Here is a 144179-nt window from a genome sequence, read left to right as displayed (position 1 = left end):
CAGTGCTGACTAATGCTAGATTAAAACAAAACCAAAACAGAAAAAAAACCATAAAACTACCCTTCTTATAGTAAACAAAAAAAAGAAATTGCAAGGTGTTCCTTGTTTGAAGTTTGAATAATGAAATTTTTTTTTACTTACGCTGACAAATTCTCCTGCATGACCTGAGTGTGACGTAGCCTCGATCTAAATTGCATTTTCTTAACTATGTAACTAGCATTAATTAGTAGAAACACTAACCCAATGTTAGTTCATGTGAGGTAGCATGCTATAGTTGGTGAGGTGGCCTTCATTAACATCAAGTGAAAATAAACTGTGCGGCATTTCACAGAAGTATTGCTGTAGTTTAGTGTACATCTAATGCTAGCCCTTTTTGAAAGAACCGTTTACTTTCACCAAACAGTGGCCAAGCTTTTAAATGTAGAACTAAAGTGCTGGCGTCTCAAGGCTTCTTCCGCCCACACTAGGCTTTAGCACCGTTGGTCTGCATGGCTGCTGCTGGTCTAGTTTACTGCACGATGATGATGATGATGATGATGATACGTTTCTAACAGCCATCACATGACTTATCCCAGTGCTATGATGTGAAAAATGTGCTGCTTTGTTTCACTCGCATCCATGTATACCTGCATGTGTGCATTCAGAAGACAAGAAAGGAAAAAACAAAGGCAAAAAAAATAAAGCAGCTGTAGGCAAACAGAGTAAAGCAGCCACCAGCGAGGATGGTGGGGACGAGGATGAGGACAAAGAGGCCGAGGCCACTAGAGGTCGCAAGGCAGCCAATAGAAAGAAACCAGCTTTGAGGGTGGACTCGGAGGACGACAGCGATTATGACATTCCTCCAAAGAGGTGTGCAGGGAATCGAAAGCGGGGAAAGCCAGGGGCAGGCAAAGACAAGAGAGATAAAAATGCCAAGAAGAAGAAGAAGAAGAAAAAGAGCAGTAGGTAAGATGGTTTAGAAACAACTGAAACCACTTCTGTTTAATGATGTTGTTGCAAAATGGTTCATTTTTAAAAAATCATTAGTTTTTATGGGATGGGATAGTTTATTAAAGCCAAACAAAACCTCCCAAAATAAATTCCTTTATACTGACAAATAATATGCATACAGGACATGTTCGAGTGTTCATTCATTCAGATTTGTCCCCGTACAGATTGTTTTTCTTTTAAAATAAAACTTCCCTGGGCGCTGCCATCTTACTGTCTCGGAGGTTCAAATATCGCCCTCTGAGTACAAATTACGTAAAAGAATCTGAGATTGTGATGTCACTTGCACACAACATGACTGACCGAGTCTGAGATCTAGTAGATACATGGCTTCTAAATTGTTGTAAACAACCCTAAAGATACCCGAGTGGATGTAAAAATAAGCCTGAATGTCGCAAAGGGAAATCATTTTTTGCCATCGCCAGTCCATCCATCCATTATCTGTAGCCGCTTATCCTGTGCAGGGTCGCGGGCAAGCTGGAGCCTATCCCAGCTGACTATGTGTGAGAGTCGAGGTACACCCTGGACAAGTCGCCAGATCATCCCAGGGCTGACACATAGGTTACGTTTACATTAGACCGTATCTGTCTCGTTTTGTTCGCGGATGCACTGTCCGTTTACATTAAACCACCTGGAAAAGCCGGGAAACGGGAATCCGCCAGCGTCCACGTATTCAATCTAGATCGTATCTGGTCTGGTGCTGTGTAAACATTGAGAATACGCGGATACGCTGTGCTGAGCTCTAGCTGGCGTCGTCATTGGACAACGTCACTGTGACATCCACCTTCCTGATTCTCTGGCGTTGGTCATGTGACGCGACTGCTGAAAAACGGCGCGGACTTCCGCCTTGTATCACCTTTCATTAAAGAGTATAAAAGTATGAAAATACTGCAAATACTGATGCAAATACTGCCCATTGTGTAGTTATGATTGTCTTTAGGCTTGCCATCCTTCCACTTGCAAGTAGTAAGTGATATGCGCTGGGATCACACACACAGCGGCTCAGTCCCGAATCGTGGCTTGTGCACTTCACTCGCGCGCTCTGTGAGCTGCGCAGGGCCGGAGTGCGCACCCTCCAGAGGGCACTCGCTGTTCAGGGCGGAGTGATTTGGAGCGCAGGATGCCTGCGGAGCCGAGCGTATCCGTGTATTGGTGTTGCTGTGTGCACGGCTAACGGTTTTAGTATAAACGCGAATCGTTTTAAGAACGTTAATCTGATGATCCGCTGATTCGACGTAATGTAAAGGTAGCCATAGAGACAAACAACCATTCACACTCACGTTCACACCTACGGTCAATTTAGAGCCACCAGTTAGCCTAACCTGCATGTCTTTGGATTGTGGGGGAAACTGGAGCACCCAGAGGAAACCCACGCAGACACGAGGAGAACATGCAAACTCCACACAGAAAGGCCCTCGTTGGCAGCTGGGCTTGAACCCAGGACCTTCTTGCTGAGAGGTGACAGTGCTAACCTCTACACCACTATGCCACCCCATTGCCAATCCTATAAAGGATATTACTTTGAAGGAACAAATGGCGAAGTGGCTACATTTCATTGCTTCTGGTTTCGCTGGAATCACTTTCACTGTTTGTTTTTTCCTCCATGGACTCATATTCTGGTTCAAACATATACGGTTGAATCGCTTTTTGTTCAGGAACATTTTCCATGTTTGCACAGCAAAACAACAAAAAAGAAAATTACAGAAACTTTCTGAGTTGATGGTTCTGTGTTACTCATGCAAATGGTGTACATACTTGCCAACTCGACCGATTCACGCATTAGTCTACCGCTTTTCCCAGGTGAATACTGCCTCCTGATTTTCATTCTAAAACTACCGCATTACAAAATAATCAGTGAACACTGTTGGAGTCGCTCTTCTGATCTCACTTCAGCTGTTTTCAGCGCAGGGGATACAAGTATACAGTGTCAAATAATCATATTAAGTGAAGCCGAGAGCCAATGGAACGGCGCAATTATGATTTTGAATCTAAATTGTCTTGCACTATCTCATCATTCTGTTGGTTCTTGTTATACTTCTAGCCAGTCAGCAATGAGCTCACATGTTACAACAAATTGTGCTGGTATTTGTAAAACCAAAACACACTCAGGTGATCGCGAACAATGAAAAAAAAAAGATTTACAATGACAACAAGTTCAAGGTGACTTGGTCATTGGATCATCCAACATCAAAACTTCGAGGCATGGTGAGAAGCAGCATTTTGTGAAGTACATCGGTCCAATTTCTTGATCAATTTTCTTCAAATATGGCACTCAGAATGCACAAGAATGCACCATTTTACAATTTTTTTCCCAAGTTTTCTAGGGGGGACGTGCTCCTGGACCCTCCTAGAAGGGCGTGGCTGTGACATGCAACCTGATCTACCGCTTTTAACTCTCTGGGGGTTGGCAAGTCAAGTCAAGTTTATTTGTATAGCGCCTTTAACAACACACATTGTCGCAAAGCAGCTTTAAAGACTTTAAACATCTGAGCTAATTTCATCCCTAATATATTTATTTATTTATCCCTGATGAGCAAGCCTGAGGTGACAGTGGTGAGGAAAAACTCTCTCAGACGACATGAGGAAGAAACCTTGAGAGGAACCAGACTCAAAAGGGAACCCATCGTCATCTGGGTGATAACAGATAGTGTGATTATAAATAACTTGCTTCTAGAACTGTGTCCTATATACAGTAGTCACAAAGTACAACTATGTAAACAGGAAATTCATTATAGTTTTACCATGAAGTCTATTTTGTTGAGAATATCAACTGTTCATTGATGGAGACTTGAGTGCAAAACTGTTCATGACAACTGCAGCCCTAAAGTTTTCATGGTGATTGTAGTCCTCAGCCATCATAGCAAAGCTGTAAGTGTCCAGAGCCATCTTCTAATTGTGACTTTCGACTGTCCGTATGGAGCCGTCCTCTACAGGAGTGATGTGACGAGACTTCAGCTAGAAGTAGGGCATGAGGATGGATCAGGCAGGTCTGAGGAGCAGAAGAGGTCAGGATCACTGGCGTCTCAGGATCGACATGTAGCTTGACAAAGTTAGTATGTGTGTACTAGTGAGAAAGCCATGTTACAAGCGGATATCCGGTTTTAGTGCACATGGCCACGCCCAGGGAAGCCTTTTTTAGCCATATAAAGTTTTATTTTTAATTAAAACATGTGGGAGGCATATCAAGACAAATCAGCAAATGGAGTTTTTTTTGCGTTTTTTTTTTGTTTGTTTTAAATAAAGAAGTCAGAACTGTTGGTTCAACAAACTTATTAGCTAAGAACAGTTTCTCTATTTTCTATTTTAGAAGTGGACTAACAAGCAAATGATTTTTTTCCATTGTTGTCCAGTCAACCAAAACACTCACTTCATTTTTTAATGTTTTGGCTTTACGTGTACGTATTATTGATTTTGCATGTAAATATGCATTTACGGCCAAAACATTCTTTAACTGAACTGTACTTGTTGCATAATTCTATTATTGTGTTATTCCATGATTGCTTCTTCCCTCCCACCCCTGCGCGTCCCCACTATCCCAGTGAGGACTCAAAGTGGTGAGTGGGTGTGGTGGGTGGTTTGATTTTTAAGGAGTGATTTGGAAAAAAAAATTGTTTGATTTAGTTTTTGTCTAACTTTAACTGTTCCTGATAAACTTTAATTGCTAGCAGTGTTCGTGTTTTAAAAGTACAGAAGTGACAAGCAAATAACTCTTCATTTTGTCCCCTTATGGAAAATTCACATATACTTCATGTTATGTTTTTCACACAGAATTATGTGACTAATGTGATTCACAGAAAATCACAAAATGGCATGTAAAAAAATTAAAGTGAGAATCAATACATCGTATAAAATCACAATTGAAAATAAACTAATCATGTATTTTAAAAAAAACCTAACTTGAAACTAAAGAAATCTGTAAACATGATCTGCGGAAATAAATTGTTTAAAAATCACTTGAAAATAAATTAATTGTATACATATCACATGTGAATATAAAGATGTATAAAAATCATGTGAACATCACTTGTAAAAAAAATAATTATGTCTAAACATTGCACATGACAATAAATGAATCATCTGAAATCTTCACATGAAAAGTGATATCTAAAAATTACATGAAAATGAATTAATCACATGGAACAAAATCGCATGTGAAATTAAAAACCCATAGACTGCATTGTAAACATTCCCTACATGGGAAAAACTTGTAAACTCTTTCACATTTAAAGCATGTGCTTATTGACATGTGACTCTTCTGTAAGGGGCTCAACCTAAACACACACTTCTTTTTTTAACACTGTGGCTTTACATGCATTATTGGTTATGCATGTAAATATGTATTTGTGCCCAAAGTATTGTTGAACTGAGTTTAACTGGACTTTTTGTATTATTCCCAGTTGCTGGTCCCAGATCAGCATAAATCTGTTAACACCTTGTTGTAGCATTGCTCAGTCTTCCTTCTTTCTTCTTCCCTCCCACCCCTGTGCATCCCCACTATCCCAGTGAGGACTCAAAGTGGTGAGTGGGTGTGGTGGGTGAGTTGATTTTTAAGGAGTGGTTCCTCAAAAAATGTAATGCATTGTTTTAATTTGTGCTTCATTATGAATGGTATACAGTATATAAACATTAATTCCTAGCAACACAAGTTTTAAGAGTATCTAAATGACAAGGAAATAATTCATTATTGTCTCCCTTACAAAAAATCACATTTCACATGTGATTATTAGAATACATGTGATCACATCTGAAAAACAATTATTCATGTGAGAAAATAACATCAGAAAAATGAGACCATGTGGGGGAAAAACCTGGGAAAACAAATGAATCATAAATTTTAAAAAAAATCACGTGATGATAAATAACTCATATGAAAAAAAATCACATGATAATATTGGATTCATATCTTCAATCACGTGATAACAACCAAACTGTATGTTTAAAAAAGCATGTGTTAACAACTCAATTATAGGTAAAAACAGTCACATGTGGAAATGAAATGTTTGAAAATAAAATATTTCATGTGATAATAACAATCATATGTAGAAAACTAACACATGAAAATAACCAAATAAGATGTAAAACGTGGTGATAACCAAACCATGTGTAAAAATCACATGTGAAAATAAACCAGCCATGTGTAAAAATCACGTGAAAACAACTTGATCATTTGAAAAAATCATGTGAAAACAAAATGACTATGTAAAAATCACATGTGAAAACAACACAATCATTTGTAAACATCACGTGACAACAAAGAGACCATACGTAAAAATCACATGCGAAAACAACCTGATCATTTGTAAACATCACTTGTGAAAAAAGTGACCATATGTAAACATCACTTGTGAAAGCAACCTGATCAAATGTGAAAATCACATGTGAAAACAAAGTGACCATATGTAAACATCACTTGTGAAAACAAACTGATCAAATGTGAAAATCACTTGTGAAAACAAAGCGGCCATATATAAACATCACTTGTGAAAACAGCCTGATCAAATGTGAAAATCACTTGTGAAAACAAAGCGATCATATGTAAAAATAACAAGTGAAAACAACCTGATCAAATGTAAAAAAAAAAATCACATGTGAAAGCAACGTGATCATATGTAAAACTCACATGTGAAAATAAGCTATTCATATATAAAATTGTGATAATGGCTGGACCACGTGAAAAAAGCACATGTGATAATAACATAGACATTCGTAAAAAAGCATGTGATAGTAACATAGCAATGTGTAAAAAAAAATCATGTGATAATAGCCACACCATATGTTTAAAGTATCACGTGATAATAATCAAACCATATCTAAAATGACATGAAATGAACTGTTCATATACACTATATTGCCAAAAGTATTCGCTCACCTGCCTTGACTCACATATGAGCTTAAGTGACATCCCATTCCTAATCCATAGGGTTCAATATGATGTCAGTCCACCCTTTGCAGCTAGAACAGCTTCAACTCTTCTGGGAAGGCTGTCCACAAGGTTTAGGAGTGTGTTTATGGGAATTTTTGACCATTCTTCCAGAAGCGCATTTGTGAGGTCACACACACTGATGTTGGACGAGAAGGCCTGGCTCTCAGTCTCCGCTCTAATTCATCCCAAAGGGGTTCTATCGGGTTGAGGTCAGGACTCCGTGCAGGCCAGTCAAGTTCATCCACACCAGACTCTGTCATCCATGTCTTTATGGACCTTGCTTTGTGCACTGGTGCACAGTCATGTTGGAAGAGGAAGGGGCCAGCTCCAAACTGTAAAAACAGTCTGCATGCCTAGGTGCTTGATTTTATACACCTGTGGCCATGGAAGTGATTGGAACACCTGATTCCGATAATTTGGATGGGTGAGCAAATACTTTTGGCAATATAGTGTATATTTAAAAATGACACGTGATTTTAACAAAATCCTGTGTAAAAAAAAAATCACGTGATAATAACCAAATCATATGTCAAAAGCACATCATAATAACCTGAACCATATGTAAAATCACATATGAAGATAAATGAATCACATGTTAAAATCATATGTGAAAATAAAAAAAAACATGCAGTACATAGGAAAATATGTGAAGCACATGGGTAATTTAACATGTGAGTCATGTAATTATTCAATTCATGAATAATTTCATGAGTTTATTTCACAAGTTTGTGACTCTTCTGTAAGGGGATCAACCTGAAAACTCACCACCACTTCTTCTTCTTCTTCTTCTTCTTCTTCTTCTTCTTCTTCTTCTTCCTCTTCTTTTTCTTCTTCACATTTTGCCTTTACATGGATTATTGTTAATGCATGTAAATATGCATTTGCACTTTAATTGAACTGGACATGTTACATTATTCCCCAAAGGCTTTAAAAAATGAAACCCTGACCATCAGGCTCTGCTTTCTGCTTTTATGCTGATCTGGGAACCTGACGCGGCTGAAGCTGCAGAACTGATCCTAGATCAGTATAAATCTGTTCACCCGCTGTATCATTCAGTATCATTACTCATTACTCCTTCTTTCTTCCTCCCTCCTACTCCTGCGCGTCCCCACTATCCCAGTGAGGACTCAAAGTGGTGAGTGGGTGTGGTGGGTGATTTGATTTTTAAGGAGTGAATTGAAAAATTGTAATGGGTTGATTTATTTGTTGTTTGTATAACTTTAATTGTTCCTGTTAAATTTCTAGCAACATTCATTTTGTAAGAGTATCTAAGTGACAAGCAAAAAAAAAAAAAAATCACTATTGTGTGGTGCTTACAGAAAAATCACATACATTTAACTTGTACGTCATGTAAAAATCACGTTAAAAATGAACCATGTGTAAAAATCACACACAAAATTAAATTATGTGTAAAAATCACGTTAATCACAGTTGAAAATAAATAAATCGTGTAAAAGTAAAAATACATGCAGTGCAAATGAAAAGTCTTTTTAAAACTGACAAATTTGTAGAAGGTGTACTGGAGATGTCATGTGAAATTTCTAAAAACCACGTCATTCATGTAATTATTCATCTAAAGATCATGTGCTTCTTCTGTAAGTGGAACCAGGACATGTTTTAAACATTGCGGCTGTAACATGCAGGTAAATATGCATTTGTGGCCAAAATATTATTTAATTCCAGCAGACAGTATTTATTACATTATTCCCTGATTGCTTTAAAATATGAAACCCTGACCATCAGGCTCTGCTTTCCCACGTTTTATGCTGATCTGGGAACCTGACGCGGCTGAAGCTGCAAAACTGTTCCCAGATCAGCATAAATCAGTTCATACACTGTATCACTCAGGATCATGACTCATTGCTGATTCTTTCTTCTTCCCTCCCACCCCTGCGCGTCCCCACTATCCCAGTGAGGACACAAAGTGGTGAGTGGGTGTGGTGGGTGATTTGATTATTAAAGAGTGAATCGAAAAATTTTTTATCTGTTTGTTTTTGTTTGTTTGTTTGTTTTAGGGTTTTTTTTGCAGAATTTTAACTGTTCCCTCAAAACATTGATTGCAAAGCAATGCTCATGTTTTAAGACTATCTACATGACAAGCAAATAACTCTTCATTGTCCAGCCCTTGTGTGAAAATCACATACATTTCACATGTGATTATCATTTTTCATGTGATCGAATCACATCTGAAAAATGAAAGCAAAGCAAGTAGTGTAAAACAAAATCACATGTGCAAATGATAATGTGGGGAAAATCACATGTAAAGATGAACGAGACATTAAACCAATGAGTAGTAAAAACATCACACGTGAAAATAAATGAGTAGTAAAAAGGCCAAATGTGAAAACGCTCAGATTGTGTGTGTGTGTGTGTGTGTGTGTGTGTGTGGAAAAAAATAAAAATAAATTACGTTTGCTGATAAAGAAATCATGTAAAAATCACATGTGAAAATAAACATGTTGGGAAAATCATCAGCGAAAATAAATGACTGGTTAAAAAAAATAACATAACGTCACATACTGATTCATAAATATGAAAAAAATCACATTGGAAATTAAATAATCACTAAAAATCACATGCGAAAATTTAAGTGTGTAAAATCATGTAAAAAAATCATATGTAAAAAAATCACGTGAAAATAAGCAACTCGTTTGTAAAATACAAGGATCACAGGTGTAACTAAATGACTCCTGTTAAAAATCACATGTGATTAAATTAATTTGGGTGATTTTTTTTTTCATGTGAAAATGCTGGATTTTATGGAAAAAAAATCACATGAACATAAAAACTCATGCACCACATGTGAAAAATTTTTTTAACACGTATGTATGATTTCACATGTAAATCATGTGATTTTTTAAATGTAATTATATCATGTAGTTACTGCAGCTGAAGCTGCAAATCTGGTCCCAGATCAGCTTCAATCTGTTAATACCCTGAAGTAGCTTTGCTCATCGCTCATTGTTTCTTCTTCCCTCCCACCCCTGCGCGTCCCCACTATCGCAGTGAGGACTCTAAGTGGTGAGTGGGTGTGGTGGGTGGTTTGATTTTTTAAGGAGTGATTTGAAGCATTTTGTATTATGTTGATTTTAGTTTTTTTCTTTTTTGTGTAATGTGAACTGTTCCCTTTAATTTAAACTTTAATTCCTATCAATACTCATGTTTTAAGAGGATAATTCTTCATCACTGACCCGCCCTAATGTGGAAATCACATACATTTCACATGGGATCATCCATTTTTTCACATGCGATTAGGTGAAAAATACATAAAGGCACATTTCAACATGTCATAACCTGAAATTACATGTGAACTCAAGTGAATGTGTGACATAAACTGAAGAATATGATCACACATGAGAAGATAAATGAATCACGTAAACAATGGAACAATCAAAGAATCAAAAATCACATGTGAAAATAAATTAATCATGGGGGAAAGCAGATGTGGAATTAAATGAATGATGTGAAAATCACATCTGACAATAAAGGATCGGGTGTAAAATCAGATGAGAAAATACAGCAAATCATATGACAAAAATCACATGTGAAAATGGAGAATAAAATGTAACATCATGTGAAAAAAGTCGTGCAAATCACATGTGAAAGCAAACAGTGTAAAAATCATATGTGAAAGCCGAATCCTATGGAAAACTCACTTTTGGAAGTAAATGAATCATGAAGAAAAATCACATGTAAAATACAGTAAATGATGCTTATGTAAAATTTGCATGAGAAAATAAGTCATGTAACAATCACATGAATGTAAAGAAATAATTCGTTACATCACATGTGAAAATAAAATAATTGCTTTTAAAATCAGATCTGAATATAAAGGAATCATGAAATCAAGTGGGAAATAAATGAATTGTTAAAAAAAATCACGTGCGAAATGAATGGTTAAATTGCATTTGGATAATAAATGAATCATTAAAATCACATGGAAAATAAATGCACATGTGAAAAATGAACAATGCACAAAAACAGCATCTAAGAATAAACTAATCTTGTGTAAAATTAGATGTGTGGATAAAATTATTGTGAAAAATCACATGTGAAAACAATATTTTTAAAGAAATCACATGTGATTAAAGGAATCATGGGGAGGGAACATCTCATCTCATCTCATTATCTCTAGCCACTTTATCCTGTTCTACAGGGTCGCAGGCAAGCTGGAGCCTATCCCAGCTGACTACGGGCGAAAGGCGGGGTACACCCTGGACAAGTCGCCAGGTCATCACAGGGCTGACACTAGGGTGACCACCTGCTCATAAGCCCAAGGGGGGACAAGGGGTATGTTTTTGAGGGACAATGTGGGACACCGCCCCCACTGCGCCACGCCGGCCGCTGGAAGACTCACAGATAGTGGTTTACCCATTTCTAGCACATACTACCTTACATGGTATATCAATAATACCCTATTCTGCTGTTATTGGTGATGTATGGTCATGAAGAGGCCACCAAATGTGTTTTTTTTAAATAAACATTCATAATATTTTGACCATTCAATGACTTGACAGACACACTTCCACTTATGATTTACTGAAGCTAATCAATTTTATTTATTTTCCATTACAATTTATTCACTTTACATCAATCATAATATAATATTGAGTCTGAGGCTTTGCAGTGCATCAGTACAGCAGGAATAGTGACAAGTCTCCATTTAGTTTTCAGTGGACTAACAGGAATTGTAGTGGCTCAGCACCACAGAAACAGTAGAAAAAGTCTCTTAACTCACAACCGCAGTCACTTTGTCAGCTAGAGAGTCGTTTTTAGGTCGGAGGAAAGCATCCATAGATTTAGACGTTTCTTTCTGTTGCACACGTTTCTTGTGAGTCTCCGCGAGCCTGTGTCGTTTCACATCGTATTCCCCGCCATGGAACTAAGATCCATGCATGCATGTCCGATTGAGAAAGATGTTTTGCAAAGGTCACAAAAAGCCCTCTCGGTATCCCCCTCAACCCCTTTCAGCCACAAATATTCATTTTCCCACTCTTTCCTGTACATACACCTTCTCTTTTTAACTGGAGGTGGCGGTGCCTCACCTGCCATCTCCCGGTACCTTTCTCCATTTTTTAATATGAAAGCAATGCATGCGTTGCACCTGCGTCCCTCGTCACTGTCTGTGCACGTGAGTGCGGTGTCATGGTAACAACAAAAAGTTGACAACAACCAGTCAGTTGTGAGGGGTGTGTGCGTGGTTTTGTTCTACAGTCTATAGTGGCGACGGTGGTGTGCTGAAATGTCAAGTAATATTCGTTTGGCTGCCTGGGTGGCCCGGGGAGAGCGACAGCCCCCTCAGCAAGCATCGATTATGCAGGACACGTTCTGAATTTGCTGGACGCATAAATTCGGCTTCAAATGCTGTACGCGCACGCGCTATGCGGGACAGGTGGTCACCCTAGCTGACACATAGACACAGACAACCATTCACACTCACATTCACACCTACGGTCAATTTAGAGTCACCAGTTAACCTAACCTGCATGTCTTTGGACTGTGGGGGAAACCGGAGCACCCGGAGGAAACCCACGCGGACACGGGGAGAACATGCAAACTCCGCACAGAAAGGCCCTCGCCGGCCACGGGGCTCGAACCCGGACCTTCTTGCTGTGAGGCGACAGCACTAACCACTACACCGCCGTGCCGCCCGGTAGGGAACATGAAAATTAAAAAAATGCTAAATCATGTACAAATCACGTGACAATTAAGGAACCATGCACACACACTACATGTGAAATACAGTAATTTTTGTAAAAAAAAATCACATGTGAACATTCATGAACCATGTGCCAGTAATGAATCATACATCAAAATCCATATGAATCTTGTGTAAAAAATCACATGTGAATATAACTATCATGTAAATATCACATGTGAAAATCAATATTTCTTTGTAAAAATATCAAATGACCTTTAATTCATTGTGAAAAATAACCATGTGTAAAGAAAAAAATCACCTGCAAAATAAATGAATCATGTGAAAAATCACATGTGGGGAAAGAAATCACATGTGAAAATGAATGAACCATGTGTAAAACAATGTATGAGAAACAAAAAAAGAGAAAAGTCCTCTGCATGTGAAAAATGTCTGAAAAATATGTGTGAATCATGTAATTATTCACATGTGACTCGTTTTTTAACATTGTGGCTTTACATGCATTATTGTTTTTGCATGTAAATCTGCATTTGTGCCTGTTATTAGTATTTCATTGAGATGTACTAATTGCATTCTTCCCTGATTGCTTTAAAAGATGAAACCCTTTGACCATCAGGCTCTGCTTTCCCTGCTTTATGGTGGTCTAGGAACCTGGTGCGGCTGAAGCTGCAAAAACTGGTCCCAGATCAGCATAAATCTGTTCACACGCTGTAGTAGCATTGCTCATTGCTCCTTCTTTCTTCTTCCCTCCCACCCCTGCGCGTCCCCACTATCCCAGTGAGGACTCAAAGTCAGAGGGGGGGGAGGAGGAGGAGGAGGAGGAGTCCATGTCAGAGGGGGAGAGGGCGCGGCTCATGGAAGAGGTGGAGGAAAAGAAGAAACTGATCGCTAACATAAAGAGCAAGCCATGGAAGATGAAGAAGAGGCTCAAACACCTCAAGTACTGTGGATGAGTGTGGAAGTGTGTTCTTATAAGCGACTCTTTAGATTTAACTCATGGAGTAACGCAGCCTGTGATTGAGCGCTGTTCTAAAAAGTCAATCAACTGTTGACTTTTAGTATTTAGATTAGTATTGTACGTGTGTGAGCAAGAGAGAGGCTTCAGAAGATCTGGGGTCAAGTAAAGATGAAGGATTTATTTATTAATTAAATTTGTAACCTAATAATAATTACATGAAAGGAAGTAGGGTCAGGGATTCGCTGGTTTCAGTCATATGTACAAAACCTGTACAGAGAAAATATTGTTTTTATGTAAAAGTTTAAACTTTTCGAGTTTTAAATCATAAACAGTGTATTTTAGCTTGATGACTTTATTCGCTTTTAACCCCTTAAACTCTCAGGAGTCTTTGGCTTACCTTCCAAATTACACATCTTTCATATAAATGCTTACTAGGGGTTGCACAACTACTCATTTTTACTCGTAAAGCAGTAGTTGAAAAAGTAGTTGACTAGTCATCTTTTTCATAGTTAAAGCAAAAAAAAAATTTTTTAAATATTTTCAGAAAAGCAAAAAATAGCCTCAGTGAGGCTGTAGCTCATACCGGCCACTGTTGTTGTGTGTGTGAGTTTGAGATCCGATCACTCCTGTAGGAGGGGTAGCAATTTTTCAGAAATTGCATATGACCCCTGTGTAGCTGCATCCATGGCAGGTGGTGCCACCTGGTGAACAAGTCTTGTTGGAATAATGTCTTTAGAGTCTTCTGGGTGAGTTTCAGTGAAAACGTCCCAGCAGTTTACAAAGAGTAGCGTTTAATGTGATGAGTCACCCAAAAATTTCAGACGCCTTTAAAATTGTAAATATGACAGGTGGCGCTACTGTCTTGATAATTTTTATACACACCAACCTGGAGAACATTCCATATGAGTTTGATCAAAATCCGATCACTCCTGTAGGAGGAGTAGCAATTTTCATGAAATTGCACGTGACCCCTCTGTAGCCTCATCCATGGCATGTGGTGCCACCTGGTGAACAATTCTTGTTGGAATATGTCTTTAGAGTCTTCTGGGTGAGTTTCAGTGAAAACATTCCAGCAGTTTACAAAGAGTAATGTTTAATGTGACAAGTCACCCAAAAATTTCAGACGCCCGTAAAATTGTAACTATGGCAGGTACCACCACTGTCTTGACAACTTTTATGCACACCCACCTGGGGAACATTGCTTGTGAGTTTGATCAAGATCTGATCAATCCTGTAGGCGGAGTAGCAATTTTTGTAAATTGTGGACAGACAACGACAGACAACGACGGACAACGTGATTGCATAAGCTCATCCGGCCTGGCCTACGGCTGGATGAGCTAATGAAGTCAGTTGACTTCATTTTATTGCCCCATAACATTTTCATTTTTCTCCACAGTAGCAACTAGTTATTGTATTAGTTAACGAGTTGACTGGTCTATGCAACCCCTAGTACTTCCTGAACTATTCATACTCGATATTAAATGACATTTTATTTTATTATTTTTTAAGATGGAGAGTTTAAGGTATTAAAATCCGTCCAGCGTTGTCTACAAAGCTACGTTTTTACTCACTTGTTGATCTTCCATTGTTAGGGAAGCTCAGGTGTTTGTGGATAAATTTGAAGGTGCTTTGGGCAAAGGGAAGGGCAAGAAACTGTTTGCCTTCAAAGTCATGATGATGAAGGTAAGGATGCCAGAAAATACCATACACTGTTATCATTGATGTTATGCCATGTCCGACGTCCAATTTGTTATGTTATTGTTGCTTTTCTGTTAGAAATGGATCAAGTTTCAGAGAGATTTTGAAAATTTCAAGACAGCCTGCATACCCTGGGAACGGAAAATAAAAGAAGTTGAAAGTGAGTTTGAACTTTCCAATTTCCATATAAGCTGTAAATTACAGGATTTACATATGGTACGTAGAAAATATTTACTTGAGCATAGTTACAGGTGAACTTCCAGGACACGGTGAGTCAGGCTGATCAGCTTCAGCTTGTCTCGCTGGAATTATTATTGTGATTAAAGCTGCTGTAAGCAATCTTTTTAAGAAGAGTAAAAATACAGAACAGTTTACTCTACATCTTGTTAGCAGTCACCAAAATATATCTTCTGAAATTCAACCCACTTGGCTGTATTAACCAATCAGGAACCTCTTCTACAAGGTGATGAACAGTCCATACCAAGGCAGGTTATTAGAGCTGTTTAACATCAGCAGTTCTGGATTCGACTGATTCTGATTTCAGGTGTTGGCAAAAAAATGGGATTGATTCTATTTGATTCTTTTTCTTAATTACAAAAACTAAAACACAATCCAGGAAACGAGATCTTGTTAAACAAACACCGAAATACTCATAAAGTAAATAACAAACCTTTATGAATGGATTTTAATGTTTTTTAATGCTCTTGTAAGCAAGGTTTAAAATACATCCACCCATCCATTATCTGTAGCCGCTTATCCTGTTCTACAGGGTTGCGGACAAGCTGGAGCCTATCCCAGCTGACTATGGGAGCCATTCCACTGAATTGGTGCCATTTCCGTCCCTAGAAAATTATATATAAAAATGTACTTTAAAATACATTTCCTTATTACGCAGAATGTCCTGCACATTGATCTGATTTCAAATTTAAGATATATAATTCTAAGGATTAATAAAAACTACCTAAAACACTGAAAAATAGCATGTGTTACCTGTCCCCGCACTCTAACTTTATACTTAACTGTGAAATATTATGATTAAAATCCTTCAGAAACAGTATTTCTTTTGCACTGTTGTGTGACTCCATATCATTATCTCTAGCCGCTTTATCCTGTTCTACAGGGTCGCAGGCAAGCTGGAGCCTATCCCAGCTGACTACGGGCGAAAGGCGGGGTACACCTTGGACAAGTCGCCAGGTCATCATAGAGCTGACACATAGACACAGACAACCATTCACACTCACATTCACACCTACGGTCAATTTAGAGTCACCAGTTAACCTAACCTGCATGTCTTTGGACTGTGGGGGAAACCGGAGCACCCGGAGGAAACCCACACGGAGAACATGCAAACTCCGCACAGAAAGGCCCTCGCCGGCCACGGGGCTCGAACCCGGACCTTCTTGCTGTGAGGCGACAGCGCTAACCACTACACCACCGTGTCGCCCCATATCCTATCCATGGTTTAAATATATTTTTTTCATAAGAAATCCACAATATCTTAGTTAAAATACACATTTTAGTCATGTCCCTGGGTTTTCACTCAGTCCTGTTACCCAAACATATTACCCCATCTGACAAATTTGGAACATTCCATAAATCACATACTCAACAGGAAGTTACATCAGTTGTGTCTTCTGAAGGCCATGGGAAGACCAAAAGTTAGTTCTCTCATTTACTTTTCTGTATATTTGATGATTTTTTAACTTTGACTGATAAGGTCAATGTCAACATACTGTCCTGTTACTCAAATTATTTCTTAGATGATATTTGTTTATTTTAAAAATACAGATTTTTGGTAAATCACTAGAATGTGCTAAGTGTGGTCATGCTATTAGCAATGGCACCAATGTGGCTTAATTCCATGTATTAGCTAATCCTAGGCTAAAAACTCAGTCCTGTTACTTTCAGTCCTGTTACTCATATGAAGAGTATGCAGCCATCTTTGATTTCCAAACCTTGTAAAAAAAATAAATAACGTAGCCTGAGGTTGACCAATACACATTTTGAATAGTTAAATATGTGTGTTATTATAATCAGTGTTGAAAAGATATAACAAATTAAGTTTAATTTGGGAGTGGTACAACAAGCAAATGGCACCCATTCGGTGGAATGTCCCATGGGCGAAAGGTGGGGTACACCCTGGACAAGTCGCCAGGTTATTGCAGGGCTGACACACAGGCAAATAACCATTCACAGTCAATTTAGAGCCACCAATTAGCCTAACCTGCATGTCTTTGGACTGTGGAGGAAACCAGAGCACCTGGAGGAAACCCACACAGACACGGGGAGAACATACAAACTCCACACAGAAAGGCCCTCGCCAGCCACTGGGCTCGAACCCAGGACCTTCTGGCTGTGAGGCGACAGTGCTAACCACTACGCCGCTCAATTTAAAATACAGAACACTTTAAATCCTGAGAGCAATCACCAAAATATGTCCGTTGAGACAAAATATGATGCTGAGATTCCAAGGTCAGGAGAGAGCTCAGCAATCAACAATGAAAAACTGGATATGACTTGGATTTGGGGAAACTTTGGGATCTAATCAAGTATCTTTAATTTTTTTCTCTTTCTTTGGTCGAGAATAACAGTTAGGACTTTCTAAGTTTTATAGTATACATTTAAGATTTAATATTTATCGATTATATTTAAGATTATAGATAGAAGTATATATTTCTCATTTTATTCATATTTATTTATTTATAGCTAGTGTCCCCAATTAGTAAGCTATTTGTGGCTAGCTATAAGTTTGACACTTTATTAAAGTTGTTCATTGATTGATTGATGACCGATTCCATTCAATATTTTTAATTTTGTCAAGGCTTCATTTCCAAAACTAAAACACAAGAAGAGGAAAGGAGATCTTAATGCAATGTTATGGTTAATAATATGGATTTGAACACCAAGAACTGCTACAAGTCTTCTTTGTACCTTAAGTGATGGGTTAATACAGTATATAAAAATGCACAGATCTGCAATCTACACTCACCGGCCACTTTAATAAAAACTTGTTCTTGATTCTAAGATCCCTGTTCTTCACAGGAGTGGAACCCAATGTAGTCTTCTGCTGTCGCATGCTGAGATGCTTTTCTGCTCACCACGGTTGTAAAGAGTGATTATATGAGTTACTATATCCTTCTTAGCAGCCTGAACCACCTCGAATCTGTCCATTTTCCTCTGACCTCTCTTATCAACAAGGCGTTTGCTTCCACCCACAGAACTGTCACTCACTCACTCGATGTTTTTTTTTTGTTTTTCACACCATTCTGTGTAAACTCTAGAGACTGTTGTGTGCGAAAACCCCAGGAGATCAGCAGTTTCTGAAATACTCAAACCAGTCCATCTGGCTCAAACCGACAGCCATGCCACAGTGAAAGAAAGCCACACTTTAAGATCACAATTTTTCTCATTCCGATGTTTGAACATTGTGAACATTAACTCAAGTTCTTGATTTGTATCTGCATGATTGCTGCTGTCAAGCGATTGGCTGATTTAGAAAACTGCATCAAACAGCAGGTGGATGTGTGGGTATATAAGCAGTGGATTTTTCAAACATGTAAACATTAAAGCTCTGTTAAAGAGATCAGATCATAAATGTTTAAGGGCTGCGATCAGAGCTCTGATTATTTGTCTTCTTTTATAACGATTATATCGAAGCACCACCTCATCTGGTTGAAACCAGGTTTGTTTTTTCAAGGTATATTTAACAGTTATTCCATGAAATCGAGTCGTACATGAGCTGATAGCCGACGAGGCGCATAGCACCGAGTCGGCTATAAACCATGTACGACGAGATTGAGTGAATAACTGTTTTATTCTATCCACATTCACTGGATTTTGAGAAACGGAGCATTTTTATTTTTATTTTTTGCAAATTCGATAAATAAAAAGTTTATACAAAACGTCCGACAAAATCATTTCGGCTTAGAATGTAAACAAACCAGCGAAATGACAGGAGCAATTTGTGAAAAATGTGATAATAATAATAATTCTTGAAAAATAAAAAAAGATACGTTCTTACCATGAAATACTTTCATTCCATATTTTGTTGCTTTTTTTTGTATTTTGGGGGGTTTTGTTTTCGAATAGATTTTTTATTTCGTCCTCGGTTGGTTCAGCAACATGCTCCGCCATTTTGTTTTTCTCTACTCACGGTACATGAGCTGATATCCTAGTAGTAGAGTAGCCAATCAGAGCGCACGATTGCGCATATCCAGTGAATGTGGAGAGAATAAAACATGTTAATGCTGTATTTTTCAGAATCTCTGTGTATTGAATTCTTAGGTCACTTTGGTTCTTCAGTTGCCTCGTACTTCATCTTCCTCCGCTGGATGTATGGCATGAACCTCGTTCTCTTCAGTTTGACCTTTGGCCTGATTGTGATCCCTGAGGTCAGAGGGGGTCATTAATTATTTACGCACAACAGTCAGGGTTCAGACAGATGACTTAAAAATGAATGAATGAATGAATGAACAGATCGATGGTATCAGTGTTTTTCCTTGTGTGTGTTCTGTGCCACATTCACTCTGAGTGTAAGGCTAGCAGTAATCCTCTTTAATCTGATCTTAGCAAGTACCTTGTACATGTATTTAAATAAGTACATGCTTGTTTTACATAAGCATGGTCTCTTTAGTATTTGAAAAGATGAACAAAGAATACTTTATTTTGCTATTTTAAAAAACCCTATATTTTTCCATTCAGCTCAAATTAAATGTATCTTTTGTAGCTTCTCATGGGCCTCCCTTATGGTTCTATTCCTCGGAAAACAGTCCCACGAGAGGAACAGGACAACGCAATGGACTACGCAGTTCTCACAGATTTTAACGTAAGACCTATTAACTACATTACACAAGTCCATGTTTTCATTTCTGTTTTTATTCTAAAGAATGCGCTGACTTTTTCCACTTTATAACAAGTCTCGTTTTATTTTAACAGGGTTACTGCAAGTACTCTGTGTTATTTTATGGCTACTATAATAACCAGAGAACCATTGGCTTCCTGAAGTTCCGCCAACCTCTGTCCTACCTCCTGGTGGGCGTTGGGATCTTCGGGTATAGCCTGATGGTTGTGATCCGAACGTGAGTCTCATTTCATCCATTACTGCAGCTGCTAGAAATGGCATGAAATATCAGTACAGGTCATATTTCACATCGATAGTTCTGTCTGTTTGTAATGTGTATCAGTGTAAGATGTGTCAGTTCTCATGAGTATATACAGTTTTATATCTTAAATAGTTTAGATATAGAGGTGAAGTACATCAAAAAATGTTATGTCTTTGGGTTTTTAAGGCTCCTTTTTCATGATCATGGCGCAGGTATGAAAATACATTATAAGAACATGGCACTAAATTTTCTTGGGTTTTTTTTTTGGTGTGTGTGAGTTTTTTTTTTTTTGTCCCTATGAGCCTGTACCAGAGTGAGGAAATATAAACTTGATAATTGCCATTTTATTAGTTTTTGGTTCCTTGTTTAATAACTGTTTGAAAAGTACTGTAAATGTGGTGGTCTGGGAGAACCCCTCAGATGACTGTATTCAATAGGAATATCAAAAATGTAGAAATATAATGTGTAGAATGCATAACACATCTATCACAGATGTATTAATCTAAAATAGGTTCAGCTGCATACAAATCTTTGCTTACAGATGTATAACCAATTATAAACTACCATGAGTGAATGATGCAGCAGTTAACTTTTAATTCTTAAAAGGCTGTAATGGTGCACTTACGACTGTGAAGGTTTTGTAATTTTATTTATTCGGTCTTCAATTTTCAAGGCAGAACAATACATTTTGGCCAAGTGGCAACCTCCAGTCCTGAAAAGTGAAGCCAATGCGGGAGTGATAAAATCTGCAGTTCCTCGAATGGCCACTTGAGGCAGGCTCCTTCCTTCGTTGTTGGCAGCTGTCCATCACTAGCAATGATGACTGCTTCATTAGAAAGTGCAGAAATGCAGATGGGCTGCGAGGCCCACACCAGATCAACAGAGCTGTCCGTAGCGGGGGCACAAATGGCCCAGCCAAGCCGCCATGGAATGTCTGGCCTCGCAAACTCTCATGTACTGTTCTCCTCTCCAAGTGAAGTGCCTTGCATGGTTGTGCCCCCAACGTGTTGTCTCTCTGGACCTCCAGACCTGATGCCAAGTGGTGCACAAAAGTGCCACAGACCTGACGGGTATGGAAGTTGCCCCGCAGTGACAACTGACTTGCCAAGTGATGCCATCATTGGCCATTTGAGTGGCTCTTCTGCATGCCATCTGGTGGTGTGCCATTGACCCTGTTGGGTTCATCTGTCACATTGCACTGAAAAGCGCCCTGCTGCCAACGCCTATTGGTGTTCTGCTATTTAACCCATAGCTGGAACCCAGGCAGGTGCTACCACTCTGGGTCAGAGCAGACCTGGGAGCAATGGTGATTAAGGGGTAGCTCCACTTTCCCCAGTACTCAAGTCCTCCTGGACCTGAGACTCACCACTGGTTGCAGTTTAAAGTCATACTTAGGACTAGGCAGGCCCCAAAAGCAAGTAGACCCAATGTTAAAGTCATGTTAACACCAAAGACACCAAAGAATGGTGGCACTGTGGTGCAGTGGTTAGAACTCTTGCCACATAACAAGAAGGTTCTGAGTTTGATCCTTGTGACTGATGGGGGCCTTTCCATGTAGAGCTTGCACGTTCTACCTGTGCATGTATGAGTTTCCTCTGAGTGCTCCGGTTTCCTCCCACAGCCCAAAGACATGCAGGTTAAGTCAACTGGCTACTGTAACCCTAACCCATTGGTGGCTACTGGACATCCATCAGCGCTGGAGGAGTTGTAACCCCTATACTCAGTATGCTACTAATATACTAATGCCCAAATTTGGATCAAGACACTGGGCCTGGCTGAGGCCAACCTAGTAGTAGTAAAGAACAGATGAAATATATTTGTTTTAAATTTGACAGTAGGAGAATAATTGCATAATTCCCTCTATCCATTCATTTTTTAAACATTGTTTTCATTGTTGATTTTTTTTAAACAACCCAAGTCAGACCAGAGAGAGTAAATAAAATGAAAAACAGACAAAAGTTTGTGAAAACTCTCCCCTTTCTTATATAATGTCTCTTGTTCTGTAGCTAATCTCTGGTTTTGCTACTTCAAATGTTAGCTGTATTGTGTAAATCGATTGGTCATGGATGCTCCCAAGTGGCTCAACGTAGCGGCTTTCACCATATCATCCCAACCATTTCCTCCAAGAGTGTTGTGCTGCCCTGTGATGCAGCCTGAGCAGCAGTTCAAAAATATGAGGCTGGCTGGTTTGATGTTGTAAAACTCCCTACGTGTGGGTGGAGCACTGAGGACGGCAGGACAGAGATCAGGTTTGCAAAACGGCTTTATTGCCACACTTTTCAGTGAACAATGTTATTGGCTAGACACAGACACACACACAGCCAGCGTCTAGTCCGGAGATCAGCCCCTCTGCTCTCACTCTCCCTCCTTAAATAGGGCGCGGTCACTGGGAAGACACACACAAACACAGTTTAATTGTTCTCAGGTGTCGTGATTCTGCCACTTACCTTCCCTGACTCCGCCCTCCTGTCACAGACCGGCGCTTGACCACGCCCCCGCTGCCACATACCCCCACCGCCCGACTCAGGCCGGGCGGCCGTCCGGCCTGCAGCCGACTCCCCCCCCCCGACGGGAGAGGAAGTCCGCCACGACCATCTGCGCCCCCGGCCTGTGGACCACCTTGAAATTAAAGGGTTGGAGCGCCAGATACCAACGGGTGATCCGCGCGTTGGCATCTTTCATGCAGTGGAGCCACTGGAGGGGCGCGTGGTCCGAACAGAGGGTGAAAGGGCGCCCCAGTAGGTAGTACCGGAGGGTGAGAACCGCCCACTTGATGGCCAGACACTCTTTCTCTATGGTGCTGTAGCGCCCCTCACACACCGACAGCTTCCTGCTGATATACAGGACAGGGCGGTCCTCCCCCTCCACCTCCTGGGACAAAACTGCCCCCAGCCTTCTGTCCGACGCATCGGTCTGCAACACAAAGGGGAGAGAAAAGTCAGGGGAGTGTAGAAGTGGCCCCCCACACAGTGCAGCCTTTACCTCTGAGAAAGCCCGCTGGCACTGCTCCGTCCACTGGACCGGATCTGGTGCCCCCTTTTTAGTGAGATCAGTCAGCGGGCTGGTGACGTCCGAATAATTAGGTATAAACCTACGATAATAGCCAGCCAGCCCCAGGAACTGTCTCACCCCCTTTTTGGTCTTGGGCCTCGGGCAGGCCGCAATTGCTGCCGTCTTATTAATTTGGGGACGCACCTGCCCGTTGCCCAAGTGGAAGCCCAGGTACCATACTTCCAATCGCACACTTCTTTGGGTTGGCTGTGAGCCCCGCTCGCCTCAGTGACCTAAGGACGGCCCTCAGATGTTCGAGGTGCCGCTGCCAGTCATTGCTATAGATGATGATGTCATCTAAATATGCTGCCGCATATGTGGCGTGAGGGCGGAGGACTCTGTCCATCAGCCGCTGAAACGTCGCGGGTGCCCCAAACAGCCCAAACGGAAGGGTGACGAATTGGTGTAAACCAAACGGTGTGGAAAAGGCCGTTTTTTCTCGGGATAGTGGAGTCAAGGGGATCTGCCAATATCCCTTCGTCAAATCCAGTGTCGAATAAAATCGAGCAGTGCCGAGTCGATCGAGCAGCTCATCAATACGAGGCATTGGGTACGCGTCGAATTTAGACACCGCGTTGACTTTTCTATAGTCCACACAGAACCGGACCGACCCGTCGGCCTTGGGTACCAAGACCACCGGGCTGCTCCAGTCACTGTGGGACTCCTCGACGATGCCCATTTCGAGCATGGTCTGAAGTTCTTCCCGAACCACCTTTTTTTTGTGTTCGGGTAGCCTGTAAGGGCGGCTACGCACTACCACCCCCGGGGGTGTCTCTATGTGGTGCTCTATGAGGTTAGTGCGACCGGGCAGGGGCGAGAACACATCCGAAAACTCGGTCTGCAACTGGGCGACCTCCGTGAGTTGGGTCGGGGAGAGGTGGTCTCCACAGGGGACCGGAGAGGTACGTGATGCCAATGTTCCTTTTTGAACCTCCGGCCCCAGCTCCGCCTTCTCCAGAACTACCGACACCAACGCCACGGGGACCTCCTCGTTCCAGAGTTTAAGCAGATTGAGGTGGTAAATCTGTAGCGCCCCACCCCTGTCCGTTCGCCTCACCTCATAGTCGACATCCCCGACTCGCCGTGTGACCTCAAAGGGTCCTTGCCACTTGGCGATCAATTTGGAGCTCGACGTGGGCAACAGTACGAGTACCTTATCTCCCGGAGTGAACTCTAAGGCGCGTACCCTTGTTGTACAGGCGGGCTTGCCGTTCCTGGGCCTGCCGCAAATTCTCCTGGGTTAGGTGGGTGAGCGTGTGGAGTTTTGCGCGCAGGTCCATAACGTACTGAATTTCATTCTTACTTTGTGAAGGTCCCTCCTCCCAATTTTCCTGCAGCACGTCCAGGATGCCGCGCGGCTTACGCCCATATAATAATTCGAACGGGGAGAACCCCGTGGAGGCTTGGGGGACCTCTCGCACTGAGAACAGCAAGGGTTCGAGCCACTTATCCCAATTACGCGCATCCTCACTTACGAATTTTTTAATAATATTTTTGAGGGTGCGGTTGAATCGTTCTACCAAACCGTCCATTTGTGGGTGATACACGCTGGTGCGGATCGGCTTAATCCCCAATAACCCATACAGTTCGCGCAGTGTTCTTGACATAAACGTAGTGCCTTGATCAGTCAGAATCTCTTTCGGGATTCCAACTCGGGAGATGACGCGGAAGAGTGCCTCTGCAATACTGCGTGCTGAGATATTGCGCAGAGGCACGGCTTCCGGGTATCGCGTTGCATAGTCCACCAGAACTAATATAAAGCGGTACCCTCGTGCTGACCGATCTAATGGCCCAACGAGATCCATCCCAATTCTCTCAAACGGGGTCTCGATTAACGGTAGAGGGCGCAAAGGCGCTTTTGGAATGGCCGCTGGGTTTACTAACTGGCATTCGCGGCATGCCGTACACCACCTACGGACATCGCCGCGAATCCCCGGCCAATAGAATCGGGCCATTATTCGGGCTAGTGTTTTATCCTGCCCCAAGTGTCCAGCCATGGGATTAAAATGAGCTGCCTGGAATACCAATTCCCGGCGGCTTTTCGGAATTAAAAGCTGCGTGACTCGCTCTTTAGTTTGAGTGTCCTGCGTCACTCGGTATAATCTATCCTTCATAATCGCGAAGTAGGGGAAGGACGGGGTGGCGTTCGGCGGGAGCGTTTGACCATCGATTACTCTCACTTGGTCAAACGCATGCCGCAGAGTCTCGTCTCGCGACTGCTCTAATGGGAAATCCGCGAGGGATTCCCCAACAGAGAGAGGAGGAGCCGGCGGCTCCTCACTCTGATGCGGAGATGACGTAGACGGCTCTGTGACAGCTGCTCCCGCCAAAGCGACACCGGGACCTCCCCCTGTCAAATGGCAGGACCCACTCTCTACTAGGCGTGTCATTAAACCCCGAAATCCCGGCCAATCAGTCCCCAAAATTAACGAGTGGGTAAGGCGAGGATTAACCGCCGCCTTCACTATAAATTTTTCCCCTCTGAAAATAATGTGGACCGACACCACAGGGTAGCTGTGAACATCCCCGTGCACACATAACACCTTCACCCCTTGTGCTCCCCCCAATGCCTCGTTTTGAACCAGGCTTTGGCGAATTGAGGTCTGATTACAACCAGAATCCACCAACGCCTGATATGTAGCCCCTTGGATACTCACCGGTATGCGATACGCTCCGGCCCGATCGAGGGCGGCCTCTGGCGCGTCGGGGATCCGAACCACCGCGCCCACTTCCATTGCTGTGCACTGCTGATGAAGGTGGCCCGGCTCCCCGCAGTGCCAGCAAACCGGCCCGGGCTTTCCCTCTGCACCGGTGATGTGGGGCTCACTCACCTGAGGTGGGGGAGAGACAGACACAGAAGGGAGAAACGGGAGGGTACCGCGGGTGCGGCGGGCCGGCTGGGGTGGAGCCGGCCCCCGCCTCCGCGGTGGGGGAATGGGGCGAGGACGGGACACAGGAGGAGAGGGAGAGAGAGAGAAGAGGAGAGAAGAGACGATGCCATCTGCTGTCCTGCCGCCGGGACAGCCGCCAGATGATCCTCCGCCAGCTCGACTGCCTGATCCAGCGACGCCAGGCGGTGGCACTGGACCCACTCCGCGGTTCCGTCTGGTAAGCGGGCGATGAACTGTTCCAGTACCACCTGGTCGACGATTCCCTCGGCGTCGCGATTGTTGGCCCTCAGCCACCGCCAGCAGGCGTCCCGGAGCTGCTGGCCGAACGCGAACGGCTGGCCAACTTCCTCCAGTCGCAGCGCGCGGAAGCGCTGGCGCTGTTGCTCTGGGGTGCGCCCCACGCACTGGAGGACGGCCCGGCGGAGGTCCGCGTAGGCCAGCCGGCGGTCGGCGGGGAGCTGTAGCGCGGCCAGCTGTGCCTCTCCCGTGAGCAGGGGGAGGAGGCGCGCCGCGCGCTGCTCCATCGGCCACCCCGAGGCTTCGGCGACCTGTTCGAACAACGTGATGAACGCCTCGGGGTCGTCCTGCGGGCCCATCTTGGTGACGATGAGGGGAGACGGGCCCGCGGCCGGAGCGCTGGTGGACCCCGCCGACGCGAGGAGATGCCGGAACGCCTCGCGGTCTTCCTGCTGGGCCAGCACCAGGGCTTCGAAGCGCTGCTCCTGCTCCTTTCGGAGCGTGACGAGTGCCTGGTGCTGGCTTTGCTGAGCCGTGGCAAGGGCGTGGACCAGATCGGCGAATGGGGAGGATTCCATGGGGCTGCTGATTTGGTGCTCCACGTCCTGGGTTTCAGCACCACTGTAAAACTCCCTACGTGTGGGTGGAGCACTGAGGACGGCAGGACAGAGATCAGGTTTGCAAGACGGCTTTATTGCCACACTTTTCAGTGAACAACGTTATATTGCCTAGACACAGACACACACACAGCCAGCATCTAGTCCGGAGATCAGCCCCTCTGCTCTCACTCTCCCTCCTTAAATAGGGCGCGGTCACTGGGAAGACACACACAAACACAGGTTAATTGTTCTCAGGTGTCGTGATTCTGCCACTTACCTTCCCTGACTCCGCCCTCCTGTCACAGACCGGCGCTTGACCACGCCCCCGCTGCCACAGATGTGTTTCAGAGAAAGCACATGTTGGCCTTCACTCACGTATACTGGGGAGAGCTGGTTGGGAGGGGGGTTGGCGGTTGGCAGATAACAAAAATTGGGGAGAAAAATGGATTGGGGGGAATTAATGGTAAAACCCAATTAAGGACATTTCAATTCCAGGAAATGTGTATTTATGCAATATGCTGTATTACATTACATTACATTAATGGCATTTAGCAGACACTCTTATCCAGAGCAATGTACAACATACCTAGAGCAGCCCTGGGAGCAGTTGGGGGTTAGGTGCCTTGCTCAAGGGCACTTCAGCCATTCCTGCTGGTCCAGGGAATCAAACCGGCAACCTTGTGGTCCCAAAGCTGCTTTGTGGTCTCAAAATTTCACCATGTGAATGGGTTTCCCAGCCCGCTACATGTTTAGAACACATTTAGTTACCAATAAAAACATTTCCAGACAGTATTTAGTTTTTAATTGGATAACATGCTAATTTTCACTGGAGTGAGTTGACGTAATAATGTACATCCAGAAAACTGGATTAATGGGACCAGAATTTTCTGCCCTTAAAATGAAATCAGGAGAAAAAAAAAGAAGACTCTCACCCAATTAAAATAGCAACACAGAGGCTTTAAACCAAGAAATTCTGCCTGCGTCTGCATGAAAATAGAGCCTTTAGTTCTTTAGGATTAGACTTATCATTTACTTGCCGCGGTTCGAACCGGTTGCTTGCGCCATGTGTCAAAACAGAAGAATGCGCTTCTGTTATCCTGCCAGCCAGAGTGGATTCCTACTTTTATGAACGCAGTCCACTCTCGCCGTTAGGATGGCTAAAAACGCAGATGTAGGGGGTGGGGATAGCGAGGACAACGAGTTCACCTTTGCCTGGAAGATGTTCACAAGCTGGGACTACCTCATCGGCAACGCAGAGACAGCCGACAACAAGTTCGCCTCCATCACCACAAGCTTTAAGGTGTGCATAAGATCTGAGGGTGTTTGTGTGCTTGTTTGTGTTTGTTGTGTGCTTCCCTGATGCCCGTGCCATCAGGGAAGAAAACCTGGTCATTTAGTACATTCAGGTCGTCAGCTGACTTCATTTTATCGCCCCATAAATTTTGCTTGTTTGGGTTTGTTGTGTCTTGTGTGTGTATGCGTGCTTATTTTTGTCAGGGATACTGGGAACAAAATGTACATTGTTTCTTCCTTAAGTGTTGATTGTGTGAGTCTCTGTGTTGAAAGTTTATCCTGTGTGTTGTAGGAGTCCATCGTGGATGAACAGGAGAACCAAAAGGATGAGAACATCCACCTCAGGAGGTTCCTGCGTGTACTGGCCAACTTCCTCATTACCTGCATCCTGGGAGGCAGCGGATATCTCATCTACTTTGTGGTCAAACGCTCACAAGACTTTGCTGGCAGGGATGACCTGAGCTGGTATGAGAAAAACGAGGTAACACAGCACAACTTTCTTCATATTTCATATTCCATACTTTTGTAACTTTGTGCTCAGACACTGGCTCCGTACACACATTCGGCCAAAAAAAAAAAAGGTTGCACACTTGAATATTTCCTTTTACTGCCTTTAGCTTTGATTACAGCATGCATTCGCCATGGTGTTGTTTCGACAACCTTACGCAACATCACAACATTTCCATCCAGAATTGCATTAATTTTTCTCCGAGATCTTGTATTGACGACAGGAGAGTTGAACCACTCCATAACATCATCTCTGTCACACCCCAAAGACCTTCAATAGGGTTAAAGTCAGAACTCTGTGGTGGTTAATTCATGTGTGAAAATGATTCCTCATGCTCCCTGAACCTCTTTCACAATCCGAGCCCTAATTTTATTCCCGTGCCATCAGGGAAGGAAAAATCCATTGATGTGATGATAACCTGGTCATTCAGTACATTCAGGTCGTCAGCTGACTTCATTTTATCGCCACATAATGTTGCTGAGTCTCGACCTGACCAACTGAATCAACCCCAGATCATCACACTGCCTCCAGAGGCTTGTACAGTGGGCACTATGTATGATGGGTGCATCGCTTTATGTGCTTCCCTTCTTACCGTGACACGTCCATCGCTCAGGAATAGGGTCAATCTGGATTCCTCAGACCGCATGACCTTTTTCCATTGCTCCAAGCTTTATGCTTCTTGGCAAACTGAAGCCTTTTCTTCTAATTAGTTTCACGAACAAGTGGTTTTCATATGGACACACAGCTGGTTAGTCCCAGTCCTGTGAGTTCTCATCACATAGTGTGTGTAAATGATCTTCCATCAATCCATCCATCCATTATCTGTAGCCGCTTATCCTGTCCTACAGGGTTCCAGGCAAGCTGGAGCCTATCCCAGCTGACTACTGGCGAAAGGTGGGGTACACCCTGGACAAGTCGGCTAGATCATTGCAGGGCTGACACATAGGCCAAGTTTACATTAGACCGTATCTGTCTCGTTTTCTTCGCGGATGCACTGTCCGTTCACATTAAAATGCCAGGAAACGGGAATCCACCAGGGCCCATGTATTCAACCCAGTTCGTGTCTGGTCCGGTGCTGTGTAAACATTGAGGATACGCGGATACGCTGTGCTGAGCTCTAGCTGACGTCGTCATTGGACAACGTCACTGTGACATCCACCTTCCTGATTTGCTGGCGTTGGTCATGTGACGCGACTGCTGAAAAACGGCGCGGACTTCCGCCTTGTATCACCTTTCATTAAAGAGTATAAAAGTATGAAAATACTGCAAATACTGCCCATTGTGTAGTTATGATTGTCTTTAGGCTTGCCATCCTTCCACTTGCAAGTGGTGAGTGACTTGCGCATGCCCGATATGCACTGGGATCACACACACAGCGGCTCAGTCCCGAATCACTGCTCGTGCGCTTCACTCGCGCGATCTGTGAGATGCGCAGGGCCGGAGTGCGCACCCTCCAGAGGGCACTCGCTGTTCAGGGCGGAGTGATTTGGAGCGCAGGATGCCTGCGGAGCCGAGCCGCTGAGGAGAAATTTACACATTACACACATTTCAACTTACGTGCCGTCTAATTAGTCATGTGATTACCGTATCCGTGTATTGGCGTTGCTGTGTGCACGCGAATCGTGTATTGGCGTTGCTGTGTGCACGCTAATCGTTTTTAAAAACGTTAATCTGATGAGCCGCTGATACGGTCTAATGTAAACCCCACCATACTCAACCATTCACACCTACGGTCAATTTAAGGCCACCAATTAGCTTAACCTGCATGCCTTTAGACTGGGGGAAACCGGAGCACCCGGAGGAAACCCACGCGGACACGGGGAGAGCATGCAAACTCCACACAGAAAGGCCCTCGCTGGCTGCTGGGCTCGAACCCAGGATCTTCTTGCTGTGAGGCGACAGTGCTAACCGCTACACCACCGTGCTGCCCAGAAATGATCTTACTTTCACTATTAAACATAGCCGTGAGTTCTGTTGTAGATTTTTTACGATTCAACTTCAAGTGTTTAAGTGATCTCTGATCATAGTCAGTCAAGATTTTTTTCTGACCACGTTTCTTCCGCGAAGTTGACGGTTCCTCATTATCCTTCCAGGTTTTAATAATGTGTTGTACAGTTTTTAACTCAATCATAGTCGAGGCATTTCAGAAATGTCCTTCGTTGTTTTCTTTGCTTAATGTAGGCCAGTAATTTGACCTGAAACACAGTAACATCTTTTCTGTGACCACAGGATACATCTTCCAACATGTTTGTTTTAGAAATGGGAAGCTACTCAGTGCATCAGTTAGTGTTAAAAGAATTGTTGCCGCTGAAACGCATTAATCACTGCAGTAATTGTCCAATCAAAGTCTCTTAAGTATTTATTTATTAAATCCAAATGGTGACTTTTTTTATTGTCAGGCAGTGTATCTTGGAGGTAAATGTAGAAAAAATCCCTTGCAAAACTTTTTTTGTGTGTTTTCACAATCAAAAGAAAGCAATCAAAAGAAATTTTCAAAGCTGCCTTTTAGTCCATTTTTGCATTTTGTTTGTTTGATTTTAATATAAATAGCTAACAATGTTGCCTTGCAAGATTGAGCTTTTGTTGAAAACAAAAGATAGAAAATATGATGAGGAAAGCTTCATATGTGTCGCCCCACAGGATTTTTGTACCAGATGCTCTGTTTACAGAACGCCTAGAAACGGTGTTGAAAAGTGTACGATATTTTGCACCGTTTTTGCTAGCTGATCCAGTAACTATCAATGAATAATCACCTCAGTAGCACCCCTGCGGGATACATTTAACACTTTTAACATCATCCACGACTGAGACATGTATAGCTCTTCCTTCTGCCATGAAAAATCAGCGAATGACATTTTGATATGTAGTGAAAATGCGTCGATCATGCGAGCGCAGTTTTCGCACAACATTCGCTTGGCGGCGCTAATAGCTCACCACGTGTTTGCCTGATACGAGCAGCATTTTGTGGTCTGTTGCTGGGAAATTTGCCAATAATCTACAGTCGAGATTATCTCCTGATGGAGTCACACAGTTCTGTATCATCTGTAGTGAGCATCTGGAAAATGGAGCATTTTGGGTTGCGTGCACATGATTTCATGTCAGATTTACAGGAAGTTCCCTTGGTCCAATTTCACTTTGGTTTGTATTTCCTGCATACAGAGGCTTGGTAGTTTAATGCAGCAGGTATAAGTCAAAATCCATAATCTGAGCATCTGGTATGAAAATCTGGTATACATTCGCAAAAAATACACATTTGCAATAAAGCTAAACATGGTGTAAATTGAGGTAAAATGTTGGTGGACTTTATTCAGTTGGAGATCATAATGTCACTACTTGGACTGGTGGGCCCTATGCTGTTTGAGACTATCGCCGAGCTGGAGGAATACCACCCCCGCATCGCCCTCAAGTGGCAACTCGGACGCATCTTCGCTCTTTTCTTGGGTAACCTGTATACCTTCCTGCTGGCTCTGTTCGATGAGGTCAATCAAAAGGTATAATCATGATGCTGACATTGTTGTTGCTCTTGATATGAAATCGCTGATGTGTAAGACCATTATTGCATCTCAGTCTAAAGAGGACTAATGTAATGTATTGGGTGTGCTTGTTTTTCTCTAAGCTGGTGGAGGAACAATCCATAAAAAATGCCAGCGTGTGGTTCATGAAGGAATATTATGCCAACTACAGTGCCAATAACCCGAACGGGACAGGCACACCGCCCCCTCTTGACCCTGCTGATGTGATCCGTGGCCCATGCTGGGAGACAACAGTGGGGATAGTAATGAGGCTCCCTGTTATCTCTCACTGTCCACTGTATTCATATCAAAATATTTCAGTAGATATGGATGGATTGTATTAGATGCTTTTATAGGGTGACACATTTTGCTTTGGTGTGATTATTATTTAAGACATTCATTCTGGAACTTTCTGAGTAAGTTTCAGTCAATTTCAATGAGGCACAAACGTGTGGTGGTCTGGGGAAACCCATCAGATTTCACTGTGGCTTAAAAAATTGACAAATTAAAATTTTCTGCAAATAATGTACTTTTAACATTGGAAATATCTGTTCTGTTTTAGACTGCTTTGGAAATGTTTGCTTATTTATTTATTTAGTGTGCTTTCTTTCTAACAAGCCGAGGGGTAAATGCAGTCAGCCTGCTTAAAGCTAGACCGCCTTTCAGATTTTTTAAGTGTAGGTCATAAAAAGAATTTTCCCCGACACCCAATTATTTTTGTTTAGTGGACCGAAAGCGACTGAATTCGAATCACAGACTTCCAATTTTATTAGTTTTTATTTTAAATAGAACAATTAATGAATTTAGGGCCACATGGCCCTAAATTCTCCACTATTTTTTCCTGCTTCACCATGACCCAATTCAAGATACTACGTCATGCAGCACGTGGTGGGCTTTCCCCATTCGTGCAAGGCATTGTGGGATACAAATTTGAAACAGGAGAGGAAAAACGGAGGACGAGTGTGCGAATGAAATGTGAAAGACCGACGACAGTAACGGAAAGCGAGAAGAAAAGATGTTATGTTATATATGAAGGAAAGGAAACGCAGGGCCAAACTAATAAATATCGGTGCTCAGCGAGCACCTCGGTGTGATCAGCTGTTTGTTTAGCGACAGAATGATGGAACTGTCAGTGCACGCTCAAAGGGAAACCTGTAGATGGCAGTAATGCAACACTGTGGATGCCAGCTGCCGTAAAACCCCAAAAAAGAAGAAGGTAAACCTGTGCATGCACACATGGACTTCCTCTGTCTGCTTGAGTGCGCAAAGTGAGCGATTTCTTGCACATTATTTGCTTTAATCCCCTCAAATTAAATAACTTCCCAGCCACAGAATGGCCTGATATTTTGTGAGATATTACAGAAATAAACATATATCACAATGACCACATTTCAGAGGGAACTAAATTTCACCAATTTTATGAAATTGAAAGGCCGTCTAGCTTTAAAGCTTAAGTCTAGCTTTGATTTCATAAAATCGGTGACATTTAGGTCCCTCTGAAATGTGGTCATTGTGATATATGTTTATTTCTGTAATATCTGACAAAATATCAGGCCATTCTGTGGCTGGGAAGTTATTTAATTTGAGGGGATTAAAGCAAATAATGTGCATGAAATCGCTCGCTTCGTGCAGTCAAGCAGACAGAGGAAGTCCATGTGTGCATGTGCAGGTTTACCTTCTTCTTCTTTTTCTTTTGGGTTTTATGGCAGCTGGCATCCACAGTGTTGCATTACTGCCATCTACAGGTTCCCCTTTGAGTGTGCACTGACAGTTCCATCATTCTGTCGCTAAACAAACAGCTGATCACACCGAGGTGCTCGCTGACCGCCGAAATTTATTAGTTTGGTCCTGCGTTTCCTTTCCTTCACAACATAACATCTTTTCTTCTCGCTTTCCGTTACTGTAGGCCGGTCTTTCACGTTTCATTCGCACACTCGTCCTCCATTTTTCTCTCGGTTTCAAATTTGTATCCCACAATGCCTTGCGTGAACGGGGAAAACCCACCAAGTGATGCATGACGTAGTGCCTTGAATTAGGTCATGGTGAAGCAGGAAAAAATAGCGGATAATTTAGGGGCGCGGGGCCCTAAATTAATTAATTGTTCTTTTAGGGAAAAAATAAAATAAAATTGGAAGTCTGTGATTTGAATTCAGTAGCTTTTGGTCCACTAAAAAAATGATTGGGTGTCGGGGAAAATTCTTTTCATGACCTACACTTGAAAAATCTGAAAGGCGGGCTAGCTTTAAAGTTGTCTACAACCTCGCTAGCTATTTGTCATGATTTAATCAAGTTGTTGGAATCAAGCGTCCTAGTGAAACAGACTAATCCTAAATCAAATAAATTCATTTTGTAGCACTTACATGCAAAGTACAGAAAACAGTTAAGTTTAAATGTTCTGACTGCAAAGTTGAATTCTGGACAAAATCTTCGATTTCTATCGCTGTTGGAGTTTCGAGATGTTTCACTGCTGCACACACTGTGTACCCTGTGTGTAAATGTTTTGCAAAGGTAAAAAGCTTCCCACATTTTACGATTCCAGAGATTGCCGAAGCAAGTGAGCAACAATATCACGTGACTACTGTGGGGTGTGTTTGACCTACTTTTAACCAAAACAAGTCAGCGTGGGCAAACATGGTGGACTCCACTTTCCCTCCCGCCAGCTAAAAGCCAGCAGAAAAGAAAAACTGTGAGATAGAACAGGGTTAGATGGCATGTCATTTTTCTGGACCGATAACTAAATAATTCTAGCTAGCGCTTAGCTATCTTAGCCTTTGAATGCATAGGCTCGACTCCACAGTAGCGAGTATGGAGTTATACACCTAATGTTTTGATCTTACAGAGAAAGAAAAAATAACACAAAAGCAGTAACAGAGAAAAGATATATTTGTTTTTTGTTTCACAGATCTATTCGTGAACGTCAACCACAAATTACATCCCTGCGACTCAAAACTCTCCGAGGTCGATGCAGAGTCACGATGTTTTCCATGCGTCGCCATCTTGGTGTGTCGCAGTTCCATAGTTATACTAATTAGTTAAAGCTTTTCGCGTTCGGCTGTTTCCTGTTTCTGTAGGGCCATACTGTTTACCTCAAGAGGGAGGAAAACAGTCCCAAAATGGAGAAAAGCGACTCTCGGGACATCAAAATGATCACATCTCGCCCACATGTTATTGTTCTTGCGGGACGCAGGAAAATGCCATGCACAATAAAAAAAAAAAAAAAAATTGAAAATTTCAGATGACGTTGCAGTCAGTACCTTTAAAATAATCTTTAAACACGGGCGATTGCTCTAAGACAACGAGGGAGGCTCAGCCTCCTCTAAAAATGACGAACATCGTGTAGGATGAATTGCGCTAGGCTTATGTTATAGCCGACCTTATAACATTGCTATTTCAGATCCAGAATCATAGAAATATATGTGCTCAACCCAACTACAGTGTGAAATCATTCCGTTATAACTTTAATGTGTGTGTGAGTTTTTCCCCCTCGTAACAGCGCGATGCAGCCCAGCCTCAGTGGGCTTCAATGGCATTTATTAGCTATGCGCTTTTCAATCTCAAAATGCAAGACGATTATTGGACAAATACTGCGAAAACGCCCGCCCACGGAGTCCCACGGACTCCCAGCCTCAGTGGACTTCAATGGCATTTGGGAGCGATGCGCTTTTCAATCTCAAAATGCAAGACGGTTATTGGACAAATACTGCGAAAATGTCCACCCATGGACTCCCAGCCTCACATGGGCGGGATATGGCAAAGCTTTCTGCGAGGAGACTGGTGATTGGTAAAAGCGGCCGGATATTTTCTTTGATTGACAGCTCGTTTCAACTACAGTATAGACAGGCAGTGGTGAATTTCAGTTCAGTCCCATGCGGATTCGCAAGTGCTGTGGTGTATTGTAAGAGATCAGCTTACATTTCGATTTCATTCATTACATACGGTTTCTACCAGCTTTTTTAGTTTGTATATATTTTCACTGTAAATAAAGTGTAAATATAGTGTTGTTAAGTTTGCTATCTTAGTTCCAGAAATGTCGTTTATTTGAGTGACTGAACTTGAACTTGAGGGGGCTAGTCAGCTAGCAAGAAAGCTGCGCACGGAGGCCAAGCATTGCTGATTTAATTTTGGCGAAGCCATTTGCCAGTCTTCCTTTTGAGGAAAAAAATAAAATTAAAGAGACCAACGCCTCAAAGTGACTTGGTGAAAAAGGTAGGGAATAATACTCGTTCCTTTCAGCTCTCCTGGTACGAGAAAGTGAATTGGCTAACAGCAAGTGACCCACATCAACAACAGTAAATAGGCTACTTTAGTAATATGTCATGGATGGACCAAAAATATAGAATCTATTTAAAATGTTTATGCTGAGTATATTATATTGGAATATATATTTTTCTGGATATGAATTAAACACAGCTACAATTTGGAAAACATTTTTAAAAACAAAAACACAGCCGAGAACATTTCACACCACAGACCTGGATTAAAAGTGAAGGGTTATTAACATTGTCAATAAAACATTTCTCAGTCAAATTAAGTAAAATATAGGGAAAGTGTCATTGAATGAAATGTGTGGCACCCAGCTCTATTGCTGAGGTTCCTGACAAAGAGCTGCTTTCAATAATGATCAATTTTTAAACAACATGCCACAATTTTAAAATATAAAATGTTAAAATATAACCACCACCCCCCCAACACCACCATCATGTATATTGGACAGTAGGCTAATGGGCCAAAAGAACCTGTTATTTCAGTTTGTGATGCTGCCAGCAATCAGCCAGATCAGAGGCAAGAGTATGGGCAAAATTGATGTGTTTTTTCTTTTTTCTTTTAAAATCTGGAAATATCGTAACCGACCAGCCTCCCCTGTTTGAAAGACTACCAGCCGCCACTGTCTTTAAATGACCTTAAAGAAAGACATTAATAATAAAAACAAATTTAACAATGAATCAGTGATCGTTTCCCCACTGATGTTATCATGAACACACAGTGATGACTCATGTTTTGTGAACAAAAGGAAAAAATGCAGTGTCTTGCAAAAGTATTCATCCCCCTTGGTGTTTGTCCTGTTTTGTTGCATTACAAGCTGGAATTAAAATGGATTTTTGGAGGGTTAGCGCCATTTGAGTTACACAACATGCCTATCACTTTAAAGGTGCAAACTGTTTTTTTTTTATTTTTTTTTTATTGTGACACAAACAATAATTAAGATGAAAAAACAGAAATCTGGAGTGTGCATAGGTATTCACCCCCCAAAGTCAATACTTTGTAGAGCCCCCTTTTGCTGCAATTACAGCTGCAAGTCTCTTGGGGTATGTCTCTATTAGCTTAGCACATCTAGCCACTGGGATTGTTGCCCGTTCCTCAAGGCAAAACTGCTCCAACTCTTTCAAGTTAGATGGGTTGCATTGGTGTACAGCAATCTTCAAGTTATGCCACAGATTCTCAACTGGACTGAGATGTGGGCTTTGATTAGGCCATTCCAAGACATTTAAATATTTCCCTTTAAACCACTCCAGTGTAGCTTTAGCAGTATGTTTAGGGTCATTGTCCTGCTGGAACATGAACCTTCATCCCAGTCTGAAACCGCTGGCCAACTCAAACAGGTTTTCCTCCAGAATTGCCCTGTATTTAGTGCCATCCATCTTTCCTTCAGTCCTCACCAGCTTTCCTGTTCCTGCAGATGAAAAACATTCCCACAGTATGATGCTGCCACCACCATGCTTCACTGTAGGAATGGTGTTCTCAGGGTGTTGGGTTTGCACCACACATGGCGTTTCCCATGATGGCCAAAAAGTTCATTTTTTGTCTCATTTGACCAGAGAATCTTCTTCCATGTGTTTGGGGAGTCTGCCACACGCTGTTGGGCAAACTCCAAACGTGTTTTCTTAAGCAATGGTTTTTTTTCTGGCCACTCTTCCATAAAGCGCTGCTCTGTGGAGTGTACGGCTTAAAGTGGTCCTATGAACAGATACTCCCATCTCCGCTGTAGATCTTTGCAGTTCCTTCAGCGTTATCTTTGGTGTCTTTGTTGCATCTCTGATTAATGCCCTCCTTGCCCGGTCTGTGAGTTTTGGTGGGTGGCCTTCTCTTTTCAGGTTTGTAGTGGTGCCATATTCTTTTCATTTTGCTGTAATGGATCTAATGGCGCTCTGTGGGATATTCCAAGTATGGGATATTTTTTATAACCCAACCCTGATCTATACTTCTCCACAACTTTGTCTCTGACCTGTTTGGAGGCTCCTTGGTTTTCATGTTTCTTTCTTAGTAGTGTTGCAGAGTCTGGGTCCTTCCAGAACAGGCTGATTTATACAGACATCATGTGACAGATCATGTGATACTTTGATTGCACACAGGTGGATCTTAATCAACTAATTATGTGACTTATGAAGTGAATTGGTTGGACCAGCTCTTATTTAGGGGTTTCATACGAAAGGGGGTGAATACTTATGCACACTCCAGATTTCCGTTTTTCATCTTAATTATTGTTTGTGCCACAATAAAACAACAATTTTCACCTTTAAAGTTGTAGGCATGTTGTGTAAATCAAATGGTGCTAACCCCCCCAAAAATCCACTTTAATTCCAGCTTGTAATGCAACAAAACACCAAGGGGGATGAATACTTTTGCAAGACACTGTATAGTTCATTTCAGGAACATCTGGAGTTTTTATAACTATATATATTGGAAAATGTCCACATTTGATCATGTGAAGAGTTTTCCCAGGCCTACACACACACACACACACACACACACACACACACACACACACACACACAGAGTTGCACTTGAGAATTTTTTTTTTTTATTGTAGCAATGTGCAAATTTAACACACTGTACTCTGTAGGAATTTGTAAAACTGACAGTCTCAGATATCGAAGTGACGTATCTGACGATCCTCATCGGGGACTTTGCGAGGGCTCTGATTGTGCGATTCCTTAACTACTGCTGGTGTTGGGACCTGGAGGCAGGCTGGGTATGTCATCTCAGTCTTGAGCTTTTATTGAATATCACACCATTTTGATAACCAACTTCTTTTTTTTAACTTCTATCTTCAGCCTTCCTATGCTGAGTTTGACATCAGTGGTAATGTCCTCGGATTGGTCTTCAATCAAGGGATGATTTGGTAAGACACAAATGCATGAGACAATACAGTATCATTTTTGTGCAAAAAAAAAGTGCAGCACATTATCATGCGCCATTCTACAGAGCCCCATTAGGGACATCGAGGGGGAAAAAAAGATGAACTTTTGCGAGATCTTGCAAAGTTTTTCATTTAGATCAATGTACTTCTGGGTCAGTTTGTCAAATTTGCGACGAGTGTGTCCCTTTGCGCTAAGTATTCTCTCACTTGTGTGAAAACCATGCCACTGCCATACACTGATTTAATATATTTACATTTGACGTCAATCTCAGAATAAAATCCAAATGAAAATTATGCGAGATTTTGGGTCAGTGTATTTCCAGGTCAGTTCAGCAACATGGAAACAGGGCTGTATGAGGTTAAACACACACAAACTGTGTTTACGTACCTCCTATATTTCTGAAATGGTGTGTATGCACCTCTAAATAGAGTTTACGCAACTTTAAAATTAGCCCGTGTGAGAGATTCTGGAGTATATTCAAAATTGCACAACATTATCAGTATTTACGGAGTTTGGCTGTGTGATCAATCACATCGTCTCTTGTTAGAGGCAGTGTTCTCCAGAAAATCTAAAGTAGCCAGCTTTAAAAAAAAAGTAGTAGGCAGCTCTGGAATTTGCAGCAGCGAAGCCTCTGCAGTACATTAATACTAGGAGGGTCTGGGAGTATGCCTCACCAGAAAATTTTGAAATTTCCATGCCTTCTGGTGGCTTCTGGGGGTGGCACGGTGGTATAGTGGTTAGCACTGTCACCTCACAGCAAGAAGGTCCGGGTTCGAGCCCCATGGCTGGTGAGGGCCTTTCTGTGCAGAGTTTGCATGTTCTCCCCATGTCCGCGTGGGTTTCCTCCGGGTGCTCCGGTTTCCCCCACAGTCCAAAGACATGCAGGTTAGGTTAACTGGTGACTCTAAATTGACCGTAGGTGTGAATGTGAGTGTGAATGGTTGTCTGTGTCTATGTGTCAGCCCTGTGATGACCTGGCGACTTGTCCAGGGTGTACCCTGCCTTTCGCCCATAGTCAGCTGGGATAGGCTCCAGCTTGCCTGCGACCCTGTAGAACAGGATAAAGCGGCTACAGATAATGAGATGAGATGGTGGCTTCTGGTGCATTCTCAGCTAATAAATTACTAAATATTTCCCTGTAAAATACGTGCAAAATCTCATCTCATCTCATTATCTGTAGCTGCTTTATCCTGTTCTACAGGGTCGCAGGCAAGCTGGAGCCTATCCCAGCTGACTACGGGCGAAAGGTGGGGTACACCCTGGACAAGTCGCCAGGTCATCACAGGGCTGACACATAGACACAGACAACCATTCACACTCACATTCACACCTACGGTCAATTTAGAGTCACCAGTTAACCTAACCTGCATGTCTTTGGACTGTGGGGGAAGCCGGAGCACCCGGAGGAAACCCACGCGGACAACATGCAAACTCCGCACAGAAAGGCCCTCACCGGCCACGGGGCTCGAACCCGGACCTTCTTGCTGTGAGGCGACAGCGCTAACCACTACACCACCGTGCTGCCCTACGTGCAAAATATTTTCGAAATTTCCTTCCAGGTGTGTATGTGCTTGGCTTTCTCAGTTACCCTCTGTAGTACGCTGCCTGGCTCTGTAACATACAGTAACTACATGCACTACAGCACAGTCATGTGGTCCGGCTCAGACAATCAGAGCACGAGAATCGATCAACAAATATGGCATCGCTTCCGGTCATGATGGAATCTGAATTGAAGACAATTTAATGGTGGAATAATTGGATTTGCAGCAAATTATAGGCAGCAGACACAATATAAATCACTTGAACATTGAAAGGCAAGGGTTTTTTTTTTTTCTGCGATCAAGTAGCCGGCGCAGACCCTCTGTGTACAGTAAGTGGAGAAAACCACCGGTCATTGATGCTTATGGACATCTCTATAGAGGGTATGCGCTGATGTCATCATATGCAGAAGGAAGCTACTGAATGGTGGTGTTAGCATTCGGCTTGAATGCTGCAAAAACCTAAAGGAAAAACTTTGTGCGATCTCAAGAAGCTTTTGCGAAAGTACTTTTTTTTTCCTCCATGTCCCTTCCAGGGGTCGTTGCACAATTCACAACAATGTAAACATCCGTAGAAAGATGGTGGTACACATTGATTATCTGCAAGATTTTGTTCTGTTATTGCAGATATTTGTTTTTTGGTCCATTTTTTTCTAAAGATGTATCCTTTTCCATTGTGTTCTCCATTGCTGAGCTCTGCTTCCTTTCCAAACTAATGACACGCCCACTGATGTCATCACAATTTGTGCTGGAAAAACTGGATATATTTTGATTCCAGCTGGGAACCAATTTTTCAGATTCAGAACCAATTTATTTTTGGCTGAAATGCTCTGGAGTGCGTTTCCCAAAAGCCTCTTAACACTAAGAGCATCTTAACTAGGAGAGTGAGTGTTCATTGTGCTGCTCGCTCTACCATTTAACTATGATCTTTGTGCTACGATGCTTTTGGAAAACTTGCACTGAACGGTTCAAAATTTGGTGCACAAATAAGAACGGAACCCGTTCCCTGTTGATCGAAAATGGGTATCTGTGCACTGGCTAAGTTTTGTGTGATCCTGCACAAGATGGTTTTATTTTAGAACATGGATTTTTAATTAGTTTCATGGGCCAGATAAGAACCTTTATTGGGCTGTATGTTTGACTGCTGAGATTCAGACACACATTATCCTGTGGTGATTACTGTCAAAGTCAAAATCCTTCCCATACCAGAACCTGGTCTTCAGTCTCCTGTCCCAGTACTAACCAAGCCCCAAGGCGCATTGGGTGGTGCCAATCTCCGCTTCTATAGCCCTCGGCCTCTCGCCTATACAGATAGGGTTACAGTTGGAGGCTAGTTCTCTGGTAACCACGAGAGTTTGACTCCCCATTCACATGTGTATTGCAGCGTGCCTTGTCAGACGGCAGCAAGTACCATTTTTATGATGGTCTTTGGTATGACCCAACCACAAGTAGAATACACAATCTCCCAATCAAGAGGCGGACATGCTAACCACTAGGCCAGCTCGCAGTATGGTGATTACTGTACTCACCTGGATACAGCACCCTCCAGTGTGTATACTGTTCTCTGCTTCTACAGGAAGTGTGTGTGTTTAGAGAAGAAGAAGCTGCTTGAGTACCGAGGTGTAAGGGGCAGCGCCCACTTAAAGACAACTAACCTGAGTTTACTTAGAACTAAATGGGATAGCGGCTGGTATAGGAATAGTAGTTACTTGAGATATGTGCATGTGTGTGTGTATGTATAGCTGTGTGTTATGTCTATGTTTCCCACCCCACAACTTAGAATAAGAAACCAGTTTGAATAAACCAATTATTTTATTAGAGCTTTAAGCTCCAAGGCTACTAGCAAATGTTAAATGAAATAATGAGATATCTTATTTAGAAAAATAATGAAATAAAAAAGTAGATAAGTAATCTTCAGTACTTCACTTAAATTTCTGTTACAAAGGGGCCTTCAGAGGCAGTTTAACACATTCAGTTTCTTATTAACCCAACACTCTTATTTTCAATATCAACCTAGGTGTTTCACACAACACAATTAACAAACCTATGGGTCCCGGGACTGCACTAATAGATACACTGAATAATAGTATCAAACAGTAAATTTCGTTTGCAAAAAAATCAAAATAAGCCTGATTAGCCCACCTTAATACACTCACTAGGGCAATCAAAAGTAAGACTACCACCACATAAATGAAAGACCTTCAACGTTACAGTGTACAAATCGAAATCACCATGCACGAGTAGGAATACAGGCAATAATGTCACGGAGTTCCGAATGTCCATAAACGCAATTGTGAGCACAGTTCCTCAACGTGAAACAACGTTACTCAGTTCCGTAGCACTTAATCCAGCAATTGCACAAATGTTTAGTCTTTAAGGAGTTGTAAAGGACTCCTTAAAACAGTGCTGCTTTGCGTGAAGTCAGGTGGCAGGGTATACTCACAAACCCGTGGAAGGAGAGCGAGGGAGAGAATGAAGGAAACTTTCAACCTGTTTGGATCGGAGCAAACCAGTGTTCATGGACCCCAGTGCCGTCCTCTCGCAGAGACTCGCCAGCTGTCACCACTCACACCGTTCCAACACCCAAACTTTGCAAATGACAAGTTTCCTAGTCAACAGAATAAAACTTCACCGCACCAAACTTCTCCGGCTCATGTGCTTGCCGCCATGTTTCGAATTGTCCCTTTGTTCAACTCTGCTCCGCCTCTCCACTCTCCCTCCACACCTCCACTCTCCCTCCACACCACTCTCCCTCCACACCCTCCACAGTAAGTCATGAAACTTTTCAGTGATTGCCCACTTGAGGGCAAGTAGCTCTAGCTTAAAAGCACTATAGTTTCGGTCATTTCTCTCTGAGCCCCGCAGACCCCGACTAGCAAAGGCTATGACCCGCTCGATGCCCTCCTGTTTTTGGCTCAAGACTGCTCCCAGGCCTAGGCAACTTCCATCTGTGGTCACTATGAACGGGAGACCAAGATCAGGATATGCAAGTATGGGTGGGGCCATGAGGCACCTTCTGAGGCTATCGAATGATGCCTGACACTCCTCATCCCACTCAAATGGTTGCGACATAGCATTCATTACACCTCTTTTCTGTTTGCCCATCAGAGCGTGTAAAGGCCTTGCTAGTTGAGCGAAGCGGGGAACGAACCGCCTGTAGTATGACATGAAGCCTACTACTTGTCGAACCTCTTTAACAGAGCGTGGGACAGGCCAGTCTTCCAACACCTTCACCTTTTCCATGTCTACTTGAACTCCTTCAGCTGAGACTACATGCCCAAGGAATTTGACTTCTTTCTTGAGCAAGAAGCACTTCTTGGGTTTGAGCTTGAGGCCATGTTCGTGTAGACGACTCAACACAAGATCTAAGCGCTGCAGGTGACTGTCAAAGTCCCTCGAAAATATGAGGACATCGTCCAAATAAATTAACAACATTTTCAAAAGCCAGATCTCCCAGTACCACCTCCATTAGTCGCTGAAACGTCGCGGGGGCATTGCAGGGCCCAAATGGCATGCGGGTCCATTGATACAAGCCGAATGGTGTCGTTACAGCAGTTTTCTCCTGGTCTTGTGGGGCTACAGCTACTTGGAAATACCCGGCAGTGAGGTCCAAAGAAGAAAATAGCTGTGCCTGGCCCAGAGCGTCCAACGACTCTTCCACCCTCGGAAGAGGGTAAGCATCTCTGTGCGTTACGCTATTAAGCTTCCTGTAATCACAACAGAACCGCACTGATACATCTCTCTTCATGACCACGACTGCCGGGGACGCCCATGGACTGCAGCTCTCTTTAAGTACCCCCTGTGCCACTAGATCCTGCACATGCTGCTTAACTTCTTGGAAAACATGGGGTGGTACTCTGCAATGTCTTTGTTTAATGGGGCGTGCACTGCCAGTGGGGATACAATGTGTAACGGTAGCGGTGTAGCCATAATCCCTATCATCTCGTGAAAACACAGCATGATGCTTCTCCAACAGGTGGTCGAGCTGGTGCACTTGGTCTGGGGTGAGGCCTTGAAGATCTGCTTGTACAGGAATGGCCAATGCCCCTGGTTCTTCCCGCTTAGGCTGCACCTCACTTGCAATGGCTTTGACTCAGAGCTCACCTACTGCCTCTTCAAAAGCCACTACCTCTTTAGGCAGCACTTTGTGTGGCTTACATAGTTCAGCCACTCTTGCTCTTGGAGGCAAAACAATGGGTTTGTGGCTTGGGTTCATTAGCCGGACTGGGATCTTCCCACCCACTGAGTTTGCTAGAACGTTGGCTATCAACAGCCCTGAAGGCGTGTTCATAGTAGATGAAGCCTCCACCAAGACCTGGTATTTTATTTTAGGGGGCACCCGACAACGAACTTCAATGACTGTCTCACTGCAGGGGGGGATAACAACAGCCCGCCTACCGCCCACTTTGACGAAGCCAATTCTCCCATTACGGTCCACCATTTGCTCTTCCTTGCCCATTTCCACGAAGACACGATGAAGGCTCGCACCCCCACCCTGCTGCCCATGCCTGTCCATCTTCTGAACACCCTCTAGGCCAAGAAAGAGGCTGCGAAGCTCGCCGAGCACATTCATGCCTAGTATGCCTGAGGCTCCACCGGCACCATCAGTCTTATCTCGAAGCACGAACACACACTTTCCTGGGAGCCTCTTTCCCAAGCACTCAATGTCAGCATACAGGCACCCAATTATGGGGATGTCCAACCCATTTGCAGCGGTTAATTTTACCCATTTGGCAGGTGACAAAGTTTTTCCTCCAAACTGTCTTTTAAAGTGCGTCTCTGAAATAGTGGTGACTTCAGAGCCGGTATCTAACAGGCAGCAGGTTCTCACTCCATCGATAAGCACATCTACTGTAAAACAGTTGCCAAAGGCACTTTCAGCACCCTCAACCTGCCTAGGCCAGTCAAAAGCCAATGTGTTAGGTTTTACTGCTGCTGTGCTGATTTTTGCCTTCTTCTGTTCAGTTTGCTCTGGCTCGGTCACTGCAGCATTAGCTTGGAACGTTACCCCTTTTCTTTGTTGGCAGTTTCGACTTGTGTGCCCGGGTTGTCCACATGTATGAGTCTACCCTCTTGGTCTCGAAGAGGTGGCTTTTTAACTGCCGCCTGTGGGCTATTGCGCAGCTCAGATCTTTGCAATGCTGTGAAAAGCTCATCCTGTCTTGCTGCAAGTTTTTGTATAGATTCATGCAGTGACTGCAGCGACAGTGCAGAAGGGCTGTTTTCAGCAGACGTGGCGCTTACTGTGCCTCGGTTGGGGTTCTTGACCGGCATAGCTGACAGAACCTCTTCCTCTTCTGACCAGTCGATCGCAGCCTGCATAAGTGCGCTGAATGTTTGAGATGGCTCTGTCTTGGTCTGCCGCTTCATCTCTCTGCGTAAGGAGTCATCATTCAAGCCCAACACAAACTGCTCTTTAAGCACAACATCCAGGTCTGGAAAGCGCTTTCCATCACGCCGCATTAATCTACGAAGCTTTTCCTGAAGATCATAAGCAAACGCCCTAATTTTTTCACCAGCTACTTGTTTGCGATCATAGAACTCTCTTAATCGTGTGCCTACAGGGACCTTATCACCATACACCTCCTCTAGGACTTTGAAAACAGACTCAGCATCTGTAGTGCTACTCTCCAATCTAACGGTGAGTTTGGCTTCCCCCTTCAGATGTTGCTTTATGAGTTCTACTTTATCCTCTTCAGGAATTTTACAAACTTTAAAGTATGACTTCATTGAAGCTATCCACTCTTCTATACTCTATTCATCACTTCTTTTACTGCCTGTGAAATCTGTGCACTTTCTATCTCTCTGTATGAAGACAGTGGGTTGGTTTTTCTGCTCTAATACAGCTTTTGCCATAGCCAGAGCTTCTCTTTGGTCAGACCTCGCCTGTTCAAGGAGCGCTGTTTGTTCCTTCATTTGAGAAGACTGTTTGGCAAACTTTGCTTGAAGCTCTTCAAACTGCTCACGCAGCTGATTCATTTCTTCTGACATTGTTAACTAAGCTAATTTAAAGCCAAGGAATGAATATAAAGAGGTATGCAGCACAAATGTTCGTCCTGTTTGTATACGCCAAATGTAAGGGGCAGCGCCCACTTAAAGACAACTAACCTGAGTTTACTTAGAACTATATGGGATAGCGGCTGGTATAGGAATAGTAGTTACTTGAGATATGTGCATGTGTGTGTGTATGTATAGCTGTGTGTTATGTCTATGTTTCCCACCCCACAACTTAGAATAAGAAACCAGTTTGAATAAAGCAATTATTTTATTAGAGCTCTAAGCTCCAAGGCTACTAGCAAATGTTAAATGAAATAATGAGATATCTTATTTAGAAAAATAATGAAATAAAAAAAGTAGATAAGTAATCTTCAGTACTTCACTTAAATTTCTGTTACAAAGGGGCCTTCAGAGGCAGTTTAACACATTCAGTTTCTTATTAACCCAACACTCTTATTTTCAGTATCAACCTAGGTGTTTCACACAACACAATTAACAAACCTATGGGTCCCGGGACTGCACTAATAGATACACTGAATAATAGTATCAAACAGTAAATTTCGTTTGCAAAAAAATCAAAATAAGCCTGATTAGCCCACCTTAATACACTCACTAGGGCAATCAAAAGTAAGACTACCACCACATAAATGAAAGACCTTCAACGTTACAGTGTACAAATCGAAATCACCATGCACGAGTAGGAATACAGGCAATAATGTCACGGAGTTCTGAATGTCCATAAACGCAATTGTGAGCACAGTTCCTCAACGTGAAACGACGTTACTCAGTTCCGTAGCACTTAATCCAGCAGTTGCACAAATGTTTAGTCTTTAAGGAGTTGTAAAGGACTCCTTAAAACAGTGCTGCTTTGCGTGAAGTCAGGTGGCAGGGTATACTCACAAACCCGTGGAAGGAGAGCGAGGGAGAGAATGAAGGAAACTTTCAACCTGTTCGGATCGGAGCAAACCAGTGTTCATGGACCCCAGCGCCGTCCTCTCGCAGAGACTCGCCAGCTGTCACCACTCACACCGTTCCAACACCCGAACTTTGCAAATGACAAGTTTCCTAGTCAACAGAATAAAACTTCACCGCACCAAACTTCTCCGGCTCATGTGCTCGCCGCCATGTTTCGAATTGTCCCTTTGTTCAACTCCGCTCCGCCTCTCCACTCTCCCTCCACACCTGACGTGCCCTCTCATTGGCTGAGGAGCCACTCACGCTCTCTCCCACAGAGGCACAACATGACTTGTGGATTTCATTCTAAAATCCAGTGTGGTGTACCTTTTTATTTCGATCAACTCTGTGTGTGTGTGTGTGTGTGTGTGTGTTAGGATGGGAGCGTTCTACGCTCCTGGTCTGGTCGGCATCAACGTGCTCCGTCTCCTGACCTCGATGTACTACCAGTGCTGGGCTGTCATGGCCTCCAACGTGCCTCATGAGCGAGTCTTCAAGGCCTCAAAATCCAACAACTTCTACATGGGTCTCCTTCTTCTCATCCTCTTCCTCAGCCTACTGCCTGTCGTCTACACCATCATGTCCCTGCCGCCGTCCTTTGACTGTGGGCCCTTTAGGTCACAAGCAAACATATATACACACACACACACACACACACACACACACACTATATCATTACTCTATAATGCTTTCACACTACTAACACCTTTTATATTAATATCACTGCTCTTGCTGTAATATTGATCATACTGCTCAACCGGAAAGACAAAACAAAATCTAGTTTTAAAAACTCATAGCAAACAATAATCAATCCATTTTCACAATTTTTTGGAAAGTTCATCCCTCTCATGATACCCACACTCGTCTCCTAAAGCACCATTTTCAATAATTTTTTTCTTTCTTCATTTTTTGTCCTTTTAAAAAAAACCCACTCTCTCATTATGAATTGCATTGTCCACCTCCTTACCTTTTCCGTTAACTCTCAGCTTTAATGACTGGATTTGTGAGCACACCTTGATCTCTTCTCACAGTGGCAAAGAGCGCATGATTGACGTAATCACAGAGACAATAGAACTGGATCTGCCTTCATTCATGGGGAAGCTGTTAAGTTACGCGGCCAACCCCGGCCTCATCATCCCTGCTGTTTTGCTCATGGTGTGAGTCAATCGTGCATTACATTTACACTCAGCTCCATCAGTACGATTCTGAAGAACATCCAACATGTCTTTTGTTTTGATTCTCAGTAACGAAAGAATGTTTTATTGTTTCTGCAGTCTGGCAATTTATTATCTCAACGCAGTCTCTGAGGCCTATAAGAACGCCAACAACGAGCTGAAAAAGAAAATGCAGATGGTAAGCTTAGAGAACAAAATGGTAGAATACACACTCACCGGCCACTTTAATAGGAACTTGTTCTTGATTCTAAGATTCCTGTTCTTGGCTGCAGGAGCGGAACCCAATGTGCTCTTCTTTCTGTTGTTGCATGCTGAGATGCTTTTCTGCTCACCACAATTGTAAAGAGTGATTATATGAGTTACTATATGTGTCCTTCCTGGCAGCTCGAACCACCTCAAATCTGTCCATTTTCCTCTGACCTCTTATCAACAAGGTGTCTGTTTCCACCCACAGAATGGTCCCTCCTTGGCGCGATGTTTTTTTGTTTTTCACACCATTCTGTGTAAACTCTAGAGACTGTTGTGTGTGAAAACCCCAGGAGATCAGCAGGTTCTGAAGTACTCAAACCATCTGGCTCAAACCAACACCCATGCCACAGTGAAAGAAAGTCACACTTTGAGATCACGATTTTTCCCATTCGGATGTTTGAACACTGTGAACATTAACTGAAGCTCTTGATTTGTATCTGCATGATTTGATGCGTTGTGCTGCTGTCGAGGGATCGGCTGATTAGAGAACGGTATCAAACAGCAGGTGGGTTTATGTATAAGTGTTCTTAATAAAGTGGCCAGTGAGTGTAGTTCATTTTGTACCAATCACAGAATATAGATGAAAGCTATATACAAGTCTACAGCTCTGAATGGTGTAACAGACTGATTGGAGGTACTGATCTCCTGGAACAGTGTAACCCGTGTTGAGCGCTTTGTTCAGCTGAGGCAGGTTCATTATCAGTTACTGATTAATCACAGCTCAGCCAGCGGGACATGGTTTTCTGTTCTGCCCTAAACTTTGGAATCATGTTCCAGAGGATATGAGAACAAGCTCGATATACTACAGTATGTCCTGGAATCCAGGTTAAAGACCTTCCTGTTTACACTGGATCAAATCTGCCTGCAATAAATCTCATCTCATCTCATTATCTGTAGCTGCTTTATCCTGTTCTACAGGGTCGCAGGCAAGCTGGAGCCTATCCCAGCTGACTACGGGCGAAAGGCGGGGTACACCCTGGACAAGTCGCCAGGTCATCACAGGGCTGACACATAGACACAGACAACCATTCACACTCACATTCACACCTACGGTCAATTTAGAGTCACCAGTTAACCTAACCTGCATGTCTTTGGACGGTGGGGGAAACCGGAGCACCCGGAGGAAACCCACGCAGACACGGGGAGAACATGCAAACTCCGCACAGAAAGGCCCTCGCCGGCCACTGGGCTCGAACCCGGACCTTCTTGCTGTGAGGCGACAGCGCTAACCACTACACCACCGTGCCGCCTGCAATAAATCTAGAGAGTTTTTTTTTTATTTAACACCTGTTTATTTTAATAATAGCTAACATTTTTATTTTTTCGTTGTTGAACTAATATCTTTTACCATTTATTATTTTCACTGTGATTGTTAGTTTCTGCTTTCAATTCTTAGGCTTCATATTTTTTTCATTTATATACTTTTCTATTTTATTTATTGCTTTTTTTTATCTTTGTGCATCTTATTTGTTGTTTTATTCCTTCTAATTTTTAGAGGTGCATGATTTTTTATTCTAATATTTTCTTTCTTTCTTTCTTTCTTTCTTTCTTTCTTTCTTTCTTTCTTTCTTTCTTTCTTTCTTTTTTATTAAAGCAAACCACTATAAAAATGCAGGAAAAAATACATAGCCTAAAAAATTACTTAAAGCTGAAGCTTGCATATTTATTTATTTATTTATTTATATTAAAAAAAATTAAACTCTTACAAAAAAAACCCTCACATGTCAAATATAAATAAAAAAGTAGCGACATATGAAGTATAAATATAACAAAGTCAGTGCTAACAAAAAAATACAATATACATAAGTCTCTACATGTAACCATTATCAGTTTCAAAATATATCCCCCCCCCCAAAAAAAGGGGGGGTCTTTAGTGCGAAGTATTTCCACCCGGCTGAGAGCACCTCGCACACATTTGCTTTACTGAATAACTCACTGGTTGTTGGTGTTAATGTTCAAGCACAGCTGGTACAGTTGTTATCACATGACCTACTTTGTCCTTCTTTCTCCTTGATTTTCAGGCTCTTTTTGTTCCAGGATCAGATTTCTTTCATTCTTTCTTTTTTCATTCTTTTTTTTCTCTCTTAACCAATCCACCATTTTATTTTATTTTTTCTTTGCATCAATTCCTGGTTATTGGATGGGTCCAATCTTGACTAACTTTTAACCATTTTTGTTTAAAGTATGCTGAGATTTTGAAAATATTTTGTTCTTAGGCAAGAGATGAAGAAAAGAACAAGAGGAATAACAAAGACAGCACCAATCAAGTGATGAAAGATTTAGAGGATTTACTCCCCAAGCGCCCGAATGCGCCGGATTCAGATGAACAAGCAGGTCAGAAAAGGTTCTACCTTACAGCGATGACCTCATTTGACCCTATAAAGTAAAACAACATCTAAACCTGTTCACTTTTTTTTTTCTCTCCACTAAAGAGAAACCTGGTGGAGGAAAACCATCAAAAGTAAAACCAGGATCAGCGGCGAATGGTGTGAACCTGCAGAAAGACATATCTCTGGCATCAGCCAATCCAAATGCCCGAGGTCCTGTGAACCGAGCACCAGGCCCTAGGACGGCTGGGCCTCTGCCTGGGCATCCGGGGCCAGTTCCAGGGTCAGGAAATCGCAAAGGACAATAGCACTAGACACTAACACCAGCCACTAGCACTCGGCTCAGTATCCGACTGCCTCCTAAATGATGCAGTGACCTTTATATGTCTTTCTTCCTGAACCTGTTTAATTAAGCCGACTTCTCACAAATAGAGACATACGATCCAGTTTAAATGCTGCATATTCTATATTATATTGTGAATATGTATGTGAGTGTACAGTGAGTATAATATTCTGAAATCCTTTTTAAAAAATATCGAACACAAAGACCATTCAAAGAAATTGAGTTAAATTTTAAAGCAGCAATATGGAACTAACATGTAGCTATAACTAGCATTGTTGAGACAGTAAAGATGGAGCTGTTAGGTTTTGCTAGGTATCTCATTACAGATGCATCATATGATCATTCCACAACTTCTGGCACACATGAACCGGCTGATATAAAGGACAGTGTTAAACTGGCTGGAGGTTGCCATATCAGCCTCACAAGTCTGAAGTTTTCCTCGGGAACTGGGCTTGTGTAACTTTTTAGCATACTTTTGAATAATTATATCAATGTTTTTTCCCCCATATGTATAATCATTATATTTTTTATCGTGAACTTATTTGTAATCTATAATGAGTGTATATAAGTTGTTCTTATATAACAGTGTAGTGCAGTAATAAATATTATGGTAATTGCATATGAAATTATATAGTGGTGCTTGAAAGTTTGTAGACCCTTTAGAATTTTCTATATTTCTGTATAAATATGACCTAAAACATCATCAGATTTTCACACAAGTCCTACAAGTAGATAAAGAGAACCCAGTTAAACAAATGAGACAAAAATATTATACTCGGTCATTTATTTATTGAGGAAAATGATCCAATATTACATATCTGTGAGTGGCAAAAGTATGTGAACCTTTGCTTTCAGTATCTGGTGTGACCCCCTTGTGCAGCAATAACTGCAAATAAACGTTTGCGGTAACTGTTGATCAGTCCTGCACACCGGCTTGGAGGAATTTTAGCCCGTTCCTCCGTACAGAACAGCTTCAACTCTGGGATGTTGGTGGGTTTCCTCTCATGAACTGCTCACTTCAGGTCCTTCCACAACATTTCGATTGGATTAAGGTCAGGACTTTGACTTGGCCATTCCAAAACATTCACTTTATTCTTCTTTAACCATTCTTTGGTAGAATGACTTGTGTGCTTAGGGTCGTTGTCTTGCTGCATGACCCACCTTCTCTTGAGATTCAGTTCATGGACAGATGTCCTGACATTTTCCTTTAGAATTCGCTGGTATAATTCAGAATTCATTGTTCCATCAATGATGGCAAGCCGTCTTGGCCCAGATGCAGCAAAACAGGCCCAAACCATGATACTACCACCACCATGTTTCACAGATGGGATAAGGTTCTTATGCTGGAATGCAGTGTTTTCCTTTCTCCAAACATAACGCTTCTCCTTTCAACCAAAAATTTCTATTTTGGTCTCATCCATCCACAAAACATTTTTCCAATAGCCTTCTGGCTTGTCCACGTGATCTTTAGCAAACTGCAGACGAGCAGCAATGTTTTTTGGAGAGCAGTGGCTTTCTCCTTGCAACCCTGCCATGCACACCATTGTTGTTCAGTGTTCTCCTGAAGGTGGACTCATGAACATTAGCCAATGTGAGAGAGGCCTTCAGCTGCTTAGAAGTTACCCTGGGGTCCTTTGTGACCTCGCCGACTATTACACACCTTGCTCTTGGAGTGATCTTTGTTGGTCGACCACTCCTGGGGAGGGTAACAATGGTCTTGAATTTCCTCCATTTGTAGGATGTACAATCTGTCTGACTGTGGATTGGTGGAGTCCAAACTCTTTAGAGATGGTTTTGTAACCTTTTCCAGCCTGATGAGCATCAACAACACTTTTTCTGAGGTCCTCAGAAATCTCCTTTGTTCGTGCCATGATACTCTTCCACAAACGTGTTGTGAAGCTCAGACTTTGATAGATCCCTGTTCTTTAAATAAAACAGGGTGCCCACTCACACCTGATTGTCATCCCATTGGTTGAAAACACCTGACTCTAATTTCACCTTCAAATTAACTGCTAATCCTACAGGTTCACATACTTTTGCCACTCACAGATATGTAATATTGGATCATTTTCCTCAATAAATAAATGACCAAGTATGATATTTTTGTCTCATTTGTTTAACTGGGTTCTCTTTATCTACTTGTAGGACTTGTGTGAAAATCTGATGATGTTTTAGGTCATATTTATGCAGAAGTATAGAAAATTCTAAAGGGTTCACAAACTTTCAAGCACCACTGTAAATAGTAGAGCGCACCAGCGATTTCTCTTACTTATGGTCATAAGTATTCTTTAATTCTAAAAAAACAAGTGTAACAATTTTAGACCTTGATGAAAGTGTTGTTGAGAAAAAAATCTGTGGTTTTAATTTTATTGTATTGTAGTACTTTGTAAATATTGCAGCATATTTTGCAAATATGGTCATGATTTAGTCATTTAATACATGGACCGAGAGGCTTAGACTTTAAACTTCGGACCTGGGCTGATTTTATTGACTTCTGTTGTTGTTGTTGGGATGTTTTAATGAGTTTTAAAAGGCTATTTGGCTTATTTTGTTACACAGACTTGGCAACCCTAACATTCGAGGTCCACCAGAAAGAAACTCTAGAACATGATGATGAGGAGTGAAATTTAAAACACACACACCAAAATGTTTTGTGTTGATTTAATTAAAATAGTGTAGATTTGATAAAATACAGTAAAATCTGGATTCATATTCAGCTCATTAAATGTCTTGCAATAAAATATTTCTCCACTAGAGGACTCCAAATTCCACAAGCCCCAAAAGTTGTATACTTTTTTTTTTTTTAATTTGCCTTGTTTTAAAATATTTTAAGTATTTAACTCAAATAATTGGCTCGTCTGTCTGATGTGTTACGTATTTTATTGTGCCTTTTATTATAAATGTAATGAAACATTGCTGTGTGTTTATTTTCATAAGCATGGATGATTAAAAAAATCGCAGAAATGTTTGCGAAACTCTAAAATGTTTGTGTGTTTTGAATACTACACTGAAAGCATTTGGCAGACATCCTTCTACATCTGAGCAGTTGAGAATGAAGCTCCTTGCTCAAGAGCCCAACAGTGGTGGCTTGACAACACTGGGATTTGAACTCACAACCTTACAATAAGAAGACCAACATCTTCACTACTGAGCTAGTCTTTAAAAATAGGCATAATTATACTTCCAGTCATTACACTCTTAGAAAATAAAGATTCTGAAATATATATAAAAAATATCAGACTCATTGGGTTTTTCAAAGCATCTTGTTTCTTTAAAGCTTCTTTGTAGAACCCAACAAAAGAGGGTTTCTGTTTTAGAAAAGGCTCCAAGTAGAACTTGTTGAGGAAATAATTAACACTTAACGAACCCAAAAACCTTTAAGGAACCCATTTTGTAGTTTGGAGTTTGATTCTGTAGCCATTTACTGAGGACGGAGAACCAGTATAATTAGTTACTGGCATGAAGACAAGTCCAACCAGTAGGACCTGATTCCACAATCTCCACCCAGTCTGTCCCAATGCAGTGATCTGGTGTGAGTTCTGTTCTTCTACAAATAATTTAAATCTGAAACCTGCAACCTTCACAATACAGGTGAGACTCAGTTTTACTCCTATGAGATGCTGTGAGATCTGTGATTGTCATCTGAAACAAGAAATGGAATGAAAATTGCTTATGATCTTCTTTAAAACAACTCGGGAACAAATCTTGACCAAATGATTGGTTTGTGATTACCTGTTGCAGTTTACTGAGCTCAAACTCTGGAACTGGTGATTAGGTTTTGCATAGAAATTACATTTATGAAAGATGTGATTAATAATTAGCTTACTTGTGTCTTTTAGAGCTCTGAAAATGCCATTTTTCAAGGACTTGTTTAAAAGATTAATTCATGACGACGACTACGAGCCAGAAGACAAGCCGGTTTGTTCCAGGCTTATTGTTTTCATTTGTTTGTGATGTGTCTGGGGTTAGATTTCAAGACATAACAGTGCATGTAGATGTTTTTTAAATGTTCTGTTTGCTGAAAGCTGCTGTCTGTGAATGACAGGACAAAGGATTTTTGAAAAGAAGTGCCAAGCCTTACTATGGCACCGTCCGACCGGATCCGGACTTCAGCGCCAGCAGAGATGCTGTTGCTTTACAGAAAGCCATTGAAACAAAAGGTAGAGCCACTGAACCCAAAGGGCGAGCAACCAGCAAATTAAACTAAGACTTAAATATTTTGCAATTAACCCGTTCTAAAATGTTGTGTTAGTTTCAGTGCTCAAGTCATGATGAGATCTGACCTTTAATTTTTTTTTTCCTGTACAGTAGTGCCTCTAGTGTGAACATGCGAGAAGCTGGTTAGCATTAGCTTTCTAATTAATTTGCGCGAGCACAAATTGTTACTCTCACTCAGGATCTTTCTACTTTCTTCCTCTTGTTCTTCTTATTATTATTATTATTCTCCTAACTTTTTTTTTTAGGATGCTATTTCTCCCTTAGTTTTCAACTAATCATCGCCAAATTTCACATGAAGAACACCGGGCTGAATTATGTTGTTATGACTTTTGGTGCTGATCTGGATCACTGATCTGGAATGATCCATGAAAAACCCAATTTTTTTCAATCACATAACTGTCAATGTTCATGATTTTTTCAATCAGGGTTTTTTGTTTGTTTGTTTTGTTTTTTTGTTCAGGGCAGCAGGGCACAACTTTTCCTCACTAAGCGTCATTCTCTATCTCGTACTGTTCTGGATCTATAGGACACAGTGACCAAACGTCCTGGTTTGTAACAGCTAGCGCAAATTACTGCGACTTTAGTCAGACCCTGTGTCCGAAATCGCTCCCTACTCACTATATAGGGCACTATATAGTGGGGACGCCATTTTGTAGTGCTGTTCGAAACCTTAGTGAGGATTATTTACACCCTATATAGTGCACTCAAGGTATCCCACAATGCATCATGAAAAGTAGTGTACAACCGATGGTCACTAATCAAAGCAATATATCCCATCATGCATTGTGGTCGAGCTGAAAGAAATCAAATTAAAAGTCTCAAATTTGATTTAATAACAGGCAGAGGCAAAAAAAGAAAGTATTCAGCCTCGATTTAACCCTTGTGTGGTGTTCATATATTTGTTACTCAGCCAGTGTTCGTGGGTCTGGTGGACCCGCAGCATTTTGGTGTTTTAAATTCAACACAGTCAAACAATTTTACATTAAATACTTAACGGATGTTTACTTCATCCCAATTACAAACAATATACGAGCAGCATATATGGTTAAAAAAAATTAAAACAGGTCCCCATACAAGGATTAAAAAACTGAAAGATGCAGGCACTTTGTATTTTTTATGTGGGAAATACACTCAGTATAATATGTAAGGCCTTCTCAACTCATTATCTCTAGCCGCTTTATCCTGTTCCACAGGGTTTCAGGCAAGCTGGAGCCTATCCCAGCTGACTACGGGCGAAAGGCGGGGTACACCCTGGACAAGTCGCCAGGTCATCACAGGGCTGACACATAGACACAGACAACCATTCACACTCACATTCACACCTATGGTCAATTTAGAGTCACCAGTTAACCTAACCTGCATGTCTTTGGACTGTGGGGGAAACCGGAGCACCCGGAGGAAACCCACGCGGACACGGGGAGAACATGCAAACTCCGCACAGAAAGGCCCTCGCCGGCCACGGGGCTCGAACCCGGACCTTCTTGCTGTGAGGCGACAGCGCTAACCACTACACCACTGTGCCGCCCCTCACAAAAATATATGCATGTATTTATTATTTTGAAAACCCACCAGCTGACTGATCTGGCACGTTGTAATTGTGCGACAGTAATGACGTAAATACCAGCGCAACAGATAAGTGTCTGAAAGTGTTTTTTTTTTATTTTACCAATGAGCTCACTATATAGTCCTCTATATAGTAATTCCCTATAAAGGGAGTAGGGAGTAGTGAACGAGTGAGCGATTTTGGACACAGGGATAGTCTCTATCTAGTTGTAACATACTGTATATAAATATGTGTATATAAAATACTAAACTAGCACACTTAAGCTCATCTGGAACCAACCTTCTGTAATTTTATGATTTCTTATGTATACCGTTTTAATTCTTTACTGCAGTCTGAGAAAATATGTAGCATTGAGAGTGTTTACAGCAACTTTAACGGGATGTTTATCTGTGATCTACAGCTTGTCAGAAGCACTTGAGCAACATCAAGATTCTCCTTTTACCTTCAGTCTTCCTACAAGTCTACCATTAAAACGAATTAGCTAAAACAGCGAAAATCAATTCTTCCTAATACGCAGTTTACTTCAGAAATGAACTTCCAGATCATTTAGCTAGCTAAGTTAGCTAGTCAGTGTCTGAATCTCCAATTACAGTTTCAGGAAATTCTACACAGCAAAATATGCATACCCAAATTAACACTGTCAGATTTAATTTCAACACTTTTAAAGTGTCTATATGGGTCCACCCCATGAGTGTTAATTTCACTCTTTTTGCAGTGTTGGTACCTTAACACTAATTTGGTGTCATTTTTCACTCTTTTTGGAGTTAAAAGTTAACACTTATTAACAACATCCAGTGTTAGTTTTTCTCAACACTGATATGTAGTGTGGGGCGGCATGGTGGTGTAGTGGTTAGCGCTGTTGCCTCACAGCAAGAAGGTCCGGGTTCGAGCCCCGGGGCCGGCGAGGGCCTTTCTGTGCGGAGTTCGCATGTTCTCCCCGTGTCCGTGTGGGTTTCCTCCGGGTGCTCCGGTTTCCCCCACAGTCCAAAGACATGCAGGTTAGGTTAACTGGTGACTCTAAATTGACCGTAGGTGTGAATGGTTGTCTGTGTCTATGTGTCAGCCCTGTGATGACCTGGCGACTTGTCCAGGGTGTACCCCGCCTTTCGCCCGTAGTCAGCTGGGATAGGCTCCAGCTTGCCTGCGACCCTGTAGAACAGGATAAAGCGGCTAGAGATAATGAGATGAGATGAGATATGTAGTGTTAGACATTAACTCTCTCAGAGGATCATTTGTTGACTATAAAAGTGTTAGCCCCAGAACACTTAAAAGGTGTAAATACAGCTCTTCCTGGAAATGATTTTCACATTAAAGTTTGCTGAAATAAAGGTGGACATATTTTGTGTTTTACAATTAAACATTTATTTTAAACATTTGCACCCCCAAAAAATGAAGTCACATAAAAGAATGTAACACTATGGAACAATATATGTCCTTTCACTCTCATTAGAATATTGCTTCTGAAATGGTCTAAAGTAAGTCAACTGGTCAACAAAAATCAAAGCATGTTCATTACTTTGTTCCTGTATACAATATGCATGAAAGTGTTCATCAAAATAAAGTGTATCAACAGTAGAGGCTATTATTAAAGCACGCTGTTCATGTAATATTATGTTACAGATTTTGTTGAATACAGGTAGAGTACAATTCGCACGGGATAAGTATTACCTATGGACCTCTGGTAATTCGCAATTACCCCCGCACCTCTGTGTTATTGTGTGGCGCATTCGGACGGGATAAGCAAAAGTCTGTAATTCACTGAATTTACAGACATTGTGACCGGATGTGTCGTAAGTTCACAGCATCCTGTTTCGTCTTGTAGACAGTAGAGATGGGATTTATGGCTCTTTGATGGGATCCGCATCTTTGTGATCCGTTCTTTGAAAAGAGCCGTTCAAAAGACTGGCTCATTTGGCTCTTTTTAAATATTTATTCAGTTTTAAGAAGACAGCGTCTAAAGAAGCCAGATCCCTCTGCTTAGACAGTGACATCAATATTTCTGGACATACCTTTTATATATGGCAACCTAGACTTACATTATTGTAACCCCTAAACGCTCATAAATAACCATTAAAAAACAATGAGGGCTTCAATGAATGTCCATGAAGAAAGGCTTTTCTGTAAAAAAAAAAAAAAAAAAGAACCCACTCAAGAACATAGTTATCAAGAATGCAAGAATATTTTATAGAAAAACACTTGTTTTACAAAAATATTTAAGTCTGAGATACAAAATAGATACAACTACAATAAATATAACACAAGAACTAGTTATCACACAAGAACATTTTAATAGAAAAAAACAAACTTTCTATATTAAAAATATTGAAATTGTAACAAAAATAGATACAACTATAAACAGTCAGATAAATAGATAAAGTTATAACAAGAACACAAGATTATTTTAATAGGAAAAAACAAACTATTAATGCAAAAAATATATTATTATTATTAGAAAAATAGATACAACTAGACAAATAGATAAATAAATAAAATACACAAAAATAGAACAAACAAAATGACGATAGAATAAATTAAATGAACGTCCGTGCAAAGTAGTTTTCCCATAATATTATCATTAATATCACACAACGACATTATAAACTATATACAAAACAATTTGAACTATTAGGCAAACAGATAAAACTTGAACAAATAAAAGGCAAATGCTGTTTAGCCTACTTCTTGTCCTTGGGCAAAAGCTTTTTCATCTGAAACACAGTACAGAAAAAGAACGACAGAAAGAACGGCTCCCCCAGCTCGAGACTCGGTTCTCATCGTTCATGCCTAGGAGCCGTTCAAAAGAATTGGTTCGTTCACGAACGTCACAACACTAGTAGACAGGAGTTCAAAATGCTCATCTGGTTCAAATACGGGATAGGCCTACTACCACTTGCCCCTGAAATGCTGTTTATCAAAATTTCGCCCGTATCCTCCATTATTCACTCCAGAAAAGTACAAGAAACGCGCGTTTAATAATTACAAACACAGACATGCGCATTCACATGGGACTTGTATTACCACTGGACGTCTGTGTTTTGCCGAAACACAGTAGGTAATTCGCGGCAGAATTATTACTTGGCAAATTACGGACATGGCGCATTCGCACGGGACTAAGAACTCAGACATTCTCTGCAATTATTCCGAATTACCAGAGGTCCACAGGTAATACTTATCCCGTGCGAATAGGGCTTAGGTCATTGGATGTTCCAGTGCATACAAACAAATCAATCTGATACTCAGTGCCATAATTTCTGACCCATCTTGCAGTTGAAACATTTGAAAATGGATCTAAATGTAATGTTTGACAGAGTAATTCTCCACCTTCCAAGCTATCAATGCTTTTCATTTTCAAAGGACCAATCTGAAACCGCTTAAAATGATCATTTTCATAGTAGAATGCCAGTTGAAGCTAGTGTTGCTTCACAAGAGATTTTGTAAGATTTTTAAAGTGGGTGGGGTGACATGAACACCTCATCTCATCTCATTATCTGTAGCCGCTTTATCCTGTTCTACAGGGTCGCAGGCAAGCTGGAGCCTATCCCAGCTGACTACGGGCGAAAGGCGGGGTACACCCTGGACAAGTCGCCAGGTCATCACAGGGCTGACACATAGACACAGACAACCATTCACACTCACATTCACACCTACGGTCAATTTAGAGTCACCAGTTAACCTAACCTTCATGTCTTTGGACTGTGGGGGAAACCGGAGCACCCGGAGGAAACCCACGCGGACACGGGGAGGACATGCAAACTCCACACAGAAAGACCCTCGCCGGCCACGGGGCTCGAACCCGGACCTTCTTGCTGTGAGGCGACAGCAGTAACCACTACACCACTGTGCCGCCCCTGACATGAACACTTCAAGTGTAAAACCCAGGATCGGAGTTGAGAATTAGAAGTTCAGAGTTAGTATTTATACAATTACACTGACAGGTTTGATTTAGTGACGCTTTGTTTTTACACCCGATTTTGACACCAAATACTTATCAACTGAAGTCAAATATAATGGATTTAACTCTATCAGAGTAAAATTAACTCTACTTTTGCTCAAATTTCACTAACACCCAAAATTTAACATTTCTGAATTTGCTGTGTACATCGCATTTATATTGAATTATTTTTAAGAGGTCGCTAGCTCAGATTACTGTTATACGTTTCTGTTGAGGTCAGAAGTTTACATACACTCATCATGGACATGAATGTCGTGCCAATATTGGGCTTTCAGTGATTTCTTTCAACTGTTCTTTTTCTATGGCAGAATGATTGTACAAGATACAGTAGTGTGCAAAAGTCTTAGACCCATGTAAAGAAATGGTGTCAACCAAAAATGGCTTAAAAATAATGAAATTAAATGTTTCAACATTAAAAAATACTATAAACAGGAAGCAGTAAGTCATAATAAATGAAACAAAGTCAATATTTGGTGCGAGACGACCCTTTGCTTTAAAAAAAAAATGGTAGTCTGAGGTACAACGAGTGCAGTTTTATAAGGAAATGATCTGTAGGTTTTACTGAACATCTTCCAGAACCAGCCCCAGTTCTTCTGGACACTTTGACTGTCACACTCGCTTCTTCATTTTGCACCAAAACCCAGTAGCCTTCATTATGTTTTCTTTTTTTAATCTGAAAAGTGCGCTCTTATGTAACATGCTGCTCAGATACAAACTTTTGTCCTGTAACATTTAATTTTGTGCTGGAAAATTACAGAATGTTTGGAACTCTAAAATGTTTTTGGACTGATATACCACAAAACAACCCAGCCAATATTATTATTATTATTATTATTATTATTATTATTATTATACATACATACACATTCGTTTCAGGTGTTCAACGCGTCTTTCTCTTTCAAAATTCTCTCAAAATCTTCCGTATTTAACGAAGCAAAACTGGCGGCCATGTTTGTTTACAAATTGTCACAGTCGCTCGCTAGCACAGAAGTTTTACGTCTCCGACGTGTGACGTCATGTTGTCTTGACAACCATGCAATATCGTAAACTATATTCAATGCTCATCCTCCATTGGGTAGAGTGATGTAATACATGTAGAATAAGCGATATGCTAACAATATTGCATGCTATCAAACCAAATGAATGAAACCCGCTAGAAGGGAATAGAACACATGTTTTTATTCCATTGAAAAAGCGTCCTGTATGGATAATAAGAGTGATTATTTCATTGATTCTAGTTTACAGTGAATATTTTGGCAGTGTGAGTCAGTTTATGGTGTTTCTGATTGTGTCGGTGTTTATACGCGCTCTGTGTGCAGGCGTGGATGAAAATACCATTACAGAGATCCTAGCGAGACGCACGAATGCACAGAGACAGGAAATCAAAGCAGCTTTTCAGCAAAACACTGGAAAAGTGAGACCATTTTAAAAACCATACTGTATCCATAACACATGCTATCGATTTAGCATGCTAATATAATATGCTCTTGTTGTGGATTTTTTTTTTTTAGGATTTAGTGAAGGCTTTGGATTTGGTCGTGAAGTCCCAGTACCAAGATGTAGTCCTGGCTCTGCTGATGACTCCAGCAGAGTACGATGCCCATGAAATCAGAAAGGCGTTGAAGGTAATGCACAGTAATTCAGCCATGCAGCTTTTCACTTTTATTTTTATTTTTTATTTAATTTATTTTTTTTACAGGATCTTAAAAATGTAAATATGTAATTCAAATTTAGGGTTTGGGAACCAAGGAACATGTGCTGAATGAAATTCTGGGGACGAGATCAAACCAGGAAATTAACTCGTTAAAAACTGCCTTCAAAGATGGTAAATACTGAGATCTGTACATGTCATGTATATTTCTTAGGAATTTTTTGTTTGTTTGTTTAACAAGAGATTTACAAGTGTAGACCTGAATTCATATTTTGTTCACAATAATACACGTATGGTTCACAGCATATGGAGAGGAACTGGAGCATGATATTGACGGTGACACTAGGGGACATTACCAGACGGCTTTGCTCAACCTGTGCAAGGTACCAATCTATAATCTGTGAAGAAAACAATAAATAAAATAAAGATACGTACATGTTACATAAAGGTAATGTGCCATAGAAAAATGCTGCATATACCGTAAAGTACTTATTAAAACTGACATAAAGCTAATGACATGTGAATAAAGGTTTATTCCAACAGCCATCATAAAGACTGATTTTGTCAACTTTGGTGTGAAGTTGATTGATCGAAGATTCAAGACACAGATTTTTGTTGACATAAGATTATGTTATGGCATTATTATTCATAATTGTCCCTGTTCGGACTACACTGTCACTATGTCAGTGTTATGAAACAGGTTTTCATATTCACATTATCAACTTATCAACACCAAGTTCTGAGGAGACGCTGCAGCACAACATTGAGAAAATCTTTCTCGTTTGTGCGATTTCACCATCCAGAGGTCCACTGAGCTGCAAAGTCAATTGTCAGGATAAAATTAAAGCTAGACTACCTTTCAGATTTTTCAAGTGTAAGTCATAAAAACAATTTTCCCCGACACCTAATTATTTTTGTTTAGTGGACCGAAAGCTACTGAATTCAAATCAGAGACTTACAATTTTATTAGTTTTTTTTTAAATGGAACAATTAATGAATTTAAGGCCATGTGGCCCTAAATTCTCCGCTATTTTTTTCCTGCTTCACCATGACCTAATTCAAGATACTATGTCATGCATCACGTGGTGGGCTTTCCCGTTCGCGCAAGACATTGTGGGATACAAATTTGAAACAGGAGAGAAAAATGGAGGACGTGAGTGTGCGAATGAAACGTGAAAGACCAACTACAGTAACGGAAAGCGAAAAGAAAAGACATTATGTTACAACCCCGATTCCAAAAAGTTGGGACAAAGTATAAATTGTAAATAAAAATGGAATGCAATTATGTGGAAGTTTCAAAATTCCATATTTTATTCAGAATAGAACATAGATGACATATCAAATGTTTAAACTGAGAAAAATGTATCATTTAAAGAGAAAAATTAGGTGATTTTAAATTTCATGACAACAACACATCTCAAAAAAGTTGGGACAAGGCCATATTTACCACTGTGAGACATCCCCTTTTCTCTTTACAACAGTCTGTAAACGTCTGGGGACTGAGGAGACAAGTTGCTCAAGTTTAGGGATAGGAATGTTAACCCATTCTTGTCTAATGTAGGATTCTAGTTGCTCAACTGTCTTAGGTCTTTTTTTGTCGTATCTTCCATTTTATGATGCACCAAATGTTTTCTATGGGTGAAAGATCTGGACTGCAGGCTGGCCAGTTCAGTACCCGGACCCTTCTTCTACGCAGCCATGATGCTGTAATTGATGCAGTATGTGGTTTGCCATTGTCATGTTGGAAAATGCAAGGTCTTCCCTGAAAGAGACGTCGTCTGGATGGGAGCATATGTTGCTCTAGAACCTGGATATACCTTTCAGCATTGATGGGGTCTTTCCAGATGTGTAAGCTGCCCATGCTACATGCACTAATGCAACCCCATACCATCAGAGATGCAGGCTTCTGAACTGAGCGCTGATAACAACTTGGGTCGTCCTTCTCCTCTTTAGTCCGAATGACACGGCATCCCTGATTTCCATAAAGAACTTCAAATTTTGATTCGTCTGACCACAGAACAGTTTTCTACTTTGCCACAGTCCATTTTAAATGAGCCTTGGCCCAGAGAAGACGTCCGCACTTCTGGATCATGTTTAGATACGGCTTCTTCTTTGAACTATAGAGTTTTAGCTGGCAACGGCGGATGGCACGGTGAATTGTGTTCACAGATAATGTTCTCTGGAAATATTCCTGAGCCCATTTTGTGATTTCCAATACAGAAGCATGCCTGTATGTGATGCAGTGCCGTCTAAGGGCCCGAAGATCACGGGCACCCAGTATGGTTTTGCGGCCTTGACCCTTACGCACAGAGATTCTTCCAGATTCTCTGAATCTTTTGATGATATTATGCACTGTAGATGATGATATGTTCAAACTCTTTGCAATTTTACACTGTCGAACTCCTTTCTGATATTGCTCCACTATTTGTCGGCGCAGAATTAGGGGGATTGGTGATCCTCTTCCCATCTTTACTTCTGAGAGCCGCTGCCACTCCAAGATGCTCTTTTTATACCCAGTCATGTTAATGACCTATTGCCAATTGACCTAATGAGTTGCAATTTGGTCCTCCAGCTGTTCCTTTTTTGTACCTTTCACTTTTCCAGCCTCTTATTGCCCCTGTCCCAACTTTTTTGAGATGTGTTGCTGTCATGAAATTTCAAATGAGCCAATATTTGGCATGAAATTTCAAAATGTCTCACTTTCGACATTTGATATGTTGTCTATGTTCTATTGTGAATACAATATCAGTTTTTGAGATTTGTAAATTATTGCATTCCGTTTTTATTTACAATTTGTACTTTGTCCCAACTTTTTTGGAATCGGGGTTGTACATACGAAGGAAAGGAAATCCCGGACCAAACTAATAAATACCGGCGGTCAGCGAGCACCTCGGTGTGATCAGCTGTTCGTTTAGCGACAGAATGATGTAACTGTCAGTGCACACTCAAAGGTAAACCTGTAGATGGCGGTAATGCAACACTGTGGATGTCAGCTGCCGTAAAACCCAAAAGAAGAAGAAAAAGGTAAACCTGCACATGCACACACACACGGACTTCCTCTGTCTTCTTGACTGCGCGAAGCGAGCAATTTCATGCACATTATTTGCTTTAATCCCCTCAAATTAAATAACTTCCCAGCCACAGAATGGCCTGATATTTTGTGAGATATTACAGGAAAAAAAAAAAACATATCACAATGACGGGCGGCACGGTGGTGTAGTGGTTAGCGCTGTCGCCTCACAACAAGAAGGTCCTGGGTTCGAGCCCCGGGGCCGGTGAGGGCCTTTCTGTGTGGAGTTTGCATGTTCTCCCCGTGTCCGCGTGGGTTTCCTCCGGGTGCTCCGGTTTCCCCCACAGTCCAAAGACATGCAGGTTAGGTTAACTGGTGACTCTAAATTGAGCGTAGGTGTGAATGTGAGTGTGAATGGTTGTCTGTGTCTATGTGTCAGCCCTGTGATGACCTGGCGACTTGTCCAGGGTGTACCCCGCCTTTCGCCCGTAGTCAGCTGGGATAGGCTCCAGCTTGCCTGCGACCCTGTAGAACAGGATAAAGCGGCTTGAGATAATGAGATGAGATGAGATATCACAATGACCACATTTGCAAGGGAACTAAATTTCACCGATTTTATGAAATTGAAAGGCCGTCTAGCTTTAAGGTTATCAGACATTATGTAAGCTGACACCTGTTGAAAAATAAATGCATATTGGAAGCTAATGGGACTCGAACATACAGTACTGTGTAAAAGTCTCAGGCACCCTATTTTTTCATACAAACTTTGTTATAGATTTCTATTTTATGTCTTCGACATTATCGAATCAATACAAAAACATTTTAGAGTTCAGACAGTCGTTATTTTTCCAGCACAAAATTAAATGTTACAGGAAAAAAGTTTGTATCTGAGCAGCGTATTCCATAAGAGCGCACTTTTCAGATTAAAAAGAAAACATAATGAAGGCTGCTGGGTTTTGGTACAAAATGAAGAAGCGAGTGTGACAGTCAAAGTGTCCAGAAGAACTGGGGCTGGTTCTGGAAGATGCTCAGTAAAACCTACAGATCATTTCCTTATAAAACTGCACTCGTTGTACCTGAGACTACTATTTTTTTTTTTTTAAGCAAAGGGTCGTCTCGCACCAAATACTGACTTCATTGTTTCAATTATTATAGCTTACTGCTTTCTCTTTATAGTTTTTTTAAATGCTGAAACATTTAATTTCATTATTTTTAAGCCATTTTTTATCTATAACATACTGTAAGGTGTCATAACTGCTGTATGTCAAGAAAACTCTGTCACTTGACTTATTGAAGTTAATGTAATCAGCCTTCATGTCAGCTAATAGCTGTTGAAATACAGCTTTATAAATGTGTGTGTGTGTGTGTGTGTGTGTGTGTGTGTATAGGTTCATGTTATTCAAGCATAAGTCAGCCTGGAAAGGGTTATAACAGCTTTATGTCAACAGACATCTGTCATTTGCATCATGTTAAGATCTCATCTCATCTCATCTTGTCTCGTTATCTCTAGCCACTTTATCCTGTTCTACAGGGTCGCAGGCAAGCTGGAGCCTATCCCAGCTGACTACTGGCGAAAGGCGGGGTACACCCTGGACAAGTCGCCAGGTCATCACAGGGCTGACACATAGACACAGACAACCATTCACACTCACATTCACACCTACGGTCAATTTAGAGTCACCAGTTAACCTAACCTGCATGTCTTTGGACTGTGGGGGAAACCGGAGCACCCGGAGAAAACCCACGCGGACATGGGGAGAACATGCAAACCCTGCACAGAAAGGCCCTCGCCGGCCACGGGGCTCGAACCCGGACCTTCTTGCTGTGAGGCGACAGCGCTAACCACTACACCACCGTTAAGATGTTGACCTTAAAAAATTAATGCAGTTAGCCTTTATGTCAGATGAAACCCGTTGGAATATGGCTTTAAATAATGCATGTGTATGTAGGTTTATGTCACTTGTCATAACAGGACTATGCAGCCTTATGAACACTACCCTTAAGTTTAAAGTGTTACTTGAATTAATATGTAATTTTCTTTATTAACACAGGGTAACAGAAGTGAGGATGATGACATTGATGATGGGCTCGCAAAAAGTGAGGCCAAGGTGAGGTCATTTTAAAGCAAGACTCAGTATCGTATCGTATCATAAAACAAATATCCTGTTTAAAAACACCCACTGCAGTTAACAGGCTGGACTACTGCAGATTACATTCCCACATGTCATGTTATAATGTAATGTTGCATTGTAATGATTATAACATGACATGTGGGAATGTAATCATTACATTACAACATTACATTATAACATGACATGGGAATATAATGTTGGCTTTCACTTGTGCTCTCAGTCTCTGTTTGAAGCTGGAGAAAAAAAGCTTGGAACAGTGTCTTCTGTTTTCATCCACATTCTCACCTCCAGAAGCGAAGCGCAGTTGTGCAAAAGTAAGTAGATGAAATGGTGAACAATGAATTAATCAATTAAATAAAAACAAGATGCCTGATCCATTTATACCAGAGGTCAACAACTCCAGTCCTGGAGCGCTGGAGACACCTACTGAACCTGAGAATGAACTCCTGAGCTCAGTCAGGTGTCTTTGTGAGGGAAAATCATTAAACTCCACGGAACCTCCGCCATCCAGGACTGAAAATTGAACTCCTGATTTATACAGTTAGTGGGAACATGGCATTTGTTTGATTAGTTTGAACACTGCAAAAAAAAGAAAACTGAATTTGAGGAGAAAATGACTTAATACTAGTGAAGTTATCTTGCTGCATGGACAGATATTTTTACTTGATAAGACATCTTGGAGGGGCGGCACGGTGGTGTAGTGGTTAGCGCTGTTGCCTCACAGCAAGAAGGTCCGGTTTCGAGCCCCGTGGCCGGTGAGGGCCTTTCTGTGCAGAGTTTGCATGTTCTCCCCGTGTCCGCGTGGGTTTCCTCTGGGTGCTCCGGTTTCCTCCACAGTCCAAAGACATGCAGGTTAGGTTAACTGGTGACTCTAAATTGAGCGTAGGTGTGAATGTGAGTGTGAATGGTTGTCTGTGTCTATGTGTCAGCCCTGTGATGACCTGGCGACTTGTCCAGGGTGTACCCCGCCTTTCGCCCGTAGTCAGCTGGGATAGGCTCCAGCTTGCCTGCGACCCTGTAGAACAGGATAAAGCGGCTAGAGATAATGAGATGAGATGAGATGAGATTTTAGAGCACGAGGTCTCATGTCTGATCCAGTCACTATTGGTGAACCTCTGCTACAGCTGAGCAAGCACACTTTGCATTTTCTCTGTGGAAATGCAGGCTAGTTTTAATTAAAATCTCAGTGTGACCGCTGTGACGATCCTCGCCAGGAAACCACCAATATGAAGACGGCGTAATATTGCACAAAGCTTGCAGGACAGCCACACATACCGTCATGGAAACGACAAAATGTAGAGGAAACACACTAATGGACATGAAAGATATCCTTATTTCCTTAAGCCCAGTTTGCGTTGACTGATGATGTAATCAGAATGGAGTCATTTTCTTGATCACATAATCTGACATGGGCGGCACGGTGGTGTAGTGGTTAGCGCTGTCGCCTCACAGCAAGAAGGTCCGGGTTCGAGCCCCGTGGCCGGCGAGGGCCTTTCTGTGTGGAGTTTGCATGTTCTCCCCGTGTTCGCGTGGGTTTCCTCCGGGTGCTCCGGTTTCCCCCACAGTCCAAAGACATGCAGGTTAGGTTAACTGGTGACTCTAAATTGACCGTAGGTGTGAATGGTTGTCTGTGTCTATGTGTCAGCCCTGTGATGACCTAGCGACTTGTCCAGGGTGTACCCCGCCTTTCGCCCGTAGTCAGCTGGGATAGGCTCCAGCTTGCCTGCGACCCTGTAGAAGGATAAAGCGGCTACAGATAATGAGATGAGATAATCTGACATGGAGACAACACATTATTATTATACAGTCGGTTACAGAATTTGGTCACAATATAATCGTGATCACGCAGTGTGATTAGTACTAATCTTTAAAGACTGCTGTCATCACAAAGTCTAAATCTGGCTTACGTAATAAATGGCTCACAATTTTTTTGAGACTAAAGAACCTCGCTTACACTTACTTGGTGTAACTGGCTCACAAGACCACGGCTTGTTCAAGTTCACCTACATAAAACTGGTCCAAAGTGAAAGTTCCCAAAGTCGCTACCAGAAGCAAAAGTGTTTTTCATGTCCCACTTCCTGTCCTCTTCAGTGACTCAGAGAATTTTATTCAGTTTTGGTCAGAAAAAACAGAAGAGCAGTTTTCTGCTCTTTTATTGCCATAAGAAATAAATGTACATAGGTGACCCATAAATGTTGGCACCTCTATATTTTACAATAATGTGTGTGTTCTTAGTTTTCAAGCAGTATGAAAAGTTTAGCACAAAGGGCTTTGCTGAGGCGGTGGAGAATGAGCTAAGTGGAGACACTGAGGACTGCCTAATGACCTTAGGTAAGTGTAAATGTGTGAATATGTTGAAAAGTTGACCATCATCGAATAGGAAAACAAATCACCTTGTTTTCTTCATACTGTACTAACTTCCTCAACAGTGTTTTTAAGCTGATGGTAGTCTTAGTCCCTGACCACCTTCTTCTCCTCGTATGTCAGCCATAGTTGATTGTTTTACTGCAGATTTGTTAGCTAGCTCAGATCAACCAATGTGGACGTTGAAGAATGAAGTCGATGAGGGCGTCTGCTAAATACTATACATACTGTAAATATAAATATAGAAAAAAGGCAGCATTCCAGTTTAGCATGTAAAACTCAAGTTGCCAGTAAAGCGAGATTACACAGCACACCTACACACTTATTTATTTAACTCTGTATTGTACTGAAGCCCTGAGTGTGACTGTGGAATGTGATTGTTGTTTATACAGTGAAAGCAGCCTGGAACAAACCTGCCTACTTTGCAGAAAGGCTGCATCTGGCCATGAAGGTAAAACTTTAAGCTTGAGGTTTGTTTACAAAAATTTATCTACGGCACAAATTAAAATTAAATGTGAGCTGGAATTTTGTTACATTCTGGATAATATTTCTCTGGATTTGTTCACTATGGTATCACAATCTTTTAAAGGTCATAGGCAGTGGTCGGAGGTGAAATGTAGAATATCAACTTTATTGTCTAAAAGAACGACCCAAAAAGTGAATTCAATCTTCCTAGTGTCTAATTTGCACCCTAAAATTGAATAAAAGGTTTGTTTACATCTCATTATGCACACTTTCACCACCAGGGGACCGTCGTCGTGACGTCATTTAAGCCAAACAGACTGGGAGCAGTTCTGTGTTTACCTGTGAACCGAGCACGTGTACAGACTTTGGTCGTGAGAGGTTGTGTAAAATGTCTGAAAGCGATAGCAATTTTGAAGCAGGAACTCTCCAAATTAAATATCGAGAGGTGAAACCGTATATGTATGAACCTATGGTCGTTGCGAAGCAATTGGTGAATGTGGCTCACTGGTTTGACCTTGCGGCCTCAGAATCGGACAACGACTCGGCCGACTCTGATCGCGGTGACCCCGGACCTCAACAAGACTCGCGCCCAAACGATTTATCCTGGTAATTATGATAAATTCTTACTTTCGTCGTAATACTAAATAAGAGCCCTTTTGAAGAATAATTAAACCGCCCTCCCTAGTGGATATAGGGAACGATTACTTGACAGTGCGCCGGTAGGCCACATTAGCCTGCCATCCGCAGCATTATACTATTTATAGCCGACTCTAAGCGAGGAAATATCCCTTTGTCTCATTTCCACAATGATTGTACAGGATCCCTCAGGATTCTTGACTTGTCAGTTGCAAGCAAAAGTAAAAATGTTTACCTCCAATCTTCTCCTTTTTGCTTGAGCGTTGCTGCTCCGTTCCTTCTTTGACTGCTTGATTTTGTTTCACGCGCACAATCCACTCTCTCCGCCTCGTCTCCTCTTCCGGAAAAAAAAACAACTCTCTTGCTTCACGCACACAATCCACTCTCTCTGCCTCGTCTCCTCTCTCGGTAAAAGGTAAAAACTTCTTCCTGAACCGGTCCTGTTGTTATAGTTCACTGCACAACAGTAAGGCATGGTTTTTCTTTTGGAAATTCCCAAACGCACGTCTGCACTCAAGCCGAATGGCAATGTAAGTAAACGGAAGTGGACTCAACTCAAGCGGTTTGTTTGGCTTAAATGACGTCACGCGCTGAGTGGTCACGAAAATCGCCGAACAGAAATTCGCCATGATCCGTGCTAACTTATTTTAATTATTACTTATTAACAATACTTCTTGGGACCAGAAGAAAATTACAGAGGGTTTTTTAACATATAAAGTTTCAGATGTGCATAAAATTAAAACCATTGCCTATGAGCTTTAATACACTGTACACCAAAAAATCAGTCCTTTTTACTATTATTACTTTCAAATTTAGCTAAGAAGACAATGGTCTGATTTAATAAATATGTAAATATATTATGCAATTATGTTTCTGTGAAATTGTTTGATCAGGTACAGTCCGGAATTATTGGCACCCTTTGAGAAAATGAGCAGAATATTCACACTTTCCACTGACATAATTATTAATGCAGTTAATTAGTAATTTAAGAGACTTGTTGATTCTTTTATATTTTTTATTTTTGCTAAACAACAACAACATTTTTCTCGTAGGGACCAATCAGATGTCCTCTAAGGTCAAAACTGTCACACAGAAAATGAGTGCAATTTTAAGTATGAACAGCAGGGGGCGCAGATGAGCTTCATTTCAACACTGAATTTAGTTTTTTTCCCCCTTTTAAGCAACACACACATTTTTATTTTTTTATTTTTTTATTTAAACCGCTAGTTTCAAAAGTATTGGCACACCTCACCTCTGCCCAAATTAGAATTATTTCCATTTATCTCCAATATTATATGGATCTTTCAGAGAAAGTACTACTATTTTAAATCAAGAAGTTTTTATGAAAATGCAGTTCACCGATTGGAAAAAATAGTGGCACCCTCACCTCTCTTTGTGACATAGTATAATATCAGATATGATCATTAGTGTGTATCTTATCTCCAATATTTCTTGGGGTGCCAATACTTTTTAACTTTTTTTCTGAGAAAGTACTATTAGTTGAAAAAGAAGTTCCTATGAAAATCCATCCATCCATCCATCCATCCATCCATCCATCCATTATCTATACCGCTAAGTCGTCGAGGGTCATGGGGAAGCTGGAGCCAATCTGATCTGACTTCGGGTGGGAGGTGGAGTTCACCCTGGGCAGGTCGCCAATCTGTCACAGGGCTACACAGAGATGAACAACCATCACACCCACATTCACACCTATGGGCAATTTAGAGTAGCCAGTTGAACTACTTTGGACTGTGGGAGGAAACTGGTGAACCCGGAGGAACCCACACAGGCTCCTATGAAAATGCTTTTTATTAAAGAAAACAAGTTGTGTAAAATGTATGTTTTATACAATCATTTTTCCCATTTTCATGAGGGGTGTCAATAATTTTGCATTTGATTGTACTCACTGTATCTGACTGGAGTCCTGCTCCGTCCTCAGGGCAGAGGGGCCGACCATAACACACTGATTCGGATCATAGTGAGTCGGTCTGAAGTGGACCTGAAGAAAATTTTGCATGAGTACAAAAGGCTATATGGGATAATGCTTCAGCAAGACATCCTCGTGAGTCACACCGAGAATTTGTTTACATAAAAAATGTGATTGATGTTTGAAATATCCATGTTCACTGATGAATTGGATTTTTACTGATGAACAAATTTGGTCTTTACAGGAAGAAACCAGAGGGGACTATGAGAGAATTCTCCTGGTGCTCTGTGGAGACTAAACAGGAGTCTGAGCATGTACATCAAAATGTTCAAGATATTTTAGTGCACAGTGCTGCATATCCCAAAAAAAAAAAGGTCATTGTAATGAATCTGTGTTTCAACATTCAAGCTTAATAAAACTACTTCCCGAAAACTTTCCCAAATTGACTTCTTTGACTTCACTGTGTTCTGTCTTTGGCCTGTTGATCTCAAATTAGCGTCCCTCCAGTACGAGGTGTAATTTGAGATGGACACGAAGGACCGGTCCACACACACACACACACACTCCACACTGAGGACATTTTCAACTGCGTCCGTAGGGAGCTACTGTGTGTTTGCTGATCCTCTTAGCCATAGTTTGCAATGTTGGCAACATTATACTGGCGCTACATATGAAAGTGGTGAGGTGTGATGGGAAACGAATGGAAGATGCCGTTAGGTATGAGACCACCTGCAACTCTTTTCCAGCTCATGATGTTGTTTGCACTCGTATTCCTGGTTTCCGAGGCACGATTATTCACAAACCACTGGGCAGTGAGAATTACTGGAGGACCAGAAAATGCAGATCAGGTTGCTGAGAAGTATGGATTTCTGAATATTGGACAGGTATGCATGTATGTATGTATGTATGTAACCTCAGTGTTGTGTACATTTTGCTGAAAAAGCATGATTTTGCCTGCTGTGGCTTTAAACGGTGGTCACCAGGTTCTGCTGGTTTTGCATTTACATTTACATGTACAGCGTTTGGTAGACGCCCTTATCCAGAGTGACTCACAGAAGTGCTTTATAGTCTCCATCAAAAACAAAACAAACTTTTGCTCAAGCAAATAGGCCAGAACTATCAAGAAGACGAGTGATTGTGATGTTGGTGACAATATTAGAAATTACCGATACAAACTTGTTGCACTTTTATGGTTAGAACAATATTAATGTATATAAATCTAACCAAGATCTTTTGGCTGAACAGTGATTAATCTGCACTTTAAATGATTTAGATTTTGGCCAGACAGGATGTCCCCGGCCTACATGGCTCATGTGTTAGCCAATAATAATCAAACATGTCCTGGAGTTAAGATTTGATTTACTTGATGTTTTCAAAAAATAAACTTTTATTTATCAGATTTGTCCTAATTTTGATGTCATCTCTTTTTTTTCTTTTTTGGACCATTCTTTTGACTCAAGACTGCCTCACTAGGTCACTAACTCTTCTATAATGTATGTGAGCAACCATGCAAGACGAACCCTTAACCATAATCCCTGTCTTAGTAAGCTAAGCACCAATATTTGACTAATTTGTGTTATATTGTAATTTAGGACCATTTAATGTTTCATGCTGTAGATTGGTTCAGTGCAGATCTTTCCTTCACATTGTCATTTTCCTGTTGTTTTACTCCTTCTTTGTACATCCTCTCAAACACCGGTTCTTGGGTCTTATTTATCAGTCATTTAGTAAAGCTGTGTGTGAAATTTTTTGTAGGCTAAGCCAAATTAAAAACTTTCTACCAGATTTACAAAAGTGGGTGACACTGATTTTCTTCATGTATTCATGGCATACCTGATTTACCTTCAGTGATGCTCTCAAAACTCCATAAAAGGCTGAAATGATGACTAAATGCTGAAAGAGTGCTGCCTAAGCTTGATGTGTGAGAAATCTTCTAGTAATACGTCTCGGACACTGCAGTTCATTGACTACCACAGATAGACAACAAGACCGTCAGTGAGGGCGTAGCTCACTGCGGCCCCGTCTAGTTCAGAAGGAACAATCTAAAATGGGCCACCTTGCGCAATAAATGTTGCAAGCTCTATCCACTATATACAAGCTATATATAGAAGCTATATACACCCTAGGAATACCGACCTATTTGCCAGAAAGAATCCAAAATGGCGAGAAATTGACTGAGAAGTGATTTTTGTTGAACTGCTCATTAAGTCCATAACTTCATTAATAACTGTAATTAAGCAAATCTGGGTAGAAGTTATATGCACCCCAGGCAGACCTACAGTACCTTCCTGCCAAAAAGAATAAAAATTGGTGAAGAACTGAGAGAGGAGAAGTGATTTTCATGAAATGTGGACAATACCAGACAGAAAATGGATGGACGACGAACGACACATGATGGGATAAGCTTATCGCCTCCTTTTACAGGCTGCCATTACTTTTTGTCCTAATTCAGTGGCTAGTCATATTCGTCTTTTGAATTCTTTCAAATCAGTTTCGCACAATTTTAAATACATTTGTGTGAGAAGCAGCTTTGGGACCAAAAGGTTGCTGGTTCAATTCCCTGGACCAGCAGGACTGGCTAAAGTGCACTTGAGCAAGGCACCTAACCCCCAACCGCTCTGGCAAGAGTGGTGGCATACCTTGTGTCTGATTAGCCAAAGAAAAGCTGATGATGTAATCATCAGTTCGGGTGGTGCCCGACCAAAATTAAAATGAAAACGTGTGTGTGACATTGAAATATTTGTGATCGTAATTTGTATATGCACTATATGGCTAAAGTATGTGGACACCTGAGTATCAGACCCAAATATGTTCCTTTCCCAAACTGTTGCCACAAAATTTGAAACATGCAATTGTCTAGAATGTCTTCGTGGGCTGTAGCATTACAGTTTCCTTCACTGAAACTAAGAGGCCTGAACCTGTTCCAGCATGGCAATGCTCCTGTGCACAAAGTGTGATACATGAAGACATGGTTTGCCAAAGTTGGAATAGAACACGAGTGGCCTGCAGACACCTTTAGGATGAACTGGACCACTGAATGCACCCCAGGCCTCATCACCCAACATCACTTCCTGATCTCACTAATACACTTGGGTTGAATGGACAAATCCCGACAGCCACATTCCAAAATCTAGTGGAAAGCCTACACAGAAGAGTGGAGGTTATTATAACAGCAAAGGGACTAAATCTGGAATGGGATGTTCAACGAGCACATATGGGTGTGATGGTCAGAAGTTAAAAAGTTTTTGGCCTTCTAGTGTAAAATTGCACTACCTTACTGTCAGTTATATGATTTGAAGCCTCAGTTGAGGTTGTCTGTGAAGGTTTTCAGCCATCCACGTCATTGTAAACCATAGGTGCTTAAGAAAGCAACTGGACTTGCTTGAAATCCTTGAAGACGTTTCACCTCTCATCCGAAAGGCTTCTTCAGTTCTGTCCGACTAGTGGGGAGTTCCAGGTTTTTATCCTCTAGTGGACCAAAAGCAGCCCTAAGGAGAGTCGCTGAGGTCACATGGGTCATTGACCCTCTCAGTCATCCTGTAGGTTGTTAGGGTAACACTGTTCACACCCGGCCTCCAGTGGCCCTAACAACCTACAGGATGACTGAGAGGGTCAACGACCCATGTGACCTCAACAACTCTCCTTAGGGTTGCTTTTGGTCCACTAAAGGATAAATACCTAGAACTCCCCACTAGTCAGACAGAACTGTAGAAGCTTTTCAGATGAGAAATGAAACGTCTTCAAGGATTTCAAGCAAGTCCAGTTGCCTTCTTTAGCACCTATGGTCTCAATTGAGGTTCACATTAGTGAGTCACCTTATGAAAATGTACACAAACTCAAAAACACTTGTAGGATACAAACAATTTTCTGAACTTGTTGGATTTTCAAGAACACCAAATTTCTTGTGTAAATGCTCCTGTTGATGATTTGCGAATACATTTGTTTGTATCCAGTTTAATAAACAAGTTACAGTTACAGGATGTGCCAGCTGTGTTTTAATCAGGCATAAGTTATTCTTCAGCCCACGTCAACATAATAGAACTGTGGTCACATGGTATCATTGAGTAAGCATCAACCAATGGCTTAAGCTTTGACTATTTTCCTGTAGGTCAGGTTGCACCTTGTTAGTAAGTTTATCAGCAATGTAAAGTGAGCTCCTGATTGACTCAATGGAATACATCAAGGATGAGTGCATAATTTATACCAGTGCCAGTCATAATGTAGCTGCAGATATGCACAAGCAGGTCTTGGATGCACAGGTTGATCTTCTTTTCCATGTGCTGCTGCAGATTGGAGGTCTGAAGGACCACTACCATTTCCTGCACCCAAGAACCATCAAACGTTCCACTGTAGCAAGCAAAGGGAAGCATAGCCTCATTGCCACAGAGAGCAAGGTACACCGATCATGTGTCTGCTGTTACTGAGACGCCAATGAATAGTTTATGGTCAGACTACACCTCCACAGACATGTGTCCATGACCAGCCCAACAGCCCACGACGACACTAATCCAGCCTTAACTAATCGTCTTCAATTATTCATTTTCAAAATTATTTTCTGTAACTTGTGCTGATGTCACCGTATGTACTGATCATATACCTCAGATATAATTTCACTTTGTTTCTGGTGTTAAAGGTGCACTGGATCCAGCAGCAGACGCTTCACAGGAGGGTGAAACGAATCAGCAGAATCACCGAGACCCACTTCAGCAGCTTTAATGACCCAAAATGGGACAACATGTGGTACATTGTTAGTATCCACAATTTTAAGATTATTGTCATCCAAAATTCTGAGTGTACATTGGTGTGCACTGATTTTATTCCCAGTCTTTGCATGGGAAACTGGTTCACTATGGAGCACATGCATTTCTGACTTACAGAATATGCACTAAACTTTATTTTATGAGTAATGGTACAGCCATAATCCCTTTTTGTTTCCACTTCCAGTCTTCACAATAGATCTTAAGACATCTGTAAATCATCAACCTTCTGCATTTACACTTTCCCTCCCTTTTTTCCCCTACGGACTACGTATTTAATTCAATTTAATTCTGGTTGTTTGTTTTAAAGCAAGTTCTCGGACTTGATTCTTCTTTTTCTACCAGAAACCTTGTTTTTCGGTTAGTCCGATTTGGTGTAAAACCCACAACCCTGGAAAAACTGATTGGCTTGCTAACAAGCTGATTAGAACAAATAACATATCAAAAATACATATATCCACTATTTAGCACGAGATAAAATAATACATTATTTGGTTAGAGATATCTCCTCAAACTGTTACATTTCAACTATTACAAATTACCCAAGGAAATAAATGCATGTATGAAGTCGGAGGGGAACCGTCAGGGCCTTTTAGGGCTTCAGAGAAGGCCCAGACATATCAGCATTTCAAATGTTATATTTAATTTCTTTCGTTCTTTAATTGCTTTCATTCTTTCATAATTTCATTAGAATTATTCTCTTCTGGCCTCATTTTCTATCAAATTTTCTTCAGAAATGAAAGGGTTACTGTCCTGAAAACATTAAAATCGAGTTATCCAACGAGATTTTTTTGTTTGTTGTCTCTAGACTGAGAAGAGTTTAGAGCTGGCTCATTCATTGGTTAGGACTTCATTGCCGCGACAGAAGGCCATGGCAGTGTATGTTTATGTAGGAAGTAAAGATGAATTAACCAATCAGATTTTGAGTTATAGTGGGAGGGAACAAAAATTTATCACCCTAGGACTTCTCGAAGGCCAACGCAAGCTTAATTGCAAATCAGCGCAGCAGTGAAGTCACCTTCCAGCCGGTGTAGCATTCATTAGTAGTGTTAGCGAATGCTAATAAGCGGTCAAGCCAGTGCTATTGAGAGCAAGTAGCACAGGCTAACGACAGAGAATCTAAGATTTCTGTCTCCAGACTCTTCTTCCATGCAAGCTCGCTACAGGATTTTTCACTCAGACTTAAGTATTCATTTCCCTGTGTAATTTACTTAGTTACTTTTAAAATCAACATTAAGAACTACACACAGCGGAGCGACCTGGCAGCCTGCCGCTAATCCCTTGCAAAATCCTTTGCCCTGTTGCTTTTTTGGTGTGTCTGGCTAAGTTTTGGCTGAGCTCAAGTCCCAGCTCTAATAGCAACGGCTCATCACTGTATGAAGTAGAGGCTGGGGCTGATTTCTTTCTAGCCCAGACTGTAGATTCATGTCAGTGACAGTCATGGCAGGTGATTATTCTTGATGAAACGCCCTCTACATTGGTGTCCATTGGATCTGCTTGATCCATCATTGACTGATCCATTGATTGACACATGATCGAGAAGGTGCATGTGAAATATAATCTCATCTCATCATCTCTAGCCGCTTTATCCTTCTACAGGGTCGCAGGCAAGCTGGAGCCTATCCCAGCTGACTACGGGCGAAAGGCGGGGTACACCCTGGACAAGTTGCCAGGTCATCACAGGGCTGACACATAGACACAGACAACCATTCATACTCACATTCACACCTACGGTCAATTTAGAGTCACCAGTTAACCTAACCTGCATGTCTCTGGACTGTGGGGGAAACCGGAGCACCCGGAGGAAACCCACGCGGACACGGGGAGAACATGCAAACTCCACACAGAAAGGCCCTCGCCGGCCCCGGGGCTCGAACCCGGACCTTCTTGCTGTGAGGCGACAGCGCTAACCACTACACCACCGTGCCGCCGTGAAATATAATAGTTAGTGTAATCAACATGAAAGAGGTGGACTACTTCGGAGGGCCATGAGAGGAGAAATTAGAAAACTAAGTGTGGTTTGTCGAGTCAGTGACCTTTACGTTACACATAGATACTATACCTTTTGTGTTCCTTAGTTTGCATGAAAGAGCTGGCTAATATCAAACACAGCTTTTCTCATCTCTTTATCATTTGGACAACTTGGAAATTCTACCTTGTATTGTTTTTCCCCCATTGCCTGAATAAAGATGTGTTTTGAACATATGTGAGGATACTGATAATTTAAAGAGTTCTCAGATAATTATCCCTACCGGTATATTTCACTATAGCGCTGTGATCAGAACTGCCCGACTGACATGAACATTAAAGCTGCATGGAGCCGAGGCTATACCGGGAAAGGTGTTGTGGTCTCTATTTTGGACGATGGTGTGGAGAAGCAACACCCAGACCTAAAGCAAAACTACGTATGTACTCCATAGTCTTCCGCAATCATATTTCCTATTGTATATACATAGTTACTTACGATATTGTGTCACTATAAGGATGCACAAGCAAGCCATGATGTTAATGGGAACGACGCTGACCCAACACCACGATATGATGCAACAAATGAAAACAGGTCTGAACAGATCTAAAAATGGCATATTAAAGATATTCAACAAAAACAAGCAACAATCTTGTCATTATTTTTTTTAGACATGGAACTAGATGTGCTGGAGTGGTGGCTGCTACTGCTAACAACTCGCTGTGCACTGTTGGAATTGCTTACAATGCCAGGATTGGTGGTATGTCTTCAAATTAGAAATCCACTGCCTCTACAGTGTTTTGCAAAAGTATTCACCCCCTTGGTGTTTGTCCTGTTTTGTTGCATTACAAGCTGGAATTAAAATGGACTTTTACAGGGTTAGCACCATTTGATTTACACAACATGCCTACCACTTTAAAGGTGAAAATTGTTGTTTAATTAAGATGAAAAAACAGAAATCTGGAGTGTGCACAGGTATTCACCCCCCAATGTCAATACTTTGTATAGCCCCCTTTTGCTGCAATTACAGCTGCGAGTGTCTTGGGGTTTGTCTCTAGTAGCGTAGCACATCTAGCCACTGGGATTGTTGCCCATTCCTCAAGGCAAAACTGCTCCAACTCCTTCAAGTTAGATGGGTTGAAGATGGTGTACAGCAATCTTCAAGTTATGCCACAGATCCTCAACTGGATTGAGGTCTGGGCTTTGATTAGGCCCTTCCAAGATATTTAAATGTTTCCCTTTAAACCACGCCAGTGTAGCTTTAGCAGTATGTTTAGGGTCATTGTCCTGCTGGAATGTGAACCTTCGTCCGAGTCTCAAACCTCTGGCCGATTCAAACAGGTTTTCCTCCAGAATCTCCCTGTATTTAATTGCGCCCACACATGGCGTTTCCCATGATGGACAAAAAGTTAAAATTTTAATCTCATTTGACTAGAGAATCTTCTTCCATGTGTTTGGGGAGTCTGCCACATGCTGTTGGGCAAACTCCAAATGTGTCTTCTTATTTTTTTTTTCTTAAGCAGTGGCTGTTTTCTGGCCACTCTTCCATGAAGCTCCGCTCTGTGGAGTATACGGCTTAAAGTGGTCCTATGGACAGATACTCCCATCTCCACTGTGGATCTTTGCAGCTCCTTCAGTGTTATCCTTAATGTCTTTGTTGCATCTCTGATTAATGCCCTCCTCTCCTTGCCCGGTCTGTGAGTTTTGGTGGGTGGCCTTCTCTTGTCAGGTTTGTAGTGGTGCCATATTCTTTCCATTTTGCTATAATGGATCTAATGGAGGGCGGCACGGTGGTGTAGTGGTTAGCACTGTTGCCTTACAGCAAGAAGGTCCTGGGTTCGATCCCAGCGGCCGGCGAGGGCCTTTCTGTGTGGAATTTACATGCTCTTCCTGTGTCCACTCCGGTTTCCCCCAAAGGCATGCAGGTTAGGTTAATTAGTGGCTCTAAATTGACCGTAGGTGTGAATGTTTGTCTGTGTCTATGTGTTAGCCCTGCGACTTGTTCAGGGTGTACCCCACCTCTCACCCATAGTCAGCTGGGATAGGCTCCAGCTTGCCTGCAACCCTGTAGGACAGGATAAAGCGGCTACAGACAATGGATGGATGGATCTAATGGGGGTGGCATGGTGGTGTAGTGGTTAGCACTGTTGCCTCACAGCAAGAAGGTCCTGAGTTCAAGCCCAGTGGCCGGTGAGGGCCTTTCTGTGTGGCGTTTGCATGTTCTCCCTGGGTACTCCGGTTTCCCCCACAGTTCAAAGACATGCAGGTTAGGCTAATTGGAGGCTCTAAATTGACCATAGGTGTGAATGGCTGTTTGTCTCTATGTGTCAGCACTATTTGACATGGCGACTTGTCCAGGGTGTACCCCACCTCTTACCCATAGTCAGCTGGGATAGGTTCCAGCTTGCCTGCGACCCTGTAGAACAGGATAAGTGGCTACAGATAATGGCTGGATCTAATAGTGCTCTGTAGGATATTCAAAGTTTGGGATTTTTTTTGTGTCTGACCTATTTGGAGGCTCCTTTGTTTTCATGTTGCTTGCTTAGTAGTGTTGCAGAGTCAGGGTCCTTCCAGAACAGGTTGATGTATACAGACATCATGTGACAGATTATGTGACACTTTGCACACAGGTGGACCTTAATCAACTAATTATGTGACTTATGAAGTTAATTGGTTGGACCAGCTCTTATTTAGGGGTTTCATACGAGAGGGGGTGAATACCTATGCACACTCCAGATTTCTATTTTTTTTAATCTTAATTATTGTTTATGTCACAATAAAAAAAAAGTTTGCACTTTTAAAGTTGTAGGCATGTTGTGTAAATGAAATGGTGCTAACCCTCCAAAAATCCATTTTAATTTTAGCTTGTAATGCAACAAAACAGGACAAACACCAAGGGGGATGAATACTTCTGCAAGACTCTGTATATTTCCATCTAGTTCATATTTTCAGCCTGAAGTGCCATGATTTGTATGGACAGGTGTCCGTATGTTGGATGGTGACATGACGGACATGGTGGAGGCCAAATCCCTGAGCCTGAGACAGCAGTACATTGACATTTACAGTTCAAGCTGGGGGCCAGAGGATGATGGTGGAACTGTGGATGGTCCCGGACGCCTTGCTGGCCTTGCTTTAGAAAACGGCATACGTAAAGTAAGGTTCTGTGTGTTGTTGTTTTTGAAAACTCACAATTTTTTTCCCCCGTGGAATGATTACTAACACCTTGGCTTGCAGGGTAGGAATGGTCGTGGTTCCATCTTTGTCTGGGCATCAGGAAATGGTGGAAGAAATCAGGACCACTGTTCATGCGATGGTTATACAAACAGTATCTACACCATCTCTGTGGGAAGCACCACCCAGAGCGGACGCAAGCCCTGGTATCTGGAGGAGTGTTCCTCCACTTTGGCCTCCACCTACAGCAGCGGCGAAAGCCTCGGGATTGTGAGTGATTCACTGCATTCAAACAGTTTTTAGAAACATGTTCAGATTTTATTTCCTATATTTATGGATAGGAGGCTTGCCAACGCTTTTATAGCATTCAGAGTTGATCATGGCAAGAGATTACCATGTGTCAAGACCGTGGAGAGATCTTTATAGGGCAGGTGTTCAAAGCTCTGCTGACCTAATGATTCATGGTCTGCCATTGTGGTTGGTCCCACATGGATGTCCTAAAATCTGCATTTCCAAAAGACTGTTTCTACCCAAGTCTGACCCTTGCTTCATTGGATATTCCCATCTGGATACTGGATACTGAACTGCTGCTGTCATCATAAAGACTGTCCTGTGTGCATCACAGGAATCTTATTCACAATATGCTCATACTAAACATCATTTCAGCACAATTAAGCAAGAAAAAGACTTTTTAAAAAGGAAACTATAGACACCAAGATGCAAAAGAATCCTCTTTCCAACCCCTAAAGAGTTCCTGAGTGGTTAGTTGGATGATTAAACATTTTAGTTTGTTAAAGAGGGTTCTGTCAAAGTTTTTTTTTTCTAAAAGTTTCCATGTTTTATTAATTTGCAGGTGACAACAGACCTGAAACAGCGATGTACTGATGAGCATTCCGGCACCTCGGCTTCAGCCCCCATTGCTGCTGGAATCATCGCTCTGGCTTTGGAGGCAAAGTAATACACAAATACTACAAATAAAGCTCATAAAGTGTATCTTATACACAGTAGTTTGCTTTATGAATAAATGGTCCATGTGCTAATGATCTTTCTTTCTACCACAGTACATAACTAGCCTGCATTTCTGCAATGAAAATCAAAGTGTGCCTTGCTCAGCTGTAGCAGAGGGTCACCAGCAGTGACTGAATCAGACATGAGACCTCACACTCGAAAATCGTTTTTGTACATGATCTCCAGCTGGTGCTGGCTAGATCTAAAGAAAGTGAAATTGTGTTTGGCATCCTTTAAGCTTCATGCTCTAAAACCTCTGTTTTAAATGGCTGAGCTCACAGTGCAATCGTGCTGATGCAGCAAACCGTTAACTGCTAGCATGCTAACATGCTAAGGCTAGCATGCAAACTGCTAGCATGCTGATATGTTAACAGCTAGCATGCTAACATGCTAATTCTAACATTTTAACATGTTAACTGCTAGCATTCTAACAGCTAGCATGTTAAAATGCTAACATGACAACAGTTAGCATGTTAACAGCTAGCACTCTATGGCTAACATGTGAACTGCTAGCATGCTAACATACTAAGGCTAGCATGCAAACTGCTAGCATGCTAATATGTTAATTGCTAGTATGTTAACATGCTAACAACTAGCATGCTAACATGTTAAGGTTAACATTTAATATTATGGCTAACATGTTAACTGCTAGTATTTTACCAGCTAGCATGCTAACATGCTATGGTTAACAGGTTAACAGTTAGCAGGCTAACAGCTAGCATGCTATTGGCTGGCATGTTAACTGTTAACATGCTAACATGCTAAGCCTAATATGTTAACATGCTAAGTCCAACATTTTAACATGCTATGGCTAACACACTAATTGTTAGCATTCTAACAGCTAGCATGCTAACAGCTAGCATTCTAACAGTTCACATGTTAACATGTTAACTGTCAGCAGGTTAACAGCTAGCATGTTAACAGCTAGCATTCTATGGCTAACATGCTAAGGCTAGCATGCAAACTGCTAGCATGTTATGCTAGTTGCTAGTATGCTAACATGCTAACAGGTAGCATGATACCATGCTAAGGCTAACATTTTAACATGCTATGTCTAACACACTAATTGTTAACATTCTAACAGCTAACATGCTAACAGCTAGCATGTTAATGTTAACTGTCAGCAGGTTAACAGCTAGCATGCTAACATGCTAACTTTTAAACATGCTCACTCTTTCTACCACAGTACCACAGGAGAGTAATTGGTTCTATAATTGTAAATATGGTGAAGTTTCCTACAAAGAGACCTTCATTTTGCATTTTTCGGAAGGAGTCTCCAATGTCATTTCTTTATTACAGTCAACTTTAAAGCTGTAACTTTAAGACTACACTTTGTGGTTTCTTGGTAATGTGACAAGGCGCAAAATTTTGTCTTATTAACTTAAAGTGAGACAAAAAAAGAGAGTCTGGTGATGGAACAACTGTGTATAGCTGCTGTGATGTCCGTGAGAGCAAGAAGTAACGTCTTTCACAGATGTAGCACAACATTAAATGTAACTAGAAATGGATAAAAAGTATGAGGTATTTTTCTTTAATAAATTAAAGTTGTTTACATTGACAGGAATAAAACACTTATGTATGCGCTGCTATTGGAAAACAATCAGCTTTGGGGTGGCCATATAACACCACCTTATCGATTATTTTCTGATCACAGCATCCTTTCTTATTTCCTACTAACTGCATACATCCTGTGTTTAAGTATAAAATTTATGCCTAAATGGTTTGTTTGTTTTGACTTTTGTTCCTCGATATTAGTCCTTTGCTGACCTGGAGAGATGTGCAGCACATCATCGTGAAGACGTCGCGCCGAGGCCACCTGATTGCTCCTGACTGGCACACCAATGGAGCAGGAAATGATGGTAACATTAGCAGGATTTCTTAAATCCAATCCAGGATCTATGCCCTTTATAAATGAGGTCAGATGTGATGGACACAGGGAAACTTTCAAGCTGTGCAGGACAGGGACTTGAACTGAGGGCTGGATATGGTGGTGCAGTGGTTAGCACTAGCAAGAAGGTCCTAGGTTCGATCTTCATGTCTGACAGGGGCCTTTCTGTGTGGAGTTTGCATGTTCTCCGTGTGTGTGTGTGGGTTTCCAAATACACGTGGATTAAACCAACTGGCTCCTCTAATGACAGAAATATTAGGGTGACCAGATTTCCCTAGTCTGAAACCGGGACACTTTTGCGCGCGACCATGCTCGTGCATGCACACCTTTTTTTTTTGTAAACGTGACACTCAGAGAGGTGCTCTTATCATTTTGTTGAAGCTCACATTTATCAACATCTCACATGAAATAAAACAAACAGGCATTTTGTTATCTAGTAGCATAGTGGTATACAGATCAGTTAAATTATGGTCAGACAACAGATTTTGTAATGGCTGAGAATAGGCCAGGCTATGTCCATAGGCCACATTTAAACTGATTTATTTCACCTGTTTGTGAGAACACCAAGAAGAATGCATATGCACATGTAGGCTATATCTCTAAAATTGTATGCACTATAGCATGAACTTAAAGTAGATATCGCTACGTTCACACTGCAAGGCTTAATGCTCAATTCCGATTTTTTTGTGAAATCCGATTTTTTTGTGAGGTCGTTCACATTAACAAATATATGCGACTTGTATGTGATCCTCAGTATGAACGAAAAGCGACCTAAAAGTGTTCCGCATGCGCATTGCAGGATACGACGACGTCACACGCAGTGAGCATGGCCAGTGTTTACGGAAGTAAAACCGCCCGGTTGCGGTATGACCCATCCAATCTAGCTTGAATAGCTGCATCCCCCCAAATGGAAATCAGCTCCCTAACCTCTGCGTCCTTCCATTGAGAAGATTCAGAACCTTCACAGCCCGAAGCGTCCCTCGCATTGATGTCATGCGCAGGGGCGCAGATACGTTTTTTGAACTGGGAGGGACAAAAAACTGGGGGGGACAAAGCTGCCAGCAAACCAACCCCAACCCCGATATGCCTGTCAAACTTGTTGTGGGTTACCATAGCAACCGAGCTCGCAACCTGTGCAGTCTGCGCAGCTCAACCAACCGAATATCAGTCTTTGTTTTATGTGAGTTGTTGCAACTATGTATACACTGCTGTGCACCTCAATAAACCGAATGGTAATTAGTCTTTTGATTTTTCCGTGAGGTTTGCCTTATGCAAAGAAAGACAGCATAGACGTTTTTTCCTCCCTATAAGTGGGGGGGACCGAATGAGGTGAATTTAAATCTGGGTGGGACGAGTCCCACCCTCTATCTGCGCCCGTGATTATGCGCCATGTTGTTGTAACTTTTTTTGAGAGACCCACCGCCTACTTCAGCGCAGAATAGTGACGTTTGTGGCTTGTTGATGACGTGTAAGTCGGATGAATGCGACCTGGCGGTTCAGACTGAAGTCGCATATGAAAAGAGCGGATAGGAATCGGAATTAGGACCACATATCCAAACGGCCTGGGTCGGATTTGAAAAAATCGGATCTGTGTCGTTCATATTGTCAATAAAAGATCGGATACAGGTCACATATGGGCGAAAAGATCGGATTTGAGTCACTTCAGCCTGCAGTGTGAACGTAGCCTATGTGACCTCAACATAGCCTAGGTCAGAATCAACCTTACTAACCATTCCCCACAACTGAATGAATAAAGCAAGAAGATGTGTACAAAAGTGAACACTTTAATGGAAGGTGCAACCAGCTGTTCAACACAGCAATATGGCCAAACTGTCAGAATGGTATGTTAAACAGAAACAAAAAAAGAGACAAGTGATTTGAGAATATACACTCAAACAAAACAGCAATAAAGGAGGAGAGGGGCGACAGCCCGAGGAAAGCCCCCACAGGAGCGCACATCATTTGCAACATAGGCTACCCAACTCAGTACAAGAACAAAGCACAGGAACAAAGCTAAGGGGACTGTCAATCCACCCACCCTAAACAAAATGCATTAGCCCTGCATCAACCCACCGCTTGTGTTTAGCCGTTTTAATGTGATCCTGTATATCGGCGTTACCACCGTGGGCTACGGAGAAGGAACACTTACAGTGTGTGCAGTAGGCTTCATGCGCATTGTTCTGTGCCTCTCGGAGGAAGGGGTAGGTGCCCTGTAAATCTTTGGAAAAGGTACATTTTCTTTTCGGCATAATTGCTGCGGCATTACTGCTGCTAGCTGCTAGACAAAGAACATTCGCGCCAGTTAATGTTTATTTTATTGTTGCATGGCAACACGTTCTGTTGTCTGGAATAATGTGGCTAAATAAACACCCATGCCACAGGGCCAGGGGGCAGTAACCAGGAAAGTTTGCGATTCCTGTCAATTCATCAAAATAGTAAATGCAGACATTTCTCCGCTAATGATTCCCACGCTGCTCAGTCGCAAACGTCGCGAGTGGCGAAAAAAGGGACATATCCGTGTCCCGACGGGACTCGGGACACACAACCCCAAATCGGGACTGTCCCGGTAAAACCGGGACGTCTGGTCACCCTATTGTACAGTAGTAAAAGAAGTTTGTTATTAAATGAAATAACTCTTTATCAGTGAGCCACCTGTATGGATTCGGCTTGATGGATGCTGAGGCGATGGTGAAAGAGGCTGAGATGTGGCGACACGTTCCCACACAACACGTGTGTGACGAGAAGATCGTTCACAAACCGAGGTAATGTTACATGTCAAATCATGTTGAAAATATTCTTCAGTTATAATAATAATAAACTGCTTGACTAACCTCAATTATTCTATCCACATTCACTGGATATGCTCAATCGTGTGCTCCGATTTGCTACTCTACTACTAGGATATCAGCTCGTATACCGTGAGTAGAGAAAAACAAAATGGCGGCGTGTTGCTGAACCAACCGAGGACGAAATAAAAACTCTGCTCGAAAACAAAACCCAAAAAAAATAAAAAAAGGAACAAAATACAGAATGAAAGTATTTCATGGTAAGAACGTATCTTTTTTTTATTTTTCAAGAATTATGATTATTTTTGCATTTTTCATGAATTGCTCCGGTCATTTTGCCGGTTTGGCGGCACGGTGGTGTAGTGGTTAGCGCTGTCGCCTCACAGCAAGAAGGTCCAGGTTCGAGCCCCATGGCCAGCGAGGGCCTTTCTGTGTGGAGTTTGCATGTTCTCCCCGTGTCCGCGTGGGTTTCCTCCGGGTGCTCCGGTTTCCCCCACAGTCCAAAGACATGCAGGTTAGGTTAACTGGTGACTCTAAATTGAGCGTAGGTGTGAATGTGAGTGTGAATGGTTGTCTGTGTCTATGTGTCAGCCCTGTGATGACCTGGTGACTTGTCCAGGGTGTACCCCGCCTTTCGCCCGTAGTCAGCTGGGATAGGCTCCAGCTTGCCTGCGACCCTGTAGAACAGGATAAAGCGGCTAGAGATGATGAGATGAGATTTTGCCGGTTTGTTTACATTCTTCATCTTTAAGCATTAAAATTTGAGGTTTTTTTAGACTGGTTCAAAAGCTCAAAGAAGTTTGAGAATTACAGACACTGAAATATCCAAGGAAGAATTAAATAAATGTCTGTAGCTATTCTATACCGCGGCACGACAGCAAGACGGCGCTTTCTGCAAAAAAAACAAAAAAAAACTCCACTAAAGTCAACTCGTGCAGCCATCGATAGGTTTTTAAGAAATCCACCTAAACGGAAATTATTTTGCCAGACTTTTTGTATAAAGTTTTTATTGATCGAAATTGCAAAAAATAAAAATGCTTCGTTTCTCAAAATCTAGTGAATGTGGATAGAATAAAACAGTTATTCCACTCAATCTTGTCGTACATGGCTTATACGACTCATGTACAACTTAATTTCATGGAATAATTGTTAATTATTCTCTTACTCCCAAACCTCCCAGAGTGATCAGTCCAGACCGGGTGTGGCAGTTGGTGCACAAGTCTTTTGGTTGCTTTGGTCAGCTTGGCAGGCACGTGACGTATCTGGAACACGTAATCCTACGCATCACTATCACACACCCACACCGTGGAGACCTGTCCATAACCTTAACCTCTCCCTCTGGGACTAAATCTCAGCTCCTCGCCATCCGGTAAGATCTGACTGGAATGTTTCAAAACATTAATTACAGAAATAATGATTGTAAAAAGTAATTCTTCTCAAAATGATCTAATATCCTTCCAATTTCCAGGAAGTGGAACAAACATATCGTATTAATGCGCAATGTGTTATGTTATTGTTTCTATAGTAACAAGTTACACAGGGAATTTCATCAAAGATGCTTCCCATAAACACACATCATGTTGGTGTTTTTGTGCAGACCCAATGACCACTCCACTGACGCCTTTACGAAGTGGGAGTTCATGACTACACACTGCTGGGGTGAAAGAGCAGCTGGAGACTGGATCCTAGAAATCAGAGACACGCCGTCCATGAGAAGGAACGCCCGAGTACATGGTGCCCAAAATCAGTTTGCAATATTATAAATGTATTGTTAAGAATTTGGTGGCTGAAGCTGTTAGAGCTATCAAAAAGAAGTCTCAAAAGATTTTTTTTTTCTCTTTATGGTGTCTAGGGAATCTTGTAGAATGCAGTCTGGTGCTTTACGGCACCTCAGAGCATCCATACAAACGGCATGAACAGCCCCGGTCAGCGAAGATGTCCAACGATGATGACACTGAAGAATATAATAGTGTGTTTTGTTCTTTGTTCAATCTACACATTAATGAGAGAGAACTGTAAATATTTTGCCCGCTACTTCATTTCCGCCTTCTTTATCCTCCTCTCTATTTGCCTTTCAAAGGCCCTTGTGATCCAGAATGCAGCGAGGACGGCTGTGAGGGACCCGGTCCACATCAGTGCATTTCCTGCTTGCACTATTACTTAAAATTCAAGAACGGCACCAGGTGCAACACTCGTTCATATCATTCGTATCACAGACTGCTCAAAAGTTACTCTTTGGAATCAGATCCTAAGTCTGATGGTGAATCTGTTGGTAAATCCCTGTGTAGGACGTGCATGTCCCAGTGTCCACAGGGCTTCTGGGGGGACAGGAAGCGGTGCAAGAAGTGCTACTCAACCTGCATGACATGTACAGGAAGCCGTGGGGATCAATGTTCTTCCTGTAAGCCTGGCTACTATCTGGACCAGGAGACAAATCAATGTGTGACCAGCTGTGGAGACGGATATTACCTTGATCACGGCAAGTAGGCAGCGCAAAGCAGAGAGTTTCATAAAGCAAAGAATAACAAATGGTTGAAGTTTTGACAGACATTCCACCCTGAATAATGGTGTGTTTTATATTTTATTTCTCTGGTTTTAAGCCACAGGCATGACCAAAGCAAAGGCAAATTAGCGATTTTCTGAGTATAGTACTCATAAATGTCCTACAAATGCACAGAATGTTGTAGGCCCCATGTTTGTCAAGGACATAGTCGCTCATCAGGCCTGCCATCGAAACAACCCTGACGACCAAAACTTCAGACAGAACTGAAATGTGACGATGTGAGAGAGGACCAACCTCATCTCATCTCATTATCTCTAGCCACTTTATCCTGTTCTACAGGGTCGCAGGCAAGCTGGAGCCTATCCCAGCTGACTACAGACGAAAGGCGGGGTACACCCTGGACAAGTCGCCAGGTCATCACAGGGCTGACACATAGACACAGACAACCATTCACACTCACATTCACACCTACGCTCAATTTAGAGTCACCAGTTAACCTAACCTGCATGTCTTTGGACTGTGGGGGAAACCGGAGCACCCGGAGGAAACCCACGCGGACACGGGGAGAACATGCAAACTCCGCACAGAAAGGCCCTCGCCGGCCACGGGGCTTGAACCCGGACCTTCTTGCTGTGAGGCGACAGCGCTAACCACTACACCACCGTGCCGCCAGAGGACCAACCTCTACGACTAATTGTTTACAACAAGAAAATCAACAAAGGACTAAATTTTGTTTCTCAAGAGAAGATCGACCCAAAACGTTGATCAGAACTGAATTTGCATGATAAACGAGAGAGGAGATGCAACTCTAGTCGGAAGAAAATGTCTTAAGTTGTCCTAAATACTAATTTCTTTGCTAAAAATTGACAATACAATGACCAAGTGTTGTGCAGAAGGTCTAGGTCTTTCAAATCAAATAATCAGAACTGAAATCCATTGAAAACTGAGGGAAGGAGGAGACACAATTTAACTGAAAATAAACAAAGCTGTAAACAAACTGTTTACAAGAGGAAAATCAACAAACAAATGACCAAGTTTTATTCCATGAAGGAAGATCGACCCAAAACATCGATCAGAACTGGAATCAGGTGAGAACTACGAGAGGAGATACAATTCTAATGAGAAGTCTGAAAACTCGTTAAGGTGACCTACGGTAATTAGCAGTTTGTTAGCAAAAATTTGATGATAAAGTGATCAAGTGTCGTGCAGAAGGACCAGCTCTTTCAAACTAAACAATCAGAACTGAAATCTATTGAGAATTGAAGGAGGAGATATGATTTAACTGAAAATAAATAAAGTTGTAAACAAATTGTTTACAACAGGAAAATCAACAAACAAAATTTGTTACTCAAGGGAAGATCAACCCAAAACATCAATCAGAACTGGAGCAAGATGAGAAATCAGAGAGGAGATGCAGTACAATTCTAGTGAGACGCCTGGAAAATTTGTTAATTTGGCCTAATTAGTAACTCGTTAGCAAAAAATTTGACAAAACAACGACCGAGTTTTGTGCGGAGTGATGAGTTCTTTCAAACAAAACAATCGGAACGGAAATTTGCGTAGAATTGATTTAGGAGGAGATACGATTTAATTGAATTGTGGACGACGGACAGACAACGGACGCAATGCCATGGCAACAGCTCATCTGCCTTATGGACAGATGAGTTAACCATGTTCATGATGTCTGTCCGTATCAGTTGCTAGCATGCTAGCTCACCTGACAACCTTAAAACAGGGCAAAGACAAACGTAAAGGATGTCATAGTGGTATCCAATCGATCATCCAAACTGACTGTGCACACCTGGTTTTATGGAAAAATGTATAGTCTGGGAAATTTAATACAAATTTAATACAAGCCAAAGGCCCGCCCCTTGAGTGGTTCATGGAGAAGCAGTTGTGTTACTGGTCAACGATGCAAATTCACATAATTTGAGGGTTTTTTTGTGATATGAAATTGCTAATCACATCAAATTTTTTTTTTTTTTCTGACTGAATCTTTAAACTATGAATAATAATCTGTGTGTTTGGTGTGTATTCCTATCACAGAAGAGAACGTGTGCTGGAAATGCAGCGACAACTGTAGGAAATGTATGTCGTTCAGTATCTGCACTGAATGCCCAGAAGGCACAAGGTGAAGTCGTTCTTTTCATAAGTTAATGATGCTTTAATTTAAGATGAGAAATCTTTGTAGGCTATACTTGGCTAATCTGAGTATATACTAGAGTCAGTGTTAAATATCTTTTCTTATTTCCTTTTTTCTCTCAGCCTGGTGGGAAACAGATGCAAGAAGAGCTGTGAGACTGGAACCTTCTATCAAGAACAGAGGGATTCCTGTGAACCCTGTCACTCAGCCTGTGCCACCTGCTCAGGTACTGACTAAGAGCCCGGTCACACAGCACCGATAACTATAATTATACCTATAACTACAGCTCTGACTATCCCTCTGCCTGAATTTAGTTCCGGTCTGGAGCAGAAACACCACAACTATAATCCCGACTATAATATCGCTTGGTCCTGACACTCAGGGAAATAAACGCATGCAACTTAGGAATAGTCATGGAAGTTTTTCCCAAATGGTAGCACGTTATTCCGGGTCATACTGTACAGCTTGGACTTCAAAACAATCCATGTACACATTCCAGTGGTTGATAAAATACGGATAGGTCACGGATTATGGAAATATAATAAAAAAAAACTAGACAGGGACACTCTAACGAGTGCAAACCCCGCCTTTTCCCTATTAAAATACATTGGGCGAAAATTTAGAAGTTCTGCCATGACCTTGACCTTTGACCTTTGACCTCCAAAATTTAATGGTTTCCTTCCTGGGTGATTGGCAACACGTACAAAATTTGGTCCAAATCGATCCATTGGTTCTTGAGATATCTTGCAGACACACAGACAGACAGACAGACAGACAGACAGACAGATACACACACACACACACAGACTGACGCAGGTGAAAATAATAACCCCTCCGACTACTGTCGGTGGGGTTAAAGATACAAAATACAGAGAGGTTATGGATTTTAATACGGATGCATCACAGATGCTAATAATTTACGGATTAGTCGCGGGCGTTTCAGTATATTACAGATTGGTTACTGATTTCATACGGATGATCCATCACAGATAAAAAATTTATATGTCTAAAACAATTCAATGTTTGGACTGCTGAAGTCTCGTCTCGTCTCGTCTTCTTCCGCTTTATCCGGGACCGGGTCGCGGAGGCAGCAGTCTAAGCAGGGAAGCCCAAACTTCCCTTTCCCCAGACACCTCGGCCAGCTCCTCGGGAAGAACACCGAGGCGTTCCCAGGCCAGCCGAGAGACATAGTCCCTCCAGCGTGTCCTGGGTCTTCCCCGGGGCCTCCTCCCGGGGGGACATGCCTGGAACACCTCCCCAGGGAGGCGTCCAGGAGGCATCCGAAAAAGATGCCCGAGCCACCTCAGCTGATTCCTCTCGATGTGGAGCAGCAGCGGCTCTACTCCGAGCTCCTCCCGAGTGACTGTGCTTCTCACCCTATCTCTAAGGGAGCGCCCAGCCACCCTGCGAAGGAAACTCATTTCGGCCGCTTGTATCCGCGATCTTGTCCTTTCGGTCATTACCCAAAGCTCATGACCATAGGTGAGAGTCGGAACGTAGATCGACCGGTAAATTGAGAGCTTCGCCTTTTGGCTCAGCTCCTTCTTCACCACAACGGACCGGTAAAGCGACCGCATCACTGCAGAGGCTGCACCGATCCGCCTGTCGATCTCACGCTCCATCCTTCCCTCACTCGTGAACAAGATCCCGAGATACTTAAACTCCTCCACTTGAGGCAGAACTCCTCCACCAACCTGGAGAGGGCAAGCCACCCTTTTCCGGTCGAGAACCATGGCCTCGGACTTGGAGGTGCTGATTCTCATCCCAGCCGCTTCACACTCGACTGCAAACCGCCCCAGTGCATGCTGAAGGTCCTGGTTTGAAGAAGCCAACAGGACAACATCATCCGCAAAAAGCAGAGATGAAATCCTGTGGTTCCCAAACAGGATTCCTTCTGGCCCCTGGCTGCGCCTAGAAATTCTGTCCATAAAAATTATGAACAGAACCGGTGACAAAGGGCAGCCCTGCCGGAGTCCAACATGCACTGGGAACAGGTCTGACTTACTGCCGGCAATGCGAACCAGACTCCTGCTCCGTTCGTACAGGGACCGGACAGCCCTTAGCAAAGAGCCCCGAACCCCATACTCCCGAAGCACCCCCCACAGAATACTACGGGGGACACGGTCGAATGCCTTCTCCAGATCCACAAAGCACATGTGGACTGGTTGGGCAAACTCCCATGAACCCTCGAGCACCCTATGAAGGGTATAGAGCTGGTCCAGTGTTCTGCGACCAGGACGAAAACCGCATTGTTCCTCCTGGATCCAAGGTTCGACTATTGGTCGAATTCTCCTCTCCAGTACCCTGGAGTAAACCTTCCCTGGGAGGCTGAGAAGTGTGATTCCCCTATAATTGGGGCACACTCTCCGGTCCCCTTTCTTAAAAAGAGGGACCACCACCCCAGTCTGCCACTCCAGAGGCACTGTCCCTGACCGCCACGCGATGTTGCAGAGGCGTGTCAACCAAGACAGCCCCACAACATCCAGAGACTTGAGATACTCAGGGCGGATCTCATCCACCCCCGGTGCCTTGCCACCGAGGAGCTTGCAAACCACCTCAGTGACTTCGGCTTGGGTAATGGACGAGTCCACCTCTGAGTCATCAGCCTCAGTCTCCTCAGTGGAAGACATGACGGTGGGATTGAGGAGATCCTCAAAGTATTCCTTCCACCGCCCGACAATGTCCCCAGTCGAGGTCAACAGCTCCCCACCCGCACTGTAAACAGTGTTGGCAGAGTACTGCTTCCCCCTCCTGAGGCGCCGGACGGTTTGCCAGAATTTCTTCGAGGCCGACCGATAGTCCTTCTCCATGGCCTCCCCGAACTCCTCCCAGTTCCGAGTTTTTGCCTCCGCAACTGCCCGAGCTGCAGCACGCCTGGCCTGCCGATACCCGTCAGCTGCCTCGGGAGTCCTGGAGGTTAACATGGCCCGATAGGACTCCTTCTTCAGCTTGACGGCATCCCTTACTTCTGGTGTCCACCACCGGGTTCGGGGATTGCCGCCACGACAGGCACCGGAGACCTTGCGGCCACAGCTCTGAACAGCTGCGTCCACAATGGAGGTAGAGAACATGGTCCACTCAGACTCAATGTCCCCCGCCTCCCTCGGAAGCTGGGAAAAGCTCTCCCGGAGGTGGGAGTTGAAGACCTCCCCGACAGAGTGCTCGGCCAGACGTTCCCAGCAGACCCTCACCATACGTTTGGGCCTGCCAGGTCTGTCCAGCTTCCTCCTCCGCCAGCGGATCCAACTCACCACCAGGTGGTGATCAGTTGACAGCTCAGCCCCTCTCTTCACCCGAGTGTCCAAGACATAGGGCCGGAGATCAGATGAAACGACTACAAAGTTGATCATCGACCTCCGACCTAAGGTGTCCTGGTGCCACGTGCACTTATGGACACCCCTATGCTCGAACATGGTGTTCGTTATGGACAAACCGTGACTAGCACAGAAGTCCAATAACAAAACACCACTCGGGTTCAGATCGGGGAGGCCGTTCCTCCCAACCACGCCCCTCCAGGTGTCACTGTCATCTCCCACGTGAGCATTGAAGTCCCCCAGTAACACAATGGAGTCCCCAGTCTGAGCACTCCTCAGTACCACTCCCAGGGACTCCAAGAAGGCCGGATACTCTATACTGCTATTTGGGCCATAGGCACAAACAACAGCAAGAGCCCTCTCCCCAATCTGAAGGCGCAGCGAGGCGACCCTCTCGTTCACTGGGGTAAACTCCAACACATGGCGGCTGAGCTGGGGAGCTATAAGCAAGCCCACACCAGCCCGCCGCCGCTCACCACGGGCGACTCCAGAGAAGTGGAGAGTCCAGCCCCTCTCGAGGAGCTGGGTTCCAGAGCCCAAGCTGTGCGTGGAGGTGAGCCCGACTATCTCTAGCCGGTACCTCTCAACCTCCCGCACAAGCTCAGGCTCTTTCCCCCCCAGCGAAGTGACATTCCATGTCCCAACAGCCAGCCGCTGTGTCCGGGGATCAGGTCGTCGAGGCCCCTGCCTTCGACTGCCACCCAATCCACATTGCACCAGTCCCCTACTGCTACCTCTGTGGGTGGTACTGCTGAAGTTCATAATTAAAATATCTTACCTGCATTTTTATTTTCCGTGAACCTGTATTCTGTGACCTCATGACACAACAAGGATGTACAGAGATGCCTGGGGAAAATAGCACATGCTCAGACAACGTCACAATTACCTGATTGGTCAGATGTTTTATCGGATCAGGTCCAGGCCTGGAAAAATGGCTCCAGAAGCAATCTCACTGCTACGGATAAACCCAGGCCTGGGCTACAGGTATCGTTATCGATCTGGTGTGAGCACCAACCACATAAACTACAGGGGATCGATTTATTTATAGTTGTAGTTATAGTTATCGGTATTATCGCCTTAATAGATACACTTTTAACATTAGATATCCCTTTAAAATAGCTGTGGTGCTAGCTATGGAGTTCCACAAGGGTCCATTGTAGGACCACTGCTGTTCTAGCTTTACTTGATACTGTACCTTTATCTAATATCAGGAAAGAAATCCGTTTCACCTCCACAGCTATACTGACAATACACTGAAATATTTTCATTCCTTCTGAATGTCCACAGTGTTGACAGACTCATCTAGGGTGTGTAAGAAATTTCTACAGCTTTCTACAACTCAATCAGGACAAAGCAGAGAGACTAATATTTAGTATTGCATTTAAGGTAAAACTGCAGTACGAGTCTTTTTTTTTTATCAAATCAGAAGTATAAAACCTCTGTGTTTCCAAAATTCTGCTTTGCCCCTTAATTCAATTGTACAACTATTTTATTTATCTTCACTTCACAAAGATCTTTGAGCTACGAACGGTATTTATGGTGCTTAAAACATAAAGGACGGCGTGTACTGAGACAGGACGTGTGTGTGTGTGTGTGTGTGTGTGTGTGTGTGTGTGTGTGTGTGTGTGTGTAAACTGATTTACTGGAGCAAATCAAATAAATCAAAACACTGAAGACATGAAAATGAAGCTCGGATATACAATAGGTACTTAATACATACACTCACTGGCCACTTTAATAGGAACTTGTTCTTGATTCTAAGATCCCTGTTCTTTACAGGCGTGGAACCCAATGTGGTTTTCTGCTGTTGCATGCTGAGATGCTTTTCTACTCACCACAGTTGTAAAGAGTTACTATGAGTTACTATATCCTTCCTAGCAGCCCGAAACACCTCGAATCTGTCCATTTTCTTCTGCCTTCTCTTATCAACAAGGCGTTTGTTTTTTCCACCCACAGAACTGTCAATGCTCACTCGATGTTTTTTGGTTGTTTTTTTTCGCACCATTCTGTGTAAACTCTACAGACTGTTGTGTGTGAAAACCCCAGGAGATCAGCAGTTTCTGAAATACTCAAACCTTCATACTCCATCTGGCTCAAACCAACACCCATGCCACAGTGAAAGAGAGTCACACTTTGACATCATAATGTTTTCCTGTTCTGATGTTTGAACATTGTGAAGATTAACTGAAGCTCTTGATTTGTATCTGCATGATTTGATGCATCGTGCTGCTGTCAAGCGATTGGCTGATTAGAGAACGGCATAAAACTAGACTGCATTTCCTCAGAGAAAATGCAAAGTGTGCTTGCTGAGCTGTAGCAGAACTGCTAGCATGCTAAAAACTAGCATGCCAACATGCTAACAACTAGCATGCTAACAGTTAGCATACTAACATGCTAACAGCATACTGACATGCTAAAAGCTAGCATGTTAACATGCTAATAGATAACATGCTAATAGATAACATGCTAACAGTTAGCATTCTAACATGCTAATGATTAACATGCTATTTGTTAAAATTCTAACACTTTCCAAACTGATCCATAAAGGGCCGTGTGGCTGCAGGTTTTCATTCCAGCCATGCAGCAGCACACCTGACTTGGCTCATTCAATCAACTGAACTGTCTTCACACAGTCAAATACTTGCAGCCACACCCACCCTTGATTAAAGGGTGGGTGTGTCAGTTGATTGAATAAGCCAAATCAGGTGTGCTGCTGCAAGGCTGGAATGAAAACCTGCAGCCACACGGCCCTTTATGGATCAGTTTGGACACCCCTGCTTTAAGGCTAATATGCTGACAGCTATCATGCTAACAGCTAACATGCTAATGGCTAGTATGTTAACTTTTAGCATGCTAACACGCTGAGGGTGACATGCTAACAGTTAGCATGCTAACATGTTCAGGCGAACTCGCTAACAGCAAGCATGCGAACTCTGCATGCTACCATGCTAATCCTAACATGTTAACAGCTCTCATAACATGCTAATGGTGAACATGCTAACAACTCGCGAGCTAACAGCAGGCATGATATCGTAATGGGTAACATGCTAACAGCTAGCATGGTAACACGTGAATGCTTATATGCTAATTGCTATCGTGTGTGCGTGTAAGTATTCCTAATAAAGTGGCCATTGAGTTGAGGTTGATTTGCTGTCAAAGTCTCAAATGAGCAGATCCTTGCCAAATGCATCATCACCTATGGGGGAAGGGAGGAATGACTCAGTCAAGCTTCCACTGATTAGCGGCAAAATGGAGAAAAAAATGGAGGGATGAAAGGCAAGACAAAGATGAGTGCGGGTCAGAACCGATATCACGTGTGAGATGGTGATTTGGCCTGAGGTGCCGTATGAAGTTCGGTGGACGTGTGGTGAAGTGTTACTGAGCAAAACTCCATTCATTTGAATGGGGCCAAAAATCAATGGAAGCCTATGGAGGTAAAAAGAGATGTGTGAAAACCAAGGAAAAGACGAGTGCAGGTCTCAGATGAGGGGATGGATCTGTGCGGGGACTTGGCCTGAGGCATCGAGTGAAGTTTCTTGAAGTTTGGTCACTTGGTTAAAAAAATTGATGGAGAGTGAAAGTTTTTCTCCTGAAACACCATTCATTTTCAATGGGGCCAAAAATCAATGCAAGCCTATGGAGGAAAAAGGGATGAGCAAAAAGAAAGGAAATATGAGTGCGGGTCAGAACCGATTGCATGTATGTGTCGGGGGAGTTGGCCTGAAGTATCACATGAGGTTTGGTACATCTGCGATGGAGCGTGTCCGAGTAGGACGATTTGATTCATGAGCCCTATTCATTCTCTAAGGGAAAAAACCAAAAGAAAAACAAGAACAAGAGAACGGGCGCATTGATCCAAAAGCTGTATACAAGCACACTACATCACTTCGGGCCAGACGTCTCAGAGTTGGAACGGTGTCTCTATCTCGAACACCCTAGGAGGAGTAGTGGATCCAAAAAACGTGTCGGGATAAGGCAGAATAAGTAAACTTAAGAAGAACAATAGTGTGCTTGCCTTTGGCAAGCGCACAGCAGCCTTCGGCCTTCGGCTGTTGTGTGCTTGAGCAAGCACACTAATAAAACAGCTGGTGGATGTATGGGTGTTCTATAAATGCATGGAAAGACTTCGCAATGAGACAAAGATATCTGAACTAAACACAGAACAGGTGAACATAGACAGATAACAAACACATGACTGACAGGACTAGAACAGAAACTGAAACAAAGTCAAGTAAATGTTGTTTGTTGCCATGAAATCCATGACATGATGGAGGAAACCGTGACATAAAATGTAATTATTATTATTATCATCTCATCTCATTATCTGTAGCCGCTTTATCCTGTTCTACAGGGTCGCAGGCAAGCTGGAGCCTATCCCAGCTGACTACGGGCGAAAGGCGGGGTACACCCTGGACAAGTCGCCAGGTCATCACAGGGCTGACACATAGACACAGACAACCATTCACACTCACATTCACACCTACGGTCAATTTAGAGTCACCAGTTAACCTAACCTGCATGTCTTTGGACTGTGGGGGAAACCGGAGCACCCGGAGGAAACCCACGCGGACACGGGGAGAACATGCAAACTCCGCACAGAAAGGCCCTCGCCGGCCACGGGGCTCGAACCCGGACCTTCTTGCTGTGAGGCGACAGCACTAACCACTACACCACCGTGCCGCCATTATTATTATTATTAGTAGTAGTAGTATACATCAACCAGCTAGTTTCAGAAGTGTGTGTGTGTGTGTGTGTGTTTATTTTCAGCTGCAGGTTTCGAGTCGTGCACCCGCTGTGCTGATGGGTATGTGATGGAAGAATGGAAGTGTGTGTCCTCCTGCAGTCAGGGATTTTATCCCACACAAACCCCTTCTGACATCACAGGACAAACTCAGGTCTATTGCAAGAGGTGTGTGTGTGTATGTGTGTGTGTGTGACTGTCTTTCTGGCCGAGTATGAGATCTCGATCACTGTTAGTGTGTTTAAAGTCATTTCTTGGTTATTAATAGTTAATTAATAGTCTGCTTATGTTATGTTTACTTTCTGCTTCTACAGCTCTCCTTATTGCCTCAAAAGTACTTTTCTTCATTTCATTCATTTATTTATTTATCCTATACTCTTTCTTGAGTTTCTCATTGTTATCCACACTACCAAACTATGATCTGCTGTATGTAGCGATGTGTGCTGATGTGTGTTGCTCGACACAGGTGTGATGTGAGCTGTCTAGCCTGTACAGGGCCTGGCAAAAGGAACTGCAGCGAGTGTGTGGAAGGACTCATGCTGCAGGATGGCATGTGCCTGCTGACTCATAACTGTGCTGATGGTGAGTCTGTCATTTTAAATTAACAAATGTTATTTTTGCAAAGGTTTGATCATCACTGGGTGTATTTATCAGTGGCGAAGCATTACTATTAGAGCTGGGACTTGAGCTCAGTCAAAACTTAACCAGACACATCAAAAAAATAAAAATAAAAATCAACAGGGCAAAGGATTTTGCAAGGGATTAGCGGCAGGCTGCCAGGTCGCTCTGTTGTGTGTCGTTGTTGATCTTGATTTTAAAGGTAACAGTAAATTACACAGGGAAATGAATACTTAAGTCTGAGTGAAAAAATCCTGTAGCAAGCGTGGAGCGTGTAAGAAGAGTCTGGAGATGGAAATCTTAGTTTCTCGGCCGTTAGCCTGTGCTACTTGCTCTCGATAGATAGCACTGGCTTGACTGCTTTATTAGCATTCGCTAACACTACTGATGAACACTACACCGGCTGGAAGGTGACTTCACTGCTGCACTGACAGCGCCGACTCACAGTTAAGCTCACATTGGCCTTCAAGAAAGCTAAGGGTGATACATTTTTGGTCCCGCCCACTATAAATCAAAATCTGATTGGTTAATTCATCTGTCACTACATAAACATACGGTACACTGCCATGGCCTTCTGTCCCGGCAATGAAACCCTAACCAAGGAGTGAGCCAGCTCTAAACTCTTCTCAGTCTGGAGACAACAAACAAAAAAATCTCACTGGATAACTCGATTTTAATGTTTTCAGAACAGTAATTCTCTGAAGAACTAGAAGAACCTCATGTGGTTCCCCTCTGATGTGTGTGTGTGTGTGTGTGTGTGTGTGTGTGTGTGTGTGTGTGTGTGTGTGTGTGTGTGTGTGTGTCCTGGTCCCAGGTGAGTACCAGGATGACCATGGGAATTGCCACGCATGCGACAGCACTTGTCTTAAGTGCAAAGGGCCAAAGAATGATGACTGCGTTTGGTGCGCGTCCCCCCGGTGAGGGTTTGTTTCCAGCATTCTGACTTTAGGTGTATCCTTCTCCCATGAATGTTGTTTTTCTTTGCTGGGAAACTGACACTATGTTTACAACGTGCATCAGATTCCTACAGCTATGATCTGTGATGCTGTTTAATCATATCCATGTATAGTATATACATACATATATAGAGAGTTTTATTTTTAGAATTTTCAAATTCAATACACAGTACTGTGCAAAAGTCTTAGGCACATGTAAAGAAATGCTGGAGACCAAAAATGGCTTAAAAGTAGTGAAATGAAATGTTTCAGCATTAAAAAAAATTCTATAAACAGGAAGCAGTAAGCCATAATAAATGAAACAAAGTCAGTATTTGGTGTGAGACGACCCTTTGCTTTAAAAATAAAATGGTAGTCTCGGGTACAATGAGTGCAGTTTGATAAGGAAGTGAGCTGTAGGTTTTACTGAGCATCTTCCAGAACCAGCCCCAGTTCTTCTGGACACTTTGACTGTCACACTCGCTTCTTCATTTTGCACCAAAACCCAGCAGCCTTCATTATGTTTTCTTTTTCAATCTAAAAAGTGCGCTCTTATGTAAAATGCTGCTCAGATACAAACTTTTTTTTTTTCTGTCACATTTAATTTTGTGCTGGAAAATGAAGGAACGTTTGGACTCTAAAACGTTTTTGACTCATTGACTTGATAATGTAGAAGTCATAAAATAGAAATCTAGTTTTTTTTTTAAAAGTTTGTGTGAAAGAAAAAAAAATAGGGTGCCTAAGACTTTTGCACAGTACTGTGTATATATAGGGTGACCAGATTTCCCTAGTCTGAAACCGGGACACTTTTGCACGCGACCATGCTCGTGCATGCACACCTTTTTTTTTACGTAAACGTGACACTCAGAGAGGTGCTCTTATCATTTTGTTGAAGCTCACATTTATCAACATATCTCATTATCTGTAGCCGCTTTATCCTGTTCTACAGGGTCGCAGGCGAGCTGGAGCCTATCCCAGCTGACTACGGGCGAAAGGCGGGGTACACCCTGGACAAGTCGCCAGGTCATCACCGGGCTGACACATAGACACAGACAACCATTCACACTCACATTCACACCTACGCTCAATTTAGAGTCACCAGTTAACCTAACCTGCATGTCTTTGGACTGTGGGGGAAACCGGAGCACCCGGAGGAAACCCACGCGGACACGGGGAGAACATGCAAACTCCGCACAGAAAGGCCCTCGCCGGCCACGGGGCTCGAACCCGGACCTTCTTGCTGTGAGGCGACAGCGCTAACCACTGCACCACCGTGCCGCCCTTTATCAACATCTTACATGAAATAAAACAAACAGGCATTTTGTTATCTAGTAGCATAGTGGTATACAGATCAGTTAAATTATGGTCAGACAACAGATTTTGTAATGGCTGAGAATAGGCCAGGCTATGTCCATAGGCCAAATTTAAACTGATTTATTTCACCTCTTTGTGAGAACACCAAGAAGAATGCATATGCACATGTAGGCTATATCTCTAAAATTGTATGCACTATAGCATGAACTTAAAAAGTAGATATGTAACCTCAACATAGCCTAGGTCAGAATCAACCTTACTAACCATTCCCCACAACTGAATGAATAAAGCAAGAAGATGTGTACAAAAGTGAACACTTTAATGGAAGGTGCAACCAGCTGTTCAACACAGCAATGTGGCCAAACTGTCAGAATGGTATGTTAAACAGAAACAAAAAAGAGACAAGTGATTTGAGAATATATACTACGGAAGCCGAGAGAGGCCCTTCATATAATCCTTTTTTTATTCACCTTGTTATTTCGAGATAACGACATAATTAATTCAGGATCTCGAGAAAACAACACAGCTAATTCGAGATCTCGAGAAAACAAAACAATTATTTCATGATCTCGAGTAAACAGCTGAGAAATGGTTCATTCAGGTGCGCCAAGAGACTTGTGATATGCTGACTTTGGGGCTATTTCTCATTCTGTATAGACGCAACTTTGGTCATTAGAATGTCTGGAATAATCGATCACCTAATAAGGCAATATTTTGATCAGGGGTTGACACAGGGAGAGATTGCATTAAGTCTTTTAATAAGGGATAATTTCAAAATTAGTCCGCGGCACCTCTGCAGAAGACTGGCCCGGCTTCGTCTCTACCGACGGAGATACAGTGATCCAGCTGAGATCATGAAATAATTGCTTTGTTTTCTCGAGATCACGGAATAATTGTTTTGTTTTCTCGAGATCTCGGAATAACGGTTTTGTTTTCTCGAGATCTCGAATTAGTTGTGTTGTTTTCTCGAGATCCTGAATTAATTATGTTGTTATCTCGGGATAACAAGGTGAATAAAAAAGATTATATGAAGGGCCTCTCGCAGCTTCCGTAAATATACACTCAAACAAAACAGCAGTAAAGGAGGAGAGGGGCAGCAGCCCGAGGAAAGCCCCCACAGGAGCGCACAGCATTTGCAGCATAGGCTACCCAACTCAGTACAAGAACAAAACACTTACAGTGTGTGCAGTAGGCTTCGTGCGCATTGTTCTGCACCTCTCGGAGGAAGGGGTAGGTGTCCTGTAAATCTTTGGAAAAGGTACATTTTCTTTTCGGCATAATTGCTGCGGCATTACTGCTGCTAGACAAAGAACATTCGCGCCAGTTAATGTTTATTTTATTGTTGCATGGCAACACGTTCTGTTGTCTGGAATAATGTGGCTAAATAAACACCCATGCCACAGGGCCAGGGGGCAGTAACCAGGAAAGTTTGTGATTCCTGTCAAGTCATCAAAAGAGTAAATGCAGACATTTCTCCGCTAATGATTCCCACGCTGCTCAGTCGCAAACGTCGCGAGTGGCGAAAACTGGGACATACCCGTGTCCCGACAGACTTTTGTCGGGACTCGGGACACACAACCCCAAATCGGGACTGTCCCGGTAAAACCGGGATGTCTGGTCACCCTATGTATATGCTGTATATATGTAGAATAAAGTAAATGTAAACCTGGTTGTTTCTGCTCTTGTTTTGTCTCAGCTTGTTGGATGAGGGCCAGTGTGTGGTGCGCTGCTCGGAGGGTAAATACCCTTCCAGCGGAGAGTGCCATGTGTGTGATCACACCTGTGCTCAATGTGTGGATGCTGGTCCTTTTGACTGCACCAGCTGTGACAAAGGTGAGCAGCTATGACTGGAAAATGGACGAAAAAAAAGGTTTTCTGTGTGTTTTTTATTTTTCATTGGTCATTTATGGCTTCAAATTTATCTATCTATAATCTGACCATTTTCCGAGCTCCACTAGCCCGATACAACCTACACAGCCCTGTCTGTGTCAGGATCTCTTCCAATGTACAATTTGGAGAATCACTGAAAATGGACCATCCCTGAACTGCTGCTAAAAGTGCATGTTGTTGAAACTTATAGACAGGTTTGGACAGGATCGGTACCTGTACGACGGGGAGTGTGTGACCACATGTCCTGCAGCTCATTTCCACACTACAGTGAAGACGTGTGAACCGTGTCCAGAGCACTGCAGTCTTTGCTCCTCTGCCACACACTGCCTAAAGTGCAACAGTTCCTATTACCTCAGCCAAGGAACGTGCATGTCCCTCGAGTGTGGAGAGGGTCAGTCTGATTACTTTGCGTATTTTTATAACTATTAGGTTATTAGCATTTTATAGTGTGTGTGTGTGTGTGTGTGTGTGTGTGTGTGTGTGTGTGTGTAGGTGAGGTCGAGGACCCAGAGTATGATGACTGCATGGCCTGTGAAGAAGGATGCAAGAAATGTGTGCTCTGTGAGTTCTGAATTCTGGTCCTTATTATTATTAGCTCATCCGGCCAACAGGTGATGAGTTTATGCCATCATGTGTTGTCCATCATCCAGCGTCGTCCACATTTCATGAAAATCTCTTATTCTCTCTCAATTCATCACCAATTTTTATTATTTTTGGCAGGAAGGTAGGTCTGCCTGGGGTGCATATGGCTTCTACCCAAATTTGCATCATTGCTATTAATAATGAAGATATGGAGTAATTAATCAATCCCTAACAAGTAGTTTCCACGCAAATCACTTCTCCCTCAATTCTTCACCGATTTTGATTCTTTCTGGCATGAAGGTAGGGGTACCTAGGGTGGATATAACTTCTACCCAGATTTGCTTCATTACAATTTTTAATGAAGTTATGGACTAATTAAGCCTTAATGAGCAGTTCAACAAAAATCGCTTCTCCTTCGTCAATTCCTCGCCATTTTGGATTCTTTCTGGCAAATAAGTCGGTATTCTTAGGGTGGATATCACTTCTGTATATAGCTTGTATATAGTATAGCTTGCAACATTTATTGTGCAAGGCGGCCCACTTTAGATTGTTCCTTCTGGACTAGACGGGGCCGGAGTGAGCTACGCCGTCATTGACGGTCTTGTTGTTGTTGTCGTTGTTATTATTATTATTATTATTATTTATTATTATTCCTGTTTATTTCTCGTTCACTGACTGACTGTTCTTGCTTGTTACAGATAATCCTAAACACTGCCTATCCTGCTCTGATGGCTATTACAAGTAAGAGCATCTCATTGGGATTCATAGTGTTGATATACTGTACATCGCTTCTTTAGTAGCAACTTACACATAACCAGCTTTTCAAAAAGTTAGTAATTATTATTATTCTCTCCACATTCACTGGATATGAGCAATTGTGCGCTCTGACTGGCCACTCTACTAGGAACGAGGAAGGCCAAAGAGGAGATACATGGATGTGGCAAGAGAGGACATGAAAGTGGCAGGTGTGGTAGAGAAGGATGTGGGAGACAGGGAGCAATGGAGACGAAAGATCCGCTGTGGCGACCCCTAATCGGGAGCAGCCAAAAGAAGAAGAAGTTTACATTCTAAGAGGAAATGATTGTCAGACATTTTGTATAAAGTTTTTATTTATCAAATTTGCAAAAAATAAAAATGCTCCATTTCTCAAAATCCAGTGACTGTGGCTAGAATAAAAGTTATTTCACTCAATCTTGTCGTACATGGTTTATAGCCAACTCGGTGCTACGTGCCCCGTCAGTTATCAGCTCATGTACAACTCGATTTTGTGGAACAACTGTTAAACATCGTGAAGTAAGGAGATTTTTATTCACCATCCTTGGAAGGAGTCTCCAGTGTCAGCGCATAGTAAGTGGTAAAGCTGTAACTTTAAAGGTGACATATTGGATGATATTATACCCCTTTTCCACAAGTTGACACAGTTCCCTGAGGTCTTAATGAAATATCTGTGATATGTTTCATTCAAAATACCGGAAGCATGAAACCACAGCTCCTTCTCACCCTGTCTAAACAGCCCTGTTCAAAATGGTTGAGTTGAGGAATGGCCTGTTCCTTTAAATGATAATGAGCCACTGCTCACCCCACCCTCTTTTCCATCAGCCAATAAAATAGCACTTTTCTCATGAGTATTCTTTCTCAAAGGCAGTTCTCAAGCTATGAGTAGAGATATTCAGATGAGGGGGCGGGGTTATTCTGATGAGCTCCATTTGTGAGATTGAAAGGGAAAACAAATCTGAACAGCTTGTTGAAGCACGTGTTTTCTGAAATGGGCAGCACAAAATGGTGTTCTATTTCAGAGTTTGTGGTTTGGTAGACCAGCCTTTCTCAACTGGTGCCGTCTGGCTTCGTTAGGGGTGCCGTCAAAAAATTATATATTCTAACATTGAAATAAAATTAATTAAAATTCCAAAAAACAATAGTTACACTCAGGGCCGCTGACAGCTTTGGCTGGGCCCGGGACAAAATGCTCTGAATGGGCCCCCCCTAACAAGCTGTTTAAGCTGTTCTCATCTGGCACGCTGCTCATTCAGCCTTTCTTTACTCTGCTTTAGTGTGGGGCGGGGAGACACGAGACAACGGCACAGTAAGCCAATCAGAGTAGATTTGGACAACATACGTAGGTAGGTCACGCCTACTGCACTACTACGCGCTCTTTCAATCGGAAGACACAGCGATGGCGAGCGGTCAGCCCAACACTGCGCTTTCACACTGGAAATACAGCCATTACTTTTCATTACTTGAAATAAAAGGCAAGAGTGTTTACGTGCAATGCACATTATGTCGAGGAACAAAGCGTTTGTCCTCGTCAGTGGCCAGTAATTAGTAACATAATTTTAATAACTACAAAAATATATTACATTTGATAGATGTCTTATCTCACATTGTCCCACAAAAATATTAATATAGTGTAGATAACATTACTAATTGGTTCTGTTAAGTGTCCATTTCAGTCATTAAACACATTTAACATTCACTTTTATTATGATTACACTAATTGAATTTGATTTTTTTTGAGGGGGAACAAAATGTAACGGAATAATTACTTTCCCTGGTAATTAGTTACTTTTATGACAAAGTAACTCCGTTACTAACTCAGTTACTTTTTGGGAAAAGTAACTAGTAACTATAACTAATTACTTTTTGAAAGTAACGTGCCCAACACTGGTCTTACCTGGCTCAGCTGCCCCACTGCCTTTGCTAGTACCTGCTGCATCATCCGAATCTTTTTTAAAATATTTATGCAGTGAGCCCCTGAGTCTCTTGGTTTCTTCCTCTCTTTTTCTCTTTTCTTTTCTGTGCTCCTGACTTGTGCATGTTGGCAAATGGCACGCACGCGGATTGTCGAAGCGCTATGATCGAACGATGTCTTTTTTTCCCCTTAATCAAAGAGTCTAACCAAACCATTTTTGCATTAGGGGTGGTAGGGGGTTCTTGACGCCTTTTTCAAAGACAATAAAGGCAAAAGATCTAGAAATCATTTATTGAATGCAAATATAGCACATTTCTCCCCCAAATCAACACATTTTGAAATGAAATAAAATAATCGCAACTTCATGAGAGCCCAGTTATGGCCCCCCCTCCCAATTCCTGGGCCCGGGACAACATACCCGTTTGTCCCCCCCCGTCGGCGGGCCTGGTTACACTAATGCAGATCATCGCTGCTTCATGCATCATCAAAATTCGTCTCACGGCCCCCTTTCCCATGTCACAACGTCACTGGCGGGATCAGCGTATGGTCAGCGTGACTGCGTATATTTTGTATGGGGGTGCCTTGAGAATTTGGATACTTCTGAAGGGTGCCGTGACTGAAAAAAGGTTGAGAAACGCTGTGTTAGACTCCAGATACCCAAATATATGTGCACAAGCACTGAAATAAAGTGATTTTAATAAATAAATTAATAATAATTATAATAATAATAATATATCTGGGCGGCACGGTGGTGTAGTGGTTAGCGCTGTCGCCTCACAGCAAGAAGGTCCGGGTTCAAGCCCCGTGGCCGGCGAGGGCCTTTCTGTGTGGAGTTTGCATGTTCTCCCCGTGTCCGTGTGGGTTTCCTCCGGGTGCTCCGGTTTCCCCCACAGTCCAAAGACATGCAGGTTAGGTTAACTGCTGACTCTAAATTGACCGTAGGTGTGAATGTGAGTGTGAATGGTTGTCTGTGTCTATGTGTCAGCCCTGTGATGACCTGGCGACTTGTCCAGGGTGTACCCCGCCTTTCGCCCGTAGTCAGCTGGGATAGGCTCCAGCTTGCCTATGACCCTGTAGAAGGATAAAGTGGCTAGAGATAATGAGATGAGATGAGATGAGATAATATATCCTCTAAGTTTTTCATCTTCAGGAGAGAAGTGCTGGAGGCTTCATAAGATATCAGTAACATGACAATCTGTCTTGTTTTTTTTTTTTCTTCTCTTATTAACTTCATGAGAGGTTGGTAAGAGAATGATTGTTTATAGCTGGTATAACTCGTGATAACAGGAATCTATGTAAATGCAACTACAATATAAACGGATAAACTGTTATAGTATGATTGGCATAAAACCCTTTTTTTTGTTATAGGAATAAAATCATAATCAATGTCAGAGTGGAAACAGTAGCTTCGCTTCAATACCCGGTCTTTGATTCTTTTCTGATAATAGCAGGGTTTGTTATGGTTTATTTCTGAAATAGCTGAGCGTTTGTATTAGCTGGCACCCCAGTGTTCATTGTGCATCTGTGTGTGTGTGTGGTGTAGGTATGAGGAGGGCTGCTATAAGCTGTGTCCTGCTAAGACCTACTCCGTGGAGGAAACAATGACCTGTGTGGCCTGTGAACGTGACTGTGTCAGCTGTGATGAAGACGAGTGCCACTGGTGTGAGGCGGACTTCTTTCTGTCTGGTAAAAGCTGGTGTTGTGCACAAACTCTGAGGATTTAACTCTTTAATAAGAAGCCTCAGGTTATTATTGAGAGATCAGACAGATGTTATGTTGCAGTGGTGTAGGTAGACATCAGTTTCATGGAGAGATGAGGAAATGTTTATCAGAAGTGTGATGAGCTCATGTGTGTGTATATACATATAGCTATATATATTATATGGACACGAGTGTTTTACTGGGAAATACACCACTCGTATTTTTCATACAAGCTATATCCGGGACATGGAGAACCAAAACCGTGACATAAATCTCTATATGTCACTCGTGAGGAAATCGATGAATTGTTTTGATAAATTTGGGTACTTTTATTTGTGAATGTGTCAATATAATAAGAAAATCAAACATTGGCTTGAAGGTATGAAGTTTATCTTCCATGTTGAAAAACTCGTATTTTTCATACGAAATACATCACGGATCTGAGTGACATATTTAAATAATATTGGCTGGTGTTGAGTGCTATATCAGATATATTCCGTTCAGCTAGCATGATATTGAACAAGAATGGAATATATCTGATATACCATGAAAAAAGCCAGCCAATATTATTATTATTATTATTATTATTATTATTATTATGCATACACATTCCTTTCAGGTGTTCAGCGCGTCTTTCTCTTTCAAAATTCTCTCAAAATCTTCCGTATTTAACGAAGCAAACGTGTTTGTTTACACATTGTCCTAGTCACTCGCTAGCACGGAAGTTTTACATCTCCAACGTGTGACATCATGTTGTCTTGACAACCATGCAATATTGTAAACCATATTCAACGCTCATTCTCCATTGGGTAGAGTGACGTAATACAAAAAGGATAAGTGATATGCTAACAATATTGCATGCCGTCGAACCAAATGAATGGAACCTGCTAGAAGGGAATAGAACACGTGTTTTTATTCCATGGAAAAAGTGTCCTGTATGGATAATAATTCCTGATATTTCACTCCGATGATGTCACTCCCAGGGTTTTCCCATGATCCGCGTTGTCAAAATGATGAACTGGTTCAAAATTAAAGTTCTTTTGATTAACTTGTGATTTTTTTTTTGTGCATGTGTCCATATAAAATAAAGAACATTATACAGTGGTGTGAAGATATGAAGTTTATCTTCTTGTGTTGAAAATATTTTCACTCATTTGCGTCACTCACTTGTGAATATACATTCACCACTTGAAGATAATCTTTATCTTCACGCAACATATATACTAAGTACAACCCCGATTCCAAAAAAGTTGGGACAAAGTACAAATTGTAAATAAAAACGGAATGCAATGATGTGGAAGTTTCAAAATTCCATATTTTATTCAGAATAGAACATAGATGACATATCAAATGTTTAAACTGAGAAAATGTATCATTTAAAGAGAAAAATTAGGTGATTTTAAATTTCATGACAACAACACATCTCAAAAAAGTTGGGACAAGGCCATGTTTACCACTGTGAGACATCCCCTTTTCTCTTTACAACAGTCTGTAAACGTCTGGGGGCTGAGGAGACAAGTTGCTCAAGTTTAGGGATAGGAATGTTAACCCATTCTTGTCTAATGTAGGATTCTAGTTGCTCAACTGTCTTAGGTCTTTTTTGTCGTATCTTCCGTTTTATGATGCACCAAATGTTTTCTATGGGTGAAAGATCTGGACTGCAGGCTGGCCAGTTCAGTACCCGGACCCTTCTTCTACGCAGCCATGATGCTGTAATTGATGCAGTATGTGGTTTGGCATTGTCATGTTGGAAAATGCAAGGTCTTCCCTGAAAGAGACGTCGTCTGTATGGGAGCATATGTTGCTCTAGAACCTGGATATACCTTTCAGCATTGATGGTGTCTTTCCAGATGTGTAAGCTGCCCATGCCACACGCACTAATGCAACCCCATACCATCAGAGATGCAGGCTTCTGAACTGAGCGCTGATAACAACTCGGGTCGTCCTTCTCCTCTTTAGTCCGAATGACATGGCGTCCCTGATTTCCATAAAGAACTTCAAATTTTGATTCGTCTGACCACAGAACAGTTTTCCACTTTGCCACAGTCCATTTTAAATGAGCCTTGGCCCAGAGAAGATGTCTGCGCTTCTGGATCATGTTTAGATACGGCTTCTTCTTTGAACTATAGAGCTTTAGCTGGCAACGGCGGATGGCACGGTGAATTGTGTTCACAGATAATGTTCTCTGGAAATATTCCTGAGCCCATTTTGTGATTTCCAATACAGAAGCATGCCTGTATGTGATGCAGTGCCGTCTAAGGGCCCGAAGATCACGGGCACCCAGTGTGGTTTTCCGGCCTTGACCCTTACGCACAGAGATTCTTCCAGATTCTCTGAATCTTTTGATGATATTATGCACTGTAGATGATATGTTCAAACTCTTTGCAATTTTACACTGTCGAACTCCTTTCTGATATTGCTCCACTATTTGTCGGCGCAGAATTAGGGGGATTGGTGATCCTCTTCCCATCTTTACTTCTGAGAGCCGCTGCCACTCCAAGATGCTCTTTTTATACCCAGTCATGTTAATGACCTATTGCCAATTGACCTAATGAGTTGCAATTTGGTCCTCCAGCTGTTCCTTTTTTGTACCTTTAACTTTTCCAGCCTCTTATTGCCCCTGTCCCAACTTTTTTGAGATGTGTTGCTGTCATGAAATTTCAAATGAGCCAATATTTGGCATGAAATTTCAAAATGTCTCACTTTTGACATTTGATATGTTGTCTATGTTCTATTGTGAATACAATATCAGTTTTTGAGATTTGTAAATTATTGCATTCTGTTTTTATTTACAATTTGTACTTTGTCCCAACTTTTTTGGAATCGGGGTTGTAGAAGTCAAAAGTTTGGACACACCCACTCATTCATTCATATTATGTGTGTACACCCATTCATTCATTCATTCATTCATTCATATGTGTGTGTGTTTTATATATATATATATATATATATATATATATATATATATATATATATATATACACACTAGTGCATCTCAAAAAATTAGAATATTGTGAAAAAGTTCAATATTTTCCATCAGTTATTTAAGAAAGTGAAAATGTTATATATTATAGATTCATTACACATAAACTAAAATGTTTCAAGCATTTTTCTATTTTAATTTTAATCATTATGGCATACAGTACAAAAACATAAAAAAAAGCATCTAAAAATATTAGAATATTTCATTTCGAGTTTGAGTAAAACAGTATGAGCACAGTGTATCTCTCGGTCTAGTTCAGTATACACAACCACAATCATGGGGAAGACTGCTGACTTGACTGTTGTCCAGAAGATGATCACTGATGCCCTCCACAAGGAGGGTAAGCCACAAAAGGTCATTGCTGAAAAGGATGGCTGGAAAAGGTGCACAGGCAACAGGGATGGCTGCAGTCTTGAGAGGATTGTCAAGAAAAGTTGATTCAAGAACTTGGGGGAGCTTCACAAGGAGTGGACTGAGGCTGGTGTCAGTGTATCAAGACCCATCACGAACAGACATCTTCAAGAAAGGGGATACAACTTTCGCATTCCTAATATCAAGCTATTCCTGAGCCAGAGACAATGTCAGAAGTGTCTTATCTGGGCTAAGGAGAGAAAGAAATGGACTGTTGCTCAGTGGTCCAAGGTCCTCTTTTCAGATGAAAGTACATTTTGCATTTAATTTGGAAATCACGGTTCTAGAGTCTGAAGGAAGAGTGGAGAGGCACAGAATCCAAGGTGTTTGAAGCCCAGTGTGAAGTTTCCACAGTCTGTGATGATTTGGGGTGCCATGTCATCTGCTGGTGTTGGTCCACTGTATTTTATCAAGTCCAAAGTCAACACAGCCATCTACCAGGAGATTTTAGAGCACTTCATGCTTCCATCTGCTGACGAGCTTTTTGGAGATGCCGATTTCCTTTTCCAGCAGGACTTGGCACCTACCCACAGTGCCAAAACTACTACCAAATGGTTTGCAGACCATGATATTACTGTGTTTGACCAGCCAACTTGCCTGACCTGAACCCCATAGAGAATCTATGGGGTATTGTCAAGAGGAAGATGAGAAACACCCGACCCAAAAATACAGATACGCTGAAGGCCACTATCAAAGCAACCTGGGCTTCAATAACACCTCAGCAGTGCCACAGACTGATCACCTCCATGCCACACCGCATTGTTACAGTAATTCATGGTAAAGGAGCCCCAAACAAGTACTGAGTGTATAAATGAATATACTTTTCAGAAATTGGACATTTCTGTATTGTAAATCCTTTTTTTGATTGATCTTAGGGAATATTCTAATAATTTGAGATACTGGATTTCTTATTTTCATGAGCTATAAGCCATAATCATCAAAATTAAAACAAAAAAGGTTTTAAATATTTCACTTTACATGTAATGAATATAGAATATATGAAAGTTTACCTTTTTGAATTAAATTATGAAAAAAACAAACTTTTTCATGGTATTCTAATTTTTTGAGATGCACTTGTGTATATATATATATATATATATATATGCGCGGCACGGTGGTGTAGTGGTTAGTGCTGTTGCCTCACAGCAAGAAGGTCCTGGGTTCGAGCCCCGGGGCCGGCGAGGGCCTTTCTGTGCGGAGTTTGCATGTTGTCCGCGTGGGTTTCCTCCGGGTGCTCCGGTTTCCCCCACAGTCCAAAGACATGCAGGTTAGGTTAACTGGTGACTCTAAATTGACCGTAGGTGTGAATGGTTGTCTGTGTCTATGTGTCAGCCCTGTGATGACCTGGCGACTTGTCCAGGGTGTACCCCGCCTTTCGCCCGTAGTCAGCTGGGATAGGCTCCAGCTTGCCTGCGACCCTGTAGAAGGATAAAGCGGCTAGAGATAATGAGATGAGATGATATATATATATATATATATATATTAGTGCTGTCAAAAATGTCGCGTTATTAACGCGTTAACTTGACTCAATTTTAACGGCGATAATTTTTTTTATCGCGAGATTAACGCTCTGTGACATGATGTAGGTTTTTCATAAGCTTTTGAAACTGCCAGGAACTTGCAAGAGAGACTTTGCTTAGAAAACCGATCGCAGCTAGACTGTAATGCCACACCCCGCACAGCCAGAGTCCTTTGCCCTCCCCCCCAAAGAACCAGCACGGGCAGGGCGCGATAGTAGAGATGGGATTTATGGCTCTTTGATGGGATCCACATCTTTGTGATCCGTTCTTTGAAAAGAGCCGTTCAAAAGACTTGCTCATTTGGCTCTTTTTAAATATTTATTCACTTATAAGAAGACAGCGTCTAAAGAAGCCAGATCCCTCTGAACTGTAAACTCAATGCCATCCCAGAAATCCTTCCTGTAATATGCAAATTTGGCCGCCTCTGATTGGACAGCGTGACGCATCAACAGGCAGAAAGTGTAAAAGTACAAAATGTATTAAGTGAGCTGAAACAGTAAAGATCAGATTCAATGCAATATTTATCAACGAACAACTTAAAGTTAATATAATAGTGTACTTTATATTATAATCAAGCAAGTCAAGCCTACCGTCACTGTGTAACCTATCTCTCTCAAGCAGTAGATCACTTCACTCATGGTTCTCTTGCTAGCCCCGCGCCGGTGCTCGGCTTAGGTTTCACTTTGCAGTGGCTGTGTCAAGACGTGTTATGCTTTGCAATAAAAAAAAAACATTGGTATAAAGCAAGCCCATTCACTTTTTTATGCTGATAAGAGAATTACAATGGTTTTTTATGTGACAAAAATGTGCGATTAAATTGCGATTAATCGCGAGTTAACTATGACAGTCGCGACATTAATCGCGATTAAATATTTTAATCGCTTGACAGCACTAATATATATATATATATATATATATATATATATATATATATATATATATATATATATATATATATAAAAGAGAGAGAGAATGAAGCCAGGGAATGGTTCAGTTGGTTGCTTAGCGTTTGTCATCTCACACACGAAATCATGGTATGGAAATGGGATTTCTCATTATCAAAAACCGTAGTTCAGACAGCTAATGAACGACGGTGTCTCTTTTTCCAATCTTTTAAATTATTTTTCAGAGCTGTGTTGATATTGCTGAAGTTCATGGTTACTTTGTCTTTTCCTGCAGATGGAAAGTGTGTGCGTGAGTGTCCGGACGGATTTTATGGTGACGAGGACTCTCAGGAGTGTGAGGAGTGTTATACAGGCTGCAAGACCTGCACTGGACCAGAGAAGGACGAGTGTCTTAGATGCCATGAAGGTCTGGTAATGGAGAACGGAGAGTGTGAAGCGGAACAAGAGACGTGTCCTGATAAAACGTACCTCACCGGTGAGCCACATACAGTGTTATCTTACAGGGCTTTAAAGGGCTAGAAGTGATAACTAATGTTGCAAAAATGGTCAAAATGATCTTTGTCATGGGTGGCACGGTGGTGTAGTGGTTAGCGCTGTTGCCTCACAGCAAGAAGGTCCGGGTTCGAGCCCCATGGCCGGCGAGGGCCTTTCTGTGCGGAGTTTGCATGTTGTCCGCGTGGGTTTCCTCCGGGTGCTCCGGTTTCCCCCACAGTCCAAAGACATGCAGGTTAGGTTAACTGGTGACTCTAAATTGACCGTAGGTGTGAATGTGAGTGTGAATGGTTGTCTGTGTCTATGTGTCAGCCCTGTGATGACCTGGCGACTTGTCCAGGGTGTACCCCGCCTTTCGCCCGTAGTCAGCTGGGATAGGCTCCAGCTTGCCTGCGACCCTGTAGAACAGGATAAAGCGGCTAGAGATAATGAGATGAGATGAGATCTTTGTCATATAGTAGAGTAGAACAGACAAGAGCAAGAACTGTCCAGGTAACTTTAAGAATCTAAACAGTTACTTTCCAGATCGCAGATTTTCCAAACAATATACTTCAACTTACAGACGCGTGGTGTTAATTTTCTCATTTTTCTGCCATTCAGATGAAGGAGAATGTGAGGCATGCCATCCCTCGTGTGCAGTGTGCTGGGGTCGACTAAAGAATCAGTGCACCAGCTGCATCACAGGTCTGATGTCTATCTCTGAATGATTTTAACATCTCTCATTCCAGTAAATACTAAATATATAAGCATTGTGCTTTAAAGGAATACTCCAGCATTTTAAAATCTAATCTCAGTCTCCCGCATCTGTCGCATATATCCGAGTGCAACACATGGTGTATGATGCACTGGCGTTTCGAGCCATCTGTAAAGAAATACGAAAGAGCATATTGCATATAATATACAGAATTATGGGATTACACTAAACAAAATTATGCCGAAACAAGGAATAATCCTGGAGTATTCCTTTAAAGGGGAACTGAAGTCATTTTTAAACTTGCTTTATTTCTTAATTAACGTGTTATTCAATTACGTTTTCGGTTTTAGTAACCTTATATCATGACTCGTATTGGCAACTAATTGCAATTAAATGTTATACTTATCAGCCTATTCGGTTTTTAGCCATGTTGAATTTAGTTCGTTTGGTCCACGGCAGGCGTCGCTTATCCGCGCGATCTTCACGAGACTTGTGCGAGACTTCGAAACGTGAAGTGTCAGCCAGGTGTCAGTGCCGCCATTTTGAAAACTGTTTTCCAAACAAAATATTGCATAAAAACAAGTTTAAATGACGATTACTGCCTAATTTTTTCAAACTTTCCTGATTGCTATCAAAACAAACAAAACTTCCGGCTTGATTACATCAGCATTCGAAAGAGGGCGCACGTGTCTTTTGGCAACCCCTGTGTCCGAAATTGCTCCCTGCTCACTATATAGGGCACTATATAGTGAGGATGCCATTTTGTAGTGCTGTCTGAAACCTTAGTGAGGATTTATCACACAAAAACACATGCATGTATTTATTATTTTGAAAACCCACCAGCCGACTGATCTGGCATGTTTTAATTGCACGACAGTAATGACGTAAATAACAGCGTGACGGACTAGTGTCCGAAAGCGTTTTTTCATTTTACCAATGAGCTCACTGTATAGTAATTCCTCATATAGGGAGAAGTGAATGAGTGAGTGATTTTGGACACAGGGAACGTTGGCATATGTTGGTCACTTTGATTTCCGCTGTACGTTTTACTTCCGTCCTACGATGTCTTGCACAGGTCTCAACGAACAGCCATTGCTTTGACATATGTGTCAGAAAACAGAATCCAGGGACACATGTCGGCCCGGGGGCATTTTGAGTTATTGACAGATTCAGAAAGTACAGTTTCTAAGCTTTCCAATGATGCCTTCCATGTGGAGATCTGACAATATTTGAAGAATGTGTGGCCTTTTGAAAGTGTATACTTCTTAAAACAGAAAAGGGAGAAAATCGCCCTCAAAGTTTTCCATCTCAGCTACTCTGGGTGCAGGGCGGGCACATAATGGTGCTCATTTGCATGACATTAAGGAAAGCCCTACCCCCTACTAGCTAGCACGATACTACTTTCATGTAAACAAAGATCGCCACGTCAATTTTCCTTCCATGCAAAGTATGCCCAACACAATTATGAAGTACAAAAATAAGTCCTAAAGTATACTTTAACGTTTTGTGGTTGAAAAATTACTCGCACCGTAAGAAAGAAAGATAGCACGATGATGACACAACTAACACAACACTAGTTTCATGTAAAGCCTCGGTCACAACCGGCCGTATGTGCTCCTACAGCCGGTCTACACGCAAAAAACGCAAGAAACACACGGAGAGTGCGCATGAAACGCACGAGAGCGCGCGTGTGATGTGCTGATTTTCGAGCCGCAGACCGGCCGCAGAGGTTCTTTGTCATGTCAAACAAACTCTACAGGCGCTTACGTTTTTTTCAGGTTGCAAGACAAACTTACGGCCAACGCGCGTCTTTCTCCGTGAACAAAAAAAAACCGCAGCGATTTGGGAAATGCCAAAAATCGCACGGCCAAAAAATCGTACGTCCGGTTGTGACCTAGGCTTAACCAAACCACAACACTCTCCGTTACATGCAAAAATAACCACACAGCCTTAGATTAATAAACTCACCCCATCAGAAAGAGAAACGGCGCCTTGCACACACCAATGCCTCCGATGGAATAACGTAGTCCTAGAACGGTCCGTGTATCATCCGATCATTCAAGTATTCCATTCAATCTGGAAAACGAGGTTGCGGTTTTTTTTTTGCTAGAAATGGTGATCTCCGATATAAATACCGAGTGTCTGTTTGCTTCGCGGTGTTTGCTCCTCTGCGCTCTGTTTAGTAACTCATTCCATAGTGAAATCACACGCCTGTATGCAGGTTAAGTAGCCATGCGCTCAACTCGGATCATACAGCTGATTCGCGGAAAAAAAAACCCGACTTAAATCATCATGTGAATGGCCCATATGGTAATTTACCCACACCCCCCAGCAGGCTACAGTCCTGACAAAAACGAGACAATTTGCAACAAAAAATGTATGCTTTTCCAACAAAACAATCTCATCTCATCTCATCTCATTATCTCTAGCTGCTTTATCCTTCTACAGGGTCGCAGGCAAGCTGGAGCCTATCCCAGCTGACTACGGGCGAAAGGCGGGGTACACCCTGGACAAGTTGCCAGGTCATCACAGGGCTGACACATAGACACAGACAACCATTCACACTCACATTCACACCTACGGTCAATTTAGAGTCACCAGTTAACCTAACCTGCATGTCTTTGGACTGTGGGGGAAACCGGAGCACCCGGAGGAAACCCACGCGGACACGGGGAGAACATGCAAACTCCACACAGAAAGGCCCTCGCTGGCCCCGGGGCTCAAACCCAGGACCTTCTTGCTGTGAGGCGACAGCGCTAACCACTACACCACCGTGCTGCCCTCAACTTGCACATGATGGAAAAAAACAAAAATCACAAATTTCGAAAAAAAAATGCTTCTTTTGCGATTATCTCGGATTCGTTTCGGCCGACGTGTCCCTGGATTCAGTGAGGGGTCACATATGGACTGATATATTACAGAGCATATTTCAAACACTCATAACTTGCTATAGCGGCGACAAAATAGCGATCAAAAATGCATTCCTATATTTGATAAAATGAGAAATAGAATTTTGATGATAAAAAAAATTTGCCTTTAATGACGAGATGCTTTCAATCTTGTTTGATTTCAGTGTCGTTATAACTCATTTCCCACATGCTAGCTTTAATTAAGCTTAGAGACACCTCGATTGGTCAGTGGAAGGCCATCCTTCCCATACAAGCAGGAACATGATGCTCTGTCAGGATCTCAGCCAAGATTCAAAACCATGACCTTCTGAAAATAAGTCACTCATTAACAGACCGACTATTCCTCAGACTGGTGTGTTTTGCAATATTTCAGTATTTTGACCTCAGGTGTGTGTGTGTGTGTGTGTGTGTGTGTGTGTCAGGACGTTATTTGAGTTCTGAGCAGCAGTGTGTGACGCGGTGTCCACCTGGAAGTTTTGGCAGTAAGGAGAGCTGGCAGTGTGAGGCGTGTCCTCAGGGTTGCGCCCAGTGCCTAGATGAGCAACGCTGCACTCGCTGCTTGTCTACACGCAAGAGCGCCCTCTACCTCCAGAATGGACAGTGTGTGCGCCAGTGCTCCAGGTCAAAAGCAGATTTTCATTTGACATTTCAAATCATACGTGAAAGAATTGGACATGTTTAATACACAATTTGGAAATCAGATTCCCTGCAATGGATTTAGATTCAGGTTCCTCTGGCCTACAGCTTCTATCACTACTATTATTCTATCCACATATTTTGTTCACATTCACTGGATATGAGCAATCACACGCTCTGATTGTCTACTCTACTACTAGGCTATCAGCTCATACAGCGTGAGTAGAGAAAAACAAAATGGCCGAGCGTGTTGCTGAACCAACCGAGGACAAAATAAAAACTCTACTTGAAAACAAAATACAAAAAAAGCAACAAAATATGGAATAAAAGTATTTGATGGCAAGAATGTATCTTTTTTTTATTTCAAGAATGATTACTAAAACATTTTTCACAATCAGCTCCTGTCATTTCGCCGGTTTGTTTACATTCTAAGCGGAAATGATTTTGTCGGATGTTTTGTATAAAGTTTTTATTTATTGAATTTGCAAAAAATAAAATAATGTCCTGTTTCTCAAACTCCTGTGAATGTGGATAGAATAAAATAGTTACAGTGGTGCTTGAAAGTTTGTGAACCCTTTAGAATTTTCTAAATTTCTGCATAAATATGACCTAAAACATCATCAGATTTTCACACAAGTCCTAAAAGTAGATAAAGAGAACCCAGTTAAACAAACGAGACAAAAATATTATACTTGGTCATTTATTTATTGAGGAAAATGATCCAATATTACAGATCTGTCGGTGGCAAAAGTATGTGAACCTTTGCTTTCAGTATCTGGTGTGACCCCCTTGTGCAGCAATAACTGCAACTAAATGTTTGCAGTAACTGTTGATCAGTCCTGCACACCGGCTTGGAGGAATTTTAGCCCATTCCTCCGTACAGAACAGCTTCAACTCTGGGATGTTGGTGGGTTTCCTCACATGAACTGTTTGCTTCAGGTCCTTCCACAACATTTCGATTGGATTAAGGTCAGGACTTTGACTTGGCCATTCCAAAACATTCACTTTATTCTTCTTTAACCATTCTTTGGTAGAACGACTTGTGTGCTTAGGGTCATTGTCTTGCTGCATGACCCACCTTTTCTTGAGATTCAGTTCATGGACAGATGTCCTGACATTTTCCTTTAGAATTCACTGGTATAATTCAAAATTCATTGATACTACCACCACCATGTTTCACAGATGGGATAAGGTTCTTATGCTGGAATGTAGTGTTTTCCTTTCTCCAAACATAACGCTTCTCATTTAAACCAAAAAGTTCTATTTTGGTCTCATCCATCCACAAAACATTTTTCCAATAGCCTTCTGGCTTGTCCACGTGATCTTTAGCAAACTGCAGATGAGCAGCAATGTTCTTTTTGGAGAGCAGTGGCTTTCTCCTTGCAACCCTGCCATGCACACCATTGTTGTTCAGTGTTCTCCTGATGGTGGACTCATGAACATTAGCCAATGTGAGAGAGACCTTCAGTTGCTTAGAAGTCACCCTGGGTTCCTTTGTGATCTCGCCAACTATTACACACCTTGCTCTTGGAGTGATGTTTGTTGGTCGACCACTCCTGGGGAGGGTAACAATGGTCTTGAATTTCCTCCATTTGTACACAATCTGTCTGACTGTGGATTGGTGGAGTCCAAACTCTTTAGAGATGGTTTTGTCACCTTTTCCAGCCTGATGAGCATCAACACTGCTTTTTGTGAGGTCCTCAGAAATCTCCTATGTTCGTGCCATGATACACTTCCACAAACGTGTTGTGAAGATCAGACTTTGATAGATCCCTGTTCTTTAAATAAAACAGGGTGCCCACTCACACCTGATTGTCATCCCATTGATTGAAAACACCTGACTCTAATTTCACCTTCAAATTAACTGCTAATCCTAGAGGTTCACATACTTTTGCCCCTCACAGATATGTAATATTGGATCATTTTCCTCAATAAATAAATGACCAAGTATAATATTTTTGTCTCATTTGTTTAACTGGGTTCTCTTTATCTACTTTTAGGACGTGTGAAAATCTGATGATGTTTTAGGTCATATTTATGCAGAAATATAGAAAATTCTAAAGGGTTCACAAACTTTCAAGCACCACTGTATTCACTCAATCTCATCGTACATGGCTCGGTGCTATGCGCCTCGTCGGCTATCAGCTCATGTACGACTTGATTTCGTGGAATAACTGTTAATTATAGATGGATATTATTTTTGATGATGTATAAATCCATTTGCTTTACAGAGGCTACTACCCTGCAGGAGCAGTGTGTAAGAGCTGTGCACCAGGTTGTGCATCGTGTGAGCAAAGTGCCACAAACTGTCTCATCTGTCAGCAGCCTTTAGTACTCCACAAACACCAATGTGTGAAAGAGTGTCCCCATGCACACACACTCCGTGGGGGTGAGTGTATACCCTGCCCAGAGGGGTGTCTCCGGTGTGATGAGGAAGGCCAATGCACAAGTAAGGAACAGATTTAATTGTGAACTCGTGTGAGTATGGTACTATGGCAAATAGTTCGAGCACATAAGGAAGGAAGAACACTACTAGAAAAGAAAGATTTCTACATTGTTTATTTGGCAAGATTATGCTAAAACATATTTCTGAAAGGACTTCAGATAAGTTAACGTTATTCATGTTAGCGTAACTCCATTTTTACATGCTAACTAACAGTGTCTAAGTTAACTAGCTATGTGTTAACGTTAGCCGTGGACAAGGCTACGGCAACTTGATGGGCAAATCCATAGAAAGTCATTTGACTAACCAGACTGCATAGCTATTGCAACATTATCGCTAGCTGTAAAAGCACAGACAACTTCACTGCAAGCTTTCTCTTGGAATAAAACGTTTACAGACCTCAATATGCTTCTGCAGGTTGGACGGCGAGTTTTTGTAGGCCGTGATGTGGTTCATTTTAGGCAAACAAAACAAACATTCGAAATGAAATGAATCTTTAATCCTTTCAGAAAACTGAAAGATGGGTTCTAGGCAGGGGTTAAATTGGGATTGGTTATGTGGGGGGGGCTCTGCCTCGTACCCGCCCCTGCCCCCGCCGCCCTGCCCCAATATACTTTTTGGAAAATAACCCTCTAATTTGATAACCATATCATATTGCACAGAGATATACACCTTATCTGTGTGTTGTAGGCCTATGTGTGTCTTGTAGTGCCCCCCTACACATTATGGCAGTTTGAATGTAGATTGGTTGGCCAATGTAACAGATTGTACAGGTTGTTGTACATTGGTTTGAAGGAAATGATTAGTGGGGGGTCTGGGGGTCCTCCCCCAGAAGTTTTTTATTATCATACATGTTATTTGCTGAATTCAGGTGCATTTTAATAAGTTGTTAGCTGACTTTACAGAGGTAGGTTGAGCAATATCATGTTAAATCTTGTCACATGCCTACAGGTGAAAAATGTGAAGGAGAAATGTTCAGTGAGAAAATTTGAAGGCTTGCACAATCTTAAACCAAAACAGTTGATTTATTTTGGAGGATAAATGTTAAATATGCCAAAACACTGTCAGTCAAATTGTCAATCAAATATATTCATGCAGTGAATGCAACCAAATACAAACAACACTATAACATTGGAAGCATTTATTATTATTGTTATTATTATGTATTCACTTATTTATTTGGCATGTGGTGCTTTTTGTATTGTCTAGAACAGGGGTTTTCAAAGTGTGGGAGAGTGAGCCCCCCCCCTCGGAGAGCAAATAAACAACAGCCCCCCCCCCCCCCCCCCCCCCCAATTTTTGTTGTTGCTATACTTAATGTTCCATTCGTATTTTTAAAAAATGGTTGTTGTACACATTTTTCTTTTTTTCTTTTTCACATTTTAAACATCTGTGCTTTGTAAAACATCTTGTTTTACACATTTTAAACATCTCATAGCATCGTTAGCTAGCACCTCTTGGCAGACAACACACTGTGGCAGTGGAGCATCTTCAGATCCAGTCCATGAAAATCCAAACTTTAAAAAATAATCGTGGTCATACTTCCTTCTTTTTCCAGTCCCCCAGGATTCTGCGGGCCTTTTTTGTGATTGTTGCGGGCTAAAATGTCTGATGTTGCGGGGGTTTCCAAAAAAATTGCGATGAAAGTTGCGGTGTTTTTTAGGTTTTTGTTGCGATTACATTGCGGGAGGAAGTGAAAGTTGCGAGAAATTGTCGCGATTTTCTCTTTTTGTGATTAAAATTGAGTGATATGTTAAATATTAAGTTATTACTGAAAAACTATTGATTAAAAAACAAAGACACTGAGAAATGGTCCTATAAACAACTTTACCAATATAAAAGATTACCAGGACTACAAAAATGCAGAAAAATAGGCTTTACTTATCCAAATGCACCTGTTGGTTCAAAAGTTAAAGTGCAGAGAACCTCACAGCACAACATGAAGTTACCTTCAAATATAATATAAATGCCTCAGCTTTCATGTAAGAAAAAAAAACTATTAATACTAGTACTGTGTGCAGGCAGTCTCTCCTGAAGACTAAATTAAACAATAATCATAAACTAATAAAATAAATGGCTCAGGCTTCATAGAAGGAAAAAAAAAATTGAACAGAATCTCACAGTATGATGCTGAAGCTGCCTAAACAATGGAAAATAAAATACCATTTTGGCAAAAATGTTGGCATCCATTACTTTCTTGTATTAAGTAAAAAAAAAAATAAAGTGCACACAGTGCTTCACTGTGAACATAACACACTTTCAGTAACAGAATTTAAGCCTACATAAACACTGACTCGCACATCATGCAATGTTGCCAGATACTGCTGACGTTTTCCAGCCCAAACCTTATGCAGTACAGCTATGGAACCAACTGCCAGAGGACATTAAAAATGCTCCTGCTGTTGGCAGTTTTAAATCTAGGTTAAAGACCAAGCTGTTTTCAGATGCTTTCTGTTAAATAATTAATATTGTCTTTTTTTTTTTTTTTTTTTATAATTTTTACTTTCTCTGCATGTTTTAAATTTACTTTAATTTTAACTTTATTCTATTTTATTCTTTATTCTATTCTGCTGGTTTCTTTTTTTTCTCCTCCTATTTCTACTTTATTTTATTGTTTTATTTCTACTATTGTTTAATTCTTATTATTTTCTTTTAATTCTTTTAATTTAATTGTTTTAGAATAAAAATAAAATTATTTTATGTAATTTTATTTCTCTATTGTTTACTGTTTTTGTTTTTACTTCTGTAAAGCACATTGAACTGCCACTGTGTATGAAATGTGCTATATAAATAAACTTGCCTTGCCTTGCCTTGCCCAAAATATGTTCAAAACCCGCCAAAATGCACTTAAAACCAATCTGGCAACACTGCGCGCATGCTGCTTCTCTTGAACGTATACACGGAAGTAAGGTGGAAGGTAGTTTGTCGACGTCACCTCAAGACGACGCCAACGATTGGTCAAATTTGCGGGAAAGTTGCGGTGATTGGATATAATTGTAACACCGCCCTGAATTCGCGGGGATTGGTTGAATTTGCGCTGAAGTTGCAAATCGCAACATCCTGGAGGCTTTGGGTTTTTTTTGCTTGGCCCAAACACTGTCTCCTCACTCACTGTAGCTTTAGGTACTAAAAATCGATCCATTTTGTCTCTGGTAAAGGCTCCTCACGTTGCGCCCCCCTGAAGAACTCTGGCGCCCCCCAGGGGGGGCGCCCCACACTTTGAAAAGCCCTGGTCTAGAACATACATAAGATGAGCATATTATAGCAGCAAAATAGAAGCACAATCATTTGAATGCAGCAAAAGTTTTGCTGCATTCAAATGATTGTGCTTCTATTTTGCTGCTATAATATGCTCATCTTATGTATGTTCTAGACAATACAAAAAGCACCACATGCCAAATAAATAATTGAATACATAATAATAACAATAATAATTACACTAATAATAGGATCGTATGCAGGTAAAAGGGGAGACGGTGTACGGAGAAAATTATAAACAAGTCACAACGCTGAAACACAAGCCCAAAAACCCGCAAACCACGACTTCTGATTTTTTTTTTAAAGCGAGCTCACAAAAAAGAAACCCCAAAGTCGCTTATAAAAAGCGGAATTGGCAACCCACGCAGTGTTCCAGAAACCAGAATCTCTGATCGCAAGTTCTGTTCTAAATAGCTTTGACAGGTCGTCTTGTTATCAGGAAAACTATGATCTATCTCATAAAAGTCATGGGTTTATTGATTAATAAAACGATATTTAATTATTCAGAACTGAAAATCGTGAAAAGGGTTTGTTGCTTTTGATGTGTGCGTGATCATATGCCATCCGCTCCGAGCTTATGTGCCGGGGCTCAGCCCCGGACAGCCCCGGCCCAATTTAACCCCTGGTTCTAGGTATGGCCATGAGTGCGTGCGTTCTCCAGAAGAACCGCCTCCTTCCATTCTGCCATCAACTGATCGTGTTCAAATAATGCTGCTGAGAAATCATTGAACTTGATTTTATACGGTCTATAAACGTGACGTGGCCCTAGTGATTACTGATCGGCTGTCTCAGTGTCATCTGTGAAAAAACCATCACGTTTTAAGCCTAGGTCACAACCGGACATACGATTTTTTTGGCTGTGCGATTTTTGGCGTTTCCCAAATCGCTGCGGTTTTTTTGTTCGTGGAGAAAGACGCACATTGGCTGTAAGTTTGTCTTGCAACCTGAAAAAAACGTAGGCGCCCGTAGAGTTTGTTTGATATGACAAAGAACCTCTGCGGCCGGTCTACGGCTCAAAAATCAGCACGTCACACGCGCGCCCTCCGTGCGTTTCTTGCGTTTTTTGCACGTAGACCAGCCGTAGGAGCACGTACGACCGGTTGTGACCGAGGCATTAGAAAAGAAAAGAAAAAAACATCGACTTTCAAAGCTGCTTCATAGTAACGAGTAACGAGGACCTTGACAGAAATGTAGTGGAGTGAAAAGTACGATATTTGCCTTTCAAATGTAGTGAAGTTAAAGTCATAAGTTGCCAAAAAAATTAATACTCAAAGTACAGATACTCAAAGTGCTTCATTACTGTCCACCTCTGCAAACAAAGACATCTCATGGCATTTTTGGGTCACCGAGTGCAGGAAAAAAGATAAACAAATTATGCATTTATTATCCCAACCAAACTTGCTACTTGGCTAACAAAACTTTTTCAACATGCAGCATCATTACCTTTATCATTTGGGGGTAACGGCAAAGACAGTTAATTTCCCTGACATCTTCATCTCATCTCATTATCTCTAGCCGCTTTATCCTGTTCTACAGGGTCGGAGGCAAGCTGGAGCCTATCCCAGCTGACTACGGGCGAAAGGCGGGGTACACCCTGGACAAGTCGCCAGGTCATCACAGGGCTGACACATAGACACAGACAACCATTCACACTCACATTCACACCTACGCTCAATTTAGAGTCACCAGTTAACCTAACCTGCATGTCTTTGGACTGTGGGGGAAACCGGAGCACCCGGAGGAAACCCACGCGGACACGGGGAGAACATGCAAACTCCGCACAGAAAAGCCCTCGCTGGCGACGGGGCTCGAACCCGGACCTTCTTGCTGTGAGGCGACAGCGCTAACCACTACACCACCGTGCCGCCTCCCTGACATCTTGAAATTTCATATTTACCTGATCAGTACCCTGGATTCCAACACTCATGCACCAGTGATTTTTTTTTTCCCAAAATGGCTGCTCAACATCCTGCTCCTCCCTCATGCACTGCCTTCTGTTGTCAAAGCCCTTAGTTACAGCATGATTTTACCATTTGGGTAACGGTAAAGACATCAAGAAAGTACACATTCTTGCATATATATTTTAGGCTATACACCAAAAACCGGTGAAGCAAAGATCATGATATTTTCCATAATAAAAAGTGAAGGTATACATTGAGGTAATATTTTAGAAAGAGAAGTGAAAATAAAATTAAAAACATAGGAATTGTTGTCATTCAAATTTCACTAATCCTCATTTAGACACATGGCAGTAATGACATTTTGGTTTAGGCTAAATAAAATTTTTGCAAATGCAGACAAGTTGTCTCAGTTTTTTGTTGTTGTTTTTTGTTTTGTTTTTTTACTGCTCTGTTAAATTTTCTTAAAATGTATAATAGAGGGCCAGGATTAATGGTTTTAGAGCAAAAACAAACTTCATGTTTAAAACTGAAATTGTCATGTTTTCTGAGAATGGCCCAATTGTATTTAACATCCCATAATTATAATTAGACCATCTATTAATACATATTCACATAACACACACCTGAAGAGACGTTTCTCTTGTTTCCTCTCTCACCACATCCAGAGTGTGAGGAGAACTTTCTGCATGAGGCAAGGTGTGTGTTTGCATGTCCTGGAGGCTTTTATGAGAATATGGACGAAGGTGTGTGTGCGCGTTGTCACTCAGACTGTGAGCGCTGTCATGGCCCGGGTTCTGACGACTGTGATTCCTGCACCGATCCTGACAGCACCGTGCACAGCGGGACATGTGTGTCAGCGTGTCCCCTACAAACGTACAGAGACAGCAGGTCTGGGGAGTGCATGGGTGAGTATAAACACACACAGGATGACATATGCTCTAAAGTACAGTATGTTAGGAGCAAAATACTAATGTAAGGTGTTATAGGAAAATAATTTAAGGACACGTGGAATAATGTGGCTTGACATCTAGTGGAGTTACTGTTAACTCCCAAAGTTGATTATTTTCCTATAACGGCTCATCCCAGACTGTTTTATTCCTCTTATTACACAGCAATCAGTCAATAAGTAAATGTTTTTAATTATTTTAGAACAGCTAATCATACTTTTTTCTCCAGTTATAGTTACTTTAAAGTTGTTGAACATCTACTAAAGTATCTTTTTAACTTTTATAAAAAACTATTTAACAGTTCTTCTATGAAATCGAGTCATACATGAGCTGATGGTCAATGAGGCGCGTAGCACCGAGTCAGCTATAAGCCATGTACGACGAAATTGAGTGGAATAACTGTTTTATTCTATCCACATTCACTGGATTTTGAGAAATGGAGCATTTTTATTTTTTCAAATTCGGTAAATAAAAACTTTGTACAAAACGTCCGCTTAGAATGTAAACTACTTCTTCTTTTGGCTGCTCCTGATTAGGGGTCGCCACAGCGGATCTTTCGTCTCCATTGCTCCCGGTCTTCCGCATCCTTCTCTACCACACCTGCCACTTTCATGTCCTCTCTCACCACATCCATGTATCTCCTCTTTGGCCTTCCTCGTTTTCGTTTGCCCGGCAGCTCCATCCTCAACATTCTCCTTCCAACATGCTCTGCATCTCTTCTCAGGATGTGCCCCAACCATCTCAGTCTCATCTCTCTTAGCTTCATTCCCAAGCTCTCCACGTGTGCTGTCCCTCTGATGTGCTCGTTCCTTATCCTGTCCAACCTCCTCAACTCCGCCACCTCCAACTTTGCCTCCTGTCTCTTAAGGGTATGGTTTCCAATCCATACATCACAGCTGGTCTCACTACCGTCTTTTACATCTTACCTTTCACTTTTGCTGGGACTTTCCGATCACAACTGACTCCCGAAATCCTTCTCCACCCTGCCTGCGCTCTCTTTCTCACCTCACTATCGCAGCCCCCATTTTCCTGCACAGTTGACCCCAGGTACTTGAATTCACCAACTTTCTTTACGTCTGCTCCCTGCATCTTCACTACACTCTCATCCCCATTCTCATTGAAACACATGTATTCTGTTTTGCTCCTGCTCACCTTCATTCCTCTTCGTTCCAATGCACCCCTCCATCTCTCCAAACCCAACTCAACCTCCTTTCTACTTTCACCACTTAGAATGTAAACAAACCGGCGAAATGACAGTAGCAATTTGTGAAAAATGCGATAATAATCTCATCCCATTCTCATTATCTCTAGCCGCTTTATCCTGTTCTACAGGGTCGCAGGCAAGCTGGAGCCTATCCCAGCTGACTACGGGCAAGAGGCGGGGTACACCCTGGACAAGTCGCCAGGTCATCACAGGGCTGACACATAGACACAGACAACCATTCACACTCACATTCACACCTACGCTCAATTTAGAGTCACCAGTTAACCTAACCTGCATGTCTTTGGACTGTGGGGGAAACCGGAGCACCCGGAGGAAACCCACGCGGACACGGGGAGAACATGCAAACTCCGCACAGAAAGGCCCTCGCCGGCCCCGGGGCTCGAACCCGGACCTTCTTGCTGTGAGGCGACAGCGCTAACCACTACACCACCGTGCCGCCCGCGATAATAATCATTCTTGAAAAATAAGAGATATATTCTTACTATCAAATACTTTTATTCAATATTTTGTTGCTTTTTTTGTATTTTTTTGGGTTTTGTTTTCAAGTAGAGTTTTTATTTCATCCTCAGTTGGTTCAGCAACATGCTCGACTATTGTTTTTCTCTACTCATGGTATATGAGCTGATATCCTAGTAGTAGAGTAGCCAATCAGAACGCGCGATTGCTCATATCCAGTGAATGTGGACAGAATAAATACAGTTGTTCTCTTACCAGTTTGTCACTGCGGAGAGAAATTGTGTCAACTCTTCTGTCCTGAAAACTTTCCCGTGTTGGAAAACTTCCAGCTTTACATCTGACACTGGAGACGCCTTCCAGAAATGCCAAATAAACATCTTTTTGCAGAAAGCTTCACCAAAAAAAAAAACACTTTTATTTCATTTTCTTAACAATCAACAATTATTTATCCACATTTGTAAAGGTTGGAGGAGTAAAACATGAAACATAATAGCATATTAACTAAAATAATTTTATTCAAAATGAAAAAGTTAATAACAAATAGGTCTTTTCTTAAACTTTTATGAACATTTGTACTCCCTTGATTTGCTTCTCTTTTCTTTATCTTTCAGCAGTCTGTAAATAGAGAGAGCTCTGATTTCTTGTTAAATCTATTTAGTCAGTCATACAGCAGCTCTTTCTCATATTAGATCTGTTTTTTGTGTTTGTGGCATTAGAGCTGTGTTACTTCCACCCAGGATGAAGTCATGTGCATTCCTGATATTGTACGTTACTGTATAAACAGCCCTAAAGCTAGGAAAAGCTATGAGATTATGAAGCTTGATGATAATCGCAATTCATTTTTTATTTCATTGATTTGAATCACCATAAATTTGTATCACAATTTATTGTCATACAATATATCATTACATGCCGAATAGATATTCATATTTATTCTTTCCACATTCACTGGATATGAGCAATCGCACGCTCTGACTGGCTACTCTACTACTAGGATATCAGCTCATGTACCATGAGTAGAGAAAAACAAAATGGCGGCACGCATCAAGTCAGATATATCACTTTATCAAGTATTTAAAAGAAACAGAAATAGCTAAAAGAATATAGTTTTTTTCCCCCAATATCTCCTGTTCCCACTGTCGCCTCACAGCAAGAAGGTCCTGGGTTCGAGCCCCGGGGCCGGCGAGGGCCTTTCTGTGCGGAGTTTGCATGTTCTCCCCGTGTCCGCGTGGGTTTCCTCCGGGTGCTCCGGTTTCCCCCACAGTCCAAAGACATGCAGGTTAGGTTAACTGGTGACTCTAAATTGAGCGTAGGTGTGAATGTGAGTGTGAATGGTTGTCTGTGTCTATGTGTCAGCCCTGTGATGACCTGGCGACTTGTCCAGGGTGTACCCCGCCTTTCGCCCGTAGTCAGCTGGGATAGGCTCCAGCTTGCCTGCGACCCTGTAGAAGGATAAAGCGGCTAGAGATAATGAGATGAGATGAGATCTCCTGTTCCACACTCCAGCCCAATCAGTGGCAGTAATGCACCTTTAAGTTGGTTTGCCAACCGCCAAGAAACCCTAAAGAAGAACAACAAAATGGCGTTGCGTGTTACTGAACCAACCAAGGACGAAATAAAAACTCTAGTCGAAAACAAACAAAATCCCAAAAAATACAAAGAAAAATCAACAAAATATGGAATGAAAGTATTTGATGGTAAGAACATATGTTTTTTTCCTCTATTTTTCAAGAATTATTATTATTATAGCATTTTTTCACAAATTGCTCCTGTCATTTTGCCAGTTTGTTTACATTCTAAGTGGAAATTATTTTGTCGGACGTTTTTTATAAAGTTTTTATTTATCGAATTTGCAAAAAATAATAAAAATGCTCGGTTTCTCAAAATCCAGTGAATGTGGATAGAATAAAAGTTATTCCACTCAATCTCGTCATACATGGCTTATAGCCGACTTGTGCCTTGTTAGCTATCAGCTCATGTACGACTCGATTTTGTGGCATAACTGTTAAATATGATGTCCATCGTCCAACACAAGGCACATTCACTCAAATTTTCACAAACGCATGTATCATATTGGTTCATTATTGACCGTATTTGAAATATAACCGCGATGGTATCCATTATTTTTATTGTCACTGGTGTTGTCCAGTGTGTCACAGCACCTGTCAGACCTGCACTGGTCCACTGGATACGGACTGTACCAGTTGCCCAGAGGGCCTGAAAACAGACATCCATGGACGCTGTGCTACACCCACCAGCTGCCCTTCACACCACTACAGCGACCGTGATGGCGCATGCCACCTCTGTCACAAACACTGCCATCAGTGCTCCGGCCCGGACCACAACCAGTGCCTCAGCTGTTCCCTGAACCACTACCTGCTGAGTGAGTCAGAGTGTCAAATACACCACGCCTTAATGCTACACTCTTGAAATGGTTAGTAAATCTCATATTTGATCATTAATGACCTATTTCGATATTTTGTACAACAAACTCCTCCCTAATTGTTCTTTGTCTTCAAAAGAGTATCATTTTTGGAGCTCCTGGGGGCAGCACAGTGGCGCAGTGGTTAGCACTGTCACCTCACAGCAAGAAGGTTCTGGGTTCGAGCCCAGTGGCCAACAGGGGCCTTTCTGTGTGGAGTTTGCATGTTCTTCCTGTGTGAATGGTTGCTTCCCAAACCCAGAAATGGAAGAGTTGCGGCAAGAAGGGCATCCTTTGTAAAACTATGCTCCAATTAATATGATGTGGATCAGTAGAGTCTACATGGACCCTGACTTGGCAACAGCGCTGAAGATGATGAACCTAAGTTTCTGAGTTCCTCACTGAAAATGTTCCTACACTGAGTTGCTTGTGACACTGTCATGTTCCTTTAACGTGGACATGCTGATCAGAAGTGTCATTCCTTCCCTCTTGTGTTGTGTTTGTGCAGACGGTTCGTGCATGAACGAGTGTCCCATGGGTTTCTTTAGAGGAGAGACTCAGAAATGTGAGCCGTGCCATCCTAACTGTATGAGCTGTATCGGGCGCCACAGCCATGAGTGCCTGAGCTGCAGAACTCATCTGTATCGAGAGGGCAAGGAGTGTGTGGAGATCTGCAGGCCCGGGTAAACACACACACACACACACACACATACATACATACATACAGGGCACGTATTTCTATTTATTTTACTGAATTAATATTTTGAAAATGAATATTACCATTACTTATTAGTTAATTATTAAATATTTGTTGCAAAAGTAGCACACACACACACACACACACACACACACACACACACACGTCTCCCTGTCTGTTGAAGTCACTATGCAGACAAAGAGTTGAGGGTGTGTGAGCAGTGCGAGCCGACCTGTGCGGAGTGTACACAAGCCGAGAGGTGTGTGAGCTGCAGAGAAGGCCTGCTGTTTGTAAAGAAGCAGGGCTGGTGTGTGTCCTCATGTCCATCTCAATACTACCATGACACAATCCACAGCACCTGTGAGCCCTGCCACGCCACCTGCAGGACATGCACAGGTACAGAGAAACAGTGAGAAGGGTACAGTGAGTGATAACTGGTGTACCGGTGTACCTCAAGGATCTGTGTTTGGCCCTGTTATGTTGGTGGCTGAACTGTCCTTTTTTTTTCTTTTTTTTAAATTTGTACTCCATTTTCTCCTAAATTGTTATTTACCTACTACCTACTAGCTAGTTCTCTTCTATGACACAACAGATACAAATCAGGGAAGGTGAAGGCGATCACATGCTTCCACTGAGACGCAAGAAGCCAGTCAATTGCGTTTTTTCAAACCAGGCTTGTAGTACTCGAGTCTGACTCATGCCCTAATTTTAAAGACTCATGACTTGGCTTGGACTTGAGCACTGACTTGGACTCGTGCATTAACTGCATTCAGACTCGTAAGTTGGAGACAAAGACTCGGATTTTTTCTTTATTTTTTGTAACATGCCATAATAATTTGGCATAAGATATTTAATTTTTATGCTAATTTTGTGCAACAGAATGCACATTCACCTGTTCATACGTCATGTTCAGGAACAAACTAACATTAACGGAGCTAAAATACCTGGAGAAAAGCCCCTAGGATTGTCCGCTTTGCTTATACAGACTTCTCGTGCAGTGGGAAAAAAATGCACTGCTATGTGTTCCATATGTAGAAGAACTATTGAGGAGACGACGGGGACAACCTCGAACTTCAATCGTCATTTGGCAAGACTCCACCCAGAGAAGGAAGTGACACGCTATATTCATTGTTCTGTTGATAGTGGGGCTTGTTTGCTGACCGATGAACTTGCTCGTGTTAACCCTCTCTCATGTTATTTGCCCTGTTGATAGTGGGCAGGGCTTGCTGAGTGATGAACGAAGTTTTTATCTGTAGCCTAGTCACTAAAATGGGGCAGTCAAGCAGTAACGTTAGTCCAACACAGTAGCAAAGATGGTTTCACATAAAGGCAGCAACAGCCATCATCAAATGGTGCGGTTGGAGTCTTGTTCTCAGAATCGACTCAATTTCCTTTAATGACTTGGACTAGAACACTGGGGACTCGAGACTGGACTCAGACTCGAGGTTTAGTGACTCGACTACAACACTGTTTCAAACTGCTGCTCAAGTAGCATCACATGGTAGTGCTGTATGCTTGGAGGGCCATGCTATCTGCCCTCTTCTGCATACTGTACATGAGCTCCCAGAAGCCTACGTTTAGCTAATATCAGTCTGATTAATGAGAGAGAGAGTATGCCATCCATCCAACCAAGATAGCACAGCCAGGTTTGCTCCCTCCAAAACACAGATGGCTTTGGCATCGTTGGTATTCAAATTCGCAATTGTCCAAACACTTTTCAGTTGTGCCACTTGGGAATCCGGTCTCATTTCCCCGACGTTACACAAAACAAAACTTCAAGATCAGGACACTGCCAAAGTGAAGGCAAAGTGAAGGCGATTGTTACCCCAGAATTCCTGCCATAACTTGATAGTACCAGCAACAAGTCAAGCTTTATAGTGATGGCGTGTTGAGTCAAGGAAGTAGCCAAGATAACAAGAAGCTCCGTCTTTGAAAGGTTTGGTTGGAGGTAGTGGTCCGTTGGTTGGAGGTCATGTTTAGCGCTGAGCCTGAGACGTACTCTGGAGGGAAGGATCTTGGTATCATCAGTAAAACTGGGCTAAGTACAGTTCCTTGGGATATACCCAAGTTTTCTGTAATGAATGAGCAGAATGATCAATGGCAGATTTGATTTCTGTGTTTGTTTTGATCATCTTTACTTGTAAAGAATGCCATGTTATATCTAATACTTGGCAGGTAAAGGGGTTAAGGACTGCAGCTCATGTTATCCAGGAGACTCACTCTCAGAGGGTACCTGTGATTCGCTCTGTGCCATGGGGGAGTACTACGTGTCTGAGGTACCAATTTGGAGATATAGATACAGTAATAGTTAATACAGTACTTTAAATACTATCTCCACGTATCTGTTATATTGCTGATGGTTGATAAATTAAAGGAAAAGCCAACGTCTTAAGGTTCCAGAACAGCTTTAATGCCCCTTCTCAGAGATTTTACAAGTCTAGAATTGTTCTGGATGGATTAAAAAAAAACATACTTTGAAAAGTTATTCCCTCAGCTGGTATTTTCATTATGGTTTGGGATCTGGTGAGTGTGAAGAAGATACGAGAGCACAAGACTTACACCATTTTCATCCTCATCAAACCAGCCTTTCTGCCTGGAGGATGGGACGGAGTCATCTTTGAAGAGACCACACCCATGAGGATAGAAACCATGAGGTTTCATTATGGAATAAAGGTGGTGATGAGTCAGAATAACTGTACTGATTTCCAGTGATGCGTCTCTAAATGGACCCAAGCTTTCTGAGCAAAAATAAATGCCCCCATAGTATAACAGAAGCACCTATTTTCCTTTAATTTATCATCTGTCTGTGTATATACTACTTTTATGACTTGAAGACACTATTTTGTTGTCAGTTCAGTTGTAAAATGTGAATTCCAGGAGCTTTCGTCCAACAGAACTATGATTTTGATTATGCAATTTATTCTTTTCCAGCCGGAGCAGTATTATAATTGTAAACCCTGTGACCAGTCATGTTTGGCGTGTCGGGGACCTGGTCCAGACAATTGCACCATGTGCCATGCACAGTTCATCCTTGCCACTGGTGGGCGCTGTCTGCCTTGCTGTAGGAACCAGGATGCAGAAGAGAAAGACACCATGGCAGAGCAAGAGGAGTGCTGTAACTGTACACAGACCAGGGGTATATTAATTACTGCTAAATTTAACAAATATTAAATCATGTCTCATGTAAAGATCCTATACTGTCTCCAAAATTAGAAACCAAGCTTGGTTATTAACTCATCCAGCCGACAGGTGATGAGTTTATGCCATCATGTATTGTCCATCCAACTGGCATCGTCCACATTCCATGAAAATCGCTTCTTCTCTCTCAGTTCTTCACTGATTTTTATTCTTTTTGGCAGGAAGGTAGGTCTGCCTGGGGTGCATATAACTTCCACACAGATCTGCATAATTGCAATTAATAATGAAGATATGGAGTAATTAATCAATCCCTAATGAGCAGTTTCCACACAAATCACTTCTTCTCCCTCAATTCTTCACCGATTTTGATTCTTTCTGCCATGAAGGTAGGGGTACCTAGGGTGCATATACAGTAACTTCTACCCAGATTTGCTTCATTACAATTATTAATGAAGTTATGGACTAATTAAGCCTTAATGAGCAGTTCAGCAAAAATCACTTGTTCTCAGTCAATTCCTCGCCGTTTTGGATTCTTTCTGGTAAATGGGTCGGTATTCCTAGGGTGTGTATAGCTTCCATATATAGTTTGTATATAGTGTATGTAGCTTGCAACATTTATTGTGCAAGGTGGCCCACTTTAGATCGTTCCTTCTGGACTAGACGGGGCCGGACTGAGCTACGCCGTCACTGACGGTCTCATTATTGAAGTCACACTGGAAGCCATTTCAATTTACAGGGAAAAAAGTAGTATCGCTTTGTTGTAAGTTGCGTTAATGTGCAAAGAATTTCAGTTTCCTGATGCAGAGTGTAGCCTCGTGACCGATTGTGTACAGATGTGCTCATGTTCAAAACAAGATTGTTCGAAAATGGAAGCAGGAACAAATTCATTGGCTTAAACGGACAGCGAGCGGCGCTTATATTCTGAACATTATACTGATGTCCTAGCTAATATCAGTCCTTGGAGTGCTCTTAGCTAGCTTGGCTGCAAAAATGCAGTAAATATATAAGCTGGAAAACATTGAGATTGAGCACTTTGTTGTTCAACCATATAAATATTAACTGTTGTGCACTCTAACAAACTAAATGTTATGATTCTGCAAACTGAAAAACCCTTCAGGCAGCTTACACGATGCACACACCGGAACCCAAACAACGCTCTTGCAGCTTAGCTTACTATGTTGATTATACACCCACCGGCCACTTTAATAGGAACTTGTTCTTGAGTCTATGGGTGTTTTCACACTTGGTCCTTTCAGCCATCTAACCGAACTCAGATCGATGACTCAGCATTTTTTGCGCATATGTGAACACTCCAACCGTACCCAGACCCCTTTAAAGCGAACCGAACTGAGACCACCTCAGGAGGTGGTCTCAGTACGGTTCGCTAAAAATCAACGATACGGTTCGCCTAATCTGCGCATTGTGAACAAAAAGCGCACCGGGTTCACGTCGCCTTTTTCACTGTAGTTTAACCTTCTTCGTTTGCCGTAGTTGGTCACGTGACTGTAGCAGGGAAACTCAACTTCCTTTTGGAACTTACCACAGCCGCTTTACAGTTCTCTGAACTTACTGACTGATGAGTCGGCCACAATAATATAACTATATTTTATATATTTTATTTATATAAAATTTATTTTCCTTAATCCGCACTATTTTGATCAAAGAACACAGCAGGGCAAGCATGGCAGCAGACATTTTGATTCAAGAGAAAATTACCCAGAATTCCGTGCACTGGGGGTCTGAGGGCTCTAGAGGACCTGGTGTGAACAGAAAGAGGACTGAGGCCCCATCAAAGCTTAACTGGACCAGAAAGAGAACCCAGTCCTCTTTGTAATAAATTCACAGTGTGAACACAAAAAGAACTGAGTTCTTTTTCTGTTGGTCCACTTTTTGGTCCACTTAAAGAGGACTGAGTCTGGTTCCTTTAAAGGGGACCAGGTGTGAAGCTGGGTTCTCTTTCTGGTCCAGTTAAGCTTTGATGGGGCCTCAGTCCTCTTTCTGTTCACACCAGGTCCTCTTAGAGCTGTATTCATGCTGTATTCTTTGATCAAAATAGTGCAGATTAAGGAAAATAAATTTTATATATATATATATATATATATAAAATATAGTTATATTATTGTGGCCAACTCATCAGTCAGTAAGTTCAGAGAACTGTAAAGCGGCTGTGGTAAGTTCCAAAAGGAAGTTGAGTTTCCCTGCTACAGTCACGTGACCAACTATGGCAAACGAAGAAGGTTAAACTACAGTGAAAAAGGCGAAGTGAACCTGGTGCGCTTTTTGTTCACAATCCGCAGATTAGGCGAACCGTACCAAGACCACCTCCTGAGGTGGTCTCAGTTCGGTTCGCTTTAAAGGGGTCTGGGTACGGTTGGAGTGTTCGCATATGCACAAAAAATGCTGAGTCATCGATCTGAGTTCGGTTAGATAGCTGAAAGGGACCAAGTGTGAAAACACCCTAAGATTCCTGTTCTTCACAGGTGCGGAACCCAATGTGCTCTTCTGCTCTTGCATGCTGAGATGCTTTTCTGCTCACCACAGTTGTAAAGAGTGATTATATGAGTTACTATATGAGTCCTTCCTGGCTGCTCGAACCACCTCAAATCTGCCCATTTTTCTCTGACCTCTCAACAACAAGGCATTTATTTCCACCCGTAGAACTGTCGCTCACTCTCTCAGTTCCCCCCCCCCCCCACACACACACACCATTCTGTGTAAACTCTACAGACTGGTGTGTGCGTAATTAAACCCCAGGACATCAGCAGTTTCTGAAATACTCAAACCAACACCCATGCCACAGTGAAAGAAAGTCATGCTTTGAGATCACAATTTTTCCCATTCTGATGTTTGAACATTGTGAAGATTAACTGAAGCTTTTGATTTGTATCTGTGTGATTTAATGCATCGTGCTGCTGTCAAGCGATTGGCTGATTAGAGAACTGCATTAAACAGAACAGCAGGTGGATGGGTGTTTCTGATAAAGTGGCCAGTGAGTGTATTTATCCTCAGGAATCAAGAGAACATGGACTGTTTGTGCGACTGTTAAAGCAGGGCATCATAACGTATACTAGTGAATGACTGCAAAAAAAAAAAATCCAGGTTTTTGAGTTGTATCGTAAAGTTGGGCTATTGGTGATTAACTATTTTCTATTCGTTTATTTTTCTTGCTCGCTTGCCAACTTGTTACCTGATTGGTGGAGATGTTAAAGTTCTTGATGTTGAGAAAAAAATGACGAGTGTGAACCCATGCTAAGTTTGCTAGTTGGATCCTTTTCTCTAGCACAATAACCGGGCCTCTTTACCTTCAGCCAGACTGTTTTCTGTCCTTCAAGGTGAGTGTGTCCTCAGCACAAACTTTGCCTTCCGCAACCATATGGAACCGGAGCACTCAGGCAACATGTTCATCTTCATCACCACCTCCATCCTGCTGCTGCTGGGTCTCTGCGGTGCAGTCGTGCTCATCGCACGCTCCTTCTCCAAACGGCCGAGCCCTGAAACCGCTGTTGCTCGTGGTTATGAAAAACTAGGCAACAGCGGTGGACGGGACATTTTCCGTGGAGGTACAACATCAACATCATCATCCAGGCACGCAGGAGGGTCTGGGTCTGGTTACGGGTATTTACACGAGGAGCAGCTGGTGGACCTGCATGACAGGCAGCCAGATCAGAATGATGACGACGACGATGATGAGGATGAGGATATCGTGTACATGGGGCAGGATGGTACGGTGTACCGCAAGTTCCGCTACGGGCAGCTGGGCGAGGACCAGGACGATCAACTGGAGTATGATGATGAGAGCTATCATTTCAAATAATCAATCGCTCAAGACAAGTAAAATAAAACAGTCCAGGAGACAGAGACAATAAAACTATAAAGTTCTGTGGATTATTTGAGTTGTGCTTGGCTGTGTAGCTTAAAATGACTTATTGAGTGTATTTAATGATGTGTCTCAACGCATTTCACTGAATCAGGTAACGATGAGTTTGTACAGTTTACTAACAATTTGCAAAAGATACCATTTAATTAACTTATTAATCTGCATTCAGTTTACATCTGACTGAAAAATATCCAGCTTTAGCTCTTGTACCGTTTGTTTTCTGGCAACCATGTGACCAAAACCATAAACGTTTCAAACATTTAAATGTGATATTTCTGTGGATGAACATTAACATGGTGATTAAGTTGCCATTTCCTTGGTTTGCTGTCATGGATTTTGTTGTGGGAGTGTTGTTGTGGTCATATCCTGAGTTTAATTTTAAAAAAAAATTGTAATGACTTGTTGAAATAAAAACATAACGGACTGAAAAAGGATAAATAAGACGTACATTCTACAGACAAGGGCAGAAATCTGCCCAAAGACAAATTAATGTCATTTTAGCAACAAAATATAGTGTTAGAGTTTACTCATTACGAATAAAAGTAACAGATGTCACCAAAATGAGTATTATATTGGCTCAAAAGTTTGTATACCCCTTGTTAAACTGCTATATTGCCTCATAGAGCTCTGGTATTATTTGCCTTTGCTTTTAATACCAACCTCTTTTATATTTTCAGTCCTCTCTCGTACTGCTTGGAGCGACCACACCCTAATTCATTTATCCTGATCTATCTAACAAAAGTCATTCTGCCTTTTACAAACCAAGGTTAAACCAAAACATACGTCTTCTTTTCAAACAAATTGTTTGTTTTAAAAGATTGACAGCAAATTCTAAAATTAAATTAAATGTGGGTAAACTTGCAACAAGTCCATGATCCAAAACATTATGTACTGTATTTATGTACTGATTGATTAAATAAATACATACATACATACTGCGACTACTACTACTAATAAAAATAAAAAAAGAAATACATTTATTTAATAAATGATAGTCATTTAAACAAATATGTTTAAATTACTTTTTATTATGGTTTATTAAATAAATGTATTTCTTTTATTAGTAGCAATAGGGGTAGTATTTATTTATTTATCTATTTGCTTAGTTAAGCAAATACATAAATACATACATACATACTCCTTGTGGCGGCACGGTGGTGTAGTGGTTAGCGCTGTCACCTCACAGCAAGAAGGTCCGGG

At 42.0% G+C, this 144179-nt stretch overlaps 3 protein-coding genes across 3 annotated transcripts in view; all 3 read left to right on the top strand.

The window, feature by feature from the left end:
* tmc2a (transmembrane channel-like 2a) overlaps positions 1–52162 on the top strand; it is a 53658-nt gene extending 1496 nt beyond the window's left edge. Inside the window, exons 3-20 of the mRNA XM_060912193.1 lie at positions 645–945; positions 13348–13509; positions 15120–15210; positions 15304–15385; positions 19510–19616; positions 19952–20050; positions 20161–20303; positions 28258–28405; positions 28691–28879; positions 32218–32397; positions 32523–32681; positions 39260–39388; positions 39471–39538; positions 48424–48663; positions 49078–49203; positions 49321–49399; positions 51687–51804; positions 51903–52162. Coding sequence (XP_060768176.1) covers positions 645–945; positions 13348–13509; positions 15120–15210; positions 15304–15385; positions 19510–19616; positions 19952–20050; positions 20161–20303; positions 28258–28405; positions 28691–28879; positions 32218–32397; positions 32523–32681; positions 39260–39388; positions 39471–39538; positions 48424–48663; positions 49078–49203; positions 49321–49399; positions 51687–51804; positions 51903–52105 — 2624 coding nt within the window. The 3' untranslated portion in view covers positions 52106–52162. The remainder of the gene's footprint in view (positions 1–644; positions 946–13347; positions 13510–15119; positions 15211–15303; positions 15386–19509; positions 19617–19951; positions 20051–20160; positions 20304–28257; positions 28406–28690; positions 28880–32217; positions 32398–32522; positions 32682–39259; positions 39389–39470; positions 39539–48423; positions 48664–49077; positions 49204–49320; positions 49400–51686; positions 51805–51902) is intronic.
* A 3459-nt stretch (positions 52163–55621) lies between these two features.
* On the top strand, positions 55622–74495 carry LOC132875660 (annexin A1-like). The gene is made up of 13 exons (XM_060912604.1): positions 55622–55731; positions 55980–56058; positions 56186–56300; positions 63194–63288; positions 63386–63499; positions 63609–63699; positions 63829–63908; positions 68587–68643; positions 68888–68981; positions 70903–70998; positions 71424–71482; positions 74072–74194; positions 74304–74495. Exons 2-13 carry the CDS (start codon positions 55990–55992, stop codon positions 74355–74357), a joined length of 1047 nt encoding a protein of 348 aa, XP_060768587.1. The 5' UTR covers positions 55622–55731; positions 55980–55989; the 3' UTR covers positions 74358–74495.
* A 63-nt stretch (positions 74496–74558) lies between these two features.
* On the top strand, positions 74559–143098 carry pcsk5a (proprotein convertase subtilisin/kexin type 5a). The gene is made up of 37 exons (XM_060912603.1): positions 74559–74943; positions 78349–78453; positions 78693–78806; positions 81087–81221; positions 81300–81376; positions 81454–81542; positions 83763–83935; positions 84017–84223; positions 84807–84907; positions 86717–86820; positions 89494–89611; positions 90816–91004; positions 91233–91369; positions 91488–91604; positions 91716–91818; positions 91924–92114; positions 94185–94269; positions 94404–94507; positions 102363–102504; positions 102803–102918; positions 103769–103871; positions 106900–107036; positions 107284–107484; positions 107586–107654; positions 108374–108416; positions 111908–112050; positions 118159–118359; positions 118977–119060; positions 122402–122600; positions 124847–125064; positions 130883–131122; positions 134995–135228; positions 135776–135950; positions 136149–136360; positions 138140–138240; positions 138896–139100; positions 142435–143098. Exons 1-37 carry the CDS (start codon positions 74749–74751, stop codon positions 142914–142916), a joined length of 5649 nt encoding a protein of 1882 aa, XP_060768586.1. The 5' UTR covers positions 74559–74748; the 3' UTR covers positions 142917–143098.
* The last annotated feature ends 1081 nt before the right edge of the window (positions 143099–144179 follow it).

The sequence above is a fragment of the Neoarius graeffei genome, chromosome 28 (assembly GCF_027579695.1).
Source record: "Neoarius graeffei isolate fNeoGra1 chromosome 28, fNeoGra1.pri, whole genome shotgun sequence".
Classification (NCBI taxonomy): Eukaryota; Metazoa; Chordata; class Actinopteri; order Siluriformes; family Ariidae; genus Neoarius; species Neoarius graeffei.
Note: the sequence above shows the minus strand (reverse complement) of the source record. Positions and strands in the feature narration are given on the sequence as shown.

Bases quoted from the DNA above. Each gene is read 5' to 3' on its own strand.
- LOC132875660 (XM_060912604.1), top strand. From the start codon at position 55,990: ATGCCATTTTTCAAGGACTTGTTTAAAAGATTAATTCATGACGACGAC. The intron at 56,059-56,185 runs GTTTGTTCCAGG...TGTGAATGACAG, and splicing joins ACGAGCCAGAAGACAAGCCG to GACAAAGGATTTTTGAAAAG. The intron at 68,644-68,887 runs GTGAGGTCATTT...TTGTGCTCTCAG, and splicing joins TCGCAAAAAGTGAGGCCAAG to TCTCTGTTTGAAGCTGGAGA.
- pcsk5a (XM_060912603.1), top strand. From the start codon at position 74,749: ATGGGAAACGAATGGAAGATGCCGTTAGGTATGAGACCACCTGCAACT. The intron at 118,360-118,976 runs GTGAGCCACATA...TCTGCCATTCAG, and splicing joins TGATAAAACGTACCTCACCG to ATGAAGGAGAATGTGAGGCA. The intron at 135,951-136,148 runs GTAAACACACAC...TGTCTGTTGAAG, and splicing joins GTGGAGATCTGCAGGCCCGG to TCACTATGCAGACAAAGAGT.